General features: G+C 39.0%; 1 protein-coding gene across 1 annotated transcript; it reads left to right on the forward strand.

The window, feature by feature from the left end:
- The first annotated feature begins 988 nt into the window (after window positions 1-988).
- On the forward strand, window positions 989-105,398 carry BMPR2 (bone morphogenetic protein receptor type 2). The gene is made up of 13 exons (XM_084893178.1): window positions 989-2,272; window positions 50,185-50,355; window positions 57,248-57,418; window positions 73,291-73,401; window positions 74,159-74,250; window positions 76,660-76,890; window positions 77,612-77,726; window positions 82,101-82,261; window positions 83,491-83,638; window positions 87,623-87,759; window positions 92,672-92,844; window positions 95,478-96,754; window positions 98,065-105,398. Exons 1-13 carry the CDS (start codon window positions 2,185-2,187, stop codon window positions 98,313-98,315), a joined length of 3,126 nt encoding a protein of 1,041 aa, XP_084749304.1. The 5' UTR covers window positions 989-2,184; the 3' UTR covers window positions 98,316-105,398.
- Window positions 105,399-132,300: the final 26,902 nt, after the last annotated feature.

Consider the following 132,300-nt stretch of genomic DNA (forward strand, 5'->3'; position numbering starts at 1 on the left):
ATTTCCTGGGGTGCGAAGACTCGGTCCCGAGGCAGCAACTCCTCACTGCAACCCCCCCCCCCCCCCCGCCGCGTCTTAAACACCCAAAGCCCCGCCTTTGTGCACAGGCCCCCTCGCTGCCCAGATGGGCAGGCACAGCAGGGATTTAAGCGGAGGTTCTCTCGGTTCCGCGTCCTCCTAGGCCAGCCTTCCTCCGCTCGGAAGGCCGCTGGAGGCGGGGCGCGATAAGAGCGGAGCGATCGGAACACCCGCGCGAGGTGGTCTTTCCCTTCCGGCGTCTGTTTCCGCCGGTGGCGGGGCCGGGCGGCCGGCTCCGGGCTGGGAAAGGCGTGCCGTCTGGGTCCGCAGGCTCCGGCCCCAGAAACAATAGGGAGGCCTGGCCTCCGGGCTTCCTTCGGGCCGAGGACACCGCGACGCCAGCGGCCCGGATCGCCCAGCTGCACAACACACACACACACACACACACACACACACACACACAGACACCCACAGACACACCCACACCCACACACATACAGACACACACTCAGAGAGACACACATACACACACAGACGCATACACACAGAGACACACAGATACACCCACACCCACATATACAGAGACACATACACACACAGACACACAGAGACACACAGACACAGACACATACACACAGACGCACAGAGACACACGCACACATACACATACACACAGACACACACATACACATACACATACCCCCCACACACATACAGACATATGCACATACACCCACACACCCACACGTGTGCGCCTATGGAAGGAATGTGTGTGTGAAGCAGAAGAGCCATCTCTGCCCGCATCGCCGGCCGCCGCCGGTTCGGTTCGACGGAGACGCCGCGGAGGCCGCCCGGGCGCCCGGCAGCCCCGGAGCGGGGGGCGGGGCCGGGCGGGGCCGCGCGCAGGCGCAGTGCGGGCCCCTCGCGCCGCCGCCGCCGCCGCCGCCGCCGCCGCCTCCCGCGCCGCCCCGCAGGCCCGAGACGGACAAGGTCGGGAGGAGCCGGAGACTGAGGAGGAGGCGGCGGCGGCGGGGGCGGGGCGATCCCCGGCCGGGAGCGCCGCCGACTGGCAGCTGCGGCGACTCCCCCCTTTGTGTCTCCTCCGCTCCGAGCCACTGGCTGCGCTTCCCGGAGGGGCGCTGCGTGTCTCGCCGCCGCCTCGCCGGCCGCCTCCCCGCGCCAGCCATCTACATCCGCTCTTCCGCCGCCCCCCGCCCGCGGCCTCCACAGCCAGCCGCGCCCGGAGCCCAGCGCTGCCGGGAGCGAGGCGGCGGCGGCGGCGGCGGCGGGGCTGTGACTCGCCGGTCACCGGAGCCGCGGACGGGCGAAGACGAGGCTTTCACGGTGGAATCTACCTCAGGCGAGATGGAGCGGCGGCGCTAGGAGCCGAGCGCAGCGCACCGGGCGGCTGAGGGCAGCCTGCCGGCACCTCCGCGCCGCCCGGCCTGCCGCCCCCTCCCCCGCCGCCCGCCCCGCGGCGCCCCGCAGCCCCCGGCCGCCGGCCCCGCACACGATCGTTCCGCCGCGGCTGCGGGCTCGTCCATGGAGCCGGACCCCGTGGAGCCCCGTTTGAGAGGGAGGATCTGCTGCTCCTGAAGCCGGAGTGAAGGAAGCGCCGGAGCGGAACTCGGCCGGGAACCCTGCCCTCCCGGGGCCGCGGGCGATGCGCCTCGGGCCGCCGGGGCCGCCGCCGCCGCCGCCGCCCGGGACTCCCTAGTTCGGCTCCTCCGCTCCCCGGATCGAACCCCCGCTGCCCACCCCGCGGCGCCCTTGGATATGTCTTCGCCCAGACCTGGCTCATTTTTTGATATCGTGAAGCTCCGAGGGAAATAATCGCGGGGGCTTGCTTTCTCGTCTCCCTGCGTCTCCCCCGTCACGGACATGCCTTGCGTCTGGGGGGGCTGAGGCACCCCGTCCTAAGGCGAAGGAACGCCCCCCGCCGCGAGGGAGAGGAATTAAAAAAAAAAAAAAAGGGAATTCCTGCAGCGGAATGAGAGCTCTGCGGCGGCCAGGTCCTCTCCTCTGCCGAGTGTCCTTCCCCGCCGCCGCCCTGTGAGCGGGCCCGGCGCCCCGGGGGGACGGCGAGCCTGCCGGCCGGAGGGCCCGCGCCCGCGCCCGTTTGCTCCCCGGTTCTCCGCTCCGCGCCTGCTGCCCGGCGGCCCCGGGATGACTGCCCCGCCGCCGCGGCCCCGGCCGGCGCCCTGCCTGCTGCCCTGGCTGCCCTGGGCCGTCCTGCTGGTCAGCACCGCGGCCGGTGAGTACCGGCTGGCGCGTCGCGGGGCCGCTCATCCTTGGGGGGCGGGGGAGGCTGGGGTGGGGGCGCCCGCAGAGGCCGAGGCCTGCGCTCGCCCTTCGATGCGTGTCCCCCGGGTCGGGGGAGAGGGAGCCGCGACCCCCGTGTCCCTGCGCTCCTCCACCGATCCCTCCGGGCGAAGATCCTTTTCTGTTTTCCTGCCCTTTTTGAATCTCCACTCCCCCGTCTCCCACCCCCTCACACCTCCCACGGCGGGGGAAAGACATCTTGGGTGTGGTTTCTTGACATTTTTAGCCGTGAGGTAATGCAAGGATTAAAAATAATATTTTAATCGCCAGTGGATAGTGTCTCATTATGAGATCTTTGGAAACGAAGCTGTAGTGTGTGTGTGTGTGTGTGTGTGTGTGTGTGTGTTTAATATAAAGAAGTGGATTTGGCTTGCAGGAAAAAAGGGACATCAACTATGGACCACACACACACACACACACACACACACACACACGAGCCTTATTTTTAGGTTAGGTTACTCTTTGGGAATCCATGTTCCTTTCATTATTCAAGAAATGTTACTGAATGAATTGAATACAATGTTGAGGAAGCCATGACTGTGAGGTTCTTAATACATTGTATAATGCTGTTAAGTGTTGTTATCATTAGTGTTACTTTATTCCAAAGTATTTCAGTTATCATGTTTCCATCTTTCAGTCTGGACCCTGGTATTTTATATGCTTTTGGAATTGCTGTAGCGTTTAAAAGGGTTTTTTGATCCCTGTACATTTAGTCATCTGGCATTTATTGGCTGTCTTGTCTTGAGACAACTTTGACCTCGCGTCAGACTTCTAGGAGGTTTCAGTCTGGAAGTTCTTTGTTATTTTACCGAAGCTTAAAGAGAAATGGTAGTCATCCTTTCCTTAGGATATTTTCCTTTTAGTCCTCAGACACCTTAAAAAAAGCCTCATGTTCCTTTTGCAAGCAGTCTTTTGATGATAGGATTTTTAGAAAATTTCAGGAGTGAATCATACATATAATCCTTAAATTTGGTTTAGGGTGGCTAAATGGATTATGCCTTTAAAAATGAGTCAAGGACAACATGACAGTTTTCAATTACTTTCTTGTTTTTATAACTGTACGTCTCATATTCAATAAATTTCTCATCGCCATGTTAGACAGGGGTTGCTTGCTTATTTCCATTAAAAAATTTGCATTGGGAAAATACTGAAAGAAAATTCAAAGTTTCCTTTTGTGCTGTTAATATTTTTTTTATTAATGCTTATTATGTTTATGACACATCTGTATAGTTGTGTTAAATAATTGGAATTTCTGAATTGAATATATTTGGGAACTTATATTTTAATATTATTAGTCATTATAAGTTCTTTTGGGATAAAAAATGATTTTTTATTTGATTTCTTTATATTGTGTTAGCTATTTAAATTCTCTAGCCATAAATCACGTGGTTGCTGTAAAATATGGCCTTAAGCTTAAGCAGTCATTCTAAGAGCAGAAATCTCAGAGCATAGACTTTTTAGTGTTCTTTGTTATTTTTTACCTTTTATAGCATCTAGGTTCTCATTTATGGTTGGTAGGCTTATTATTTTGTGATCAGAACTGATAAAATTAGAGAAAGAACATTGATTTAAAAATAAACTTCTACTTGGTAAATAAAATATTAGGATAATGTCCCTTAAAAGGGGTGAATTAAAAGAATCACTGCATAAAAAGTGGTTTAGACTTTTTTCTTTATATTTTATTGATTTTGTACAGAGAGGAAGGGAGAGAGAGTGTTAGAAACATCAATGAGAGAGTCATCGATCAGCTGCCTCTTGCACACCCCCTACTGGGGATATGCCCCCAACCAAGGTATATGCCCTTGACCGGAATCGAACCCGGGACCTTTCAGTTCCTAAGCCGACACTCTTATCTATTGAGCCAAACCGGTTTCGGCTTCTTTTTTCTTTATTATTACATAGCAGCCCACATTTGTGAAGCTGGATTTCAGAGCAACAACAACAATAATAGCATCTTATGATATTTATTAAGTGCTGGCTGTGTGCCAGCAACTATTCTAATAGCTTGACAGGTATTTTCTCATTTCATCCTTAATTCTATTCTGCAGACTTAATTATTCTCTTTTTACAGAGAGGGTGAGTTAAGTACAGAGAATTTAAATAACTCACCACACTGAGTAAATTGTGGACCCAGGATTATAGCCTGAACTCTTTCTTTTCTATTCTTTTTTTTTTTTTAAATATGTTTTATTGGTTTTGTAGAGAGAGGAAGGGAGAAAGATAGAGAGTTAGAAACATCGATGAGAGAGAGTCATCGATCAGCTGCCTCTTGCACATCCCCTCCTGGGGATATGCCCTCAACCAAGGTACATGCCCTTGACCGGAATCGAACCCGGGACCTTTCAGTCCCCAAGCCGACGCTCTATCCATTGAGCCAAACCGGTTTCGGCCTGGACTCTTTCTTACAACATTAATGATAACAACAACTTCTCATTCTAATTGGGAACATGAGATAGAGTAGTGCCTTCACCAGATCAGCCTTTGCAAAGAAGTAAAGACACTTGACATGATCTTTGTACTGTAGTGATTATGTATGCAAACATCTTGGTTCTAAATGTGTAAAAGTTTGCTGTGCTTAATATTGGAGTGGCTAATGCAGTTTCTTAAAATGCAGGGTGACTAAAGAGAGTCTGTGTAGATTTGGGGATACATAGATGCAGTGATGTAACCAAACAGGTACAAATAGTGCAGCTGAAAGGAAAAAATACTGGAAGGCACACTGATATCACATTCATCTTTGGGAGTCATGGTTAAACCTTTATTTATTTACTAGAGGCCTAGTGCATGAAATTTGTGCACGTGTAAGGTCCCTAGGCCTGGCTGGCAATCAGAGCCCATCTGTGGGGTGATTGGGACCCCCCCTGCTGGCACCTGCCTTGGCTGGCCTGGCCCAACCCGCTCGCTGGCCCCACCCCAGCTGTAGCCACTGATTGCCTCCATCTGCCTCCTTTTGCGGGGCAACTGGCAGGGTGATCCTGGGGCCTCTGCTTTCACCTGCCTTGGTGGCTGGGGACTGCAGGATAGGGGCAGCTCCTGAGTTGAGTGTCTGCTCCCTGGTGGTCAGTGTGCATCATAGTGACTGGTTGTTCTGCCAGTCTTTCCGATTTGCATATTTGGCTTTTATTATATAGCATTTATTTATTTAAAGTATTTTTGTTTATTTCAGAGAGGAAGGAAGAGGGATATATATATATATTTCAATGGTGAGAGAGAATCATTGGCCTACTGCTTCCTGTATGCCCCCAACTGGGGATTGAGCCCACAACCCAGGCATATGTTGCAGGCTGATGCTCTATCCACTGAGCCAAACTAGCCAGGGCAACATTCTTTTTTTTAAAAAATTGATTTCAGAGAGGAGGGATAGGGGGAGAGGGATACAAACATTAGTGATAAGAGAGAATCACTGATTGGCTGCCTCCTCCACAGCCCCCTACTGGGGATCGAGCCCGAAACCTGGACATGTGCCCTTGACTGAAATCAAACCTGGGACCCTTCAGTGTGCAGGTCCACACTATGTCCACTGAGCCAAACCGACTAGGGCTATATGTCATTCTGAACTAAGGAGGGGAAAGTAGGCAATTCATAAATGCTAAGGTTCCTTTCCTGAAGCAGGTTTTCCTATCTGAATCTTTTAGGCAGGTAAAGGGGAGGTAACAAACTCTTACTGAGTTTTTGGGCTTTAATTGCCATGTCGAAATAATCAGTATGCTAGGGTGGCACATTTTGGGGAGACTCACTCCTAACTCCTACACTATCCTTGGTCACTTAGGAGGCCAGGAAGCCCATGGCATTTTTTCCTCCCATGACATTTTGAGAGAGAGCGCCGAATCCTAACCACGAGACCACCAGGGACTGTGTTCCCAATGACATTTTGAGTGGCCTTATTGTTGTATTCCAATTATGGAAGGATCTCCAGGGTCCTGCATCGCATCATAATTCTCTTCCTTCTTGACTGGCTCAGAAGTGTCCATGGCTGAATTGACATCAATGTCAGCTGATTCTTCCTGCATTTGAAAGTATTCACTTGGCTAGGTTTCAGTTTTAGATACATTTTTAAATGAACACATACATTCTCAAAAAAGATTAACCTATTTAGTTGGTGTTCTTGAGCAGTTAATATTGTTGAGGAACTAGAAATTTAGTAGTTTTTATTTTAGTGTTTTTCAAGATGTGGACACTATAACGATCACTTTTGGGTTTTTAAAAATATATGTTTTTATTGACTTCAGAGAGAAAGGGAGAGGGAGAGAGATTGAAACATGAATGTTGAGAGAGAATCATTGATCGTCTGCCTCTGCACGCCCCACACTAGGGACCACGCCCACAGCCCAGGCATGTATCCTGACCAAGAATCGAACCTGACCTCCTGGTTCATAGGTTGACGCTCAACCACTAAGCTATGCCAGCTAGGCACCTTTGCTTCTTAATAAAATGTGTATTCCTGGTGCCACAGTCTAGATGTACTGAATGGATCTCTTTGGGGCCTATGTATATTTTTAAAACTTAAACCCCAAAAGATTCTCAGGCAAGTTTGAGAACCACTGCTCTATATAATTAGTCTTATTTAGATTTTGAAATATTGTGATTCAGTCAGCTTTTGCTGAATAATTAGCAACCACAAAATCATAGTGGTATACAACAATAAGCATTTGTTCTGCTTCACTTGTCTCATTCTGGGGCTCAGCCTCGAGGGAAGGGTAACATCTCTTTGGGGAAACTTGTCTCATGGCAATGATAGTACAAGAGATAAGCCCAGTCTCACTAGTCATTTCCAGACTCTGGTTCTATAGGATATCATTGGCCAAGCCCAAAGACAAGGGGTCGCAAAGTATACTTTGTTTATAATGAGGCAGTGGTATTATATAGATGTATGATACTTTTGTGGGGGAATGAAGAAATGGAATCTTTGATCTACCACATATCAGGAATATGGTCCAGAAGGGGAGCTTCTCTTTACCATTTGAACAGATTCAAACTCTTAATTAGGCCTTTACATAAAAAATTTTATCAGCCAAAACCTGTTTGGCTCAGTGGTAGAGCGTCGGTCTGCGGACTGAAAGGTCCCAGGTTCGATTCCGGTCAAGGGCACATACCTGGGTTGCAGGCACATCCCCAGTAGGGGGTGTGCAGGAGGCAGCTGGTCGATATTTCTCTCTCATCGACGTTTCTAGCTCTCTATCTCTCCCCTTCCTCTCTGTAAAACATCAATAAAAATATATTAAAAAAATTATATCAACTTGGATTTCTACAAAGCTATACATGCTTTTGGGATGTTGTGCTGGAAGTGATATTAGTGTTAGTTGTATGAAACATGGGGAGAGACATACTACTTATTTTACACATTTACTAAACGTGAACCTTCTTATCAGTGAAAGGGAAGAATTTGTATTTTTCTCTAATGAATAAATTCTAGCTACAAATAAAAGATACAGAGTAAAGTCAGTGTAAATTGGTTAATTTTATAATTGGCCAACCCACTTATTTTGGCACTTATATATTTCCTTGCCATTGAATATCAGTTTTATGTATTTGCCTTGTTCTCCTAACTGATACTTGCTTCTAGAGGACAGGGTTCATATTTTAGACTAGAGGCCTGGTGCATGAATTTCTGCATGGTTGGGGTTCCTTGTATAGCCTGCAGGGATCTGGCCCCATTTCGTACCCGCAGGCTCACAGCCCCAGCTTGCGCCCCCAACCTTGCAGCTCTGCAGCCCTGCCAGGTACCCTGCTGTGACCTGGCGCTGCCCCTCACCGGCTCCACCATCCTGCTTGCAGGATGACCAATTGGGGTTAGCCTATGGTTCCCCCCCACCCCGCCTGGCTTCCTCAGTGCCTGGTCACCGTCTGCAGGGCGATCACCAGGGCAATCAGGCCTGAGCTTGCACCCACCTTGGCCTGGTGCCGCCTGCTTACCTACTCCATCATCTTGCTGTGGTCCTGCTCTTGTCAGGGCACATCAGGAGGGCCGGCAGCGCCTCCACTGGGACCCGCTGCCAGTGCTGCCCCACTGACAACTGTCATGTTCCATGCATTCCCTGGTGGTCAGCGCAAGTCATAGTAAGCAGTTGAACTGGTACTGGTCTCTTGGTCGAACTTTCGGATGAGGGACCTGAATGAGCGCCCAAGGGGACAATTTGCATATTAGGCTTTTATTATATAGGATTGGTTTGTAATCTGCCATCTTCCTATGCACATAGATGTTTAAAAAATACTAAATGAAACCTGGTTGGAGTGGTCAGTGGTTGAGTGTCAGCCTATGAACCAGGAGGTCAAAGTTTGATTTCTGGTCTGAACACTTATATGGGTTGCAGGCTTGGTCCCTTATGTGGGACATGTGTGAGGGAGCTGACCAATGATTCTCATCGATATTTTTCTCTCTCCTTTTCCTCTCTGAAATCAGTAAACATATATTAAAAATTACTAAATGAATAAGTAATAAAAGAGGAATTCTAAGATTGCCCATTTGCTCAAATAATGGATTTGTAATTCTTTTTTTGTTCCTTCAACTATAAGGTAGTTTAAGTAGAATAGTAGGAAGACCATTGTCTTGAGTTAATGAGACCTGGATTCTATGTTATTCTACGCAAATAGATTACTTAATATAGTTTTCTCAATTGTAACATTATGGGCTTGGAATAGATTGTTTGAAATGCAGATTCTTACACTAGCCCATATCCACTTAATCTGAATATATGGACAGTGAGTTTTAGATTCTACATTTTAAAACAAACATTTCCCAAGTAAATTTTATGTACTCTAAAATTTGAGAACTATTATATATAAGATTCCTTTTAACTGTCAGGATTTACTTTATTTTATTTTTTACTTTTTGTGCTAATTATAACCTATTCTGGATCTTTTGTTCAGTCAACATTTGTATCAAATATTTTTTATTTTATGCTTTAGGCAATTAGCATGTAATTCAGCGTTTTTGTTTTTTTAAATAAAATTTTTATTGATTTTTTAGAGAAAGGAAGGGAGAGGGAGAGGAAAAAGAGAAACATCAATGTGTGAGAGCAAAACATCCATTGACTGCCTCCTCTATGTTCCCCAGGGGGGGATCAAGGGCAAAACCCGGACATGTGCCCTGACAGGGAATTTGACCTATCATTTCAGTGCACTGGTCGTCACCCAACCAACTGAGCCACGGGGGCTGGGCTCTTGCAGGAAATATTTTAATGAACTTTTTTATGTATTAAAACTAAAGTTTTAAAACATATCTATATTTAAATCCTCATCCTTCACTCCTCTCCCCTTCCACCTTAACTCCCCTCCTCTTCTCTTTTCACATTACTACCATAGACTTTTAGGAAAAGCTTTTGGCTCCACCTTCAAAATATATTTAGAATCTAGCTGCTTCTTATCACCTTCACTGCTTACACATAGCCTAAAGTCTATCATCATCCTGTCACTTGTTATTTTTTCCAGTAGTCTCTGTTTTCTCTGAAATCTTTGCTTTATTACAATTGCTTTTTTTTCTTTCTTTTTATATTTTTAAGCCTCACTGGAGGATATGCTCTCATTGATTCTTAGAGAAGCATGAAGAGAGAGAAAGAACTAGGGAAACATCGATGTAAAAGAGAAACTTTGGTTGCCTCCCATACACACCAGGACTTGAGGTTGAACTTGCAGTCTAGGTATTTGTCCTGACCTGAATTGAACCAACAACCTTTTGTTGCACCAGAAGATGCTCCAACCTACTGAGCCAAGACTACAGTTGCTCTTTAATATGTATTCTGGGTCATCTTTTTCAACCATAACAGATCATGACATTTCTCTGCTTAAAACTTTCCAGTGTTTCCCCATCTCACTCAGAATAAAAGTCATAATCATTAAAAACATTGTACACAAGCAGGCCCCTACTACTTTTTTTTTTCCCCCTTAGGAAGAGAAATTAATATATTTTAAAAAATGTAACTATGAAAAAGTAGTAACAGTATTATAAATAAAGAGTTTTCTGAGTTTATAGAATCTGCTATTTTTCATGCCTCAGTTTCCACCCAGTTTTTTTGGGTACAATTTTCATATACAACATTTTTATTTTATTTATTTTATTTTTATTTTTTTATTTATTTTGTACAGAGAGGAAGGGAGAGAGATAGTTAGAAACATCAATGAGAGAGAATCATCGATCAGCTGCCTCTTGCACACCCCCTACTGGGGATATGCCCGCAACCACCGTACATGCCCTTGACCGGAATCGAACCTGGGACCCTTCAGTCCCCAAGCCGACGCTCTATCCATTGAGCCAAACCGGTCTCGGCGTTATACAACATTTAAAAAAAAATATATCTTTTATTGATTTTTTTTAGAGAGGAATAGAGAGGGATAGAGAGTTAGAAACATCAATGAGAGAGAATCATCGATCAGCTGCCTCCTGCACACCCCCCACTGGGGATGTGCCCGCAACCAAGGTACATGCCCTTGACCGGAATCGAACCTGGGACCCTTCAGTCCGCAGGCTGACGCTCTATCCACTGAACCAAACCGGTTCCAGCCATATACAACATTTGTAAAGGAATTTGAAACCTCTGAGGACAGCCTTGCCCTTTCGGTTTGTCATGTCCTGGGCAGTTCTATTAAGACATGGACCTGTCTGGGTTCAGGTTCTTCTCTAAGGCACAGTGAATGTCCTATTGCATCTTGGCAGTGGCTCCTACTACTGTTGACCACATATGCTGATTTCTGTCTTACTAAACTTTTAGTGTGCTTTTAACTTTACAAGAATTACAAATTCAGAAAATTAAATGTATTTGAATAGGTTAGATTTAAGATACTTTATATAATTTGATAGGGCTACAATTAGTAAATCTACATATTGGGAGATAAGAGAGGAGATAACATGAACATTTCTTAGGCCTTTGATATAGGGTGGGGCAAAAGTAGGCTTACAAGTTGTGAGTATGGGGAAGTTTATTGTATTATTGTTTATTAATTACTAGAGGTATGGTATACAAAATTTGTGCATGGGGGGGGGGGGTTCCCCCTCAGCCCTGCCTGTACCCTCTCCAATTCAGGACTGCTGGCTCCTAACTGCTCACCTGCCTGGTCACTCCTAACCACTCTGCCTGCCTGCCTGCTGGCCTGATTGTCCTTAACTGCTCCCCTGCCAGCCTGGTCACCCTCTAACTGCCCTCCCCTGCTGGCCTGATCACCCCTAACTGCCTCTGCCTCAGCCCCTGCCACTGTGGCTTTGTCCATAAGGATGTCCGGTCCAATTAGCATTATTACCCTTTTATTATTATAGATTGTATATTCCATATATAAACCTACTTTTGGCCCATCCTATATATCCATAAGCGCTTACTCTGTTATCTCATTAACCTCTAAACAGACTGATTAGAAATATTATTTTCCCTTATTTTAGAGAGGAGTAAATTGAGTAAAAGGGAGGTTTGGAATTCAGGCTCAGGCCTTTATAACTCGAAAGCACAGCATTAATATAATATATACAGTGTTAGCCTGAAAGTATAAAATACTTGGAATATTTTAGGGATCTGAAAATCTTATTGACATTTTAATCATTCAGCATTATTTGCCCAGACTGAACTCAGTAATGGTTTATTTGGCTGCAAATGACAACAGATGTTTTAGGTTTTGTGTGCACTATTCAAATGTTGATGGATAGTAAAAATTTCACTGAAGATTCAAAGCTTCAGTTTTGGGAAGAAGCATCAGTTAGATGAGAAGAGTGATGATGACATATTTAGTTGAGGATAAGTGTTTAATGTTTCCATCTGTTGTTAGTGATTAGAATCCCTAGGGGCCTTTTTAGTGTGAAGAGTAAATTTTTATATTTAGTTACTACACAAAGGGCCATATTGAAAGGCAGAATGAAGAACAGCCAAATGATATCAAGAGATGAAATTATTCATGTTACTTACTGAAACAAAGTTTTTTGTGGGAGATCATTTTTCTGTGATATTTAATTATTTTACCCCTTTTCCCAATGTTTTAAGCTAGATGAAATATCATAAAAATGTTGATCTATAAATTCATTTAGCCTTTAGCACCAACTTTTTTCATTTATTCAGCTCTTCTCTAGTAATCATTGTTTTATCCATTTATTTAGGTTTATCAGATATTCAGTTTTACTGATCCTTGCTGCTAAGAGCAAAATAGTAGTCTTAGATTTGTACTAAGTCAGTTTAGATTTGTACACTAAATAGCTAATAGCTATAATTCACATCATCCTGTTAATGAAAATTAATTAAATTCATTAACTGAAAATAGATTAAATTCTAGTTTTTGTAAGTAAAAGCCAGTGTGTTAAGACATGGTTTATGGAAATTTATTAATTTCTTTTTCTTATTCTTTTTAAAAAAATATATTTTTATTGATTTCAGAGAGAAAGGAAGAGGGAGAGAGATAGAAACATCAATGATGAGAGAGAGAATTATTTTTTATTTAAAAAAATATATTTTATTGATTTTTTTTACAGAGAGAAAAGGAGAGGGATAGAGAGCTAGAAACATTGATGAGAGAGAAACATTGACCAGCTGCCTCCTGCACACCCCCTATTGGGGATATGTCCGCAACCAAGGTACATGCCCTTGACCAGAATCGAATCTGGGACCTTTCAGTCCGCAGACTGATGCTCTATCCACTGAGCCAAACCGGTTTCGGCTATCTATTCTATTGATCATATTTCACAGGGTGTGGAAAGATGTAGGAAAGAATAATGGTAGCAAAAGGTGAAGGGACAGAGTTGGGGAAATATGAGGGAGGAGTAAGAAAAAGTAATTTACTTACACTGAGTGGCCAGATTATTATGATCTCTGAACACATCATAAACACATCATAATCTGGCCACTCAGTGTGTGTGTGTGTGTGTGTGTGTGTGTGTGTGTGTGTGTGTGTGTGTTAGAGGCCTGGTGCATGAATTCATGCATGGGTGGGGTCCGGTCAGCCTGGTCAGGGGGAGGGGACATGGGCAGGTGGCTGGCCTGCCTGCTGGTTGAACTCCTAGTCGAGGGAACAATTTGCATATTAGCCTTTTATTATATAGGATATGCACTGAGTGGCCAGATTATGTGTTCTGTGATCATAATAATCTGGTCACTCAGTGTAATTTTTTCTTATATTGTCTGTTGCTCTCCTGTCCCATCTTATTCTAGCCTTGTTGTCCTTGCCTTTGATCTCTGTGCTGGTGTAGACTCCCAAGAAGCGAACCATTCCTTGACTATGTAACCTCTTGTAGGTTCTTGAATTTGGACATTTTAAACAGTAGCTTTGATATTGGAAAGATGTAGGGCTGTTATTGAAAGCAAAGAATTACTAGGTGTACTGGTTAATAATGGCAGATTTTGTAATCAAAGAAAACATGATAATTTCAAGAGAAACATCAAAAGTGCTTTATTCAAAGTAATGTCCATTGCTAGCTACACATTTCCCCCATCTTTCAGGTAATTTGTGGATACCATCCCAATAGAACTTTTCTTGTTTTGAGGCAAACCATTCAGAAACCCAATTTTTCACTTCTTCGTATGTTTTGAAGTGCTGCTCAGAAAGTGTGTGTGCCATCAATCGGGACAAGTGGTAATCTGAAGGAGCAAGGTCTGTTGAATACAGTGGGTGGGCTCATACTTTCCAAGGCAAGATCTTTTAACGTGTCTTTAACTGGTTTAGAATTGTGTGATGGTGCGTCATCATGAAGCAAAATTGTTACTGTGTCTTCTGGAACATTCTGGTTGTTTCACTATCAAAACATGGATCAGATTGATTATTTGTTGTCTGTATCAATCAGTATTAACGGCTTCACCTGGTTTTAGAAGGTCATAATACACCACGCCTTCCTGATCCCACCAAACGCAGAACATTGTCTTCTTTCTGAAGCTATTTGGCCTTGCAGTTGATGTTGATGGTTGACCTGGATCAACCCATGATTTTGTGCATTTGAGATTCTCAAAATAAATCCACTTTTCATCTCCAGTCACAATTCAATGCAAAAAAGAGTTTTGTGACATTGAAGCAACATTTTACTGATGACTTTTCGGTTTTTCCATTGGTCTTCAAACTTTTTCAGTTGACCTGGGTATTCTTTGTCTTTCACATAGAAATAATCACCTTTAAAGCATTTAAACCAGTGTTTACAAGTATCTTGAGATGGACCATGTTCACCATAAGCTTCCTGAAGTATATGATAACTTTTTCTTCAAAATAATGAATTAAAACTTCCCACAAATGCTCTTTTTTTTTTGCATGAAATTTGACATTTTTAAGCTTAAAAACATCTATGATGTTAACACCTTCAGCAAATTTGACATGAAGTTTTGAAGCTTGCCATCAATACAACAAAATAGCATACATATCAAATCACATATATATAAACATATATGTAACTCCATGTATTGAAAAAAATCCGCATTATTGAAAAAAATCCGCATTATTAACTGGTACACTTAGTATATTGAAAAAAGAACTATGAACAGTTAGGTAAATGGCAATATCAGAAGGAAATTTATACAGTCAGCAGTACTACAATTACTTTGGGTTGCATTTTTCATCCTGTTACTTGGGTGAGCTGATTCTTGAAATCTTTTCAGCTCATTTTACTTAGTTAGGTCACTAATTAGAGAATTTGTTGTCTAGAAGGTGACATCTAATTAAGGTGTTTGGAAAGATTCCTGTGAGAATCAACTAAGTCATGTCCTCAATAATTATCTTGAGAAATATGTTGGAGTAGCATTAACTTTCTGTAGCTAATGAATATTTTATTACTGTTTAAAGGAACCTGTTAATAAAAAAAATTATCAAGAATATGACATTAATAAAGTAATACTTGAATACAGAGAACTATATTAAGAGGAATGCCTCCTGTATACAGAGTATTTTTACATAAACTTTTCTTATCGGAGTAGCTGAAAGATAGAAATTTTTTCTATTCTAGAATTAGGAAAACAGACTAAATACTTTGTGCTAAGTTTTTAAACTTTATTTCATGTGATCCTTACATCAGCTTTGCTGAAATAGATTTTTTTTTTCCCTTTGATGAGGAAACTGAGGTTCACAGAGGTCAAATAAATCACCCAAAGCCATATACTTAGAAAGTGGCAGGACTGAAATTCAAGCAAAGGTCGTCTTAATTTCTGAAAGTCTCTACTCTTTTTAAAAAAATATATTTTATTGATTTTTAAAAAATATATATTTTATTGATTTTGTACAGAGAGGAAGAGAGAAGGATAGAGAGTTAGAAACATCGATGAGAGAGAGTCATCGATCAGCTGCCTCTTGCACACCCCCTACTGGGAATATGCCCGCAACCAAGGTACATGCTCTTGACCGGAATCGAACCCGGGACCTTTCAGTCCCCAAGCCGACGCTCTATCCATTGAGCCAAACAGGTTTTAGCTATTTTATTGGTTTTTTAACAGAGAGGAAGAGAGGGGGGTAGAGAATTAGAAACATTGACTGGAATCGAACCTGGGACCCTTCAGTCCGCAGGCTGATGCCACTGAGCCAAACCGGTTTCAGCTGAAAGTCTCTACTCTTAAGTCTCTACTCTACATATTTTCTCAAGACTGTTTTGTGTCATCAGAGAGAATCGATCACATTGAGATGCCTTTCAAATTTGAAATTCTGTGAATTGTTCTCTGTAAAGTAATAAAGTTAGGATAAATTAATAACTTTACATCAGTTGTGTAGTAAGAATATTTGATTCATTAACAGAGATTTGATCACTTCTGTTTTCATGTGATATACATTGAATATGAATACCCCAACTGTGTTAGGATATGAAGAAGTATGAATCATGGTGCCAATATTTGACAAATTTATCCTTTTACAGGACAACACCATAAATACAATGGTATATGCTCAATTGCTGACAGGATCAAAAATGCAAATTTGAAATAAGATATACAGAATGCATATAGGCAGTAATAATAAAAAAAAGAAGTAATAATTTGGGCTGTAGAGCTCACATTTCCCTTGAGGGTGGGCTAAGGGAACTAGCCTGATTATGGAGATACTTTTTAGAAGAGCAGTCAGGTGGCTAAGGCATGGTGACCTAATGTGTGGTAAATGTAGGTGTGAGCTCACCCTAAGGAGCAGGGACAGAGGCCTAGTCCAATGGGCCTGACTGGATAAAAAATGAGGAGAAAATTCTACTGAGCCCTGGATGAGCTGAGGGTGGTGGTAAAGGATGAGGTTATATTGTGCCTTAAGATTGGCTCAGTTGTGCCGAAACCTGTTTGGCTCAGTGGCTAGAGTGTCGACCTGCGGACTGAAAGGTCCCAAGTTCTATTTCGGTCAAGGGCATGTACCTTGGTTGCGGGCACATCCCCAGTACCTTGGGTGCAAGAGGTAGCTGATCGATGTTTCTAACTATCTCTCTTCCTCTCTGTAAAAAATCAATAAAATATCTTAAAAAAAAAAGTTTGGCTCAGTTGCTGTGCTTGGCTCTGAAGACTCATACGGGGAGAAATTGGACCGTCTGGCAGTGGGCAATACTTGGCATGTGCCTGCAACCCAGGTACATGCCCTTGACCAGAATCGAACCCGGGACCTCTCAGTCTGCAGGCCGACGCTCTGTCCACTGAGCCAAACCGATTTTGGCGATTTTTAAATATCCTGTGGTTTTCTTATTTCTTCTGGAATACGAACACTGGTTAGTACTGTAGTTTTGTAAGGAGATTGAGCAAAAAACAGGTAGGAAACCTTACATTCTCTACTGTATGCAGCTTTTACATGTTGTATTTATGAAGATAAGTGTTGGGTTAAGAGATTATCATAGTATCTTGTAGCTATTAACAAAGTATTTGGGTCCCTGCCTCCAATGCACTTGTTGAAAAGACAGAGCATAAATAGCTAGTAAATACATAAATGTGCCAGGTAATAGAGATTATGAAAAATGCCATAGGGCTATGTTAGAGGGTAATTAGGGAAGGCCACTTTACTTAAGGTGTCGGTGAGCCTTTCGGACAAGGTGATACCTAAAGAATTAAAATGTGCCAGATATGTGAATAATTACAGGAAGAACATTTCAGATAGAGGAACAAAAAGTACAAAGGCTGGAAGGTAGGAAAGAGTTTGGTATTTTATGGGATAAGAAAAGTGACTGGTGTGGCTAGAGTAATGTTGAGTGGAGAGAGGGGCATGGCAAGGGGGTTAGGCAAGCAGGAGCCAAATCCTGTTGGGTCTCTTAGGCCACGGTAGAAAGATGAAGGGTTTGAATTGAACTTCATTCTCAGAAAATGGGAAATACTGTTGAAAGATTTTAAGCAGGGTAACTTCATGATCTAATTTTCATTTTTCTAAGTTAGATTTGGCTTGTAGGAGGAAAAGGATTAGAAAGGAGCTACTCGTATAGGACAAACAGGAAGACTGGTAGGCTTGTGTTATTTCAAGTTTTCAGTAAACTATAAATATGTATTAGTTTTATCTGTACTTTCTTATTTATTTAGAAATGTGTAAACATGGAAAATATTTTGCCTCAAGGAATAATTCAAAGTATAGGGTTAGAGTCCATCTCCCTGGACTCCCTTTATGATGCAGAAAATACAGACTACGAAAATAATTTCTAGTCATACTGTCCTTTGTAAATGAGGACTTTCCTGTTTGTCCTGTTCTCAAAAGGCTTATTATTGTATTGTTTGAAGACTTGGGTCATGTCTCATTTGTATTCTCATTTAAAGCACATGTAATTTTTTCCCCCACCAGGTAGGCATGTATGCATTATATCATTTTGAGATTTTTGTTGTTTTTTGTTGATAGTCTTCTTTCCCCCTCATTTCATAAGGAAGTGCTCATTTATATATCCCTAATGGTGCAACTTTTTCTCATCCTGAGTTACTTTCAGATAATAATGGATACTGCTGGTTTTCATACTTGACTCTAGAATAAAGTTGACATTACTGCAGTCTTTAATTATAAAAATTCTTTTTATTAGACTTTTAATTATGGGCAGTAACAGAGTTTGACTACTACTAGTAAAGGTCTCTTATAGTAAATGAAAGCCTTTATAAGGCAACAGAATAATGGGAGCAAAAATTAGGGTGAAATTTAAATGAAATGAAGGTCTTACGGTGAACGGCCTAAAGATCTCATTTAGCTGGCAGATCATTTGTATTACAGTTTTCTGATGCCTCAGTAGCAAAAGTTTATCATTTTAATTGTAGATTTCTAAATATTCACAAGAGAATACAGCTTTTTATTATTTTAATACCAGAAGATGTACAGAGACTATACATTTAAATAAAGGTTTTCCATCAGTTTTCCTTAATTGATTTCAGAGAGAAAGGGAGAGGGAGGGAAGGATAGAGGGAGGAAGTGAGAGAGAGAGAGAGAGAGAGAGAAACATCAATGATGAGAGAGAATTATTGATTAGCCCGCAAGCTGGGCATGTGCCCTGATCGGGAATTGAACTGTGACCTCCTGGTTCGTAGGTTGATGTTCTAGGCTTCCAGACTTTTAATTTAGAAAGGTAGAGGTTATTTTATATATGAAAGTCTCATAAAGAAAAACAGTTAAGCCCAAACAAATTGAAGATTAGCTTTTAAGAGTCAAATTCTATAAATATTTGACTTTTTACAGTATATAGCAAGTGCATAAATCCTAAATACATATATAGCATGATGAACATATTATTTAGCCCTCCTCCTGGGGATGAGGGCCATGATTTGTGATTGTGCTGAAGTTTTACTGAAAAAACTACCGTAAATGGGCAGAGTTGATTGGCTCTTTGATGTCTTTGAGGGTATGAAGTAAAACCTGAGGGTTAGTAAGTAATATCAGATATAACCAAGTTCTAATACCTTCAGTATTCCTAGAAATCCATCCTTGGGAAACTTAAGAGATACGTGAAAGAGTAAAAAGAGTGAAGAAAATACCTATGTAGGCAGTTATTTTAACAGTGGCAACATTTTCACATATTATAACAGGTGTAAAATCTGACAATTTTGCCAGTAAGTGAAGCTTATATTTTTCTGTTTTTACTTTAGTCAGACAACTTTTCCCTAATTCTCAGTTTTAAAAAAGACCAGGCTCTAAGGTGCAGTTCTTTCTAGTCTCAAAATGACATTTCATCATGCTTTACTATATGATTATTACCTCAATGGAGAGAGTTGCAGAATCCAAAACAAAATGCCATACTCTTTCTATATTCTAAACAAAAAAGTTTTCAGCTATAATCATTTGTATTTTGGCTCTTTTTTTGCTATTTTGGCTCTTTTTTGCAACTAGCCATTTGTCCATCTAAACTTCTGTGTTCTGTGAAAGCTATTGCACTTCCATTTGCCACCAAGCCAGTCCTTTATATTTTGTTTATAGTTTCCATAATCCATAGCTACTGCAGAGTTTGAACTGTTGCGTTAAAGTATTTATTTAACATCCTGTACCCTCAACAGTCATACTCCCCCATATGCTCTTATTCTGCTTTGTCCTCTCAGGAAATAATTCCTTGACTAGTCTGCTGATGTGAAGCCTTTCTGTACCAAGCCTCACTGCACTGGTGGAGGGGACTGTACTTCTGGGTCTAGCTATTAGTAGTATTGTTGGGAACAGCATTAAAAATACTTTTTATTTTGTGATTACTTTAGCTTACAATAAGTTGCAGGAATAATAGAATTTCTGCATATATGGGGAAGAATTCCTAGCTTCCCAAATGTTAATATTTTACTACCTTTGTCTTATCAATTTCTTTATATGTTCATATTATCTTTTTTTTTCTTTAAAGTACTTGCTCCTAGGGGATGGAGATATATATTTGCTTTCAGAGACAGGGAGGGAGAGGGAAAGGGAGAAGGGACCCTAACAGTGCTCAGATTTCATGCACTGGGCATCTAATGAAGGATATAAACAAGAAGCCACATTGAGACTGGTAGAATGTGTAGGTCTTACTCCGGTGGTGATTAAGCATCAGAAGGGATATCTTGGCTGTGAAGGTTTCCCCTGAGGAGTAAGGGGCCCCAGCCCCACACTAGATTCCCCAAATCGGGACATCAGTGCCATGAAAAGGAGTCCTCATGACATCTGGCTGTGCAAATCATATGTGAGAAAGACAAAGGGCTGTGGGAGACCAAGGTGTTGATCTTAAAGGGATTTTGCACAGACTCACTTGCTCACAAATTTCCTTGCTTTAAGCTCCAGTGCAGGGGCAGCTGCTCAAAAAGTGTTAGGGACATACTAAAGTGATATATGGGAGGAATTAAATTGAGGGCTAGAGGGGCCATTGTTCCTTTGCTGAGTACTCCCCGCAATCAGTTTGCCAGGTGCAGGTGGACAGCAGATCTTTGCTTCTTCATTAACTTGATTAATACTCTTTAACCTGCCCTGGTGATTCCCTGAGATCCCTACTCCCTCAACTCTATTAGAGCTCTCAGGGTTGCCTCTATTCAAGCAGGCATGCCTTGGCTCACTATTTGGACTTTCCCTAAGTCTCTCATAGGTCCACAAACACCAAACAAGTGGCAGCCTGCCTCAGTGTGCCTTGTTGATCTTGCTAACTGGCCCTAAGCCCAGCATAAATAGTGACTGGTCTCAACTTGCATTGTAACTCCCATTAGGCGGCCCCAAGCCTGGCATAGATGGCAGTCAGTCTTAGCCTGGAACGTGGTTTTAACTGAGGGGCTACAAACCCAGCACAAGTGGCTGCTGGCCTCATCTCACATCATGGTACTCTCCAAAAGGTCCCAAGCCCAGCATAAGTGGAAGCTGGCCTCAATTCACAGTATCTCTGAGTCCAGCACAGGTGGCAACCAATCATATATTACTTCTACCAAGTGATCCCAAGCCCCATACAAATGGCTGCTGATTTTGGCTTTCATAAGAGCCCCTCCCAGGGGCTATAGGCCCAACACTCCCAGAACCTGCTTCAGAACACACGAGAGCACCACCCAACCAGCTCCACAAGTAAAACATCCAAAAGTGGACTTGGCTGTCACCAGAACCCCACTAATTGACTCCTTCTTTGTGGGGTTATTCCTCATAAAACAGTTCATTCATTGTATTGGCCAGCCCTCACAGCAGCCACCTAGAGGGTCAACCTCACCCACTGACATGCAAACAGCAATGGAGGCCCAATTATAACGGAAGGGCACAAAACCCACACAAGGGACACCCTGGAGGATCCATCTCAGGGGACCTGGGAGACTGTGCCACTGGGCTGTACAGGAGACTTCTCCAATAAGGCCATTCTGTCAAGACCAGGAGAAATAAACACAGGGAGTGGACCATAATCGGGAGACAAAGAACATGCCCCAAAATGAAAGAACAAGACAAGCCCTAGTTGGTTTGGCTCAGTGGAGAGAGCATTGGCCTGCAGGCTAAAAGGTCAAGGGCACATGCCTGGATTGTGGGCTTGATCCCCAGTAGAGGGTATGTATGAGGCAGCCTATCGATGATTCTCATCATTGATGTTTCTCTCTCCCTTCCTCTCTCTCTAAAAATCAATAATAATTATAATAAAAGGATAAGACAGAAATCCAGAAAAAGAACAAAATGAAATGGAGACAAGCAGTCTACCAAATACAGAGTTCAAAGCACTGGTTAAAAGGATCTTGATGAACTTAGAGGAAGAATAGATGAATTTAGTGAGAAGTTCAACAAAGAGATAGAACATGTAAAAAAGAACCCGTTAGAAATGAAGAAGGAGGGAGTAGTTGATTAGATGAAGCAACAGATCAAATCAGCTATTTGGAAGACAAGGTAATAGAAAACACAGAAAGGTAATAGAATTTTTAGAAAATGACATTTTAAAGGGCCTCTGGGGCAATATTGTTTATCAACATTCACATTACCAGGGTACCAGGAGGAGAAGAGAGAGTGCAAGGATTGAAAACCTAGTTGAAGAAATAGTGACTGAAAATTTCCCTAATCTTGGAAAGGAAATAGACATACAAATCTGGGAAGCACAGAAAGTCCCAAAATAGATAAACCAAAAGAGTCCTGCAAGTAACAGAAGTAACAAAGGATATGATAGGGTTCCTTGGTGGTTCATGTTTTTTAGGACACATTGCCTTCTGTAGTCTCTTGGGATTGTGAGCACCCTCCTCCCAGGATGGGAATTAATATAATTTTCTTTATATTTGTGGCTGGGGAAGAGACTGTTGTTTTTCTAAGGATCTTTGCTAGTCTTTTTTTTTTTTTTTTTTTTGGTAGATCATCATCATAAGAACCCCATGTTGTAACCAGTGAGCTAAGGAAATTGATTATATGCTATTAACCATTTGCACAGAATAAGATTGTTTAATAGGAATATAAAACTAGTCCAGAACAGGCAACTTACTGTTCTGTTTTCTGGGACATGAACATAATTTCATGAGTGTGGAATATTTTTAGCAAGTTAAAATTGTACTCTAGCTACAGCTGACTAATCCATCATGGTTTGACCCTTATTTTAAGGGGAGATCATACAAAGCATCAATGAATAAATAAACCTCTGTGCGGAGATTGGCAAACTTTTTGGATTGTGGTGTCATTCCAGCTTAGAGTTTAGTACATGTTATGGGTTGTGACTTGGTAATTCAAATATTTCACTTTATTACTATTGTGGCCTGGCTGCTATGCAGGGATGGCAAGAATGGTCTAATAAACTTAGAGGTGTGGTGATATTGTAATTGATATTAGTAGTAGCTGGGGTGTGGGTTAGTATACCTGAGCAGTCCTGTTCAATCATCATTTTCCATGCTTATATTTGATTAGTCTAGTTCAGGTACTTCACCCCTGTCCCTCCCCCCAATATATTTTTATTGATTTTAGAGAGGAAGAGAGAGGGAAAGAGAAACATCACTGATGAGAGAAAATAATGGGTTTGCTGTCTTCTGCATGCCCCACACTGGGGATCACGTCCGCATCCCAGGCATTTACCCTGACTGCGAATCTAACTATGACCTCCTGGTTTATAGGTGGATGCTCAACCACTGAGCCATGTCTGCTGGGCTAGTTCAGGCACTAAAAAAAATTTTTTTTATTGTTGAAAGTATTACACATGTCCTCCTTTTCAAACCCCATTAACCCTCTTCAGTCCACCCATGCCCCCAGTTCAGGTACTTCCTTTTTTTAAAAAAAAATATATATATATATATATATATTTTATTGATTTTTTACAGAGAGAGGAAGGGAGAGAGATAGAGAGCCAGAAACATTGATGAGAGAGAAACATCGACAAGCTGCCTCTTGCACACCGCCCACTGGGGATGTGCCCGCAACCAAGGTACATGCCCTTGACCGGAATCGAACCTGGGACCTTTTAGTCCCCAGACCGACGCTCTACCACTGAGCCAAACCGGTTTCGGCTTTTTTTTTTTTTTTTTTTTTTTTAAATAAATTTTATTGTTCATATTATTACAAATGTTCCTCCCCTTCCCCAACAACATTGCTCTCCTCCACCAGGTTCCCACCCCACCCTCTGCCCTTTCCCCACTCCCCATTGTCCTCATCCATAGGTGCACAGTTTATGTTCAGTCTCTTCCCACATCCCCATCTCCCCTTTTCCCCAAGAATCATCAGTTCACTCCCCTTCCATACCTCTGATTCTATTATATTCAACAGTTAATATTGTTCATCAGATTTTTTTTTTAATTTCCTTGGTTTTTAGATTCACTTGTTGATAGTTACGTATTTGTTGTTCATAATTTTTATCTTTATTTACTTTCTCTTCTGAAAGAACCCCCTTCAGCAATTCATATAATTCTGGTTTGGTGTTGATGAACTCCTTTAACTTTTTTTTATTAGTGAAGCTCTTTATCTGACCTTCGATTCTGAGTGATAGTTTTGCTGGATAGATTATCTTTGGCTGTAGGTTCTTACTATTTATCACCTTGAATATTTCTTGCCATTCCCATCTGGCCTGCATGGTTTCTATTGAGAAATCAGCTGACAATCGTATAGGTGCTCCTTTATAGGTAACTACCTGCTTTGCTCTTGCTTCTTTTAATATTCTCTCTTTGTTTTTTGCTCTTGGAATTTTAATTATGATTTGTCTTGGTATGGTCCTCTTTGGATTCCTTTTATTTGGAGTTCTGTGTGCTTCCTGGACTTGTAAGTCTAATTCTTTCACCAGGTGGGGGAAGTTTTCTGTCACTATTTCTTTCAGTATGTTTTCGATATCTTGCTCTCTCTCATCTACTGGGAACCCATAATTCTGATGTTGGTTTGCTTGAAGTTGTCCCAGAGGTTTCTTACATTATCTTCAATTTTCTGGATTCTCTTGCCTTCTAGCTTCTGTGGAGGAGTGTCTTCTGGCTCTTTATGTTCCAAATCTTTGACTTGATTCTTGCGATCTTCCATTCTGTTTTTAGGACTCTGTATAATATTTTTTATTTCAGTCAATGTATTCTTTATTTCTTGTTGATCCCTTATCATTTCTTGTTGGTCCCTTATCATTTCTTGTTGATTCTTTATTAATTCTAGTTGATCTCTTTTCATATCCTCATAGGTCTTATCCATCTTCTCTAGGAAATTCTTGAAAAACTTTATAAACGTAGATTTGAACTCTATATCCAGTTGCTTTTTGTCCTCCATTTCTTTCGTTTGTGATCTATTTCGTTGTCGCATTTCGCAGCTACAGATGGGGCGGAGTTTCAGGGTGGAGCCTACAGCCTTGGCTTCCGTCAGCCCCGCCCTATGTGGCTCCTGGGTCTCAGGGTCCTTCAGTACTCGCTGCAAGCGCCTCTGAGAGATAGGTGCCCTCGATTTTCGCCTGCTACCAGTCTAGGCTTTCCCCCAATGAGCCCGGTATTGGGGTTCAGTTCATTTGGAAGTGGAGTTGGAGGTGGCATTCAGAGCAGTCTGGAGCCCCTGTCTCCTTCCCACCGGGGCAATCCTGTGGCACAGCCAACCGTCCCTTCTCTGCGCACAATGTGCGCGCCTCCAGGACCTCCTTTCGCCGCTCCCCCGGGGTTCCGCCTTACAGCCCAGCTCCCTATGGATGAGCCTGGGTCCCTGGGGTCTGGCCTAGAACTGGGCTTCAGAGCGGTTGGAACTGGGGCCCAGCACAGTCGGAGCTTTTATCTCCTTCCTGCTAGGGAACGCCAGCCAGGCACTCAGCCTCCCTCCTCTCCGGCTCCATCCTCTCTGCGCGCGAGGCGTCTCTCTGTACCTTAGGCTTTTACAGCTCCTCCGCTCTTCCTTCTGGTTTTCTCCTTGCTTCTCGTTGTAGAATTTCCAGTCAGTCGACTTTCCTGTAGTTCTGGGTAATGTCCATTTTATATTTTAGTTGTATTTTATTGAAATGGTTGTGTGCGGCTGCGGCTAGGTGTCTACCTGAGCAGCCATCTTGGATTCTCTCAAGTACTTCTTAATACTGTTTTTACATTATATTCTGCATAAATATTATACACTGGAGTTGTACAACTAGTGGGGGTTTTTGTTTTGTTTGTTAATCCTCACCTGATATTTTCTTATTTATTTTTAGAGAGAATAGAAGGGAGAGGGAGAGAGAAACATTGATGTGAGAGAGACATATCTATTGGTTGCCTTCCACATGTGCCCTAGGGATCATGCCCTTGACAGGAATCAAATCTTGGACCCTTCAAACATGGGCCAACATTCTACCCACTAATCCAAATCAGCTAGGGCAACTAGTGGATTCTTTTAACTCAGAATTTCATAAGGAAAACATAGAGGATTAATTGAGAAAAAGTTAGTCTATTGTATAAAAATAAAGTATAACTCTTGACTATAATAATATTTGGGAGAATGAGTAAAAGGCTAAAAGATCTAATGGCTGGGTCTTGATGTCCAAAAGTTTGTGGGTTATAAAATACCTTCTATTAAGTACTTTTTAAAAGCTTTGCAGTTTTAGGTGGCAAAATAATTTCATATGCTCATTTCCTCTCAGAAACACCATGTATTATGGTTTCTTCTTCTTCTTCTTTTTTAAAAAAAATATATTTTATTGATTTTACACAGAGAGGAATTGAGAGGGACAGAGAGTTAGAAACGTCAATGAGAGAGAAACACTGACAAGCTGCCTCTTGCACACCCCCAACTGGGGTTGTGCCTGCAACCAAGGTACATGCCCTTGACTAGAATCGAACCCGGAACCTTTCAGTCTGCAGGCCGACGCTCTATCCACTGAGCCAAACCGGTCCCGGCTATGGTTTCTTCTTAGCTCTAACCAATATTCCCTGTCTGCACCAGTAGGTTCAATTGCTTCTCAAAAAATATGGGTTTTGGTAAATCTTTGCTGTTAGTTTTTCATTATCACTAGATGTTGATTGTACTGGCATAATAGTGTATAAAATCTAGGGAGAAAACAAATCAATTTGAACCATAGCAGAATTAATGGGTCTTCCCAAATGCTCTCATTTAATTAGATAAATGTATATAAAATACTTATCACTGCCTGGGACAGCAGATGCATGCCTCAAGTGTGTTTAAAATAAACAAACATTTAGATTCTTTTTTTTTTTTTTTTTTTTTTATTAAAATATATTTTATTGATTTTGTACAGAGAGGAAGGGAGAGAGATAGAGAGTTAGAAACATCAATGAGAGAGAGTCATCGATCAGCTGCCTCTTGCACACCCCCTACTGGGGATGTGCCCGCAACCAAGGTACATGCCCTTGACTGGAATCGAACCCGGGACTCTTCAGTCCCCAAGCCGACGCTCTATCCATTGAGCCAAACCGGTCCCGGCCATTTAGATTCTTTTAGACATTAGTATTAATTATATTAGGATTTTTAGGCCCTAATCAGTCTATCTTTGAGATTTGAAAGAAGCAGGAAATAGGGCGTAGGACCTACAAGGAAATAGGAAGTCTACCCATGTTTTTATTTCACATTCCACTTCAACTATCTTGGAAACACAGGGTAAGATTTTAAACAATGGTTATATAAGGTTTTTTTTGTTTCTTTTTTATATATCTCTTTATCTACTTTGTATTACATTTTTATTTTAGGATACTGGGGATGGAGTGTCCTGTGTCTAGACATGTCTGGAATGTCTTGAATTGATTCATTAATATCAGGAACAGTATGAGTGTTTCTTTGTCAAGGAGATAATGAGTTGGTTTTTTCCCCCCCTATTCCCATTCATTAGTCAGAGAAACAAAGTACTCTTCTAAAATGTTCTTTAAAACGGATGTGAGATTCAAAAAATAAATAAGTCATTCAGATCAAACAGGATGTGAAGAGAACTAAAAAATATATATAGATAATAACAAATGAACCCAATTATCCTATAAATGAATAATATAATAACACTGAAGGGGATCAAGAAGTAAAGAACTAGCCTAAGTTTCTTTCGGAAAGAGGCATGGGTTAGCATTTCTGAATTGTTATTAGCAATTTTACTTTAATACATACTTTTATTGAACAAATAAATAAAAATATTGTGGATAATAAGACCTTGGTTTTTATTTTAACTTATTTATTTTTAAGACCTTGGTTTTTAAATCTCCCCATTGAGAGGTTATAATACTACAGCATCAGTGAATACACTGCTGCCCAGATCTTTGTTTCTAAATAACATTCCCCAGTCAAAGGAACCCTGGAGAAATGATTTGTCCCACTCCTGGGGCAGGGGAATAAAGAAGAACCTGGAATATCTAATGGTACCAGGAAGTAATGATGAGGATACGTTAGAAGGATATAGCCAGATTGAAAGCACTTGTACTGTCCAGAGCTGTGATGAAATATGTAATGCCAGCTTTGGATCAAAATCCATATAATAAAATATCTATGAGTCCATACTATCATAAAAATACAATGGAGGAACAGCTCTTTTTATTAAAAAAAATCATATTTTAGAGAAGTTTTAGGTTCATAGCAACATTGAGGAATAGCTCTTTTTAAATAGAATTTCAATCAATAAGTGGTGAATGAATGATGAAAATAAAAATATCATTTATTTTTATTCATATTGTGAATAGAGTATTTTCAACCTAGAGAGGAGAGATAGTATATTAGAGTACGGAAAGCAAATGGTTGAGAAGAAAGTACATATAGATGTTTGAGCCATGTAAATGAGAGAGATGAGATTAGTAACTAGGTTCTATAGGTGGAATGGTTTGAGGTTGTGGGGGGAAATTGGGAATCTTTAACTTGCTGGTGTAGAGATTACAGGATAAGATGGAGATTCAATCTGTAAGGAAAGTTTTAAAACAAGACAGAGGAGAGAGCAAGCTGTAGGGAACTTCTGTGCAATATGTTGATAAAAAATAGAAAGGTTTTGCTTAGAGAAGATGAATATACATTTCTTTTTCTTTTTAAAATATATTTTATTGAGTTTTTTACAGAGAGGAAGAGAGAGGGATAGAGAGCTAGAAACATCGATGAGAGAGAAACATCGACCAGCTGCCTCCTGCACACCCCCTACCGGGAATGTGCCCGCAAACAATGTACATGCCCTTGACTGGAATCGAACCTGGGACCTTCAGCCCGCAGATCTACGCTCTATCCACTGAGCCAAACCGGTTTCAGCTATACATTTCTTTTTAAAATATATGTACTTTAAAAAAAAAAAAAAAGGTTTCAAAGAGAAAGGGAGAAAGAGAGAGAAACATTAGTGATGAGAAAATCATTGATGAGCTGCCCCCTGCTTGCTCCCCACAGGAGATGAGCCCGCAACGTGGGCATGTGCCCTAACCAGGAATTGAACCACAACCTCCTGATTCATAGTCAATGTTCAACCACTGAGCAAATGGTTGAATATACATTTATGATATAAATGTATATTCAGCTGGGCCTGAATATACATTTCTGTACTCTGGGTGTAATAAAGGCCAGTCAAGAAATTTCTAAGACAAATGTATGTGTCAGAAATTTTTGAAATGTAAGTTTAACCTGAAAACAAAAAATTAAATCAGTATATCAGACATTTTAAGACTCTACCTGGCATGTCAAACTTTATAGATGGCTTCTCTTGTACTTGTACACATATATAGATGCTTTTGTGTTACATCTTTGTCTTTTTAGGATGGCTAAAATAAAAGCCTTTGAAAAACTGTGCTTTGGAATGGTATCTGTGCACAACATGAGAGTTGTCTTCCCATTTAGTTAAGACTAAAGGCCCAGTGCACGAAATCATGCGGGGGAGGGGGGGCCAAGGGGTGCGTGTCTTTAGACCTAGCCTGTGATCAGGGCCATCTTCCGCCCACTCTCCAGTCCACAGTCCCACCCTGCAGCCACCCACCCAGTTTCCATTTACCATGCTGTGATTGGAGCATGTGGACCAAGGGGGAGGGACCAAGAGGTGGTCAATGCACCTCATAGCAACTGGTCAAGCAGTCATTCTGGTCTTATGGTCACTGGCCTTTTATTATATAGGATTAAAAAAAAAGAGAGAGAGATAACTCACAGACATGGTTACTAGTATGGTAATTGCAGGGATGGGCAGTGGTGGAAGAGGGCATAGTGGGGATAAATGGTGATGGGAAGAAAATATTCATTTTTTTTTGTGTTAAATCTTATAAATCTTGGTGTTTTCCAACTGTTACTGGTTTACCAGTTTCTGTTTGATGCAAGAATCATTATAGATACTGAAATCTAAGTATACTTCCTTTTCTGTTGTCTTTGTTTACATAGGCTTTTTTTCAGTTCAACTTGAAATTTTAGATTGAGGATCTGTCACATGTTGCAAACATGGAATGATTTTGTAGGGAAGAAAAAATCTTTTCCTTCTATTTTTCTAGGTTCTCTGCTTGTGCTCTGTAATGAAAAACAGATAAGCGAGAAAAGCATATAAACTTATTTAACATGAAACATGAGCCTTTGTAAGGAAATGAAGGACCAAAAAAGGTTTAATAGAAGAGCAGAAAGTTGTAGAAAAAATGTGATAGGACAAAAGGAAAGAGCTAAATGTAATAACTTGAGGGAAACATAGCAAAGGCATATCTGTTTGGATTCTTCTTGGTGTTCCTCTGTCTGTAAAGATAAGGATGCTCTTTTACTAAAGGGAGGGTACCTCTTACATGAGGGTCTTATGATCTGCTTCCGGGATAAGGGGCAAGTCAGAGAGTCCTCTCTATACCTGCCACTTCTAAAATTTTTTCAACTTAAAATGTTCAATATGCCAAGGTATCATATTTTGGAGAAGTATGTCCCAACCCCATCAATATCACAGATGACAAATACTGTTTATGGTCAGCAACTTAGAACTCTTCACATTAGACTATGGGCCCAAAGACAGGTCATTAGAATATAACTATTATTCCGTAATTTATGTATTACTAATTTAGTGTTATAGGTACTAAAATTCCTCTGTGTTGACACCTTTCTATCTAAGACCTTTGGCTCTAGCTTTATTTACTTATTTATTTTTATTAAATTTGTTGGGGTGACATTAGTTAGTAACACCATATAGGCTTCAAGTGTGCATTTCTGTGATACGTGATTTGTTTATTGCATTGTGTGCCCAGCACCCAATCAAATCATTTTCCACCACTTATATTTGCCCCCCTTTTCCCTTTTCTGCCCCCCAACCCTCTTCACTCTGATAACCCTCTGATAACCACCATACTGTTGCCTGCATCTTTGAGTTTCAGGTTTATAGCCTTACATGAGTGAGCTATTTCAGACTGATTTCTTTTGCTTAGCATAATATTCTCAAGGTTCATCCATATTGTTACAAATGGCAATATTCCATCTTTTCTTATGGCTGAATAGTATTCCATAGTGTATATGTACCACATCTTTATCTCATCCTTTATTGAAGGACACATTTTTTTTTGCAGGAGGCAACTAATTGATGTGTTTCTCTCACATCATTATTTCTCTGTCTTTCCCTCTCTCTTCCACTCTCTAAAAATCAATGGAAAAATATCCTCGGTGAGATTAAATAAAAATAAAAATTTATTTGCCCATATACATGCAGTTTTATTTTTGGGCTCTCAATTTTATTCAATTGGCCTGTGTGTGTATTTTTTTTTTTAAATTAGTACCATGATGTTTTAATTGTTATATTATCATTTCTCTGGGGTAGTTTCATTTCTTCACTTCATTTGCAACTTTATCCATTTTCATAGCACCTCTCCAGTTAAGAATTTTATTATGGCTCCACTGCATTATTATATGACATACCTTTTATTATTGTTTCACCCATCATCTATTTATTCCCACCATAGTTCTTCCATATTTTAAGCAGTCTCACTTTTTTAAAAAAAATATATTTTATTGATTTTGTACAGATAGGAAGGGAGAGAGATAGAGAGTTAGAAACATCGATGAGAGAGAGTCATCGATGGGCTGCTTCTTGCATACCCCCTTCTGGGGATATGCCCGCAACCAAGGTACATGCCCTTGACTGGAATCGAACCCTCAGTCCCCAAGCCGATGTTCTATCCATTGAGCCAAACTGGTTTCGGCAGCAGTCTCACTTTTTAAAAAATATTTTTTTATTGTTTTTTTAAAGAGAGGAAGGGAAAATAGAGATGTACCTTGGTTGTGGGCACATCCCCAGTAGGGGGTGTACAAGAGGTAGCTGACTGATGTTTCTCATTTATGTTTCTAACTCTCTATCCTTTGCACCATCCTAGTTTTGGCTATCCTCATCTTTTGCCTGAACAACTTTGATAGTCTATTTACTTATTTCTCCACATCCTCTCATAAACAAGTCTCTACATGGCAACCATAGTAATTGTACTTTTTAAAATAGGTAATAAAAATACATAATAATTTAAAGGTATACCAGGACATATACTTAAGTCTCCCCTCATCCCAGTCTCGAAGTCATTTACTTCCTTTGCATGAGTCAAAATAAACTAGGTTATGTGCATTAACAATCCAAAAATGAAAAAATACAAATAAGAACATTTTGAATACTATAAAATGCTACTAAAACTGGTTTCGGCTGCAATGTCACTTTTTACATGCTCCAAGAACTCCACTGAGTGTCCAGATTATTATGATCTCTGAATGCATAATAATCTGGCCACTCAGAATGTGTGTGTGTGTGTGTGTGTGTGTGTGTGTGTGTGTTTATTTTAGAGGCCTGGTACATGAATTCGTGCATGGGTCAGGTCTGGCCAGCCTGGCCAGGGAAAGGGAACATGGGTGGTTGGCTGGCCTGCCTGCTGGTTGAACTCCTAGTCGAGGGGATAATTTGCATATTAGCCTTTTATTACATAGGATGTACACTGAGTGGCCTGATTATTATGCATTCAGCAGCCTCCTATCTTACGTCTAAAGTTTAGGATAGAGTATAACATTCCATTTTACTAACCTTACCTTTTCCTGTTAGTCCTTCCCACCCCTCACATTCTCTATAGTTCATCAGAATTTAATGATTCATTATTCTTATTCTGGTGGCTTTCTTTTCATAATGTTTTTGAATGCCTTTGTACCTCTTTTTAGTGATAGGTACTTATTTGTTGCCATTTTTTTTTTTTTAATAAGTTTTTATTTTTCACATTATTACAAATGTTCCTTCCCCCCTCCCCCCCCACCATTGCTCTCCTCCACTAGGTTCCCATCCCACCCTCTGCCCTTTCCCCTCTCCCCATTGTCCTCATCCATAGGTGCACAGTTTATGTTCAGTCTCTTCCCACGCCCCTCTCTCCCCTTTTCCCCAAGAATCGTCAGTTCACTCCCCTTCCATACCTCTGATTCTATTATATTCAACAGTTAATATTGTTCATCAGATTTTTTTAATTTCCTTGGTTTTTAGATTCACTTGTTGATAATTACGTATTTGTTGTTCATAATTTTTATCTTTGTTTACTTTCTCTTCTGAAAGAACCCCCTTCAGCAATTCATATAATTCTGGTTTGGTGGTGATGAACTCCTTTAGCTTTTTTTTATTAGTGAAGCTCTTTATCTGGCCTTCGATTCTGAGTGATAGCTTTGCTGGGTAGCTTATTTTTGGCTGTAGGTTCTTGCTATTCATCACCTTGAATATTTCTTGCCATTCCCTTCTGGCCTGCATGGTTTCTGTTGAAAAGTCAGCTGACAATCGTATAGGTGCTCCTTTATAGGTAACTACCTGCTTTGCTCTTGCTGCTTTTAATATTCTTTCTCTGTCTTTTGCTCTTGGAATTTTAATTATGATTTGTCTTGGTGTGGTCCTCTTTGGATTCCTTTTGTTTGGAGTTCTGTGCGCTTCCTGGACTTTTAAGTCTAATTCTTTCACCAGGTGGGGGAAGTTTTCTGTCACTATTTCTTTCAGTATGTTTTCGATATCTTGCTCTCTCTCATCTTCTGGGACCCCCATAATTCTGATGTTGGTTCGCTTGAAGTTGTCCCAGAGGTTTCTTACATTATCTTCAATTTTCTGGATTCTCTTGCCTTCTAGCTTCTGTGGAGGAGTGTCTTCTGGCTCTTTATGTTCCAAATCTTTGACTTGATTCTTGCGATCTTCCCTTCTGTTTTTAGGACTCTGTAAAATATTTTTTATTTCAGACAATGTATTCTTTATTTCTTGTTGATCCCTTATCATTTCTTGTTGACTCCTTATTAATTCTAGTTGATCTCTTTTCATATCTTCATAGGCCTTATCCATCTTTTCTAGGAAATTCTTGAAAAACCTTATAAGCGTAGATTTGAACTCTATATCCAGACGCTTTTTGTCCTCCATTTCTTTCGTTTGTGATCTATTTTGTTGTCGCATTTCGCAGTTACAGATGGGACGGGGTTTCAGGGTGGAGCCTGCAGCTTTGGCTTCCGTCAGCCCCGCCCTATGCGGGTCCTTCAGTGCTCGCTGCCGGCGCCTCTGAGAGAAAGGTGCCCTCGATTTTCGCCTGCTGCCAAACAGTCTATGCTCTCCCACAATGAGCCCGGTATTGGGGTTCAGTTCAGTTGGAAGTGGAGTTGGAGGTGGCGTTCACAGCAGTCTGGAGCCCCAGTCTCCTTCCCGTCAGGGCAATCCCGCGGCACAGCCGGCCAGCCCTTCTCTGGGGGCAGTGTGCGCGCCTCCGGGACCTCCTTTCTCCACTACCCCGGGGTTCTGCCTTACAGCCCAGCTCCCTATGGCTGAGCCTGAGTCCCCGGGGTCTGGCCCAGAACTGGGGTTCAGAGCAGTCGGGGGCCCAGCACAGTCGGAGTTTTATCTCCTTTCCGCTAGGGAACGCCCGCCAGGCACTCGGCCTCCCTCCTCTTCGGCTCCGTCCTCTCCGCGCGCCGCGTCTCCGTACCTTGGGCTTTTCCAGCTCCTCCGCGCCTCCTTCTGGTTTTCTCCTTACTTCTCGCTGTAGAACTTCCAGTCAGTCAACCTTCCTGTAGTTCTGGGCAATGTCCGTTTTATATTTTAGTTGTATTTTATTGAAATTGTTGTGTGCAGCTGCGGCTAGGTGGTCACCTGGGCGCAGCCATCTTGGATCCCGGAAGCAAGACCATTTGTTGCCATTTTTATTCTTTATGCCTATGTTACTCTCCATCTCTGTTAAATTTTTTTTTTATTTTTTATTATTGATTGATTTTTACAGAGGAAGGGAGGGGTAAGGGAGGAGAGAGAGAGAGAGAAAGAGAGAGAGAGAGAAAAGAGAGAAACATTGATTTGTTGTTCCACTTAATTATGCATTTATTGGTTGATTCTTGTATGTACCCTGACCAGGGAGGGATCAAACCTGCAACCTTGGCGTATCCAGACAATGCTCTAACCCTGTGGTTGGCAAACTGCAGCTTGCAAGCCACTTGTGGCTTTTTGGCCCCTTGTCTGTGGGTCCTCCACAAAATATCACAGCCTGGGTGAGTCTATTTTGAAGAAGTGGCGTTAGAAGAAGTTTAAGTTTAAAAAATTTGGCTCTCAAAAGAAATTTCAATTGTTGTACTATTGATATTTGGCTCCGTTGACTAATGAGTTTGCCAACCACTGTTCTAGCCAATTGAACAAACCGACCAGGATGCCTTTTTACCTCTTGGCTATTTTTTGGGTTCATCACAAACCCTCCATCTTTCCTCTTGCCTTAGCTATAAGTTTTTGTTTGTGCCTATAACATTTTATTTACTTTTGTCATGGCACTTTTCCTTCCAAAACTATTCTTTCTTTATTTCCTGACTAAATTATTAACACGACTACTTACCCTATAGCCTAGGTCACAAACACAGGGGTGATCTTTGGTTCTTGATTATTCTCTTAATTTTCATTCCTGTTTTCAGCAGAACATCCAACTACAAACCAGCGTAATTCTATCATTATTAAACACAATAGTATATGTGGCATACAGAAGTTATTTTCTTAACTCTTAAAATAATCTTGAGATTTTTTAAATTTCCATTATACAGATAAAGAAACTAAAATTCAAAGAGGGTAAGATTAAATGTTAATTTTTTTGTGTGACTTCAAGGCCTGTGCAAAATTCATTTGGCCCCATAAATATTTCTCTAATCATTCTCTTCTCTTTATTTCTCTTTTTTCCTCCCTTTATCATTTTTCTGTTTGGATTATTGCAGCAATAGCTTTCTAACTGGTACAATGCCTCTCTTCTTTCCCTCCCCCAATCTCGTTTTCATACTCTGCCAAATACAAAGCTGTTCATTTTATTCCCCTGCTTAAAATTCCTCAGTGGTTCCCTGTGGCCCACAAAATGAAGATCAACTCCTTATCATGGCACATTCATCATCTGGTGCCTGCTTAGATTTTCAGCATCATTTCCTACTGTCCCTTCCCTGGTCTACATTCTGGCAATGTTGGACTATTTATGGTTACTAGAACTTAACGAGTTCTCTCCAAGCTTTTGATTTTGGGATTTTCCTCTTGCTTGAAGTTCCTTCTCTCCTGGTCTGCCTTTGGGAATCCTTCCTTATCTATTACAATTCATTTTTTTAATAATAAATTTTATTGGGTTTTTACAGAGAGAAAGAGAGAGAAGGGATAGTTAGAAACATCTATGAGAGAGAAACATCTATCAGCTGCCCCCTGCAGACCCCCTACTGGGGATGTGCCCACAACCAAGGTACATGCCCTTGACCGGAATCGAACCCAGGACCCTCCAGCCTGCAGGCCAACGCTCTATTCACTGAGCCAGACCATTTTTCGGCATCTATTACAATTCATTTTAAACAGTATTTCTGTGATGTGGACATTTAAAAATAGTCCTTGATATTCCCTAGAAGGATGAAGAAATATTAGACTTAAATAAGTCCTCTATTTTTTATTTTTATTATTTTTATTATTTTGCTTCTAGGACAACATTTATCACATTGTACTCTTACCTATTAGAGAGTGGAATCCTTAAAAGCAGAATTTTTTTCTTGGCCTCAGGATGAGTATCTTTTAACTCTACACCCTAATGTGAGTTTCTGACATGTATTTCTATTGATCTGCTTAATACAGATTAAGCTGCCAAGGCAGGGACTGAAACAGAGATGATTAGGTGTGATCAGGCAGGCAGGCAAGTAGTTAGGGTCAGTCAGGTGGGCAGGCAAGAAGGTAGGGGCCATCAGGCAGGCAGGCAGGCAGAGGGGTTAGGAGTAATCAGGCAGGCAGGCGAGTGGTTAGAGGTGATCAGGTAGGCAGGAGAGTGGTTGGGGCAATCAGGCAGGCAGGCAAGTGAGTAGTTAGGAGCCAGCAGTGGTCCCGGATTGTGAGAGGGTATCCAACTGCTGATTTAGGCCCAATCCCGCAGTATACTGGCAGTCAGACATTCCCCGAGGGGTCCTGGATTGTGAGAAGGTGCAGGCCAGGCTGAGGGGCACCCCCACCTCATGCATGAATTTCTTGCACTGGGCTTCATAATAAAGAACTAATATGCAAATGGTTGTCATGCCCCCATGCCCTTGTGCCGGGACTGGGAGACCTGAGGCCAGGGGGCCTGAGGCTAGGCCAGGGGACATGAGACCACACCCCTGGCATTGGGAGACCTGTGGCCGTGCCCCCTGCCCAGCGGGGCTTGACGGGGTACCTGAGGCTGCACCCTCCACCTGGCACCGGGGGACCTGAGGCTGTGCCCCCTATCCCGTGAGGCTTGACAGGGATGGGGCCAGCTAGGTCTGGGTCTTGGGTGATTTCAAGGTGCACACGGTGGGCAGAGACTTGACTCTGGGTCCCTCAGTGCGCCCCAGACTCTGAAGGAGGGAGATTTTCATATACATTTTACTAATTTACTTTCATCTCTGACACTTCTATTATAGAGAAAGGGCAAATAGTAATATTAAAATATTTCCTCTAATTAATTTCTTTTTAATGTGCATGAATTTCATGCACCAGGCCACTACTAGCTTCATAAATATTTGACTGACTCTTTAGTGACTAATTGCCACTAAAGAGGCCCCAGGATATATAAGTCTCTCGGAGGCTTGGGCCTGACTTAACTACGATTTGCTGTTGCTCTGAATTAGGGGAGAGCAATCTATCTCATCACTGTTTGGAAGAGCTTGGATTACCTAACATATTTTACCTGAGAGCTGTTTGTTTGAATCAGCTTTTGGTTGCCTTTCTCTTTAGGTATGTATGCATGATAGAGTTAACATAGCAGGCTTGTTATCCTTAGAAAGATCTGCTTACAAGATTGGCCCTTGGCTGGCATCTGAGAAATTGGATTTTGGGAGTGTTCCCACCATTTCAAAACCGATAAGGGTTGTTTACTATGCCTGAACTGTTTATACAAACAATATGATTTATTTTGAGCACTCCTGAAATTTTTGTATGTGCTAGGCAGAGAAATGCCTGCATGACCAGCCCCCAATAAAAACTGGAATACTGATTCTCTAATGAACTTCCTTAGTTAGAAAACACTTTACATGTGTTGTCACAATTTAGTGCTGAATGAATTAAGTGCATTCTGTAGGGCTCCATGGAGAAAAGTCTCTTGGAAGCTTATACTTGGTTTCCTCGACATAACCTCATACGGCTTTTCCCTTTGCTGATTTTAGTTTATTATTATTTTGCTGTAATAAGTCATAGCTGTAAGCACAGTTATGTGCTGAGGGTCTTTCCAGTGAATCGCCAACTCTGGGCTGGTTTCAGGGACACCTGACATAGCAAAAAATTTTAGAAATATCCCAAAGAAGCATCTTTTGAAGACTGTAATCTTCTCACTCTGCTCTCTCCTTGATATTATCAGAACACTCCACAAAATGATGGTTTAATCTGTTGTAATCTGGATGTAGAAATATATACATTAAGGGATAATTATTTCATTTTTGAAAGATTGGAAAATAAGGAACATCCTTACTTGAATTATTATAATTGAATTTAAAAATTTGAGTTCACACCAAATTTTATATGGACATTTTTATTAGATTAAGACACTCTCCTTTGTAATTTTCATAATAGAATTGTAGTGATACTTTGAAATCTTAATTGTGCTTGTCCTGAGAAATTTGTGTTCTAGGAAAGGGATACTATTGCTTCAGTTATTCAGTTATGCGTTCCATTACTGCAAAATTCCTGTGTTGTGTATTTTAGATAGTTTATTTTGACACTTAGATAAACAGAAGCCAAACACATGCAGGCACAGAATTAGTCCCTGAACTTTGTTCCAGGGTAAAGATAAGGCATTTAGACTTCTCCAGTGCAGATAAATACATTATTGCTACTGAAAAATGAATGTTATGTGATTCTTGGGTTGTTTAGATAGACAGTGAAGGTCTTAAAAAATTCCTGCCACAAAACTTAAAGGAAAGTTTATATTCACTCATAAAACCTGCATTTAAGAGGAGTATAGATTAGGCACGAGATTCTGTAAGTCAGTAAAATATCTCTCTCTCTAATTTGTTTACAACATGCATGAAAAATTCACCTGAACGATGTTGTCCCGTTCTTGTTCAGCATTATATTATGTTCTTGCCTTTTAGTTTTTTTTTAATTTAAAAATTTTTTAAAAAATAAATCTTTATTGCTCATATTGTTACAAAAGTTCCTCATTTTTCCCCCCTCCACCAGGTTCCCTCCCCACCCTCTGCCCTTTCCCCACTCCCCATTGTCCTCATCCATAGGTGCACAGTTTATGTTCAGTCTCTTCCCACACCCCCCACTCCTCTTTTCCCCGAGAATCATCAATCCACTCCCCTTCCATACCTCTGATTCTATTATATTCAACAGTTAATATTGTTCATCAGGTTTTTAATTCCCTTGGTTTTTAGAAAATAAAGGCAAAAACTTGTTGATAGTTACACATTCGTTGTTCATAATTTTTATCTTTATTTTCTTCCTCTTCCTAAAGAACCCCCTTCAGCAATTCATATAATTCTGGTTTGGGGGTGATGAACTCCTTTAGCTTTTTTTTATTTGTGAAGCTCTTTATCTGGCCTTCAATTCTGTTCTTGCCTTTAAAAAAAAATATTTTATCGATTTTTTACAGAGAGGAAGGGAGAGGGATAAAGAGCTAGAAATATCGATGAGAGAGAAACATCAACCAGCTACCTCCTACAAACCCCCTTCTGGGGATGTGCCCACAATCAAGGTACATGCCCTTGACCAGAATCGAACCTGGGACCTTTCAGTCAAGATTGATGCTCTATCCACTGAATCAACCCGGTTTTAGCGTATGTTCTTGCCTTTTTAAACATGGACTTAGTTAAGGCATAAATTGCATATGTTTTAAGCTGTACAATTTGATAAATTTTTATAATTTGTAATGCTTGTGAAAGCCCCCACCACAGCTAGCATGCAAAACATTTTCTTTCTTTTTTTTTTAATTAAAAAAAACTAGTTTACTTTTTTCCAAGTATTATTCTAAATACGTGTTTTATAGACAAGGGTCCATATGGGTCATAAATGTACTATAGAAGAAAGTATTTTTATAGGCATTGAAAAGAATTTTTTAAAAAAGAAAACACTAATTTTTATCTAGATGTGGCTGTGTTACACAGGAAGATTTTAGCATTGAAAGTACAAAGACAGAATAACTGGCTTTTCTTGCCACACAAAATATTGACAATCTTCCCTGTAGCCTACTCTTAATTGTTGGTTGGGATGCCAAATATTCGATAGACAGCATACTGACCTCTAGGGCTCCAGTGAACAGACAGGGCTCAAACATCAGAATGAATTCAACTTATGAACAACCTGGCCTTGACCCCAACCAAATCCAAAGTCCAGCCAGAGTACCATTAAAGATAAATACAATTGTAGTGTCACCTTTTCAAGCAAAATATTCTTATCATCCCCCAAAGATTGCACTTTGTAGTTTGTTTCCCCCCCTGCCCTAGCACCAGGCAGCCACTAATGTGCTTTAGATTACTTTGTATTTTCTATAGGTTGTATCATATGATAGACATCCGTGTAGTGTCTTGCATTCAGCACAGTGATATTGAGATTTATCCATATTGTTGCATGTATCAGTAGTTGATTCCATTTACTGCCCAATAGTATTTTTTTTTTTCCTTTTAAAAAGAGGTTTTTATTGCCTTTGGTCCACAGTTGGTATTTCATATTATCTCTTGATCCCAGGGCTCCTGGGTGAGGCTGGTCCCAGGGAGGACCCCTAGTGGGGGTGAGGGGACAAGCGTGGAAGAGGTGGGAGTCTGGGTTGCCCAATAGTATTTTATAGATATATTTTGTTGAACCTGTCACCTGTTCATGGGTACTTGAATCACTGGTATTTCCATCTGGGACTGTTGTAAATAAATCTATTGTATTAGTTTTTGCATGGACATAGAGTTTCATTTCGTTGGTGTGCCATACCCTTTTTTATTAAAAAAATTAATGCTGGTAATCCTTTTTGTCTCTGGCAAATCATAGGAGAAGATAATACATCAATCATTCATTTATTCAACAAACATATATTGAATGCCAGGTGTAATGCAGTGTGCTGAAGACACAGTGGTGCACAAGAACTCAAGCTCTTCTCTCATAGAGCTTATAATTGTTTGAATAAGCCAGGTACATTATAAGTACTAAAAAGTGTGGAAAATGTGTGAAGTATAGAACCCTATGGAACATATGATGGATGTTCTACACTCACTGGTCTGGGTAGATTAGGAAAAGAGTATTTGAAGAATAAATATTAATATAAATAGGAGTTAAGTAAATAAAGCATTCTAGGTAAGGGGAAGAGAGTGTACAAAGGCTCCCAAGAGAAGTGAGGTATTCCACCCATTAGATTTACTTTGTGGATGTGACTTTCAAAGAGTAAGCCTATTTTATGTTAACAAGAATGTTTTATGGGTAATTTTTTCCATACAGCTTCAGGCTTTACTTTTGTGATATTTAGGACTTGTATAGTAGAATTAAATATTCGTATGACTGTATCTCTGAGGAAATTGGCATGTTGAATATACATGGTAATAAGAAAGAGGTTACCCTAGTCAGTTTGACTCAGTGGATAGAACATCGGCCTGCAGACAGAAGGGTCCTGGGTTCGATTCTGGTCAGGGGCATATACCTTGGTTGTAGGCTTCTCTCTGGCCTAGGCCCTGGTTGGGGCTCTGGAAGGAGGCAAACAATCAATGTGTTTCTCTCACATTTATATTTCTCTTTGTCTTTCCTTCTCTCTTCCACTCTCCCAAAAATCAATGGAAAAAATAACCTTGGGTGAGGATTACTATGTTAATTAAAAAAAGAGAGGTTGATGTGAGGAAGAGATAAAGGGAGATGAATGGGATGTGAAAAGGATAAAGTATATGGTTGTATATTTTGGTCTCTTATCTATCACTGATTATTACAACAGAAAGGATGCTCAATTTCACTAGTTATAAGGGAAATGCACATCCAAATCATAATGATATACCACTTCACATCTGTTAAAATGGTTATTATCAGTAAGACAAGAAATAATAAGTGTTGGAGAAAATATGGAGGAAGAAAGGGGAACCCCCTCATACATTGCAGGTGGGAATATAAATTGGTGCAGCCTCTATAGAAAGCAGTATGGAGGTTCCTCAAAAAATTAAATATGGAGTTACCATATGATCTAGTGTTTTTTTTTTCTGGGTATCTACCCCAAAAATTTGAAAACACTTTTTTGTAAATGTGTTTATACCCCTTGGTTCATTGCAGTTTTATTCACAATAGCCAAGATATAGAAATACTCTAAGTGTCCTTCAACTGATGATGATTGGATAAAGAATTGGTACATATATAATGGAATACTAATCCATAAAAAAGATTAAATACTCCCATTTGTGACAATATGGATGGATCTCATCTCAAATATTTAATGACATATTTAGATGGTATTTACTTTGCCACATTTTACTTTGTTTACATATGAGGAATACTACATGAATAATTCTTTAACACAAGATTCCATAGCAAAGCGTTTCTCCCAGTACTAGAAGTAGTGATCTGAGGAAGTTAAGGGGTTTGAATGGTTTGTAAACGGACAATTGTATATGATGGGACACAAATGTATTTTATTTGTAGAGCACATGGTCTTAATGTCAAATTGCTTTTTGTGGATGTCATATTTATTTTTCAAGGAAATTACTCTTATTTTAAATAAAATTTCTGTTAAAATAGAAATATACACAAATATTTATAGCAGTTTTATCTCTAATAGCCCCAAACTGGAAACTACCAAATGACCTTCAAAGCGTGAAAAGTTAAACAGATTGTGGTACAACCGTACCATGAATATTACTCTATGCAACAACTTGGATGAACCTTCAGGAAATTTTGCTTGGTGAAAAAAGTCAATCTCAAATAAATATGTATTGAATTATTTCATTTTTGTAACATCATGAAATAATGGAATTATCCAGTTGTAGAACAAATTGGTGGTTGCTCTTGGTTAGGAATGGGATGATGAAGAGATGATGACTATAAAGTTTTGTTTTAAAAAAAATATATTTTATTGATTTTTTTACAGAGAGGAAGGGGGAGAGATAGAGAGCTAGAAACATCGATGAGAGAGAAACATTGACTAGCTGCCTCCTGCACATCTCTTACTGGGGATGTGCCCACAATCAATGTACATGCCCTTGACTGGAATCAAACCTTGGACCTTTCAGTCCGCAGACCAACGCCCTATCCACTGAGCCAAACCGGTTTTGGCAGACTATAAAGTTTTAACATAAGGGAGTTGTGATAATACAGTTGAGTATTTTGATTGTAATAATATGTGACAGAATTGCATATATTTACATTCACATATACCGATGAGTGCTTGTATAATTGGTAAAATCTGGATAAACTCATTGGATTGTGCTAATGTCAATTTTATGGTTTTGATACTGAACAGTTACTGTGTCAGATGTTCACACTGAAGAGAGATCAGTGTGAACATCTGACTTTTGTCAGTCTCTATTTCATTTAAACTACCTATGAATTTGTAGTTATTTAAAATTGAAAAAAAATTGAATGTAAAAGTAGGTAATTCAAGGACACCTTTGATTTTGAAATATATATAAATACATGACTATATTTTCATGAAAAATCAAATAATATAAGCTTATCCCATCTAATAAAGAGGTAATATGCAAACTGACTGTCATACTATAACTAGATGACTGTGCCCACAGCGGAGGCTGGTTCCCATAATGAGTGATCAGCAGGGACTTGAGGCTGCATGGAGCTGGGTGGGGCAGGAGACCTGAGACTGCACCCTCATCCCTGCCCACTGGGGCTTGATGGGGGACATCAGGCCATGCCCCCCGTCTGTCAGCGCTTTATGGGGGACCTCAAGGTGCACCCCCCACCCCGGCCTGGGCCAGCGGAACTCAAGCTGCACCCAGTGCCCTGGCACCAGGCCAGGGGACCTGAGGCTGTGTTTCCTACTTGGTGGAGCTTGACAGGGGACCTCAGGTCGCGTCCCTCGCTTCGGTACTGGGCCGGGGGACCTCAAGCCATGTCTCCTGCCCCGGCTCCCATTCAGGGGACCTCAGGACATGCTCCCTTCCCAGTGGAGCTTGATGGGGAACATCAAGGCTTGCCCCCCACCTCGGTGCTGGGCCAGGGGACCTCAGGACATGCCCCCTGCCCTGGTGTTGGGCCCGAGGGACATAAGGCTTCACCCTTCATCCAGTGGGGCTTGATAGGGGACCTGAGGCTGTGCTCCCACCAGCAGGGCTTGACGGGGGACCTGAGGCTGTGCTCGTGCGCTCCCCCCCCCCCCCCCCCCCCCCCCCGTGGGACTTGATGGGGGTGGGGCCAGCTGGGTCTGAATCTTGCGTGATTTCGAGGCGTGCTCGGGTGGGCGGGGACTTGATTCTGCATCCCGCAGCATGCCCCAGACTCTGACAGGAGGAAGATTTTCATATGCATTTTACTAATTTTCTTTCATCACTGACACTTCTATTATAGAGAAAGGGCAAATAGCAATATTAAAATATTTTCTCTAATTCTCTTTTTAAGAAAATATATTTTATTGATTTTTTAAAATATATTTTATTGAGTTTTTACAGAGAGGAAGAGAGAGTGATAGATAGTTAGAAACATCGATGAGAGAGAAACATCGATTAGCTGCCTCTTGCACACCTCCCACTGGGTATGTGCCCGCAACCAAGGTACATGTCCTCAACCGGAATCGAACCTCGGACCTTTCAGTCCACAGGCCAACGCTCTATCCACTGAGCAAAACCGGTTTCGGCAGTTTTATTGATTTTTTTTTCAGAGAGGAAGGGAGAGGGACAGAGAGCTAGAAAGATCAATGAGAGACATCGATCAGTTGCCTCCACACCCCCTACTGGGGATGTGCCTGCAACCAAGCTATTATACATGCCCTTGACCGGAATCGAGCCTGGGATCCTTGAGTCCGCAAGCCGATGCTTTATCCACTGAGCCAAACCGGTTTCGGCTAAGTCTCTTTTAATGTGCACAAATTTTGTGCACTGGGCCACTAGTTTGGCAAAAAGGGGAAAGAGCAAATAGTTAATGTTTTCAGAATAAGCATTTTTTTCTTTTCTCATAAAAGGAAATAAGTAGTATTTTTTATTATATGCATAACACTTATTACAGATTTATGTGTATACTGACAGTTAACTGATACAGATATGATCAAATTATGCTATACCTTTACACTGTACTTTCTCGGTAGTGTAGCAAGAAGTGGGAAATTCAAAACAGCTGAGTATTCTAGACATGTTGCATCTGTTTCTGGGAATTAAATGCTGCATATGGTTAGTGAATACTGATTCAGTAAGCATATGTAAACAAAAATGATTACTTCTCAGTAATTTGTCTAGATATGAGAGGGAAAATAACATTGCCTCTACATTCATACTATATTTACTGTATTATTTATTGTAATATGGTAGAAGGATGAGATGATTATTGCTTAGATTTTGGTAACATTTGAATGGGAATGTGCTATTGAATACAATATATGTAGATATGAAAACTGTCTGCTCCTAACACTGTTGGGGATTAGTACTATATAAAATGAGTTAAATAAACCTGATCTTGCTCTTAGAACAAATGAAGTCAGCCTCTGGCTTGGTTGGGGAGGCACACATGTTAACAGATAAAATATAATGCTGAAACATATATGAGTTAAGTTTTAGGGACGAAGAGCACATCACTTAATAGTCTATAGACTTTACCGAAGAGCAGGAAAAATGACATTTTGGATAGTGGGAACATTATAGTATAGGTAGGAAAGGCCTTGGCGTATTATGTGGTGGGAACAGAGCATAGAGAAGTGAGATGAATAGCAAAGGTACGTTACCCATTAAGACTGTAGGCATAGGGACGATGATACACAGTATTAGTGGAGATCCATGAAAGTTTTAATTTCTTTTAAAATCAGAAAGGAAAAATGGACTTTTGAAAAAGGTTGAAGAAGATGTTTTAGTATATAATACTAATATATTCTCTTTATACCACTGCATTTATAAATTAAAAAAAACAAACCCATAATTTTCAATAGTTTTTATGGAGGAAGGGACTTACAAAAATAGAAGTTGCCAGGCCTCAAAAAAGTGATCAAACATCTCTATTGGCAGAAGCCGGTTTGGAAAGGTCCCAGGTTCGATTCCGGTCAAGGGCATGTACATTGGTTTTGGGCACATCCCTGGTAGGGGGTAGGCAGGAGGCAGCTGGTCGATGTTTCTCTCTCATTGACGTTTCTAGCTCTCTATCTCTCTCCCTTCCTCTCTGTAAAAAAAAAAAAAAAAAAAAATCAATAAAGTATATTTAAAAACACACACACACACACACACACACACACACAAATCTCTATTGGATATCTTCCTATATAATAAGGAGCAAATATGTAATTAAAATGACTATCATAACCGTCTGGATGATCTTCCGGAGAAGTTGGGGCTGTGAGGCTGAGGCAGCCGGGGCTGTGAGGGCTGAGCCCCTTGCATGAAATTGTGCATTGGGCCTCTACTATATCATAAAGGACTTTATATGCACATTGTAGAGTTTGGATTTAATTCTAAGAGCATCAGGGAGCTAACATATTTTAAGCATAATCAGCTCTGTCTTTTATGATGATGCCTCTATTAGCAATTTGGATGAGATTCTTTTTAGTTTAACGTAGTTATGTTAATCAAAGTTGATTTAGTGCTTATTATAACCAAATACCACCTGTTTAAAATGAGAGCAATTAAAAAAACAAAAACCCATCTCTAATCAGTATACCTGGTTAAGGATATCCCTTAAAAGAGCTCATCGACCAGACTTGATTAAATAAAATTTGTCTGGCTAATGGCAAATTTAGAACACTGACTTGTAAATGATCAGGTTTCTGCATGTGATCTGTGACAATATAACGCTAGGCTATCCTGTTTCTTGTACTCTTTGTTTTATCCCTGCTTTTCCTACATTATTTATGAAGAATTCAAAACTTTGTATAGAGATATTGCTAAGACACATTCTACAAATAGCATTTTAAAAAGCTACAAACACTGTTTTACAAAATAAACTTTCTTTGTTTTGACCAGGGAAGTTTAGTTAGAATAAGAATTTGCTGAATCATAATTTGGAAAGTTACTCTTAAAATATCACATTATAATTGACCTGTACTAATGTCACTATCATAAAATAATTCCTGAAAAATAGGCTGAAGTTATTTTAAGAAAAAAATATATTTTTAGTGAAAACTGAGGATATCCTATATAATAAAAGCCTAATATGCTAAGTGTCTGGTCATCCAGTTGGCCGTTCAACCAATCAAAGCATAATATGTTAATGTAATCCAACTGCTTGCTATGACATGCACTGATCACCAGGGGGCAGACACTTAACACAGGAGCTGCCCCCTGGTGGTCAGTGCACTCCCACAGGAGGATTGCCATTCAGCCAGAAGCCTGGTTCACAGCTGGCAAGCACAGCGGCAAGCACAGCCTCTCCTGCCTCTGTGGCAGCACTAAAGATGTCTGTCTGCCAGCTTGGGCCCACTCCCCGTGGGAGCCATCAGTTGGACATCCCCCAAGGGGTCCCAGACAGCAAGAAGCTAAGCCCCCTCTTCTCCCTGAGTGCATGAATTTCGTGCACCGAGCCTCTAGTTAAAGATATAATTTAGTCTCCTCCAATTGTATTTCTATTGCTTTGATAATCAGTTCAGCTTATTTGGGAGCGGAGCAAGGGAGAGGGAAACACAGGAGAGCCCAGTATCCCAAAGGGCAGCAGATGCAAGCTCAGTCGATTTGCCTTCATTGCTCATCCCAAACATGGGAAATGTGCTTGTGTCCGCATTGCCAAGAGGCTCAGGCTCTGCTGCCAAAGCCCAGCAAGGCCAAGGCTGAAACCAAGCCCCAGGCTATAGGTGCAGCTGCAGCTCAGGCTCCCAAAGGGGCTCAGGCTCCCGTCCCCAAAAGTGCCCAGGCTCTCACTCTTAGTGCCCAGCCCCCCCACTAAGGCTCCACAGTAGAGGCCTCTGACTGCCAATGTGAGGACAGAAAGACTGGCGGGACCCCTGGGCTGCTGTCTGCATGGCGCTGGTGTCCTCCTGTGCTATTTGTACAGATAAACCTGAGGCAGGATCTATCAAAAGAAAAGAAATGGAGTAGGCAGGGAAAGAAATTATGCCTCATAGGTATGTTTTTTCACATTACAGAGTTTATGTTTATAGTTTGAATCTTTTAAGTATGAATTTGTGTTGCATGTACTTTGTATGTAGAAATATATTTAATTTTTATAATTTGATAAAATTTGCAAATTAGTGGATAATCTAAGGAAATACTGGTATTTAATGTATAAGATAATCTAAAATATAATTTAGATTGTCATTAAAGGAAATTGAATAAGTGAGTGCATGTGATAAAAATATGGTAGAATCATAATTAGGTTAATACCTTAGAATTATTTTTAGTATATTTTCTGGACATTTAGTTGATATTAATATCTTCTAGAAGACTTCCTGAAGTGGTTTTAAATTGTTGAAATCAAGTCACATTTATTTTTCAGTAATTATCATTTGATTAATAAATTTAGTAATTATTGTTTGTGTCCAAAAAAACCATTAGAAGGTACTTAAGAACTCTGTATTATCTACTTGTGAATACCCTATTGGTCTAGCTCCGTGGTCGGTAAACTGTGGCTTGCGAATCACATGCAGCTCTTTGCCCCTTGAGTGTGGCTCTTCCTCAAAATACCACGGCCTGTGCACATCTATTTTGAAGAAGTGGCGTTAGAAGAAGTTTAAGTTTAAAAAATTTGGCTCTCAAAAGAAATTTCAATTGTTGTACTGTTGATATTTGGCTCCGTTGACTAATGAGTTTGCCAACCACTGGTCTAGCTCAACACTTTGAAGGTGCTTTCTGTTGTAATATGACAAGGCTAGGAGTCTAAATTGGCTTGGGCACACAGTTGTGTCTCTTTCATTCTTTCTCCAGAGTTTGGTCCTTAGTTTTTTGGGTTCAGAAACATTTTAATGAATCATCTCCAGTCCTAAATAAGGTACTAGTGAATTAAACCACACTAAATAAGATACATCCAAAATGAAGAAATAAATCAGAATGTGCATTGGCCAAGTGTAATAATTCTGGCTAAACACATTAGGAAAGTCTACTTTAAGAAACCAGCTGTTGCTTTTGAAAACCATTTACTTCTTTGGTATTCTCAGTAACGTTGGTAAATATTTGTTAGCTGATGAATTATGTGGCAAATGTTCTCTTGAAATTAGTTAAATTAATTATGTTTATGAAAAAAAGAATTGATTGGCATTGAAACTAAATTTGGGTTATCGCTTCAATATAAGGGATATATATTGAGCATTTCTTCTTCTGGCTATCAAATTGATATTTTTAAAAACAAAAAGTCATTTACTTTTAATCACTTGAAGCCGTAGCTTCTTTAAAAAATCAAAAATTTTTATTGATCGAGACCGAAATCCGGGCATGTGCCTTTGACAGGAATCAAACCTGGGACCCTCCCTTCATGAAGCCTGCAGACCAAACTCTATCTACTGAGCCAAACTGGCTAGGGCAGTAGCTATAGTTTTTAAAAACAAACATGGATGTGAAACACATCAATCGGTTGCCTGCAGCATGCACTCCAACCAGGGTGGGATGTGCCTTTGACCCGGAATCGAACCAGAGACCCTCTGGTGCACAATCCAACACTGTAACCATAGAGCACACTGGCCAGGGCTAGAGCATGGATATTTAAATATATATATATATATATATATATATATATATATATATATATATATATATATATATATATATATATATATATATATATATATATATTGATTTCAGAGAGGAAGGGAGAGGGAGATAGAAGCATCGATGATGAGAAAGAATCACTGATTGGCCACCTCCTGCATGCCCCACACTGGGGATTGAACCTGCAACTCAGGCATGTGCCCTTGACTAGAATCAAACCTGGGACCCTTCAGTCCGCAGGCCGATGCTCTATCCACTGAGCCAAATCAGCTAGGGCTATTTTTTACATTTCTTTATTCAGACATTAAAACTATTTAATAGGAGAAAGTGGTAATAACTTTTGTAAGAGGGGAGTTGCTTTTGGAAAATGAATTTTCAAGTTTACTTCTTATTTGGAGGTTACACATTAATGGAAAGAGAGAAGTTATTAAATAAATATGAAACTACAAATTTATTTCACCCTTGTTAGGAATTGAGTAGGGAACTTTACAATGCTTTTTAAAAAGACTCTTAAGATTTTACATAATAATGTTTTGCAAATTTTACCTTAAAATTAATGTCATTCTTTTATTTTCTTTAATTTAGCTTCTCAGAATCAAGAACGTCTATGTGCATTTAAAGATCCTTATCAACAAGACCTTGGGATAGGCGAGAGTCGAATCTCTCATGAAAATGGAACCATATTATGCTCAAAAGGCAGCACCTGCTATGGACTCTGGGAGAAGTCAAAAGGGGACATCAATCTTGTAAAACAAGGCAAGTACTACTTTTCTTACATGATATAACTTTGTGTTTTATAAAATTGAAGTTTATCTGAAAAGCATTAAAACTCTCGCCTGGAAAACAGTAATTTTTTTTTTTAAGAAAAAGTTTTTATTAATTTAAGCTTAGATCCCAATCCCCCAAAGAGAATTCAAATAACAGGGTTAACTTAGGTGTAGAATCCTCCCTCCCCCCCAAAAAAACCCCCATCTAAGAACCATTTTATTTTTTTATTTTTTTTTTGTTCCCATCCCACCCTCTGCCCTTTCCCCATCCCTCATTGTCCTCATCCATAGGTGCACAGTTTATGTTCAGTCTCTTCCCATGCCCCTCTCTCCCCTTTTCCCCAAGAATCGTCAGTTCACTCCCCTTCCAACCTCTGATTCTATTATATTCACCAGTTAATATTGTTCATCAGATTTTTTTTTTTTAATTTCCTTGGTTTTTAGATTCACTTGTTGATAGTTACGTATTTGTTGTTCATAATTTTTATCTTTATTTACTTTCTCTTCTGAAAGAACCCCCTTCAGCAATTCATATAATTCTGGTTTGGTGGTGATGAACTCCTTTAGCTATTTATTTATTAGTGAAGCTCTTTATCTGACCTTCGATTCTGAGTGATAGCTTTGCTGGATAGATTATCTTTGACTGTAGGTTCTTAGTATTCATCACCTTGAATATTTCTTGCCATTCCCTTCTGGCCTGCATGGTTTCTGTTGAGAAATCAGCTGACAATCGTATAGGTGCTCCTTTATAGGTAACTACCTGCTTTGCTCTTGCTGCTTTTAATATTCTTTCTCTGTCTTTTGCTCTTGGAATTTTAATTATGATTTGTCTTGGTGTGGTCCTCTTTGGATTCCTTTTGTTTGGAGTTCTGTGCGCTTCCTGGACTTTTAAGTCTAATTCTTTCACCAGGTGGGGGAAGTTTTCTGTCACTATTTCTTTCAGTATGTTTTCGATATCTTGCTCTCTCTCATCTTCTGGGACCCCATAATTCTGATGTTGGTTCGCTTGAAGTTGTCCCAGAGGTTTCTTACATTATCTTCAACTTTCTGGATTCTCTTGTCTTCTTGCTTTTGCGGAGGAGTGTCTTTTGGCTCTTTATGTTCCAAATCTTTGACTTGATTCTTGCTATCTTCCATTCTGTTTTTAGGACTCTGTATAATATTTTTTATTTCAGACAATGTATTCTTTATTTCTTGTTGATCCCTTACCATTTCTCGTTGATTCCTTATTAATTCTAATTGATCCCTTTTCATATCCTCATAGGTCTTATCTACCTTTTCTATGAAATTCTTGAAAAACCTTATAAGCGTAGATTTGAACTCTATTTCCAGTCGCTTTTTGTCCTTCATTTCTTTCGTTTGTGATCTATTTCATTGTCGCATTTTTGCAGCTTCCCTGATGGGGCGGAGTTTCAGGGTGGAGCCTACAGCCGTGGCTTCTGTCAGCCCCGCCCTGTGCGGCTCCTGAGTCTCAGGGTCCTTCAGTACTCGCTGCAAGCACCTCTGAGAGAAAGGTGCCCTCGATTTTCGCCTGCTATCAAACACTCTAGGCTCTCCCCCAATGAGCTGGGGTTCAGTTCAGTTGGAAGTGGGATTGGAGGTGGCATTCAGAGCAGTCTGGAGCCCCAGTCTCCTTCCCGCCAGGGCAATCCCGTGGCACAGCCAACCGTCCCTTCTCTGAGCACAATGTGCGTGCCTCCGGGACCTCCTTTCGCCGCTCCCCCGGGGTTCCGCCTTACAGCCCAGCTCCCTATGGATGAGCCTGGGTCCCTGGGGTCTGGCCTAGAACTGGGGTTCAGAGCAGTTGGAACTGGGGCCCAGCACAGTCGGAGCTTTTATCTCATTCCGGCTAGGGAACACCAGCCAGGCACTCAGCCTCCCTCCTCTCCGGCTCCATCCGCTCCGCTCACGTGCTGCCTGTCTCTGTACCTTAGGCTTTTACAGCTCCTCCGCTCTTCCTTCTGGTTTTCTCCTTGCTTCTCGTTGTAGAATTTCCAGTCAGTCGACTTTCCTGTAGTTCTGGGTAATGTCTATTTTATATTTTAGTTGTATTTTATTGAAATTCTTGTGTGCGGCTGCGGCTAGGTGTTCACCTGTGCAGCCATCTTGGATTCTCCCTGTCATCCGGAAAACAGTAATTTAGAACTATATATCCATGTATATAGTCACTCGCAAACCCAAATTTGTAAATGGACTTGATTTTTAGATGATTTTAATAATATATTTTTTATTATAATGATATTATAATAATATAGCCTTATTGTATGAAATTTAGAAAATACAGGAACCTAAGAGAAATAAACACATACAATTCCATACTCCTAAGAAAATTTTTAAACTCTATTAATTTATTCTATTAGGTGTGTTTTCTGTGTTCCTCTGTGTTTATACATGTGTGTACTTTTTGTTACCCAAAGTTAGGATAAACTGTATAAATGATTTCACACCCAATTCTTTTCTTTTCATTTATTTATTTATTTATTTATTTATTTATTATTTATTTATTTTAAATCAATCTTTATTGTTCATATTATTACAAAGGATCCTCATTTCTTCCCCCCTCCACCAGGTTCCCACCCTACCCTCCGCCCCCTCCCCATCCCCCATTGTCCTCATCCATAGGTGCAGTTTATGTTCAGTCTCTTCCTCCCTCCCTTTCCCCGATAGTAAATCCCTTTTCAGATAGTAAATCAGTTACTTAGCATTTTCTCATATCAATAATACCTCCACATGCCCAATGATACATTTCACACAAAAGACATTTCCAAATAGGTCAACCAGCCTCATCCAGGCCCCACCCAAGGCACTCACAGATCAACACCCCAGCGCTATACTAACTCAACACATCCAGATCTAAGCCTTCATCACTTGATTCAGCAGACCCTCAAGTTCCCACAAAAGTTTCCAGCATGTCTGAGATGCAGCCTTGGGCCGGGGGCAGGCGAAGAGTGAGCTGTTCCGGGCCTGGCTGCTCCGGGCCTGGCCTCTGTTGCTCTGGTTTGTTCCACAACCAGCTGCTCCGGGTCTGGTCACTGCCGCTCCCGACCTAGTTGCTCTGGACTTGGCTGCTGCTGCTCCGGGCCTGGCCGCACTCGACCCGGCTGCTCTGGGCCCGGCTGCTCCAGGGCCGGCCGCTCCGGGCCTGGTCGCTCCCAGCCTGGCAGCTGCTGCTCCGGGCCTGGCCGCACCAGACCTGGCTGCTCCGGGCCTGGCCGCTCCCAGCCTGGGAGCCGCTGCTCCGGGCCTGGCTACTCCCAGCCTGGGAGCTGCTGCTCCGGGCCTGGCTACTTCCAGCCTGGGAGCTGCTGCTCCGGGCCTGGCCGCACCCGACCCAGCTGTTCTGGGCCTGGCCGCTCCCAGCCTGGCAGCTGCTCCTCCGGGCCTGACCACACCAGACCCGGCTGCTCCGGGCCTGGCTGCTCCCAGCCTGGCAACCGCTGCTCCGGGCCTGGCCGCACCGGACCCGGCTGCTCCAAGCCTGGCCGCTCCCAGCCTGGCAGCCGCTGCTCCGGGCCTGGCCGCACCAGACCCGGCTGCTCCGGGCCTGGCCGCTCCCAGCCTGGCAGCCGCTGCTCCGGGCCTGGCCGCACCAGACCCGGCTGCTCCGGGCCTGGCCGCTCCCAGCCTGGCAGCCGCTGCTCCGGGCCTGGCCGCTCCCAGCCTGGCAGCCGCTGCTCCGGGCCTGGCCGCACCAGACCCGGCTGCTCTGGGCCCGGCTGCCCCAGGCCGGGCCGCTCCGAGTCTGGCCGCTCCCAGCCTGGATGCTCTGGGCTTGGCTACTGCTGTTCTGGGCCTGGCTGCTCCCAACCTGGCTGCTATGGGCCCGGCTTCTCCGGGCCCGGCCACTCCGGGTCTGGGTGTTCCTGGACTGGCCACCCTGGGCTTGGCTGCCTCCGCCTCAGGCCTGGCTGCCACTGCCCCAGGTCTGGCTGCTCCAGTGCTGGCTGTTGTTGCTCTGGTTCTGGCTGCTGCTGCTCTGGGGCCTGGCCGTTGCTGCTCCGGGCCCGGTTGCCACTGCCTTGTGCCTGGGCACTCTAGGCCTGGCCTCCGCTGTTCCAACATTCTGTCCTTTTTTTTTTTTTTTTTTTTTTAAACGCATATATGTTGCAATGTTGGCTGGTGAGTTGAGTTCTGACTTAGTCTTTGATTTTTCAAGATCTTCTTTGTATACTTTCTTAAGTAATTTTACTATCTTTTGCTCTCACTTGATTTCTTCACATTGAGAACTTCTTTGGTTTCTTCCTCCTTGTCCTGGGAACTCAGCAGGTTGGCCTGTGGCACTCCTTTGTTCTCCGTGGGCTCCCGCGCTGCTCCAGCCTGTTGCCGGGGTTGGCGCCGCCCAGGAAGCAGCCCAAGGCCTTGGCTCCATTGCCCGCGCTCAGAGGGTTGAAGGCTCAGGGGCACCCCCCCTCCTGGGGGCCCCGTCGCCCGGCTCCCTGCTGGCGCCCGGCTGGCCGGTGTCCGGCAGGGGCTCCTGCTCCCTGTCGCATTCCTCCAGTCTGGAGCTTTTTTTTCTCTTTCCCGCTAGGGGAGTCTAGGATCAGAGTCAACAGACTGTCCTCTGTGCTCAGTGTGCGCGACTCTGGGGGCTCCGCTTTTCGCCACTCCCCTGGGATTCCGCCTCACAGCCCCGTCTCCCCCTGCTTGAGCCTGGGTCCCCAGGGTCTGGTCCAGGACTGGGGTTCAGAGCAGTTGAAACTGGGGCCCAACAGAGCCGGGGCTCCCGTTTCCTTCCCTCCAGGGCAATCCCGCATCAGAGTCAACATTCCTTCCCTTGCAAGCAATGTGCGAGACTCCGGGGGCTCGGCCTTTCGCCGCTCTCCCAGGACTCCACCTCACAGCCCCGTCTCCCTCTACTTGAGCCTGGGTCCCTAGGGATTGGCCCAGAACTGGGGTTCAGAGCAGTCCGGACTGAGGCTCAGCGCCGCCGGAGGCCCTGTTCCTTCCGGCTAGGGTAGTCCAGCATCAGAGTCAACATTCAGTCCTCTGCGCGCACTGTGCGCGCGACTCCGGGGGCCCTGCTTTTCGCTGCTCGCCTGGGATTCCGCCTCACAGCCCCATCTCCCCCTGCCGGAGCCTGGGTCCCCAGGGTCTGGCCCATAACTTGGGGCTCAACGCTGCCGGTTCGGGGGTTCAGCCCAGGCTGGGGGTTTTATTTCCTTCCTGCTAGGGAACGCCGGGCAGCACCCAGCCCTCTTCCCCTCTCAGGCTGCGACCTCTCCGTGCGCGCGTGCGTGCGAACGCGCAGCCTGTCTCCGTACCTTAGGCTTTTTTTCAGCTCCTCTGATTTTCCTTCTGGTTTTCTCTTTCCTTCTTGTTGTAGAATTTTCTGTCAGTCGACTACCTGTAGCTCTGGGTGATGTCCACTCTACATTTTAGTTGTATTCCATTGAAATTGTTGTGTGCTGCTGCGGTTAGGTGTCTACCTGAGAAGCCATCTTGGATTTTCCTCTATTTGTTTTCTTTAAAAAAATATATATATATTTTATTGATATTTTAGAGAGAGGAAGGGAGAGGGATAGAGAGTTAGAAACATCAATGAGAGAGAAACATCAATCAGCTGCCTCCTGCACCCCCCCTACTGGGGTTGTGCCCACAACCAAGGTACATGCCCTTGACTGGAATTGAACCTGGGACCCTTCAGTCTGCAGGCCGATGCTCTAGCCCACATGTGTCAAACACAAGGCCCGCGGGCCAAATCCGGCCGGCCAGGCCTTGCAATGTGGCCCCCACCGCGCTGTCATCACTGTACTCCGCTGTCAGTTTATGACATTGTCAGTTTATGACTGTTCAGTAAACCATTCGGCCTGCAATTTAGGCTGGATTTTAGATTTTGGCCCCTTCTCTGATTGAGTTCGACACCCCTAGCCACTGAGCCAAGCCAGTTAGGGCCAATTATTTAAAAAAAAAATTTTTTTTTTTTACCGATTGATTTGGGAAAGAGAGAAATGTATTTGTTTTTCCAGTCGTTTATACATTCATTGGTTGAGTCTGGAATGTGTCCTGACCCAGAATCAAACAGATTTCCTTGGCCTATCTGGACAATGATCTAACTCAGTGGTCGGCAAACTGCAGCTTGCCAGCCTCATGTGGCTCGCGAGCCGTGGTTTGCTGCTCTGTTGACTAATGTGTTTGCCAACCACTGTTCTAACCAACTGAGTACCCGGCCAATTTTTTTTTTTATCTTAAGTTATATCATGAATGTTTCCCCAAGACTGTGTGTGTGTGTATGTATATATATAAAATATTTTTAACCTCTGCACAGTATTTCATTGTATACAACATATGGCAGTTTACTTACACATTACTCTGTTGGTCATTATGTTGTTTTCTGGTTTTCACTGTAATACATACTACTTCAGTGAAAATCTTTGAAGATAAATCTTTGACCTTATCTAATTATTTCTTTGGAGTAGATACCTCGAAGTAGAATTATTAGATTTTAAAACATGAATATTTTAAAGGCTGTTCAGAAAAATTGCCATGTGGTTTTCTAGAAATGCTATATACATTTACATTCCCTCCAATATTGTGTGAGAGTGTCATTGAATCCTTGTTACAGTAGTATATTATTACTTTTTAAACTTAGATAAGTTTAATGTAGACAGAAATGACATTTTACTGTTGCTTTAATAATTCTTATATTAATGATTTAGTTAAACATTTTGTTGTTGGCTCCCCCACCCCATGAAATGCCTCTTTAAATTTTGCCATTTTCCTGTTATTTAAAAAAATCGTCTTCTATTGATGTGTAAAAGTATTTTATAATTGATACATACTCACTCTCACATTAATTGCAATTATTTCTTAGTTTGTTGTTTTCATTTTCTTTCGTTTATCATATTGGTCCTTAACATGCTGAAATTTATATCAATTTGTAGGCTGTTGGTCTCACATTGGAGATCCTGAAGAGTGTCTCCATGAAGAATGCATTGTAACTACCACACCTCCTTCAATTCAGAATGGGACATATCGTTTCTGCTGCTGTAGCACAGACTTGTGTAATGTCAACTTCACCGAGAATTTTCCACCTCCAGATACAACACCACTAAGTAAGTAGCTAAAGTAACTTACTTTTCCTTGTAATTCCTTTCTCCAAAGATTTGCAAAATTAAAAAATATATACAAACAGCCATAGCCGATTTTGTTCAGTGGATAGAGCAATTGGCCTGTGGACTGAAGGGTCCCAGGTTCGATTCCAATCAAGGGCACGGACCTCAGTTGCAGGCTCCTCCCTGGCCCGGGGCCCTGGTCACTGCATGGACAGGAGACAACCAGTCTGTGTGTTTCTCTCACATCATATTTTTCTCTTATCTTTCCTTCTCTTTTCCATTCTCTCTAAAAATCAATGGGAAAATATCCTTAGGTGAGGATTAAAAAAAAATACACACACAGACACACAAACATTTCCCCCTCCCCAAGCATTCACATTTGGCAGAAGTGAGAGGGAGAGTTCCAGCATCATGAGACTATATTTAGGTAACACCTGAAATGCAAAAGCAGTGCACTGGGATTACCAAGGCTTTGGTATATTACCAAGTGAATTAACATATCGTACGATCCTGCCCCTGTGGAGGAGAATTTGGCAATATTAAGAAAACTGCATGTGTTTACTCTTTCATCCAGTACTCCCATTTGTTAAGAATTTGAAGATACACCTCCACTAGTATGAAAATACATATGCATAATGTTATCCATTGCAGTATTATTTATAACTGCATAATATTGGAAATTTTCCAAATGTCCAAGAATAGCTGATTACTTGAAATACATTATGGTATGTACCTATAATGGAGTACTAGCTATGCAGCTGTAAGAAAAAAAAAATTAGTAAGATCTTTATGAACTGATATGGAGTGATTTCTAGAGATAATGTTAGGTGAATAAAAAGCATGTATAGTATGCTGTTTTTCATGAAGGTCCGAAAGCTTATCTTTACAAAAACCATCAAAGAAAGGATAAGCCAGAAAATAATAAAGTTTATTACTTAACAGGGATGGAGGGACGGGAGCCGTGGAGTGGAAAGGATATAGGAAGTAGTGACAGTTCTCTGAGTATAGCCTTTTATATGTGGTTTTGACTTTTGGAATCTTGTTACTAATATATATATATATATATATATATATATATATACACGCAAAAAATGAAATTAAATCACTAAGAAAGGGAAGGGGGAACCCCCAAACTAAAATAAAAATGAAACAGATGAGCATAATTGTATCATAATCACATTTAAGGGAAAAAGAAAAAACTAATATAAGGATTTTTACAAAGATAATTTTTTGCTATATATATTCTTTTGGGTGAGATGGGATATAAAAAATGGGGGAAGAACTGCAACAAATACTGAACTCCTTTTAAGATTGTTTTTAATAATGTGGACAAAGCAATTCTAAAACAATTGTAGATGTATTATATTATAGGATTAAGAAAAGGGCTAGCCCTAGCTGATTTGGCTCAGTGGATAGTGCCAGCCTGGGGACTAAAGGGTCCCTGGTTTGATTCCAGTCAAGGGCATATTACTCAGGTTGTGGGCTCTTTTCACATTAGGGGGCCGTGCAGGAGGCAGCCAGTCAATGATTCTCATTATTGATGTTGTTTTTTTTTTTTTCCTCTCTCTCCCCTCCCACCCTTCCTCTCTGGAAAAAAAAATACATACATACACACACACACACACACACACACACACACACACACACATACACATCTCCAGAGCTAGACACAGTGTTGCTCATATAGTACTATTTTTCAGCCAAAAATATATACCCTGAATCTAATAATGAGGGGATATTAGACATATATTTGTATACAGGCAGTCCTCGGGTTACATCAGAGTTGATGTATGTCGTTTTGTAGTTATGTCGCCATCTCCTATTTATTTATATAAAAAAAGTTCTATCATTTCAACGTCTGTTCATATGTGCTTTATATTTTTATTATTTACCACAAGTAAAGGTCAGGAATTGTTATCTTTTAAACTTTTTTACTGTTTCACTTCATTACTGCTGTGTATGTGCTCCATGTGAGTGACATATGTGCTTATGTAGGTGGGTTCTAACTTAGGGCGAAAATCTCTTTACGTTGCGCCATAGGAATGGATCTCCGACATAACCCGGTGACCTACTGTATATAGAATTAAATTAAATTACAATTTCCAGAATAATAAAGTTCCTCATACATTGTCAAATAGGTTTTGGTAGAAACAGTTCACATTTCCATCAGCGGTATACAAAGTGCAATTTTTATCAGCACTAGTATTATTAAAATAAAACTTTGCTGTGATCATTTTGAAAAGTGATTTGCTTTGTTTTTATTAGTGAGGTTCACATGTTTTTTGTTTGTTTTCTATTTTAAATTTCTTATATTTATTGCCCATTTGTATTGTTATTTTTCAAGAATGAAGCTAACTAGCTTTGAAATAAAAAATTAAAATAGTCTGAAATCTAGTCATTTCATCCCTTCTTTGCCCGTTTCTGTTGATATTGATAGTTTCTGTTGATAGGGATGGCAGGAGCTACATTTTAAATAATAATTTAATATGTTCTCCCATTCAGTGGATTGTCTTTCAGAAATTTTGTTGATAGTTTCCTTTGTTGTGCAAAAACTTTTTATAGAGAACATATTCACCAGTGATACATCTGATAAGGGGTTAGTATCCAAAATTTATAAAGAACTTATGAAACTCAACACCAAAAACCCCCAAACAATCCAATTTAAAAATGGGCAAAAGACCGGAATACACACTTCTTCAAAGAAGATATACAGATGGCCAATAGACATAAGAAAAGATGCTCGCTCACCGTCACTAATCATCAGAGAATTGCAAATTAAAACTACAATGAGATATTACCTCATATCTATCACAATAGCTATAATCACTATATTAACAAACAAGTGTTGGTGAGCATATAGAGAAAAGAGAACCCTTGTGCACAATAATTTTTATTATTTTTATTTTTTAATATATTTTATTGATTTTGTACAGAGAGGAAGGGAGAGAGATAGAGAGTTCGGAACATTGATGAGTGAGAGTCATCAATCAGCTGCCTCTTGCACACCCCCTACTGGGGATATGCCTGCAACCAAGCTACATGCCCTTGACCAGAATCGAACCCAGGACCTTTCAGTCCCCAAGCTGACGTTCTATCCATTGAGCCAAACCTGTTTCAGCTGCACAATAATTTTTAAAACATGCAACACCTGACTGTTTAGTCAGGAACAATGATCTTTTCCCTTAGATTGTAAAAAACAAACAAACAAAAAAACAACCACAAAAATGACAACAGCCAACACAACAATAGCTGTACAGTGTGAATGAATCAAAATTATGCCTATATTTTTTGTCAGGTCGGCAAAAAATGTCTTTTCTGGGGAGCTGCAGAATTTTAGTTATTAGTTTATGTGTGCCATGAGATGAAAAAGGTTAAAAACTATTGCTTTAGGGAACAACAGAGGATACTTAATGTACTCTTTTAATCTACTTGTGTCTCTACATTGTTTTCAGATGAACAATTTACTTCCTGACATCAGGCCATTCATTGAATTACTGGAATTATATTTTTCTCGTCAAGTATGCATTTACACAATATCCACCATCACATTTAATTGCCTTCTCACTTGCACATTCAGCAGGGTCAAACCCAGTAGCTATGAAGAAATGTATGGATGGCTGAGAATAACAAGATATAGCTCTCTTCCCTCAGAAAAATGTTATTTTGTGTGTTTTTTCCCAACCACAGTTGCAAGTGAAGATCATGAGATACATAAGTGGTATAAACCAAAGCATATGGTAGCAGTGCATCTTTTTTCTTTTTTTAGCAGTGGATCTTAAGATTAATGTAGGGAAGTAGGGAAAACCTGACAGACTAATCTAACCACATGACCATAAGAGAATGTATTTTGCTGAGCCACAAAATTTCACATTAAAATCATTCAAGGAGCTGAAACCGGTTTGACTCAGTGGATAGAGCATCGCCTGCGGATGCCCAGGTTCGATTTCGATGAAGGGCATGTACCTTGGTTCCAGCACATCCCCAATGGGAGGTGTGCAAGAGGCAGCTGATCGATGATTCTCTCTCATCAATGTTTTTAACTCTCTATCCCTCTCTCTTCCTCTCTGTAAAAAATCAATAAAATATATTTTTAAAAAATCATTCGAGGATTACTTTGATGTAGAGTTATGGGATTAGAGCAAGGTTACTCCATTTCCCTCTAGTTCTAAATATATATTTTTTAAATTACAGATTTTGTGTAATCTTAAAAACTGCCTTACATAGTTGTTTTATTTTATTTTATTTTATTGTTGTTTTTTTTAAGCTAATTAGGGCACAAGTAAATGAAATATCCGTAGACTATTTATTCTGGCTTTCCTAAACATTTTAACAGAATGGGAAGTCTACTGATGCTTTTTGTTGAGATATGAATGAAATGTCTGTTTAAAAATAGTTAAATAATTATTTATTAAAGTTGGAAAAGGTATGTGAACATTGTTATGTACCATGAAAGTAAGGTTCGCTTTGGACTGTAAATCACCAATGACTTCTGCCACTAGCTATCTGTTCCTAAAAAAAGCTTTTTCCTCCAATCTCAGCATCTGAAGTAGATTATACATGTTGTTTTCTTCCATTTAGAAGAATTATTAGCCTTTAAAATAAAAAGGGAAATAATGGAAAAAGAACTTCGGATATTTAAAAATAGATGCCAGTTATTTTGTTGATCTGAAGTTCAGGTCTGAGGTTTCCATCAGAGTCCTTATAGCATATGTTCAGCCAGAAACCACATTATCAGATAATTCTCCAAGACAAAACTGACTATAAGTGAGGAGATTTATGGATTGATAACTCATATTCTAGGTCTTAATACTTCAATTATTATTTTTTCAAAGATTTCCTTTTATACTGGCAACTTTAAAAAATACTTGCCAGTAGTTCTGTGCCTATTTAGAATATAGTTAGAAGTAGACCTGAATCTGGACATAATTTTGGAATTAAGGAGATGAGGTAATTTTCTTCTTTTGAGATCTTGTTTTCTGAAACCCTGTCTTTTTTCTTAGAAAACCATTCCTCTTTGTATCCAGTATGACTTAGTAACCTTTTCAGGCACTGTTCTTCCTTTCCCCATCAACAAGTTCTGTTTCCCCCTGGCCTTAAGATACTAGTGTTAGATATTTATTTAATGGGTTTTGCTTCATAAAATACTTGAAGTAAACGTAAGATTCTTAGAAAATATTATTCCAGATGGGATGAATCTAGTAATGAAATTTTAATTCAATTCACTTTATCAGGATTATAGTTATTAGAATGAGCAGTCTTTTTTAAGTAAACATAAAGGGAATTCAGGCATTTAATATATAGTGGAGTCAATACTAAGTAGCATTTTTGAGTACTCAGTGTGTGCTTGCAGTGTTCTTCTATATGCCTTAACCTTTCTACTTACCCTTATAGAAGCATATGAGATGATTACTCTTACGTTCTTATTTTATGTTGAGAACACCAAGGCACAGATATATAATTTACCAAGTCATACAGCTAATAAGTGGTAGAGCCAAAATTAAAACCTAGATGTTTTGCCTCCAGAGTATGTGTAATATAAATAGGGGACCTGTTTATATTTGTTTGTTAATTCATTTGTGAGGGGGAGAAAAAAGATATTTTGAAAATACTTGATTACATTTCCTAAAATTCAAGGACCACCTCATGATTTTTTTCACATTACAAATGTTTTCTATATTTATGTTACACATTATTTAATATTTTTGTTCAAACATCTCATTAAAAAGTATATATTTTAAAGGGAAACTTTTCATCATACTTTAAATGTAAAGCAAATACCATAGAGGGTAACTTTAAAAAGTATTTAATTAAAAATATGTAAAATTAAAACAAAACCCTCTAATTAACTAGCTAGATATTGTTGCTTGCCAAATTATCTGATACTTAAAGTTCCTTTTCTCTGTTAAAAGGGAGAATAACAAATGTTTGAGAGTTGTAGAGATCCACAGTTACTAAGTTGAGATTTTTCCACCTCAGTAAGTGGACAAAAGAAAGAAAACTAACTCTTACTGATACATGTCCACATACTGCCTAAAACCAGAAATCTGACATGTTAGAAAGTGAACTGTTCCCTGCCAGTGTGGATCAGTGGTTGAGTGTGGACCCATGACCAGGAGATCACCGTTCGATTCCCAGTCAGGGCACATGCCTGCGTTTCAGGCATGATCCCAAGTAAGGGGTGTGCAAGAGGCAGCCCATTGATGATTCTCTCTCATTGTTGATGTTTTTCTCTTTTCATCTTCCTTCCTTTCTCTGAAATAAATAAAAACATTATTTTTAAAAAGGAAAATGAACTATATTATTCTGAGTCTCTTCCAACCATGAGAGACTTTGCAGTACCTTTACTGTTTAAAAAGAAAGTCAGCCTTTAACAGTATTCTTTTACCTGCTTAATTCATCCTAATGTGTTTGTAACCTTCCGGAGTATGAAAGAAGTGTATAATATTGCAAGACTTGGACACTATTTTGTAACATTTCTTGATAAGACTTCTGGAGTTGGTATAATTAACCTCCTTAACTATAAAATAAACAAAATAACCAAGTTAGAAAAGCTGGCAAAAAATTTTGTCTTTTAAAAAAGACAAATTAAATAAACCCAGTTCATTGCATTTAGTGTTAAAGGCTTTTGCATGAACATAGTATAAAAATATACTTTTATTTTAAAAGAAAATTATTCATTAAGTTGATGAGGAGAGATTGAATTGCATCTAGAACTGGGTTTAAGAAATCATATTCTAATTTATGCTGTTAAGATTAGAAATTCTAATTCCAGTGCCTGGCAGCAAATGTCTTCATCTCACACCAAGCTGGAAAAGAAAGCCTATAAAGAAGCTGATATTGGCATAGGGCCACAGATAGGTTTGTAGCTATTGTGAATACAGAGTGATTTTTCAGTTTTCCCTGCTTCTGATTGCTTTAAAGTAATTGAATAGATAGAAAATGGCTAAGTATAGCTAGAAAAAGACTTTGCTTAGTACTTTATGAAGCATTTTAGCAAGAGGCAAAATAAAGTGTTTCTTTTTATACTTGTTAAAAAATATTAGAGGGGGCCCTAACTGGTTTGGCTCAGTGGATAGAGCATTGGCCTGTGGACTCAGGGGTCCTGGGTTCAATTCCGGTCAAGGGCATGTACCTTGGTTGCGGGCACATCCCCAGTAGAAGGTGTGCAGGAAATAGCTGATTGATGTTTCTCTCTCATTGATGTTTCTAACTCTCTCTCCCTCTCTCTTCCTCTCTGTAAAAAATCAATAAAATATATTTTAAAAAATATTAGAGGAGAATGTACAAGAGAAATAGAGAAGAGTATGTATCCGTTAAAGATATTCTTTAGTATCTTGCAGTAGTAGCAAGATTCTATTTACACATTACGTAGTGTTGATCAGACAGTTTTCATTCTGAAGTTTTGTTAGCTCTGTGCTATTGAATATCAATTCCGCCCCATACCTACCTGCTTTGCTTCTATTTTCTCAAAAAAGAGAGTGGAGGGGAGGGAGGAAAAGTGAGAGAAAGAAACATCATTGTGAGAAAGATACATCGATTGGATGCTTCCCAGACTTGCCCCAGGGCCTGGAATAGAACCTGCAGCCTAGGAACGTGCCCTTGACTGAGAATCAAACACTCAACTCATGGGTGTGTTGGCTGCACTCTCTCCATTGAGTCACACCGACTAGGGCAGTAATTTTTCTTTTTTTGTAGGTTAGTATTTTTAGTTGTTGATTTTTGAAAGTGTTGGATCTGTCAAAATATTGGAGCTATTGAACAATCACTCATTTAAAAAGATCAGTGTGATTTGTTTTGCAATTTGATATAAAATATTTTTTTTAGCTTGAATTGCTTTGATCTCACCTTTACCTCACAAAGATTGTAACTAAGTTTTTTTGTTTGTTTGTTTGTTTGTTTTTTTTTGTTTTGTTTTTTAAACCATGAAAGAGTTGGACTGAAAATAAAACTTCCTGCAATTGCTTCATCGCTTTTAAGCAGGACATGTGGGTGCCTCTAGGACAGGTTTTCAGACAGAGATGTAATAAACAGGGACAAAGAAGGGAACGTAAAATAGAAGATTAAGTTGAAAAGAGAGGGCTTAGTTAAAGAAGATCTAATGAGATGGGAATGAGCAGTGCCTGTGTTGGGGAATGATACAGTTCCAGCAACAATAGTAGTAGTTCTAAACTCCGTTTGCCTCACCACAGCCCAAGGTTTTCTGTTACTTTAACTCTCTACTCTTACCACATAAGGAGTGGGATTTGTAGGAACTGAGCATTTATTTATGGACAGTTTGGGTTCGAATCATCAGTGATGATCTGATGAAAACACTATTCCTTTTACTGTCCTTTCATGGATGTGTATGTTTAGAAGGTCCCTTTTAAAGAATTGTCAAATAAGTATGTGCTTTGAGGGCAGGAGATAATAGAACAACCCGGAAACTATGGGAGATATGAATTTTAAGGATTCTGATGGTTTCAGATAAGGTTTCATCCGCTATCTGAAAGTATAGTGTTGCTATGAAATATTTTGTAAGCCAAAATGGTGTAAAGCAAAGAAGCAATTACCTTAGGACACATCTTGCTGCTGACAGATGCACAAAATGAATCGAGGTAAAGCACAGATGTCCACAGACATGGTTCAGAGCTGTGGCAGTTGATGCTGAGCTGCTGACTGTGGTTCCCACAGAAGGAGGTCGGCAGTGCCACTCTCCGCTCAGGTTTGCGCTGCCTCTATAACGGCTCACTGCACAGCAAACGCTGGCCTCTGTATTCGCTCTATAGTCCATAGAAGTGAAAATCCTCTTCAGATTTCTTTTGGTTAATGAAAACAGGTATTAATGCAAATATTTTGTAAAAGTGGACTGGCATAAAGCAAACTTTCAAAAAGCTTTTATTTCTGCTCAGTCCTTATCCAAGAGTGCATCTTTTATTAACTCCAGCTTTCTTGGCTCCTAGCTGCTGCCACTGCTCCCCCAAAATTAGAAACAGCAAGAGGATGTACAGTCTTTTCATTTGTCTACTTTGTTTAATATTTGTCTCTTACCAACAAAATTGGATACTTTAAAAGTCCTAAAAAGAACAAACTAAATACATTCATTTATGGAATGTTTCTATGATGCTTAATAGGGATTAGCTTTAGTGATTATTTAATTAGCATTATAAATTCCAAGTTCATTACAAGGAAAAATAACTGCATTTGTTACATATAAAAGAAACCCTGAATGGATTTTATCTGCACACAACAGCATGGTTAAATCTTCAAAGCATTATTAAACAAAAGCAAGGCACATAAATTCCATTTACATAGAACTCAGACATAGGCAAACCTAAGCATACAGAAAATGTAATACTATTAAGAAAAGTGAGAAAATGATTAGCACAAGTACGAATAGTGGCTATTTCTGGGGAGGAGAAAAGCTGTTATAACCAAGAAGGAGCAGGTAGGTGGGAAGGTGGTTTTGGGGATTATTGATGTTCTATTTCTTGGCCCAGGTGGTAGCTGTGTGAGTGCTTATTTACTTCATAATAATTTACTAAACTGTACATTTGTATTATAAACACTTTTATGTGTAGGGCTTATGTTTTATAATTTAAAATGCTTTGAAAGAAGGAACAATATGGGGAAAACTAGAAAAAAGGTAATTATTTTTTTTCTACATGTAGACATGCTTTCCTTATCAAGTGAGTGCAAGTTATCATAATTTAGAGAACATCAAATGGGGGATGTAGTTATCTGTACAGTGACAAGCATAATTTTTGGTCTAGTCAGCAAATAACTGGAAAATATAACTTCAATTTTTAAAAAAATATATATTTTATGGATTTTTCACAGAGAAGATGGGAGAGAGATAGAGAGCTAGAAATGTCGATGAGAGAGAAACATCAACCAGCTGCCTCTTGCACACCCCCTACTGGGGATTTGCCCGCAACCCAGGTACATGCCCTTGACCGGAATCGAACCTGGGACCCTTCAGTCCGCAGACTGACGCTCTACCACTGAGCCAAACCGGTTTCGGCTATAACTTCAATTTTTTATAGTCAAATTATTTCATGGTTATTTTGTGAGAATAATGGTTTTTAGGATGATACTTTTCAGGTATCATTTTTATGTAGACCAGTTAGGAAATTTGACTAGGGATCTCTGAATGATTTAATTCTTTGTGTTGATTCTGTATTCTGAGTATTTTTATGTGATTTTAATAATGAATATTGTAGTGATTAGATTTCTATTTTTCTAATGTTAATGGATTTTTTTTTTTAAAAAAGTAGCATCGGCTGCAGATTAATCTTTATCTTCTATTTTTTGTTTTTACTAAAAATTCTTAATCTATTTTACTTAAGTGCTATTTTTACACTTATTTAATGACTTTATTCTGATGAAATATAATTAACTTTGTTAGTTTTAATCCATTCTTTAATAAAAGAAGCATAATGCTGAAATTCAGTCTCTTTTCATCACAAAACACCTATTTTAAAAAATTAAAATTATAAATCTTACTAAGCTAGAAGTTAATAAGAAAGCTTGGCAATGAATGTTTTTCCTGTTTTCTTTAAAAATTTTTTTTTATTGTTTAATTCAGATTGTTTCTCTTCCTCTGTCCTCCTTTAGTTTTCCATTTTATAATTCCGCCATAAAATGTCTGGATTTAGGAGATTATGGACTGTTTTGTTTTTTGTTGTTGTTTGTTTCTTACAAACAAAGTCTATTCATAATGATTGAGGCAAGTTAAATTTAAAAGTCTTAAATAGTATTAAATACCAACTTGAAAAAAAAGAGATATGCCTCCTCTTAATATGTTTTTAGGACATTAAACATAAACATTACTGTGATCATAATTGCTGTACATTTGCCATTCTAAACATAGTAATGAAAATAAAATTGTTTATTTCTCATAGAAATATTTGTTCAAAACATTGAACTGTATAATATATCATTATCAGAGAAACAATATTTAGCAATCTGAATTATTTTGCTAAGGAATTCAACTCGTCACATTGTTTTGATTTTAATGTTTTTCCTCTAGTTTTATGAAAAGTACATTGCTAAAAAAATTAAAAACAAAAACAAATTCCTAATTTGCTTTTTCATACAGAGTTGTAAAAGATTTAGGAGCCAAATACGCATCATTTATTTAAGATTTCTTTTGTTGCTTGCTGCACATGCCACAATGTTGTTCTTTCTTTGACACAGACCCAGACAAAGGCTGAGTATAGCAAGAAAGCAAACACTAAGCCTCCAGTAGTGGCCCCTGCCTGGCTCCAGGATTTGTAAACAGAAACATCCCAGGCTCCAATGAGGCAGACAGCAGTTCCCTGTCTGTTCTGCCTTCAGGAAGCGCTTGCTTGTACAATCTGAGCCATTGCACGCAGGCATACATAGCAGTGTTTACATTTGGCTGAGTATTTAACTGAGAAAGCTAATAGGGAGGAAGGAGAGGGTTTATTAGAGCTAGGGGAACAAAACAATTTCAGATATAGCGTATATATAGCATATATGCAAAAAGGAAAGAATTTTAAAAAAGAAACAAAAAAATAAAAGTTAGGAGTTTTCTGGTAAAGGCCTCTTTTATTGCACACATGTATGAATACATTGAAATGTTTTTTCTGGCAGTTTTTCAGAGGTCTCATATTTTTAGATCATGTGACACATCCTGTAAAGTTTTCCATTTGAAATATTTAACCACTACCATGTGTTTTTTTTTTTTTTTTTTTTTTAATATGTTTAAAGATCTACTTAACACTTTTTCATCCTCCCTATATATGAATTAATATTTTCTTCTTCAGATTGTGGGTTAATTAATATTTTTACGTAAAAGTTATGTTGCATTTTCTTTCTTTTTAAAAAAATATGAGAGTTAAAAACAGTCAGCTGCCTCCTGCACACCTCCTACTGGGGATGCGCCCACAACCAAGGTACATGCCCTTGACCGGAATTGAACCTGGGACCTTTTAGTCCGTAGGCCGACACTCTATCCACTGAGCCAAACTGGTTAGGGCTGTTGCATTTTCTTTGTAAATTTTGGGAATAAAAGTAAAGATATACTGAGGTTTCAAGAAACATTAAAAGAGTTATACAGAATTTTGGGATTAGAAGGACCTTAAAGTCACCTAGCATAACCAATTTAAAAAAAATATTTTATTGATTTTTTACAGAGAGGAAGAGAGGGATAGAGAGTTAGAAACATCGAGGAGAGAGAATCATCGATCAGCTGCCTCTTGCACACCCCCTAATGGGGATGTGCCTGCAACCAAGGTACATGCCCTTGACCGGAATTGAACCTGGGACCTTTCAGTCCGTAGGCTGACACTCTATCCACTGAGCCAAACTGGTTAGGGCTGTTGCATTTTCTTTGTAAATTTTGGGAATAAAAGTAAAGATATACTGAGGTTTCAAGAAACATTAAAAGAGTTATACAGAATTTTGGGATTAGAAGGACCTTAAAGTCACCTAGCATAACCAATTTAAAAAAAATATTTTATTGATTTTTTACAGAGAGGAAGAGAGGGATAGAGAGTTAGAAACATCGAGGAGAGAGTCATCGATCAGCTGCCTCTTGCACACCCCCTAATGGGGATGTGCCTGCAACCAAGGTACATGCCCTTGACTGGAATCGAACCTGGGACCCTTGAGTCCGCAGGCCGACGCTCTATCCACTGAGCCAAACCGGTTTCAGCAGCATAACCAATTTTTTAAAAATAGTTTAATAGGGGGCGCAGGCAGTGGTGGGGAAGAAAAAATAGTTTAATGTATTTTAATAGCAAAGTTACAGGAACAGCATAGAAGAAAAACATTAAAAACATCTACTTGCTTGTAGGAAAACTCAGGAAAGTATAGTGAATGGACAGAATCTATGTTATGATAAAAATGCTTAGTTACTGTCATTAAGAAATTTACTTGTTTTTAAAAATCCAGTTGTTGGCATTCTCTAGAAGCATTTATGGGAGTCGGGGTGTGTGTGTTCCAGGTGCAACTTGGGGTCAAAATTTTCTCTTGTGCCTCTGCTGTATGCTTTGCAGTTTTGGTCTGCTGCCTGTGCAAAGCAACTCAGAATCTTGTTAGAAACAGAATAGGTCCACTTTGAGATAGTTCTGTGGTTACACAGTTGACTTTCCATATTCCTAGGTTTTACAACTGTAGATTTAACCAACCATGGATCAAAAACAGTATTTTCTGTCTACTGTCCTTGGAACACTCACTAATTGGATCATGTTATTCTTTCTAGCTACAAATCTATTTTTCTACATGAAGACAACTATTGTATGCTCTTAAATTTTCTCTTTTTGTATACCAGACACTTCCATTTTTCTCTACCTATCACATTTCAGTGTTCTCATACCTTCATGTCTTCTGGACAAACTCCAGTTTGTGGACATTCATCCTAAGGGGTGTTTCTCTGGGCATGATCTGATTCATGGAAGGAACTAACACATAAAATGGTATACCGGCTCATAATAGCCCTGTGATTTAGATATGTGTGTTCCCTTTGGCTCAGACAGGTGAAGAAATTTTCTGAGGGTCATACAGTAAGTGGAAGAACTGAGTTTTATTTTGTTTTATTGTTTCTTAAAGATACTTTATTGATTTCAGAGAGGGAGGGGAAGGGAGAGAGAGGTAGAAACATCAATGATGAAAGAGAATCATTGATAGGCTGCCTCCTGCACACACCCCAACCTCCCATTGGGGATTGAGCCTGTAACCTGGGCATGTGCCCTTGATCGGAATCAAACCCAGGACCCCTCAGTCCACAGGCCAATGCTCTATCCACTAAGCCAAACCAGTGAGGGTGAAGAACTGAGTTTTAAGTCTAGTTCAGGTTTAATTGCCAGCAAAGCCACAGTCTTTTAATCTTTATATTAATATTGGTAAACATAACTACTATTATTGCATAGATAATATATTCTCAACACTATACTAAGTACTCAGATTTCCATCTAAGCTTCATAGAAGATTTGTGAGGTAGAGATTATTATTTTTACAAATGTGAGAATTGAACATCAGAAATGTCAAATACCAGTAACTTGCTAAAGGCCACTGAGAGAGTGGTGCAGAGTCAAGATTTAAAACTAAATGTGAGCCCAGCAGAGTGGCTCAGTTGGTTGAGCATCGCCCCATGAGCCGAAGGTCACTGGTTTGACTCCTGATCAGGGCATATGCTCAGGTTGTGGGCTCAATCCCCAGTAGGGGGTGCACAGGAGGCAACCAATTAATGTTTCTCTCACATTGATGTTTCTGTTTCTCTGTACCTCTTCCTTCCTCTCTCTAAAATCAATAAAAACTTATTTTAAAAAGACACCAAATGTGATTCCAAGACTATTCTGTTAAATATACTGTCCTGTCTGTGCTGTTCCATGATGTAGTAAATAAATAAAAGCACAATATGCTAATTAGACTGAATGTCCTTCTGGATGACTTCTGAACGAAGCTGGGTCTTTGAGGGAAGCCCAGGTCTCAGGTGCCTGCTGGTGGCCAGAGGGAAGCCGGTGCTGGCGGGGGGTGGGGTGTGTGTGTGTGTGTGGGGGGGGGTGTGGTGGTGGTGGTGGTGGTGGTGGGGGAAGGCCTGCTCTTGCACAAATGTTGTGTATCAGGCCTCTAGTGTTTTAATAATTAGAAATGTAACTAACAGGTATTTCAGTGTTCTAAATGTATATAATTTCCTATATAATAAAAGGCTAATATGTAAATCAATACAAATGGCAAAATGTCTGGCCCCTATGATGCACACTGACCACCAGAGGGCAGACGCTCAATGCAGGAGCTTCCCCCTTGTGGTCAGTGCACTCCCACACGGGGAGCGCTGCTCAGCCGGAAGTCAGGCTTATGGTGATCGCAGTGGCGGTGGCGGGAGCCTCTCCCACCTCGAGGCTGCGCTAAGGAAGTCCGACGGCCAATTTAGGCCCTCTCCCAAACATCTCCCGAGGGTTCCCGGACTACGAGAGGGTGCTGGCCCGGCTGAAGGACCCCCCCTGAATGCATGAATTTTGTGCACCGGGCCTATAAAAACAATCTACATGAAGTATACTTTTCAGTAATTACAAATTTATTAATTTTTTAGTCCTTTGATGCAAAAACATTGCAGATTTGACTAATAGTGATACAGTCTTCCTGTCACTATTTAACAACATACTAAAAAAAAAGCATAGCTATATTTTTACATTAAAAATGTTTAATTACAATACTGAATATTATATTAGTTTCAGGTGTACAGCACAGTGGTTAGACATTTATATAACTTATGAAGTGATTCCCCAATAAGTCATCTACCTATCTGACACTGTACTTAGCTATTATAATATTATTAACTGTATTTCTTATGCTATATTTTACATCACTGTGACTGTTTTGTAACTGCCAATTTGTACTTAATTCCTTTACCTTTTTATTTTGTTAATCCTCACCTGAGGATGTTTTTCCAATGATTTTTAGAGAGAAGGGAGAGGTAGAGACAGAGAGAGGGAAAATCAATTGGTTGCTTTCCACATTCCCTGACCAGGGCCCGGGATCCAGCATGTAAACAAGGTACGTGCTCCTGACTGGAATTGAACTGGGTCCCTTTAGTCTGTGGACCCAATGCTCTCTCTTCTGGCTAGGGCTCCTTCACCATTTTAATCATTCCTCTCAAACCCCTCTTCCATCTGGCAACTATCATTTTTTCTCTGTATTTAAGTTCATTTCCGTTTTGTTTATTTTGTTTTTTAGATTTCACTTATAAATGAAATAACATGGTATTTGCCTTTGTTTGACTTATTTCCCTTAGCATAAATACCCTCTAATTCCACCCACCTTATTGCAAATGGCAAGATTTCATTTTTATGACCATGTAATATTCCATTATAAATATGTACATCTTCTTTAATGATAACTATATTTTAAAATTTGTTTTCTTTTAGGTCCACCTCATTCATTTAACCGAGATGAAACAATAATCATTGCTTTAGCATCAGTCTCTGTATTAGCTGTTTTGATAGTTGCCTTATGCTTTGGATACAGGATGCTGACAGGTAAAAATAGAACTTCTTATTCTGTTGTTTATTAAACATGCCTTTTCGTTGATACTTATTTTCTCCTTTTTAAAATCTTTATGCTAAAAAACATTCTGTAGTACAGTAGTTCCCATCTTTCTCTCTTAACAATCCTTTTTCCTTTAGTGCTTATGAAAAGTTTCAAGCATATACAAAATACCACCCAACTTCAACAATTATCACATCTGTACGTCACCCATCTGTTAGTCCCACTCACTACACCTTCTGTGCCACTGGGTTATTTTTAAAAAATCACATGTCATTTATGTATAAATACTTTAGTATTATTGCTGAAATAGAAGGATTTAAAATATATATCTCTACAATACCATTTTAAAATTTTAAAAAGTAACAGTAATTTCTCAGTATCATCAAATGTTCAGTTGTTTCTAATAAACTTTAGGTTCTATGAACTTTTAGGAAATCTGCACTCATTCATTGATTTAAATAACAAATAAAACTACCTTTAATGTCTTGGCAGTATTTTTTAAGGTTTTAAACTAGGTCTGTTACTGGAATCATCTCCTAGAATTCAGATTTCATGTTACTTATCATTCATCTTAATTTATAGATAATTCTTAGTTTAGTAAATAGTTTTACACCCATTGACATTAGGCACAAGCCTTACTGCCTACCCTTCTGTAGCTCTTCCTTTTAATGGTAATATAATAAAAAGTACAATAAAGTCTTCATTTTAAGAGAAGCACCCAGTAACTACTTCTGCCTATTCCTATAGGGGACCGTAAACAAGGTCTGCACAGTATGAACATGATGGAGGCAGCAGCATCAGAGCCCTCTCTTGACCTAGATAATCTGAAACTGTTGGAGGTAAGATTGTAAGATTATGGGTCATTCTTCTGCTTCCATATCTGAGACTGTGACTTTATTCACTTACTGAATTATTTGTTTATTTATTCAGTAAGTATTTATTGAGTATCAGGTTAGTGCCAAGACTATTCTAGGCACTGAGAATGTACCTGAACAATACAGATAACCCTCTTGAGACTTAAATTGTAGTGAGAGAGAGTCTATAAACAGGTAAACCAATGTATATTATTTCAAGTAATAGTAAGTGCTATGGAGAAAAATAAAATGGACAAGAATGTAAGAAAGTTATGGGAAAGGGGTTATTAAAGAAAGTATATTTAGAAAGGAATTGACCTTTGAGTACAGACTTCAACAGAGTTTGGTAATAAGGATACGAAATTCTGAGAAGTATGTGCTGGCGTCAGGCTGGGGTACCTCAGACCGCTCCCCTCGCCCCAGAGCCAGGCCAGGGGATCTAAGGCCATGCCCCCTACCTGGCGGGGCTTGACAGGGGACCTCAAGGTACGCTTTCCATCCTGGTGCTGGGCTAGGGGACCTCAGGCTGCTTCCCCCGCCCCAGTGCCAGGTCTGGGGACCTCAGGCCGCACCCTCCACCTGGTAGAGCTTGAGGGGGGACTTCAGGCCATGCTCCCCACCCCAGCCTAGGCTGGGGGACCTCAGATTACGACCACCCGCCCAGCGGAGTTTGACAGGGAACCTCAGGCCAAGTCCCCCACCTGGTGGGGCTTGATGGAGGACCTCAAGGCATGCCCCTGCCTCTGTCTGGGCTGGGGGACCTCAGGCCATGCCCCCCATCCTGACCCTGGGCCAGGGGACCTGAGGCTATGCCCCCTGCCCAGCAGGGCTTGACAAGGGTGGGGCTGGCCGGGTCTGGATCTAGCCCAATGTGGGGAGCCGGCCTGTTCTGGGTCTCAAATGATTTTGAGGTGCATGTGGATAGGCGGGGATTTGACTCTGGGTCCCGTGGTGTGCCCCAGACTCTGACAGGAGGAAGGTTTTCCTGTACATTTTACTGATTTTCTTTCATCTCTGACGTTTCTATTATAAAGGGCAAATAGCAATATTAAATTATTTCCTCTAATCCCCTTTTAATGTGCATGAATTTTATGCAGCGAGTCACTAGTAGATATATAAATCTGATCCTCAAACTGCAGAGACTGTTAAATAATAGACATGGTAGATTTGATAATATAAAACATTTTAAGAACCTTTCATTTTGGAGAAAAATATAACAAAGTTAAAAGCCAGATACAAAAAAAGTATTTCAACACAGAAACAAAGAATTGATACAGAGCTAGTATCAATCAATATGAGGAAATAATTTTTAAAAATGGACAAAAGAAATGAACTAACAATTCACAAAAGAAGTAAGTGTGGCTAATAAATGTATTATAATTAGATGTCTAATTTACTACATTGAAAAAAAAAACTTATTAAAACCATAGGATTTTATCCTGGACTGAGTAAAAGAAACACTCCCAAACATTGCTGATTTAACCAGATATTGATAAACCTTTCTAAGAACAGTCTATCTTTTTGTTAAATTTTATCTTAGAAACAGTGAGTGAAATATAACAAATAGCCTTAAATTGATGATAGTAAATCCCTAACCTATTTCAATAAAAAAGTGAGAGAAATCCCCAGAAGTCAAAAAATGAAAAGAACAGATTGCGTTTTGCTGGTTGTTTGTGTATTAAGTAACTTTTAATTTTATATCGTAGATATTGTGAATATGAATATGGTGCAGACTCTGTGTTCTTTAGATTCTTCTGAAGGGTGTTTACTTTCAATGTTTGTTTTAGTAGGCATTTATCTTGGTTGGACACACTGCAAACTCTTCTCAGATGGAAGCTCAAATCTTAGTTCAGTTACTTTGTCTTTAGCAGGAATTTGTTCCATGCATTCACTCCATTCCCCCCTCTCTGATTCTCCTTTCTGAAGTTCTCCCCTCACTTTCCAGCAGCTGTGATTATCCCAAATTCTGTCCTCTGGTTCCTGGGGCCAGAAAGATTATGGATTTCCTATTCTGTTTTTAGCTCCAATGCACAGCGCTGACTGCAGCCTACTCTCAGGCTAAGAGATATAAAAGGGGTAACGTGCCATTCCTTTCTTCTAAGTGTTGACTCCTTTCACTATATAGCTCCTTTTCTTCATTCTCCAGCACTTTTAGGTTTTTTTTACATTTTTTCCCAGAGTTTATTGTTGCTGTCTTTGGGAAGGCTGGGTCTAGTAGTTGCTTCCTGAGCCATATAAAATGTGGACTTGATTAGTTCCTTGACAATGACATAATTTAACCTTTAAGCCATAGAGAACTGTGGCACACTTATGGATTTACACTTTATTTAGTAAATTTTATTGTTCTGTTGTGATTTGAATTAATACCTTGCTTGCTTCAAAACAAATTTGCAGCTGATTGGCCGGGGTCGATATGGAGCAGTATATAAAGGTTCCTTAGATGAGCGTCCAGTTGCTGTAAAAATGTTTTCCTTCACAAACCGTCAGAATTTTATCAACGAGAAGAACATTTACAGAGTGCCTTTGATGGAACATGACAACATTGCTCGCTTTATAGTTGGAGATGAGAGAGTCACTGCAGATGGACGCATGGAATATTTGCTTGTGATGGAGTACTATCCCAATGTAAGTCCTTCATTCAATAAACAGATTTATATGAGCAGTCAATCAGATATTCAGTAGAACATTGCTGGTTTGCAAACTGGTTACTAAGGGTCTGCATTGAGATAAGGATCTCACACAGAATGTGAATTAACTGTCACTAGTTAACTGTTCAGTACCCCTCACCTCTCCAACCCTTCCCTCCCCCGACCCTCTCACCCCACCATGAGACTTTCTTGATGAAGGAACAGCAGTGCTTTGATTGACATTCATTCCGGTGCAAGCTCCTTATCCCATCCCAGGCTGGTTGGTAATAAAGAGCTTGTGGATGAGCACTTTGAGTAGCACTGGCACATACATATTTACAAAAATCTATTTTCTATTTGTAAAACATAACGATATAATTTGTATTTGTACTGATAAGAGGTATAGTGTAAAGAAAGAGTCTAAATAACTCATTTTCTATCTTAATTTGAAATCAAGAAGTATTTAAAATGAAATAATTACATAATTTTAAATATTGGAAAAATCAATAATGATAATGTTTAAATTTCTTTTTTCTTTCTCTCTACCCAAGGAAATGTCTTACTCCTTCAAGATTCTGAAATATTATAATTTATTAGATATCCATGGAATCCTAAACTATGCAAGTCCTTTATAAGACTTCTAACTTATCTTCTAATCAAGTAAATTAATTGCAGTATTTTCTCTCTCTTTCTCCCTCTCTCTTTTGCCTTCTAAATAGGGATCACTATGCAAGTATCTTAGTCTCCATACAAGTGATTGGGTAAGCTCTTGCCGTCTGGCTCATTCTGTGACTAGAGGACTGGCTTATCTTCATACAGAATTACCACGAGGAGGTAAGACAATGAATAGAAGATGAATGATACTCATGTGGAGTCAAAATTAAAGGGAAATTTATTCATATGTCCAAAGTAAAAGTATATATTATATATAGCAGATTTATTAGCCAGCTATTTGAAAGATCTGATGTGAGAACTGTATTTTAAATCTAATAGGAAGAATGAGAAAAATAATTTCAAGACTCTAGAGGAGTCATGATACCATTGAGAATTTGATTAAAGCTCTGAACACTGTCCTTGCAAAGATACCTGTATAGGCATACTTTAAAAAATGTTCTTTTAATATATTTGCAGCCCGGCCAGCATGACTCAGTGGTTGACCATAGACCTGTGAACCAGGAGGTCATAGTTTGATTCCCAGTCAGGGCACGTGCTCGGGTTGTGTGCTCAGTCCTCAGTGTGGAGCATGGAGGAGGCAGCTGATCAATGATTCTCTCTCATCATTGATATTTCTGTCTTTCCCTCTCCTTTCCTCTCTGAAATCAATAAAAAAAATTTTAAAATAAAAAAAATACATTTGCTTTCTGACTTTGTTTCAAAATACACCTCATATCATAGGCACCTCTAAATTAGCTTTGCTGCGAAAATCTGTCTTTGTGCTTACTCCCCTTACAGCATTTTCCTGTCACACTACAGACTAGAATATTGTTTTTTCAGTTTCTCTGACCTCGGTAGTGAAGAAAATTCTTAATGTATCAATTTCTTAGATCTTTGTTCCATTATATAATAGCATGGATCATCTTTTCTAGCTGCTGCTTCATATATAAATAATTTCTCCTGAATAATTTAGCAGTTCATTTATCTTGACATCTTGCTTTTCCTGAATTCAGAATTGACCAGTGTTATTATCTGTGTCAGCAACTTGATGCACTCACTCACTTTAGTGCTTTGGCACATTAGCCATTTGGACTGTGCTTCCTTACTCTTAAATATTGTTATAACTCCTTTAATAAGCTGGCTTAGAACAGAACTTGAAATATCTTTCTAACCCCCTTGTCAAGGCTTGCCTAATTCAGCAAGGTTTCATGTCAAACATTGGCTGAAAAGGATTGCCAGTTTTATTTAAGTGCATATCTTAGTCTTAAATATCACTTAATATTTTCACTAGTTAACCTTTTTAAAAAAATGTATATACATATGCTATTGCAAGAAAGTATGATAGCTGTATGAACTTACGATTTTACCTATTATTTTAAAAATAGTCCAACTATACTATACTATTTCAAAACATTTTATTTATATATATATATATATATATATATATATATATATATATATATATATATATATATATTTTATTGATTTCAGAGAGGAAGGGAGAGAGAGAGAGATAGAAACATCAATGATGAGAATCATTGATTGGCTTCCTCCTGCACACCCCACACTGGGAGGGATTGAGCTTGCAACCCAGGCATTTGCCCTTGGCTGGAATCGAACCTGGGACCCATTAGCCTGCAGGCCGACACTCTATCCACTGAGCCAAACCCGCTAGGGTGACTATTTCAAAACATTTAAAAGGTATTTTCACACACACCCACTCCCCAAGAACTCTGCTCTTCCCAGTATTTTCAAATATAACTTTGCTGTTTAGAAATTTTGTAATGAGGAATAATACAGTTTGTTATTCATTCAGCTGTTTTTTGCTTCAGAATAAGTTGTTGAATCTATTTATTTATACTTGGTTCTCCCTATGAATTTTTTTCTAGTAATAATATTAAACATAACTTATAAAAAAATCTAAGAATGAACATAGATAGTTGACTCAAACCTAACCAGAAAATTACTATTAAAATTACTATTATTTGTTTATGTATATCCTTCCATGTCCTTTGTGTGCTTGTTCTCTGTCTATATGTTTGTCTGACTTTGTATAAATATCCACAGAGACACTATTTTTCATTCAGGTTTTTTAAAAAAATCATAATTAATATTATGTCCCTGCTTTCTTTTGCGATATTTGTCTGGTGCAGTGCTACTGTCCAGGGTCCTGCTCCTTTCTGTGTAACATCCCACCCACCCCATATAAAAAAGATTAAAATGAATACTGAGGGTATCTTTAAAGGCAAAAAAAGTATCAAAAGGACAGTCTATAGTTTACCCTTTGCATTGGTGATGAATGCTGTCTTGTTTCATATCTTCTCTTCTTTCCCCTTTGTTCATCTCTCTTATTTTCTTTATTTTTTTAAAAATAAATATACTTTATTGATTTTTTACAGAGCGGAAGGGAGAGGGATAGAGAGTTAGAAACATCGATGAGAGAGAAACATCGACCAGCTGCTTCCTGCACACCCCCTCCTGGGGATGTGCCCGCAACCAAAGTACATGCCCTTGATGGGAATCAAACCCGGGACCTTCCAGTCCACAGACCGATACTCTTATCAACTGAGCCAAACCGGTTTCAGCTCTCTTGTTTTCTTTAAAAAAAAAAATTTTTTTTAATAGTAACAGAAAGTATTACCCAATTTTTCCCTCTGGCTGACTCACTGAGTCATTGCACATTCTCCCCAATCTTAACCTGTAAGATCTTTTAGTTTAATGTGTAAGATCTTTTAGTTTTAAGTATTGATTTGGTATTATTAGTATATAAACATTTTCCAATGTCTATAAATTTTCTTACATAAATATCAGCCTGAGATTATACACATAGACTTATCTTGTTTTTATTCAGAATAAGAAATGAAGCTCTTTTTGGGGTTGAGTTGAACCGTATTAGTAGAAGCTTTGGAAGGTGGGTCCAGTGAGTGAGAATGGGAGAAAATGAGAAAGAAAACAACTCTTTTATAAACTTTGTAACTACCGTATTTTCCGGCGTATAAGACGACACTGTGTTGTAGTAAAAAGCCTGCTCAGATTGGCCAGAGTCAGAGAGGCGGTCTATTAAAAAAAAGAACTGGTGTTGCCTCGAAAGTGGGGGGTAGTCTTATACAGGGAATATAGGCCTAAACCTATGTTTTAACTGTAAAACATAGGTTTAGGCCCATAGGGGTCGTCTTATATGCCGGAAAATACAGTACCATTTTTTCTTCCAATTGTGCTGTTGCTTAATATATATATATATCAGTATCCTCTTTAGTTTTATTGTTGATGAAAGTTCAATCTAGTACTTGTTAATGAAAGTAATAAATATAAATACTATGTCTATTTGGTCCTCAATATGAACATTCAATAAACATCATTGACTTTGAATCACTGTATTCTTTGGATACCTAGTGAGTTATTTTAAATTTTAAAAATTGTGCTATGAAATGTTTTTCATTTCAAGAGCTGTGGTCTTAATGTGGTCTTAATATAGTTTTCTTACAGAGAGGGAAAAAATGTGGTGTTTCTGATGAGGGGCTTAGTTCAGATATATTCTTTCAGTCTGCAAACATTTTCTCTGTGTCAGGCCGTTGAATTAAGGAAAAACATGTTCTTTCTGTCATGGGACATGTAGTATAGTGATAAATAATAGAATAAGCATAACAGTGCTTTGTTTCTCTGTAAAATGAGAAAACATCTTTTCTTAACTTACTGAGAAATAGCAGCTCCCCCTCTTGTTCTCTTAGTCTGTTGTAAAACTGTTTCTAGTTTGATTTGAAGAACTGAGGTGGGATTAGAGACATGGCTAAATCTCAGGGCAGAACTGGGATATTCTATCACAGGTTTGGTATATTAAGCCATATGAGAAAAGTGTAAGGTACATATACAAATTTTGAAGGCATGTCAATTTTTTATTGATACTTGTTTTAGATGTGTTGACCTTTTTTTTGTTGTTGTTTTACCAGATATCCCCTTTTCTATTGCCTCTTTTTGCTACCCTACAATAGCAATTTTCAATCAGTGTACCGTAAGAATTTTTAAAACATGCTATACATTTCTATTTAGTCAAGAACACTGACCTCTTTTTCCTTAGACTGTAAAAAAAAAAAAATAGTCAACACAATAGCTATCAGTGTACATGAATAAAAATTATACCTTTTTTTGGAGTCAGATTGGCAAAAATATATATATTTTGATGTGCCACCGAATTTCAGTAATCAGTATATGTGTGCATAAGATGAAAAGGGTTGAAAATCACTGCCCTAAAACGAAGAGGAAAAAACAAGTATGTGTTAAAATTAGAAGCAAAAGCATGTTGGCTATTATTTACAGTTGAAGTTTAAAACTTAATTACACATAAAACGGGAGTTATGTTATAAAATATAACTGAAAATAGTAATGATTCTGAGTTAAAATTTTGATTTCTTATGTTCTTTTTTTGTTATTAGAAAATAATAGGTAGAAAAAAAACTACCTTTTATAGTTATGTTGTAGTTCCTGTAACTTGCATACTCATTTCATGTCCAATAGTGCTATTTAAGCATTAATGAATATTTAAATTTATCCAAACAGATCATTATAAACCTGCAATTTCCCATCGAGATTTAAACAGCAGAAATGTCCTGGTGAAAAATGATGGAACTTGTGTTATTAGTGACTTTGGGTTGTCCATGAGGCTGACTGGAAATAGACTGGTACGCCCAGGAGAAGAAGATAATGCAGCCATAAGTGAGGTGCGTGCATACAAGAGGAATCATACGGGCATACTTTGAAAACATTATGAATTGCATTTAAGAATCCACTACCTTGATAACTACTCATGATAATTATCCTTACACTAGGGGGCCAAATTTGTGCAGCTTGAAAGGAACTGTGGGCCATGAAGCTGTGGTAGGCACAGGGGTGGGTCTCGGCCCATCCTCTGTGCCCACGACCAGCCCCTCCCACTGTGGCCCCCATTCCCCTCTCTGCCTGCAGCCCCATTCCCACTGCTGCTGCCCTCACATGCTGATGGGGTGCTGGCCCTGGTCGCACCCACTGAAGGCACGGAGTGATCGGGGCCAGCGCCACCAGTGAGTGTGAGTGGGGCTGGCACCAGCAGCAGGTGCAAGTGCCAGGCAGGACCATGGCACATAGGAGCAAAGAATTTTCAGTAACTGCTAGAGGCTCGCCCCGATGGCAGTGACCCATGCCCCACCGTGGTCTGGTGCCCCTGCTCACCTGCTCTACCATGGCCGACGCCCACCATGTTCTGCTGGTGGTCAGCACACGTCATAGCAACTGGTTGTTCGGTTGTCCTAGTTATTTGCCATTTGGTCTATTTGCATATTAGCCTTTTATTATATAGGATTATATAGGATTCCACTAATTATAGCATTTTAGAAATTACAAAATTAAGAAATACCAAAAAGACACTGCATAGAGTTCATCAACTTATTCTGGAAGTCACTGCCATTCAAATTCATTTTTTATAAGCAGTAGGAAGAAGTTTGTAGGAATTGATTTTTGAAGTAGGAGTAAAATTATCAAGGTGAGACATTACCTAGTCACCTTCTGATAAAAAACTATTACAATGTGGAGCACATCCTTCTGTGGCCTTTTTCTCTGCATTTACATATACAGGTCTGTACATACATTTATATTTTTTTATGATCTTAAAAACTAAGTGGTATGCATATTGTTTTGCATTTTTCTTATTGTGTCTTAAAGGTGGTTTTTTTATGTTGATATGCAATGGGAGATCTAGCTCATTTTTTATTGATTCTGTTCAGTAGGATGTATTGACCACAGTTTAATTATTCAAAGGCATTTTTTAGATTAAAAATTAGGTATGAACAGTTTCAGTAGCATGGTTAGGATACAATAACTTATTAACATCTTGTTGATATGAAATTGATGTATAATTTCTGTCTAATGTATGCCCTTCATTCTCATTCCAAAAATTGATGCTCTAATTTTTCAGGTTGGTACAATCAGATATATGGCACCAGAAGTTCTAGAAGGAGCTGTGAACCTGAGGGACTGTGAATCAGCTTTGAAACAAGTAGACATGTATGCTCTTGGACTAATCTATTGGGAGATATTTATGAGATGTACAGACCTCTTCCCAGGTAAGAGATCTATCAAAAATTGATATATGAATTTTATGCAAAGCAGTTATATCTGCTTTTTCTACTCATATTAAAGAAAGTCAACTTTATGCTTTTACTTTCTCTTTAATATTTTTTATTGTTGATATTACAGATTTTGACTTTCATTTAAACCTTTAGTTTAGTGCCATCTAGTGTTGAGAAACATATTTAGCCAGAAGGAAAAACTTACTAAAAGGACTCCATGTTTGCATTGAGGGCAATTTAATTAATTGCTCACAATAGCTTATCTAACCATATTTAGTTTGGTCTCTCATTGCCTTAGCAGTCATAATTTTCCTTATGCACCCTCAGAGCATTTGATAAGCTACACTTACATTGTGTCCTAAATTGATTCAATAAGGAATTAGAAGCAATGAATTAACCACTGTAACACTTTATCTTTTCTATCTTTTTTTAAAATTCTCTCTTCTTGCCTTCCTACTTTCCTTCATCCTTTCAATGAAAGAATATTCATCTAATGTGAATGCTATGCTTTGTTTGAGGCTTACTTGAAATAAACAGATGAGTTTGTTTTCTCGTTTTGTTAGTATTTTTTCCATCACTGTTATATAGAATCTTAACTACATGGGGTACAAAATGATTTGATATAAATGGTCTCTATTTTATAGGAATAACACTATTAAAAATATAGAAAAAGGAAAAACAGACCATTGAATCACCATTGGACAAATTTATGAAATGGAACTATTTCATAAAAATAGAGATTAATAGTAGGGTTAAAATTTTTGGCTTTAAAAACAGTAAGCATTTAATAATAGTTTATAATTCTAAAATATGATGAAATTAATTATTTAGATTAACCAGAGGTCTGTCATTTCTTATTTGGAAGTATATTTTTTAGTTATTTGGAAGTGCAGAGTACCTTGAGGTGTTTTTCTGCAAATTGCAGGAACTGTAGTATAATTATAGTATTATTGGAACTTTGGAACTTTTTATTTCTAGTATTGAAACTTAGGCCACAGATTTTTAAAAATACACTAACCCAGAATTGTTTTATAGAAATATGTCTGACTAACTGACTCTTATAGTATTAGCATTAGTAGACTGCCATCAGCAACATTTTTAAGCAATTACTGCATTCAAAGAATAATTATTGCTTTTCATCTGATAAATAATAAAGAACAATATTAGATGTTTATAAAGGGGAAAGGCAAAATCTTGGAAGAATTATAATAGAACTAGAAGGAGTTTTAAAAAGGAAAAAGAGATAGGGTATTACTGTTTAATAATACAGAGTCTCAGTTTGGAAAGATAAAAATTCTGGAGATTGGTGGTAGTGATGGTTGCACAACATTATTAATATTCTAAGTGCAATAGAACTGTACACTTCAAAATGGTTAAAATGGTCAGTTTTATGTTATATATATTTAATTACAATAAATCAATGAGAGAATCATTGATCAGCTTTCTCTTGCAGGCCCCTCAGTGGGGATTGAGCCTGCAACCCCAAGCTCTTGACCAGAATTGAACCCAGGACCCTTAAGTCCGCAGGCCCATGCTCTATCTACTGAGCCAAATCAGCTAGGGCAGTACATGTTTTATTAATAAATGGGCACACTATGTAAGCTGACTCCAAAATACAGGTGAAGGAGGTGGGGAGGATGATAAATGGTGAAGGATGGACTTGGAGGGGTGAACACACAATATAGTGTACAGATGATCTATTGTGGAATTGTGCACCTGAAACCTGTATAATTTTGTTAAACAGTGTCCCTCCAGTAAATTCAATAAAAGGGAAAAAATATTAACAAAATGAATGAATAAGGTATTTCTGTTACAAAGGAAGAATGAAATGCTGTCAAGTTTATATACATGAGGGAGAAAGAAGAAAAAAAGAAGGCAAGAAAAAGAAAGAGAAAAGTGTAATTTAAGTAAGGGACTAAGAATTCCTAACTTCTTGAAGGCATAATTAACAAGTAACAAGTGTTGTGAGAAGCAAGGAATGTCATCTGTTAGTCTTGGATATTTTATCTATTTTGGACAGTTTGAGAGGAAATAGGATTATAGAACTTCCCTTAAACAATTAAGTGATTATAAAGTTTAAGACAGTTGTTCCACTGCCTAATATGAAATTAGCTCTACACAAGTATCTATGAAATAATTAGATTTAGAACCATGAAAACTTAGTATCTGCTGAAATGTTTAGAGCATGTGAAAATATCACATATTTATAGATAGTGTAATATTCCAAAAAATTTTGGGCTATGCTGCATAGATTATAGATTTAATCTTTGTAAATAGCCTATATAATAAAAGCATAGTATGCAAATTATCCTCTCGACCAGGTGTTCGTCTAGGGAGGGGGCCAGCCAGGGGAATGGAGGGAGGCCCCAGCCGGCAGCCACTAGGGACTCTTACCAAAGCATGACACACTCTCTCTCTCTCTCTCTCTCTCTCTCTCTCTCTCTCTCTCTCTATATATATATATATATATATATATATATATATATATATATATATATATATATATATAGACTAAAGGCCCATTGCATAATATTCATGGAAGAATAGGCCTTCCTTCCCCTGGCTTCACTCCCAGCCTCTGGTAGCTGGCAAGTCCCCGCTTCTGTCTGGAGCACCGCTCCTGTAGTTCCCTCCGCCACCCCACCTCTAGTATTTTTAATATTGATGGAGGACAGTGTTTATAGATTCTTTTGAGTATTCAAATTGAAACATAAAACTTAAATTGCATGTTTTTTCTATCTCAATCTCTCTGAAATGAATAAAAAAATATTTTTAAAAAATGACTTTTGCAAGGTAGAAAGGATGCCAATATTAGGAACTAAGTGCCTTATAATGGTGTCTTCCTTCTGAATTATTCTGTCATTTTATTTTATTTTATTTTTATTTATTTATTTATTTTTATTTATTTATTTTTTAAAATATATTTTATTGATTTTGTACAGAGAGGAAGGGAGAGAGAGAGAGAGAGAGTTAGAAACATTGATGAGAGAGAGTCATCAATCAGCTGCCTCTTGCACACCCCCTACTGGGGATATGCCCGCAACCAAGGTATATGCCCTTGACCGGAATCGAACCCGGGACCTTTCAGTCTCCAAGCCGACGGTCTATCCATTGAGCCAAACCGGTCCCGGCTTGTTCTGTCATTTTAATTGGTGTGAAGGGTGGGGAGAGGGGGCTTACAGCAGTGAGGAGACAAAAGGTCTCTATTTTTTCAGAGATCTTTGCCAAGATTTTGACTAGATGATGGTTTTCTGAAAGTTGGTCCCAGAGGTCTTCTTGTGTAGCTCAATATGTTTATTAAGTTTACTTTGATAACATTTTGTAAAAGTTATAAGCCTCTCATTACAAGCCCAGATTATGCTTTTTGAGCAGTGGTAGAATACTTAATGATACTTAAAAACCTTGATTTAGAAACTGTTTGATAAGAGGAATGTTTTAAAAGATCAATATATTGGTTTCCAGTCAAATGGTTGATATACACATTTTTTGTGATACTTGATACAGATTGTATCAATCTAGCTGTATTATAATAGAGCAAATTTCATAATTAGATATGATGGCTGTACAACCCTACCAGTTTTGTTCTGTTCTATAGTCGTGTTTGTTGTGCTAGATCCTGGACATCTTCTCATATTCAGTATATTTGATTCCTATATGGCATAAGAATTTAGGCATATTAATATGTATATATGAAAAAATCTTTTCCCTCCAAATTTTGTAATGCTTAGAAACCATTTAAAAATAGCTTTTCATCATTGAAAGTACTGTTTAACTTATAAAAAAGCATTTAATTTATCAGAGACTATTATAAGTGAAACATTTATTAATAATGCATTAAACCCACAAAAGCGTTTATTTAGAGTTTCCAAATATGGGAAAGGATTAAGGAGAAAAAAAAAGATTGTGACAATTTCCTGTAACTATATCATTTTATAGTAATTGGACATTTTACTCTGTCCTTTAAAAAAAAATTCACAGGTGAATCTGTACCAGAATACCAGATGGCTTTTCAGACAGAAGTTGGAAACCATCCCACTTTTGAAGATATGCAGGTTCTGGTGTCTAGGGAAAAACAGAGACCCAAGTTCCCAGAAGCTTGGAAAGAAAATAGCCTGGTAAGAAAAAACTAAATTATTAAAAACATGACTTAATGACTATGTTTTAACGTTGTTTGAAGCAAAAATAGACTGTTAATAATGTTAATAGTTTTTTAGCCTTTTCTAATGCCAAAAATCCAACTTACTTGATTTTTTTAAAGTCAACTTACTTGACTTTTGTTGCTATGTATTTTTTAAAATTTCAGTATAAAAAAGTTCCCTTTTTAGTTAAGTTTCAGTTTTTTCCAAGTATAAAATATTATTTAAATAGACGATTATGTGTTAAGTTTGTCAGATTGATAACAACTGGAATAATTAACAAGTTAATATTTTCAACGTTATTGAAATTCCATCTTACTCACTTAAGAATAGTACCAAAAGTGTAAATTAGTGCAAACTTACCAATTCAGTGGCTAATGGAAAATTAGGCTGCACTAAAAAGAAAGCAAGGTACATCCTGTAAATCCTGCATATTAAAACATGCAACTCACGTCATTGAAATATCTTCAAAGGCTCCTATCATTTCAGTAAATTGTTGCCATGATACTAAAAACATCTTACAAACATTTATATACACACAGATACCCACTCTGCATTTTTCAATTTTTTGTTGTTTTACATTGTTTAAATTTACTCAGCTTTACCTTTGAAATCATTTTAATTTTTTTCCATAAGTGGGATTGTCTCATTATCCACTATCATTTCTGAAGCTTGATTCTTTTAATATGGACAGTTTTCATGTCAGTACATATAGATGTTTCTTTTTCTCCCCATTTGACAGTATTCCGTTGTGTGCTGTATCATAATTACCCCTTATTGATGACAGTACCCCGTATTTCATATTTTAAACAATTTTTGAAAGAATTAAAGTTATGCCTATGCATAGTAAACAAAACCCAATTAAATAGAAGGGCATAAAAAAGAAAATGGAAAAGACTACCCACCCCTTCCACCATTCTTCAGAAATAACTCCCATTAACATTGTTCTTCAGTTTTTGTTTTTGTATTTCATTTTATCTTCTAGAAGTTACCATTATAGCGCTACTATATTTATTCTTCTTATCTTTTATTTACCCTCTCCTAGTTTTTAAATAATTGTATCTATTTTTAAATAAAAAAACTTTGTTTTGTCTACAGACCTAAAAATTTAAGTTAAATAAAACATCAGAATTTTGCAGAATTATGATTATGTAAACACATACTGCACAAAACAGTATTATTTTTGGGCTCATGGAGAAGGAAATAAAACTAATAAGTTAGTGTAAACTCCTGCCACTTAAGGAATAATGTTTCAAAAGTCACTAACCACTGGATTCTCTTTGATTTTTTTTTTTTTTTTTGTCATCTGTTTTGTTCTTTTTTCTTTATAGATTCTACTAAGATGCAACATTTTCTTAAAAATCTCATGTCATTCTTTTTCTTGTAAATCACTTTTTTTTTGATGAAGTTCCTTTTTAAATAATGTGTGTTAGTTGTGTGCATGGGTAGTAAACATTATGAATCCTTGCACATTAAAAAAATGTTTCTATCTTGCCTTCACGTTTGAGTAATAAGTTGGCTAGGTAATAGTTTCAAGATCAAAATAATTTTCCTCACAACTTTGAAACCTCTACTCAATTGTCCTCTAGCATCAGATTTGTTAATGAGAATTCCAGCACCAACTATTTTCTTTCAATTGCTTTTTGTTTTATGCTCTTATTTTCTTTTCTCTGTAAGCTTTTAAGCCTTTTACTTCATTATTGGAATTATGTAAGCATGATCTTTTCACACCTTTCGCTTTATACTAGTCAGGTTTTTAGTTTGAAAATTCAGAAGTTTCTTCAATTCAGAGAAATTTTTTATATTATTAAAAATTATTTCCTCTTTTATTTCTTCTTTCTGGAATTCTCACTAGACAAATATTAGACCACCTGACATTTAGGTCTCAGTTCTTTTCCTTGTATTTTTCAATTTTTTGTTGTTGTACATTGTTTAAATTTACTCAGCTTTACCTTTGAAATCATTCATTTATTTTCACCTTTTTCATTCTACTTGTTATCTGTTCATTAAAATTTTACTTTTCATAATCATACATATAATTTCTAGATATTTTCATTGTTTGCTTTCTCCAGAACAATCTGTTCTTGTTTTAAGAATATAATAGGAATTTTATTATCTCTGAGGAGGCACAGTTGAATTTTTGACATTTTGTGCAGTTTTCTTGATTTATAATTAAAGAACAAAAATGAAAACATTGTAATTATGCAGGTTTTTTTTTACTATGCATTTTCACATTTTAGTTTTAGGTTGTCTTGGTCAGATTAGGATATTTGCATTCTGGCCCTCGCTGGTTTGGCTCAGTGACTAGAGCTTTGGCCTGCAGACTTAAGGGTCCTGGGTTCAATTCCGGTACAGGGCACATTCCCTGGTTGTGGGCTTGGTCCCTAGTGGAGGGCATGTAGGAGGCAACTGAACATGATTCTCTCTAATCATTTGTGTTTCTGTCTCTCCCTTTTCCTTCCTCTCTGAAATCAATAAAAAAAAAAATTTTTTTAAAGAATAATTTCATTCTGGATCATGACTTATATGGTGTGATACATTAGAGAGAGGCTAAAGAGATGTTATATGTTTCCATATAGATTTAGATTAAACATTTTCTCCATTGGTCATATTTGTCAGTAGATTATCTTCAAGGAAGGCTTCTAGTTCAAATGAGATTGCAATTTTCTTATTTTCTTATTGAATGAGGGAATTAAAAGCCTATTGCCAAGCACATGTGCCCAAGATTGCCTCCAAACTGGAGTCCCTGCTATGGGAAGTGGGACAGATCTTTAAGAGGTCCCTGGCAGCCGGTGAGGGGCTGAATCCTTTATAAGGATTCAATAGATATGCCAGCCTCACAGTAGAGCACCTCTCAAAGAAAAAAAATCTCGTGAAATTTTACCTATTCAAATACTTCATCTTCCTTAAATTGTTTATTTCACCAGAGAGATTGGACTCTGATTTTGAAATATTTCTTGGCAACCCTACCATTATGGTATATGCATCATATGCATATTTACTTGTAAACTTTTTACTCCAAATTTAGAGTAGGCTCCTAAGTAAGGGATGAAGTAGTGCTTGGTTCACTTCCAGTGAATCCATTTAATGTACTACAGTCCATAGACCTGCTTGTCTGCAGTGACAATCCAGTACTAGAGTTATATAGCAAGTGCATGGTTTATAAAAAGAGAGGAATTCCCCTGTGTCTAAAAGAAAACACTTTTGCTTCATAGTTGCATTGAAATAAAAAAAAACACGCATTTTTTATAGTAACAAAACTCAGACTCTTTCAAATATTAATGAATGTAAAAACTAGTTTTAAAAACTACCAGGGACCCAAGCATAGTTCAGTCAGTAAATGGGGGAAGAATAATTTTCTGATGAAAATGAAAGTAAAGAAAATACTTTCTGAGAAAACTATATGAAAATGTTAGCTATAGTTACCACTGAATATCAGATTTATGGATAACTTTTCCCCCTATATTTTTAGAATTTATTGTAAAAGTGAACTATTGTAATAATCACACATAGTTTAAGGCTGTTTTTATATTAAAATACTTTAGGAAAACAAAAGATTATAGGTCCTAGTTTTTAAATAGCTTTTTCTTTCATATGTAAAACAATGAAAACATTTGTTTAAAAAAAGAATATTAGTTTCAGTTTTATAGTAAGAGTACCAGCCCAGTTAAAGGCCTGGTTTTAAATCTTGGCTCTACTTACTAGTGATAAATTAAAAGAAGATCTATTTTTACCTATCACATTGACAAAGTGTTGATGATGGGAAAGCAGATATTTTTTGTTGTTGTTGGGAGTGCTATCAATTTGGAGGGTAATCTGGCAATAACAAATTTTAAATGTATTTTACCCTTTGATCCAGCAATAATATCTGCAGGAATTTGTTCCTCAATAACACTTACACACGTGTAGAAAAATGCACGTGTAAGATGTTCAATGCAATGTCATTTATATCAGCAAGAACTGGAAACTATCCTATATAATAAAGAGATAATATGCAAATTGACCATCACTCCAACACACAAGATGGCCGCCCCCATGTGGACACAAGATAGCAACCACAAGATGGCCAGCAGGGGAGGGAAGTTGTGGGCAATCAGGGCTGTAGGGAAGGGCAGTTGGGGGGACCAAGCTAGCAAGGGAAGGCAGTTAGGGGTGACCGGGCCAGCAGGGGAGAGCAGTTAGGGGCAATTGGGCCGGCATTGAGAGCAGTTAGGAGTGATCGGGTGAGTAGGGGAGGGCAGTTGGGCGGTACCCAAGACTGCAGGGGAGGGCAGTTGTGGGGGGCAATCAGGCAGGCAGGCAGGTGAGCAGTTGGGAGCCAGCAGTCCTGGATTGTGAGAGGGATGTCTCGGGCCCCGTGGGATTGGGCCTAAATAGGCAGTCAGACATCCCTCAAGGGGTCCCAGGTTGGAGAGGGTGCAGGGTGGGCTGAAGGACACCCCTCCACACACACAAATTTTGTGCACCGAGCCTCTAGTCCTCTTATAAGGATCAGGCTAAAAACTTATATAATGGATTCTATGCAGCATTAAAAGAATTAGGAAGATGTATATTTTCCTGATTCCTAAATAAAAATAGTATGGCTAAGTGAGTATAGTAATTCCCATTTGAATGTTAGAAAAATTATAAAAAAACATATAGCCTTGTAATGCATAGAGCTTGCTATTATGTATAATTCTTCAAGGAGTTAAGTTAAAGCTTCCATGCTTACTTGCTAGTTACCATTTGAGAAATGTGACCCTTTAAAAATCTCTGAAGTCTAAAAGGTTTTATTATAGTTATGTAAAATATTTGTTAAAGAAAAATATTTTTCTCCTACTTCATATCATTAATAACTCAATGCTTTTTTTCATTAAAGATATAGTACTGTTTCACATGTGCTTTTTTATAGGCAGTGAGGTCACTTAAGGAGACAATCGAAGACTGTTGGGACCAGGATGCAGAGGCTCGGCTTACTGCACAGTGTGCTGAGGAGAGGATGGCTGAACTTATGATGATATGGGAAAGAAACAAATCTGTGAGCCCAACAGTCAATCCAATGTCTACTGCAATGCAGAATGAGCGGTAAGACCCACAGGGATTGGCACCCATTAGTCAGTATTGAAAACGGAGACCAAACAGAACAGGAAATAAACATTTTTATCAGTATACTAGTGCAGTGATTAACTCATCGCATCTAAAGTCGAAATTTTTCTTTCAATATTTCTGTTCTTTTACTTAAGATTTTTGATAAAAATGCAAGGTGGAATCTTTGGGGTTTTTCATATCTATAGATACAGAAAAAGAGGTTAGTTTTTCTCTATTAATGCTCCAACTTCCCTACAATAATAAAAGTAAAACATTTTCATAGTTCCAAAAGTTTATAAGCACTTCTACAGATATTATCATATTTGTTATTATTAATCCTCCTTTCCCTGCTGTTTGTTTGTTTGTTTGTTTAATGAAAATGGAATATGATCTTGCCTGTGTATCTAACCTGTTTCACTGAAGACTGTTGTTTCCAGAGTTCTTATCCAATGTTCTTTTTATTTTAAACATACTTTATTGATTTTTTTACAGAGAGAAAGGGAGAGAGAGAGTTAAAAACATAATTGAGAGAGAAACATCTATATGATGGCAGCCAAGGTACATGCCCTTGACCGGAATCAAACCTGGGACATTTCAGTCCCCAGGCTGATGCTCTATCCACTGAGCCAAACCGGTTTTGGCCCAATGTTCTTTCTTATAGAATATACTACTACTGCTACTACTTTTACAGGAGAGCAGTTCATGAGGACTACTTTCCATCCCATCATGAACATTTTCATAGTTCCAAAAGTTTATAAGCTTGTGTTTTTGTTAGAGCTATGGTTTTTAGTTCTAAGTAAAAGGCTACTTATTTAGTTTTGTAGCAAAGAGGAAATTTATTGATGAATAGGTTCAGACTCCCACGTGGGGAGGGGGAAAGTCCCCTAAAAGATTCCTAAAACTTGGAACTTTCAGACTGTATCACCTGTGTTTCTTTGTTTCACGTTTGGGGAAAAGTGTTCTCACAAATTTGTCATTTTATCTAATATATGTTAAAAATCTTTAGAGAGGCATCAAGGAAAAAGTTACCAGAGAAAATAGAGAGAAAAGTATACTTAAGACAAGTTAGTTCAGTTGGTTAGAGCGTCGTCCCGATAAGCCAGTGTTACATTTTTGATCTCCTGGCAAGGCCCAAACAACAAGGAACCAATGAATGCATAAATGGTTGGAACAACCAGTCTCTCTTTCTCTCTCTCCCTGCCTTCCTTCCTCCCTCTCACCCTCCTCTCTTCTCTCCCTGACTCCTCCCCTTCTAAAAAAAAAAGCAGTCAATAAATTAAAAAATACACTTGATTCTTGAATAATTTTCTGTGCTCTTTTCTATTCCAATTTTAAGAGCAATTTGTATAGTCCCCAAATTGGGTTCACACTACTTATAATTAGGTAAATTAACTTCAGTATATAAACTTTTATGCTTTATATATCAACCAAACAAGGAAGGTAGAGACTAGCAATTCTAAATAAACCTTTTCTCACTTTACACATACTTAAAGATAGATAATCTCCTGCTTTTTGTTTCTCTCTCTCAAGAGTCAGCTACTTTAAGTGTTTTTGAACTTTTCTTAAATTGTAAGAAGAAACCCTTGATGCTTCCCTTTGCTTTGCCCTTTCTTCTTCTTCTCTGTGTCATTTAGTTCTATCCTTAACGTGTGTCTTCTCATGTCCTGTCACTTCTAAGTAGTTTCCCCTAAATTGTAGTTCATGCTATTGCATTCCACTCCAGATTTCACTGTATTGACTCTTACCCTCCATACCTACTAGATTTCCTTTTCTTGTTCAGTACAACACCTTTTTACTCTCCCCTCCTTTCATTCCTCTCACAACCTTATCAGTCTTTCTTTGTAGTACTTCCTCCTTTAGCTGATGCTTTTCTCCTACAGCACTTGTATCTATTAATGTTCCCAATGTTTATACTTTGATTGCTAAAGCTACCCCTGGTTTTTATTTTAAATAACATACATGTATTACAGTGATGCTCAAGAACCATCATTCTCAAGGTGTGATGATGACTGAAGAACCCTTGATAACTGGAGAACATTTCTGAATCTTTGATCATTTATATGAATGTCACATTAATACTAGGGCTCTAGGGCTTTCATTGATATGGCTCAGTCTACCCTAAGAGGATACATTCCATTACGAGGCTTAGCCTCCTCATAGATGTATTTTGGAACAAAATGCCGTTTGTTCATTAGAACTTAACTGGTAACATATTTGTTGAGTAGCCACTATCTAGCTAGAATTGTGATAGCACAAAGGGAACATATGCCATGGTTCCTCCTCTCATGAAACTTTGTTGTGCAAGTATACAATTCATAAAGATAATTTGGTAATGTTCTAAAACTATAGGAGAGATTTTAATTAAATCCTATAAGCCAAAGTAATGAACATACATAAAAATCCTATCTAGATCCACATAGGTTTTTCAGTAGGCTCAAAGTATATAAAGCATTTTGTAAGTTATTAGTTGACATGATTATTTGATTAGAATTTTTAAATAACTTTGAGAATGATGTGGGTTAGGAATAAAATAAGAAGCAGTTTGTACTTTAAAAACAGAGGTGTTAGACCTGCAGAGCCAGTTGTCATAAATGTACATTCTCAATGTGGCACTTTTTTCTTTCTTTAAGCAACCTGTCACACAGTAGGCGTATGCCAAAGATTGGCCCTTATCCAGATTATTCTTCTTCCTCATACATTGAAGACTCTATCCATCACACTGACAGCATTGTGAAGAATATTTCCTCTGAGCATTCAATGTCTAGCACACCTTTGACCACAGGGGAAAAGAACCGAAACTCAATTAACTACGAGCGACAGCAAGCACAAGCTCGAATCCCCAGCCCTGAAACAAGTGTCACCAGCCTGTCCACCAACACAACCACCACCAACACCACTGGCCTCACGCCAAGCACTGGCATGACCACTATATCAGAGATGCCATACCCAGATGAAACAAATCATGCCACCAATGTGTCACAGCCAATTGGGCCAACCCCTGTCTGCTTACAGTTGACAGAAGAAGACTTGGAGACCAACAAGCTGGACCCTAAAGAAGTTGATAAGAATCTCAAGGAAAGTTCTGATGAGAATCTCATGGAGCATTCTCTTAAGCAGTTCAGTGGGCCAGACCCACTGAGCAGTACTAGTTCTAGCTTGCTTTACCCACTAATAAAGCTTGCAGTAGAAGTTACTGGGCAGCAGGACTTCACCCAGGCTGCCAATGGCCAAGCATGTTTAATTCCTGATGTCCCACCTGCTCAGCTCTATCCTCTCCCCAAGCAACAGAACCTTCCCAAGAGACCTACTAGTTTGCCTTTAAACACCAAAAATTCAACAAAGGAGCCCCGGCTGAAATTTGGCAGCAAGCACAAATCAAACTTGAAACAAGTAGAAACTGGAGTTGCCAAGATGAACACAATCAATGCTGTAGAACCTCATGTGGCTACGGTTACCATGAATGGGGTGGCAGGTAGAAACCACAATGTTAACTCCCATGCTGCCACTGCTCAGTATGCTAATGGGGCGATACCGTCTGGCCAGACAGCCAACACAGTGGCACATAGGGCCCAAGAAATGCTGCAGAATCAGTTCATTGGTGAGGACACCAGGCTGAATATTAATTCCAGTCCTGATGAGCATGAACCTCTATTGAGGCGAGAGCAGCAGGCTGGCCACGATGAGGGTGTTCTGGATCGCCTTGTGGACAGGAGGGAGCGGCCGCTGGAAGGTGGCCGAACTAATTCCAATAACAACAACAGTAATCCATGTTTAGAGCAAGATGTTCTTACACAGGGTGTCCCAAGCACAGTAGCAGATCCTGTACCAACAAAACCCAGAAGAGCACAGAGACCTAATTCTTTAGATCTTTCAGCCACAAATATCCTTGATGGCAGCGATTTGCAATGTAAGTGAGGGGTTTGTGTAATCTGCTTGACTTTTGGGACCATTTAAGTAACTACTTAGAATCAGATTGTGTTTCAACTAACAATTATTTAATTTTAATATTTTTAGAAATAAAATAAGTCATTTGGCTGGACCTAAAAAGTAATTAGAGTCTTATAAAGAAAAAGTATTTTTTTTTGTTATTGATAATTAAAAAGTCAGTGTCACAATAGAATAGTTACCAATTTAATATGTGCCTTAAGTAGCTACTAGTTTATAAGGCAACTCATATTTGTTGTGAATGATTAAGATGAAATAAATAGCCGTTTAAAACCTCCAAGTAAAATAATACCAGTACAATTTTTGAAAGTTTGTTGAGGATATTAATATCAATTATATACACATTTAGATTTTATCAGACTTAATAAATCTTAAAAGTCCAGAGAGAATTCAGAAAAGTCACTATAAAGTTGCTATTGGTTTTTTAGTGTCATTTTTTTCCCAAAAGTTATGTGTTGAGTCTCCCACATGCTTACAGCATTGTGCATGGGCCCCCTAACAATTTAAACAAGTAACTTAAACGATTTGACACTTAGTCTCTGGCCCAAAAAGGATTATAACACAAAACAAGAGAGCTCACTAAAATCCTTAACAGTCATCATTATACAAAATAATTTCTCTTTTAGACAGACAGCACTTAAGAAGAAAAACAAAGTCATGTTTTATGGTTGTCAAAGACTATAAAATGGGCTGAAAGGAATTTATCTCTCAAAAATCAATCAGTAGAATCTAGCCCCTGCTTGAGTGGTTTCTATTGTAGACCACTTGACCTGTGGCAGGGCTGCATGTAATAAAATGTTTTGTTATGTATGGGAAGGGGGAATTACTAGAAAATTTGTATTCTAGGATTTATGTCATTCTTCTGTAAACTATCATGTGCCAGTGCCTTTATAATTTGATTCACTTTGAACATTAAATGGAATGATTAAATGCATTTTGCCAAGTTAGGATTGCTACCCATAACCAAAGGGTTTGAGAATGCAGCTAAGAACTTTGAATTTTCTCCTCTGTTTTTGCTTTTTGTGGTTTTTAAATATTTTCTTCCTTGTCCTATAGAATAATTCATTTATAAAAACCTTAGGCTTAAAGAGCCTCTAAAATAATTTAAGTTTTGCCTCGAAAAATACCGCCTGGAGTCAACAACTTTAAGAAATGTCTATTAGCACCTCCTATAGACATTAGTTTGATCTCTTCTTGAATTGCAACCCTAACTTTTTACTTTTTAAATAGTTCCTTTATATATAGTTCATTTTTCTATACTTTTATTTTTAGTAGGTGAGTCAACACAAGATGGCAAATCAGGATCTGGTGAAAAGATCAAGAAACGTGTGAAAACTCCGTATTCTCTTAAGCGGTGGCGCCCCTCCACCTGGGTTATCTCCACCGAACAACTGGACTGTGAGGTCAACAACAATGGCAGTGACAGGGCAGGCCATTCCAAATCTAGCACCACCGTGTACCTTGCAGAAGGAGGCACTGCCACAACCATGGTGTCTAAAGATATAGGAATGAATTGTCTGTGAAATGTTTTCAAGCCTATGGAGTGAAATTACTTTTTGCATCATTTAAACCTGCAGAAGACATTTTTTTAAAACTGCTTTAAACTCCTGTCAGTACCCCATCCCTGCAACAAGGACTTGCTTTAAATAGATTTCAGCTATGCAGAAAAGTTAGCTTATGCTTCCATATTTTTTAATTTTGTTTTTTTAAGTTTTGCACTTTTGTTTAGTCTCACTAAAGTTTATTTGTCTGTTATGACCACAGAATTATATGTGTGTGTATCAAAAGTGGTCTCAAAATATTTTTTTAAGAAAAAAAAAAGCAAAACAATGTATTGCTGATAATCAGTTTGAAACAGTTTCTAAAGGTCATTAAAACAGAAGCAAATTAAGACAGATTTGACTTCAGTCGTGTCCGGTATCCATGTTTTATTTCTGGGCACAAGCTAGTTTATTTTATATGTTGATACGTTCCTAACATATTATCAGTTGGACATTCTTTTCTCTTGTGTTTTGTTTGAATGTGCAATAGTCTGTAGCCACAAATAAGCTTTCTTGTAAGCTCTCTTCCTAACAGAGCACACATTCTTCCATAATATGAACATTTTTCTCCCCCCAGTTTTTGTCAGGTTTGTTTTATGGCAATGAATTTTGCAGAAGAGAAAGCAACTACCTGATTTTTTGCGTTCTCTCTCCTTGTGGAAAATGCAGAAACATTGTCTCAAAGGGCTCTAAAGAAGGAACAACCAAAACCTAATTTGAAATGCTGTTTCTTTTAACCTTCCAAATCCTAAACGTTTCCTTCCAGGCATTTTAACAAACTTACTTGGTTCTGGTTTTAGAAGTTCATAAGAGAGCATAGAACAAAGTAGAGGAAGTCCAAATATTAGCCTTTTTTCCATTTTATTTTATTTTTATATGTATGTTATGTTCCATTTTCATTTATTTAAGAAGTACATTTTTATCAGAAAACTTATAGAGCTATACTTATATGGAATTTTTAAGTAGGTAGATGGTTAAGACAATATAGTGTTATATCCTTTATTCTCTGAATAGGCCACCTTTGACTCAAATAAAATTACATTTCCTGATAAAATAACTTCAAAAGTAATTCCTAGTTTTGAACCTACAGTGTCTTTTTATCCTCATCCCAAGCAAAGCCTGATGACTGTCTGAAAAGATTCCTCTCCTCTTCCCATGACTATAACACTGTGTGGAAAGAAATTGTGGGACTGGCATGCCAGATCCCTGTGGAAGGCAGGGCTGCTGCCAAGCCTATCATCTCCGAGCAGACTGAGACTTCCCTCTCTTTTCAAAACTGGGTGTGTGTTTTTTTCACTAATCCTATTTTCATAAATTCTCCTTTTGCCAATTTTTCACATGATTTTTGATATGTGAACAGCATTTTATTTACATTATATTCAGAGTATACCATTTAGTGATAGCATGTTATGTATCCATCAAGTCATACTGTTTTTTAAAGCTTCTTTTGCCTCTTTATTATCATAATCATTTCTAAAACAACAACCTCTGCATTTTTAAAAATAAAGCACTTTATGTCAAATAAGGGACTGTTTTTTATAAGCACAAATTCTTTTCTATCCATTTGCAAGCCGCGATGTTCTCACTTATTTTTTATAGGTTCTCAGAGTACTTAGTACTCATTATCTAAGTTATGTGATTTATCTGGAAGATAAAAAGCTAAGAGACAAACAAAAATTCTGAACAATATTTTCTCATTCAGATTCCTCTGTCTTCATCATTTAGTTAAAAAAAACCTAAATTTCCCAGTTTGACTTGTATCAGATTTCCAAACACTTGACTTGTATATAAGCCTTCTCTTGTTTGCCATCTGTGATGGTCTTGAGTTGGATGTTGCAGCACTTACCATTTATTCAGCCAGATGGCTGAGCACAGTTTTGAATTCTTAGAATTAAGATCCTTTTAGTAGTGCCCAGGATTTCTACCTTTTGTGTTTTAATGGCCCTTATTTTGATTCACACCCTTAACGTATTTTTCAGTCTTATGGCATAAAATGTTTTTCATCCAGTTAGTCTTTTATAATGTAACAAATTGTATCTTTCCCAGGAAATTTTACTTCGTTCCCTTGCCTTTAAATGTCTTTCAATTGTGTTTCAGGGCATTATTTTCAAACATTTGTAGGACTTCTTTGAATAAACATAAATTATAGTCACTCTTCAATTGGAGGTTAAGTGACCATGTGAGGTCTGTTTTTTTCTGAAAAAGAAGAGTTATCCTACTTTAGACTATACTTTGTGTTCGAGCCAGTTGATTGAAAGTTTTCCAACATTTTTTGGTACTTAATAATAAAATACTTTTAAAAGTTAACATACTAAATTAAAAGAACTCCTATAGTTTCCCATTTCCCATGATGTTTAAAACAAATCATTTCCTTTCCCCAGTTTGTTTAATAGACACCTGAAAAAAGTAGAAAGTGTAGAATATTTTAATAAATTTTAAATTGTACATCAGACTCGTTTACGTTTAGGATCTATGTATAATATACAAGCAAGCGAAATTACTTAAAATGCTTGTTTGCCAATTTTATTCATCTAATATTAAACGTGTCCTAAAGCTAATATTTAACTGCTATCACATTTTGCATCTCTAAAAACATTTTATTCCTTTTGAATAAAAAGCTATTGAAAAAAACATTAAATTTATTTGCAAGATAGTATTACAATCTTAAAAACATTATAATAGGTAATTAAAGAATAATATTAATTTCCTCAACTATTGTCATTGTATGTCCGAACTAAGCCATTGAAAGAACGTGATTTGAATTGTGTTTAGTAAAAAAAATGACAATTATAATTCTTAAATGTGTTCCCCATTTAAAAATGTATAATTAGGGAAAACCCTGATATCAGTGTAAAAAGTTTTGGGAAGGTACAGGAGTGAAATAATACTAATTGACCATTTGTTTTAGACTGAATGTTGGGATATACTGTAAATACACCATCTCTTTTAATCCTCGTAGCAATTATGTAAGAATTACAGTTATATATCTCCTTTACAGATGAGTAAGCTAAAGCTAGGAGAAACTATGTAATTTGCCCAAGGTCTACATCTAGTAATAGAAGAAGATGGATTTTAACTTAGGTTTGCCTGTCTCCACATCTCTCATTCATACCATATTGCCTACACACTGTATGACAGGATGTATAATGTCCTGGCATTTTGTAAAAAATTAGTCATTATGGCTTATACATATAAGCCTAACCCAGATACCTTAATGACTTTAAAAGTCAGGCAACCATAAGACATGTGGACGTAGATATGTTAATTGTGCTTGAGAAATAATTACTAATTCAAGACAAAATTCAGGGCCACCTCTGCCATTATGAGTCTTCAAATCACTTCACTCCTAACATTTTATATTGAAGAACTAAGGTAATGTAAAATTTAAGGATAAAGTGAGATGACTTATGGGAACAGACACTTTTTTCATAGATTGATTCCATACTTGATTTGGAGAAGTTAATTTAACATGGACTTTTAGTCTTATCAGTCCTTTGACTCCAACTGGAAAATTGTTATGTTTAGTGACTTTGGAAAATGTTCCTAATCCAGAAAACGAATAAAGGGGGATGTAGGAAGGATATAAGGATAATGTCCTTCAAATAAAGCAATTTGTATAGTTTTCTTACATGTATTCACGTGTTCCAGAAAATGTACGTTGGTTCTGAATGTGAAAACAATTAAAAAAAGTTAGGAACACATAAAATATGTGTTTCAGTGGGAATTGTCACAAAATTTGGGAAGTATTTTTCTTTAAAAGATTTTAAAATTTAGATTCTAAAGCCAGCTCTTAACTGAACTTTCCATTCCCTGTAAACCTTTTTTTTTAAAGTCATTTAAAATGGAAACATATTCTAATAAACTTTTTGGTGTTTTCTCATATTTATGAGAAATTTAAGATGAACATTTCATTGGAGGTAGTTAGATCCTAGAACTTGAGATTACTTAACATTTCTATACATTTTATAAAATTTATGTTGAACTTATTACCAGTTAAATGCAGACTATTACATAACTATTCACTAATTTTTTTTTAATGTTACTTTCTCTTCCAAGTTGACTTCTTAAAGTTACAATCAACTAAAGTCTAGATCAGTGACTCTAAAAATTACATAACATCCCTACATACGCCCCAAGAGTCTTTTTCAGACTAGGATGTTTCTAAATGTTCACACCTTTTACTGTCAGCTCAGCAGGTAAAATTGCATTTTAACTTTTAGATTCTGAACTATGCAAACTTCAGCCAAAACTACTTGCGGGACCCGCTCCTACATATACTTTGGTAAATCTGGCAAATCACAGATTGAGCTAGTTACACAAATGTTACTCTCAAAAGCAGGTTTTTCTACAGGTTTCCAGGTTAAACTTACATACAAGGAAGGCAGTCCCAGGGCACTTTGGTGCACCTACACATTATTTTCCGTCAATCACCTCTTAGATTGTATCTGACTTACTCTATCCCTTGGTTATCTGACTTGTGCTCTTCTGTGTCAGGAAAGGCTTTTCTTAAAAAAATATCTATTCTGCTTATCTCCTGTTTTTATTTTTTATCCATTTCTCTTATCCAGTAGTTAAAAAAAAGTTGGTTATCTTTTTCAGCATTGTTATTCTTCAATATGCTTCAGGCTCCTCATTTAGTCTCAGTTTTTCACACACAATTGCTTTAGTTCCTTTGGCATTTTATCTTCAGTCCTATTTAAATAACTATTTATATTTAAGAACACCTAAAATTATTTTTTATGTTATATTCAAGTTCATTACTTTAGTTAATAGTTTAATAGGATAGAACTGAGAATTAAGATGTTACCATTTGACAATGGATCCAACCATCGGTTTATCAGAAAATCAAGTTTTGTATCTAACATTTTCTAAGTGGCTAAGTTTTATGATTTTATATTCTAATTAGTTACAACTAATGCATACAGAATTGTATATAATTTGCCATTAAAAACTTCTAATCTTTATTACAGCAAGCTTAGCCTTATGATTGAGCCACACAAAACATGTTTTACGTACGTATTTCTTTGTATCAAATATTACGACACAAAGTGTAACCTTAACTTTCAAAAGCAAGCCCTACAATAATCAGGTATTATCTATGAATATTTTTACAGACCATTTTTGAAATATTTACCATTTTTTTGCAACATAGACTAGACATAACTTCCATTTAACTTTTAAGTGACTGGTTAAGCTAAGTGTGTGTGCACATAAAATTTAGGATTTTATCTCATGGCTGATACATTTGAAAGTAAATACTAAAGAAGAATGTATGTTGTGTACTAAAATTATGCCCAAAATAAATGTATCATGTCTTGAAAATTCCAATTCCGTTATTACTGTGATGTTCATAGTATTACTATTAAGCATGTGACAGTCATTTTTAAACTTGAAACTCATTTTAAAATCTGGGTAAGAGAGGAGGAATCTTTAGAAATAAATCACATCATGAGGGTATCCAGTTTATGATTGAGTTTAAAGCAAATCACTTAAACTACAACTTGGGGAGGGGGTGTTTTAAAAGACAATGTGGGTTATTTTCATTTTATTTGTACTTTTAGGTTTCAGGAACATCTTCACGTTTAGACTCACTCTATAGACATAATATTAAAAACTCAGGGCCCCATTTCATCCCTTCGCACATTGCAAAACTTCAGTTGGTAGTAAACAAGCAATTAGATCCAGTTGAATATTTAAAGTGTTTGTTACACACACTTCATTTAATGTTTCATCTTATTATTTGATTTAATTTACATATAGACAGTATCAGATTTCATTAATCATAAAATGTGCCCAGTTCTATAATTACTGAAGAGAAATGGAAACAATCACTCATTGACTCCATATTGCAGCATACTTAGGTCTAAGAGTTGAAGCATCATCTTCAAACCACTTATGTCCTTGGGTCAAATGGTTATCATGATGTGACAAAGCATTATTTTACATTTTTTAATGGGATAACTTAGTAACATAGTTCCTCTGAGATAAAACATTTTTTTCAGGAGGCAATTAAACATTATAAAACTGTTCTAAAAATGAACTAATGAGTTTATAGCTTTAGTAATAACTAAGGTGATTATGAGAAGGTAACCTATTGTTAGGTCCAAATGGAATTTTTCTTTAAATCAGTTAAGTTCAAGCTCCAACTTGGTATGGTGTATACTTAATATCCTAGCAGTGAAGTTATTTGTAACCAGTCTTTTGTCTCAGGCACACCACCTTATTACCAATTCTTGTAAGTATGGTAGGAAAACATGGTTAAAGAAGCTTAATAAGAAAACTAAATTACTAAAAGATGCAATTCAAAGATAAGTTCTGGTTTAACATTGAATTGCTTGGCTTCTGTGGCTTTTCTTTTCCTGGTCACATTTATTTATTTAAGCAGTTTTGTATGCCTGTTGTCACAGATATTATATTGTGTAAGTGTTTGTATAAGCTGGAATCATCCTTACTTTTCTGTTGATGATTTTCCAAATGAAGATGAGTGGATAACTGTATAATACACTAACATAGGGTGTTGTAGCTGAAACTTGGAGATGTGTAGCTGCCATGCTTTTTCTGAGTAGACAGGAGGAACCAGCTACAGAGTGTTCATTTCTGAGGATGCTTTTTTGGGATCAGAAAGGCTGAAAAATACTGTCGATGCCTCGGAACCCTCTTTCTTGTGAACGGGTATCTTTTGTTGGTGTGTTTTGCTCTTACATGACAGATAGAATATCACATATGAATTTATGAATAAGTTCAGTTACTTTGCTTTTGTATAAGCTGTCTGAGACCTTGCTATGCTGTAAAAGTTGTGTTTGATGGATCAGTGTATGAAATAAAGCAAATCACTTTCTTTTGTATTATCTATGGATGCCACTATGAAAGCTGACATTAAGCCACTAAAGAGTTTTCTATGAATAATTGTAAGTAAACGCTTTGCTATATATAAACCTAAATAAAAAAGGTGGTATTGACACAGATACATTGGAGAAGGAGATTTTAAGGCAGTTCTTTAGGTTTAAAAAAGGCTTGCTGTAAATGGTGCATTATTCCATTTATTAAAGATCATATTAATGACAACAGTAATCGCATCTTTTTTTTTTTTTTTACTCTTCACCTGAGGATATGTTTTACTGATTTTAGCGAGAGGTGAAAGGAGAGGGAGGGAGAGAGAGATCCATGTCTGAAGGAAACATCAACTAGTGCCCTGCTCCCCCTACTCACCCCCACCAAGAATTGAACCAGCAAACTTTTCGTGCATGGGAGGACACTCCAACCAACTGAGCCACACCAACCAGGGCAGTAATTGTATCTTTTGATTTTATGATATCACCAGAAGTTATGATTGTCAGTGTGATATTTTACAACTAATATTAAATGTTCTAATATGACTTTTCATTCAGTATGATACATGAAAAAAACACACCTAACATTACAGTAATAGTTGTATACCCACTATATACCAGACACTGTTAGTTATTTTATATGTTGTTAATACAGTAATCCTATAAAATACATATTACTGTCTCCATTTTATAAATTAAAAAACTGAGGCTCAGAGAAGTTAAATACATTACCTTAAGGCACAGAACTAGTAAAGATGAGATTATAATGTATTTTTCATTTTGCTTTAAACTACAGTTTTCAAGCTCTGGTTATGGCATGAGAAACTCAAAAATGAAAATGGCTCAGTGGTAGTATCCAAGAACATGAAGCAATTTGAGGTTACTGAAGTGCAACCAGGTACAATACAAAAACAACTGTCTCTATTGGCCTAACGTTCTGTTTGTGCTTCAGACCATTAAACGATCCTTTTAGTTATGTCTTTGCACTTTTAGGAGGCCTTGTTAAAACAGAATATGAGTTTGTGAAGGCAGCACATTGTTTTTGACTCTAGATTAATTCAGTATGTTAACAAAAGTGTCCTGGAGTAGAAGCCTATGCCAATTCACAGGACTTAAAAGAGTTCTGGATTACTCTTACCTAGATGCCAAGGGAATTTTTGTTTAAGGAAAAGCATGGTCTACTACCATAGTCTCTGTTGTGACCTTAAATAATATTTCAGAGAGAATAGATTTGGAGTACCTTTTTGGTTTTGATCCACATGCCAAATCTTCCAATGTAAGATCATGTTACAGGGTGTCATTAAAATTCTCTACAGAGCCCACTATGTAACATTCCAGATGGTAACTAAATGTCCTCAGAGAAAATAGGATAACCTGGGAGATACGCCTCACAATGACCTGCTGGTTGTTTTAATAATGACTTACCACTCGTGAAGTTACTCTCCTTGGCACCCATGCCTGTCTGATCCGTCTTCCAAGTTTACAAAAGAAGGAACTTAAGCTAGTGATTTCTCTTCCTCTTGACTTGCTAGTGTTTTTCGAATTAAAGGCCAAGTTCTATATGTAGACAACTTTCATTTTGTTGGTATAATGTATTATTATTCACTTCCTTAAAATTGAATCATTACTACTATATCGATACCAAAAAGTATGATATTACTCGCCCCAGGAACTTAAATCATCTTGTGGAAGGGAGAACATGTGTGTTATACATGTGCTCAAATAAGTGGTAAGCTGTATGTTCAATATGTATTTGAAGAGCCAGGGAAGACTTCAGGGAGAAAATGATTACTGAGCAGGGTCTTGAAAGGACAGGTGGGATTTCAATAGGAAAAGTGAAGGCAGGATATTTGAAGTGACCAGAGATAAGGGAGAATAGAGACTGGAAAAAAAAAAAAAAGTAAAACAAGTAGATCCAAACAGATAAAACTTTTGAAAGCCAGCCCAGGTGTTTGGATTTGCTGTCACAGACAATAAGGAGGCAAAGGTTTCTTAGGAAGGAAGGACCTTGACAGAGGCAATTGGAAGAAGTTTAGCCTGACCAGTGTGCGTGATAGATTAGAAAGGAGAGTGATTGGGTGGGGTCACAGGAAAAAATTGCAAATAAAATGCAATTTCCATTATGACCAATGAGTTCCTTTTTCAGAGGGGCATCAAAAACCTTTTTGAACACCTAATGTGTAGCAAGCACTGTAGTAGGAGATAAGAGACACAGTGTCTCCCTCAAATTGCTCTCAGGAGATTTGGAGAAAATTATAGTATAGATTATAAATATTATGACAGAGTGGAAGCCCAGCGTAGTATGGAAGTGCATTACATAGAAACCTAGTCTAAAAGAAGAAAGAAAGAAAAGAAACCTAGTCCAATCTTACGGGTCAGAGGCAATTTCTCCTTTCTGAGATAACTTTCCTACCCTAATTACTATTTTAAAACATGAATAGGAATTAGTTAAGAGATGAGCAGTGCCCCTCTAAACAGAAGCTTCAACACTCACAAAGCCCTAAAGGCCTGAGAGGGTGAGGCTTCTTCAAGGGGATGGGAGACTGTTAGTAAGAGTAGGGTTTGGGAGGCTAAATGAAAATATGAGAAGAAGACGTAGAGGAGCCTAGATCCATGGTTGGCATACTGCTACTCGGGAGCCACATGCCGCTCTTTGGCCCCTTGAGTGTGGCTCTTCCACAAAATACCATGGCCTGGGTGAGTCTATTTTGAAGAAGTGGCGTTAGAAGAAGTTTAAGTTTAAAAAATTCGGCTCTCAAAAGAAATTTCAATCGTCGTACTGTTGATGTTGACTAATGAGTTTGCCGGCTACTGTCCTAGATGACTCAGGTGGGACTATATCACAGAAGGACTTGCATGCTATACCAAGAGCTTGGATTTATCCTGAAGTCAATGGGAGAATTAAACAGTGGGTTTCAAATTAGGTAACTCAGCAGGTAGTCTACAAAGAATAAATTGAGCCCACCTAGCATGGTTCTGTGGTTGAGAGTCAACCTATGAGCCAGGAAGTGATGGTTTGATTCCCGGTCAGGGCACAGTGTGGAGTGTGCAGGAGGCAGTCATTCGATGATTCTATCTAATATTGATGTTTCTATCTCCCTCTCCCTTCCTCTCTGAAATCAATAAAAATATCTTAAAAAGAAAAGAATGGGTGAGACAGATTTAAATATAGAGAGGGAGTTGTATAGTATTGACAAACGATAATGAGAGCCTGAATCAAGGTTGAGTCAGTGGTGGTAAAGATGAGGACGTAGATTGGGTTTGGGTTAAAGAGAATCAGTGGGACCACTAAGATGAACACTGGAGAGGTAAATACCTTAACTTCAATATCTAATTTGGCAAAGCACTGATCATCCCTCAGAGAAATTAAAAATCCAAGGAATGTGCAGCTACCAGAGGAAACTGCCTTTATAGGTTTTGAAAATAGAACAGTTTTGACATCATGTTTCAAATAAATGGGTTCCAAAAATATATGCAGACAGCTTTTACCTATTATCTAAAGAAGTTCAATTTGTTTTTGTTAAGGCCTTATTAGACCAATTTGTTTCAGAATTTTACTAGGACATTTTGAGGCTGGCCCTGTCCCTGCCCTATGAAAAGGAGTATCAGGAGCTGCCTTACAAGGAACAACAGAAACAAAAAGGTACCCTAAAAGGGCGGGTGGTGGAAAGATGATGAGAAGGTTGTGTTGACGGTAGATATGTGATTTTCCAAGAAGAGCCACCCTTCTCTGGCCCAGTGCTTACCTCTCCCATCAAGTTCTTAACCAGCTTAACTTCTCAACCCTGGCGTTCTTCCTTCCCTCTCTACTTACTTAATTAGAAGGGAGGTAGAAAAGCCCAGAAACTATTTCCTATCCAACGAAACAAACATCCAAATGTGTGTTTGCTTTCTTGGTAATTGTGATGAATGGAACAGATAAAAAGTGTTGATTGTAAACAAAAAAACCAACTTTCATTCAGGAACAACAGTATTGGGATCTGCAACACACAGTGATGGGGGGCATGCAAGTCTGGAGAAGCAAGGGAGAGGGAGCTCTCTTACGGATGGAAAAAGGAAATTGCGATGGCAGTTACATACAGAGAGATTCCTCTGTTGTGCTTTGTCAGCACCCAGCGTGTGAGAGCTCCCCCTTCTGGCCTCCCTACTTCACTTTAAATGAGATTTGTTTATTAAGTTTTACAAAGGGAAATTTTCCTTTGCTTAGCAACCTTTCTCTAGATTAGAGCAATTAATAATTTATGTAAGAGGCCATGGAAAATATGATTAAATTACTAAGGAAAATATATTTAAAGAAACAAATTATTCTCTAAGAACATCAGAACTACTTGGGTTTTTTAAATAAAAAAATTTATTTCGTTTTTAAAGTAAATAAGTTTATTACACTACCTTTCATAACATTGGTGATGCCCTCTAGGAGTCACATCTTACATTTAGAAAAGAAAAAAATTTTAAAAGTAGAGACTTCTATCTCCTCCTCACTGCACCAAAACAACCCACTTATCACATGCCAATGAGCTGTTACAATTGGCATTCAATCCTCTTGTTTTCATTTCTCCCTACTCCAAGCCAGCTTATACTCTGCTGCTACTCATCTTGTCAGGTTACCAATGAATGGTTCAAGCTCCTCAAGCTGAAATGCCAAATTGTCTGCCACCCTTTGCCACTCCAGAGGGTCTAGCTGCTGTTTGCTTTATTTCCTTACTAGGCTGTCAGCCTTTCCCATTAGGGAAGGAGTCTTATCAGTTTCTTTTTTTTCTGAAGTAAAAATTCTACTTGATTTGTATACTGATATCAAAATAGTTCTTATATATATATTTTTTAAATTTGTTATTATTTTTAAAAAACATATTTTTATTGATTTCAGAGGGGAAAGGGGAGGGAGAGAGAGATTCTCTCTCAACATCAATGATGAGAGAGAATCACTGATCGGCTGCCTCCTGCATGCCCCACACTGGGGACCAAGCCTGCAACCCAAGCATGTGCCCTTGACCAGAATCGGACTTGGGACCCTTCAGTTTACAGGCCAATGCTCTATCTGCTGAGCCAAACCAGCTAGGGCTCTTATAATTTTTTAAAAAGTAGATTCTCTTTTAATTTCTATCAACCAGGCATTTTAGACCCTCTGAGTTCTCTACGTGTTTGAAAGTAATTTAACTACAGGTCATTCAATAAGTTATTCTGTGATATATGTGGCACATTTTTAGGGTTAAAATTGACCAAATGATAGCAGGAGAGAGAGAGAGAGAGAGAGAGAGAGAGAGAGAGAGAGAGAGAGAGAGAGAGAGAGAGAGAGAGATATTTTTTAAATAAATGAGTACCATTAGTATTACCATAAACTACATTCAGCAGGGATGGTTTTAATAATAAAGTAAGTGGGTTTAGGAAGTAGGTCCTTCACTTAAATGCTTTTACCTTTAGTTTATTTATTTATTTATTTATTGTTGCTGTAGTGTTTTTACACCTTCCTTTTCTGCCCTGTTAATCACACAGTAAACTCACTCTTCCTCTGGGCCCAGCAGCAGGTCTTGCACCACTTTGACCACCAGGCGGCTCTCCTTTTATGTTCTAAGAACTGGCGGCCTCCGTTCTTTCCAATGTCTAGATGTCTCTTGTCAAATTTGGTTCATAATGTTTTCTTATTGATTATGAATAATAAGCAGGAAGGCTCTGTGAACACTCTTTACATTAGAAGAATCCAGTGCTTTTTACTGGATGAGAAGGTTTGGCTAGCAGACAGAATGTCTACAGGTTACCCTTTCTCTCCAGAACAGGACAAACACCATAGCTGGGACTTAACAAATACGATTTTCTTATGACTTCACTTTAGTCTTATGATGAAACATAATTTACAGTTCCTAAGACATTGAAAGAGGTGTCTAATCCAGAATTGTTAGAATATTTTCATAGAATACTAGCATTTGCCAGGATTCTATCAAAGTTTAGCAGAGTTCTATGAAGAAATTTCATAAGCAAACTTAGGTTTTAGATTTTTTTAATCATTATTGACTTTGGCTTTCTTGATTTTTAATTTTTTGAGAAAAACCATTTCTGGTTTTACCTCCTTATTTTCTCTTCTCTGATTATTTTCTACCTTAAAAAATTGCGTTCTTATCAATATTCAGAATTGTTTAACAGCCCTCAGTATTACTCGTTATATGATAAGAAGGGGGAAAGAAACAATTTTTCTATTACTATAAAGCTTTTGTGTTCTTTAGGTTTCGTTAAGAAGCCTTCAGATACTGACCGTTCTCCAATTACCAGAACTTATTTTGAAATTTTAGGTGGTAGATGCATCTACTGATATTTCTTTTATGAAAGATGAAAATAAGATAGGGAGGCAAGAATGAGATATTTTGATAAGCCAAAACACCCCAAAATGATCAGGAGAGTTTTGAACTATCATAGATCATCTCTGACTCAAATGTGACTTCAGCTTACCTATTTTAGAAGAGTTAAATAATTTTATTTTTTAAAATAAATTTTTATTGATTTCAGAGAAGGGAGAGGGAGACAGATAAAAATATCAATGATGAAAGAGAATCACTAATTGGCTGCTTCCTGCATGCCCCACACTGGGGACTGAGTGTGGGGCATGTGCCCTGACTGGGAATTGAATTGTCACCTCCTGGTTCATAGGTCAGTGCTCAACCACTGAGCCACACCTGTTCATTTTGAAATGCTCTCCTTATTTATTGCTATCCTACTCTGATATGTTTCCACTTAAATTATGGGAGTCCAAATCAGACCTTTAGTACCATCAACTTCAATATACAATAAATAACAAAGTTTCATTTTGGAGGGAAGATTATTGATGCTACTAACCCTGCTAAACTGGCCTTTTTAGACAAACACTTGAGTGAAATTCAGTCTAGAATTCAAAATATGTATGTTTTATTATATGACATACAGCTATGCCTCTCTTTAATAAAATCTACCTGGAAACCTGCTTTATCAAATAGAAAGGGATTCTTCAATTAAAAGAATTCACTAATACTTTTAAAAAAATTGGTTCTAGTCTTTTTAGTAACACATTTATCACTCAAATTAACATGTACTTGTATAAAATGAGAGAGTGAAAAGAAAACTGTGCAAATTGAAGGGATATGAAAACTGCTAATTTTACAGAAAGTTATGGTATGCTTCTGTGTCATATTACTCTACACTTCTCCTTCCTACACCTTAGTCTCCACCCAAAAGAAAAATTCAAAGGGCTTCACGTCTGCTGTCCTCTAACCTACGTAAATAAATTCCTCCCCAAACAGATAGTAGGTAAATAGAAAGGAAATGAACTGCTTAATTTAGAAAAGAGGAAAAAGTATGCCAGGACCGGTTTGGCTCAGTGGATAGAGCGTCGGCCTGTGGACTGAAAGGTCCCGGGTTCAATTCCAGTCAAGGGCATGTACCTTGGTTGCAGGCACATCCCCAGTGTGGGGTGTGCAAGAGGCAGCTGGTCGATGTCTCTCTCTCATCGACCTTTCTAACTCTCTGTCCCTCTCAATTCCTCTCTGTGTAAAATCAATAAAATATATTAAAAAAAGAAAAGAAAATGTTTGTTTAAATAAATAAATAAGAGGAAAAAGTAGCCCTGACTGGTTTGGCTCAGTGGATAGAGCATCAGCCTTTGGACTGAAGGCTCCCAGGTTTGATTCCGGTCAAGGGCACATACCTTGGTTGTGGGCACATCCCCAGTAGGGGGTGTGCAGAAGGCAGCTGATCGATGTTTCTCTCTCATCGATGTTTCTAACTCTCTCTCCCTCTCCCTTCCTCTCTGTAAAAAATCAGTAAAAAATATATATTTTTTAAAAAGGAAAAAGTAAACACAGTACTTATTAATCTCTCTTCCTTTTTAGGTTTCAAGATAACTAAGTTGATTTGGACTCTGACTTTACTTTTTAAGATTACATTTTAACTAAAACAGACAAAGCAAGAACTTTCCTTATAATTCAAACAGTTCCTTGAATTTTTCAGATAAGCCCCACCCTTGGCAGCACTAGCATCTCAAAGGTGTGAGCCAACACCTTGGTAACTGCGATGGGAGAAAAATATTTCTTTGCTGTGTGTGTGTGGGGGGGGGGGGGGGAGGAGAGGGGGGAGGGAGAGAGAGAGATAAAGAGAGACAGAAACAGACATTAAAACTGAGATAACAGGAACAGTGAGTGGAATTCATAAAGCTCAAAGCCCAGAACCCCTTTGATCTCTAGAGCAGTGGAAAATCCATTTCACTTACATTGTTATACAGAAGTTAGAAGTGACAAAACACAGGGAACTTACTTCCTAGAAACATAGCAGGTACAGTCACAAGGATAAAGGAAGTGATGGTTTGAGTAGGCTGCTTATTCTGTTTTTTGTTTTTTTTTTTGCTGAAAACAAACAAACAACCAAAAACATTCTCTCCCCATCTTTTCCCAGGAGATTCAGTGCTTCTCTCTCTACTCATCAATTCTATACTTTTGTCTGGTAAATTCAGAGTCTTTATTTCCAAAATGTGTGGCTTAATTCACAGAATTTATCGGTCATTTTAAAATTGTTGCTTTGTGATTATAGTCTAGGCAATGGTCAGCAAACTCATTAGTCAACAGAGCCAAATATCAACAGTACAACAATTGAAACTTCTTTTGAGAGCAGAAAACCGACTTCTACGCATGGACCATGAAGTTTCAATTGCACTATATGTGCGTGCCTGTATGTGGTATTTTGTGGAAGAGCCACACTCAAGGGACCACAGAGCCGCATGTGGCTCACAAGCCCCAGTTTGCAGACCACTGGTCTAGGCCAAACCTTGACTTCATTGTCATAATGTGGATAGATATGTTTTGCCTCTTGAAAAATTTGATTTGTCTGTCAGCTAGAAATAAAAGTGTCAGTGGTTAATTGGCAAGAGATTAAATCCTTACTTTTTAATGGCTTTTAAAATTGGTTAATTAATGCATTCAACAAATATTTATTGATTACCCTACAATCATTGTCATATCTAACATGTTTGAAACCTGGAACAGAACATTTTTTTTAGTTCCTCTCCTCTATACAATTAATTTCTTACCTAATAATAGACAAACATGTAAATTGACCATACCTCTGCTACACCCACAGCCAATTTGTATGCAAATTAATCCAACAAAGATGAAAGATTAATTTGCATATGCAGGTGCGTAGTGGCCAGGTGGGGCGAGTTGCCTGCTATAAAGGGAAGGGGAGGGTGAAGGGAGCAACAGGAGCAGTGCTGTGGCTGAGAGCTAGGACTTGGTGGCTCCCGGGTGGCCTGGGAGCAGGGACTTGCAGGCTCTGGGGTGGCCAGGAGTGTAGCCAGAAGAAGGAAGGCCTATTCTTGCATGAATATCATGCAACGGGCCTCTAGTATCCTATCTAATAAAAGAGTGACCATCACTCCAACACACAAGATGGCTGCCCCCATGTGGTCAAAGATTCTGTCCCCATGTGGACACAAGATGACCTCCACAATATGGCCAACAGGAGAGGGCAATTGGGAGGGACCAGGCCTGCAAGAGAGGGCAGTTAGGGGTGACCAGGCCAGCAGAGGAGGGAAGTTGGGGGCAAAGGCTGGCAGGAGAGCAGTTAGACATCAATCAGACTGGCAGGAGAGTGGTTAGGAGGTGATCAGGCTGGCAGGCAGAAGCAGTTAGGGATAATCAGGAAGGCAGGCAGGTAAGCAGTTGGGAGCCAGCAGTCCTGGATTGGGAGAGGGATGTCTGACTGCCCATTTAGGCTTGATCCCACTGGGATTGGGTAAAAACGGGCAGTTGGACATCCCTTAAGGGGTCCCAGATTGGGGAGGGTGCAGGCTGAGCTGAGGGACAACCCCCCGCTGTGCACAAATTTCATGCACCGGGCCTCTAGTTTTTAATAAGAATCATGAAATGAGATGAATAATAATGTCCGGTGGAGGGGAGGAAGGGTGAACATTTTGTTTTATTGGACCATTTTACTTCATTTTAATCCAAACATGGAAATACTTTATGTTGTATAAAGCTCTCTTTTCCATAAATAAACATATTTAAAAAGCAATATGTATTTTTAATGGAAAATTTGAAAAACACATAATTAGAAAAAAGAGGAAAAACCTATGAAGAACTCTGGCACCCGGAAGACTAGTGGCCTTGGGAGTATCTGAAAACACACCCTTGGCTGGGCAATTTGACAATACCTGTCAGAAACGTAAAAAGATACTCACCCTTTAACCCAACAATCTTTTTTAGAACTGTATTCCAAGAAAATAATTGGACATGTGCCCAGAGAGTTAAATACAAGGATTTTTTCCTGAGTAGAAAAAATTGGAAACAACCAAATTCATTTGCTAGGGTGGCCATAACAAAGCACCACAGACTGGGTGGCTTACACATCAGAAATTTATTTCTCACAATCCAACATGAAAGCATCTGTAGGGCTGGTTCCTTCTGAATCTTCTCTCTTTGGCTGTAGATGGCCATCTTCTCCCTGTATTTTCATATCGTCTTCCCTCTGTGTATGTCTGCGTCCAAATGTCCTCTTCTCATAAGGACACTAGTCAGAGTGGATTAGGGACCACCCAAATGACCTAATTATAACTTAATTATCTTTTTAACTCAAGCTCTAAATGAAGTCACACTCTGAGATCCAGGGGTTAGGACCTCAACGCACAAATTTTAGGAGGACATGATTCAGCCCATAACACAACCTCATCCAAAATTAAATAAATTATGATATATTCACACAATGGTACAACCAATGCTTTCTCCTTCATGTACAAATTTCCACTATTGTTATTAAAATAGCCTAGAATCCTGGCTGGTGTGACTCAGTTGGTTGAGCGTTGTTCCATGCCTGTTTGAGTCCCAGTCAGGTTCCATACCAGTTGGGGTGTATATGGAAGGCAACCAAGGCAACAGATGGATGATTCTCCCTCATGTCGATGTTTCTCTCTCTCTCTCTCTCTCTTTCTCTCTCTCTCTCTCTCTCTCTCTCTCTCTCTCTCTCTCTCTCTCTCTCTCTCTTTCCTTCTCCCTTGCTCTCGAAAAAAAAAAATCAATAAAAACATATTTTTGAAAAATAGCCTTAGAAATACATATGTATTGCCGAAACCAGTTTGGCTCAGTGAATAGAGCATCAGCCTGTGGACTGAAGGGTCCCTGGGTTCGATTCCGGTCAAGGGCATGTACCTTGGTTGCAGGCACATCCCCAGTGGGGGGTGTGCAGGAGGCAGCTGATCTATGTTTCTCTCTCATTGATGTTTCTGACTCTCTGTCCCTCTCTCTTCCTCTCTGTGAAAAATCAATAAAATATATTTTAAAAAAAGAAATATATATGTATGAAAAAAATGTCATGATGTATGTTGAACAGGATACAAAATAATATGTGTAGTATGATTTTTTGTTTTTTTCTATGAGTGAAATACATGTACAAATGCTCAGAAAAAAAATGGCTAGAAAAGTTGATAGCAGTTAGATTTTGGGTACGGTATGGGTGATTTTCCTCAGTTTTCTTCCTATTTACATATTCATTTATTGCATAATTGTACATTTTTACTTTTTACACAATAAGTTTGTGCAATATTTTAAAAGAACCCTCTGATGACACAAACACTCCAAAAAAGAGAAAGAAGAGGGAAAATCTACCCAATGCCTAAAGCATGTTTTAGAGAACAGTTCCCTAGTTATATAGTTTTCCTGAAGCCATTTCTGCTTTCCTGCCACTAAGATGAGTTTCAGTGGGATGTGAAAGCTTACTCAATGTTCTGTCCTGTTGGCAATGGCCTGCTCATTTAATGTGCAATGAAGTGCACCATGTACTTTTATTCTTTTTTTTCTTTTGAAGCTGTTTGGAGAGGTTTTTGCTCAATCAGAAGACATTGCTAAAGCCAGTGGCTTTATGACTGAATGACTCATATTGGTTTAGGGCTTATGGTGAAACAAGCTCTGAACTCTATTTTCAAATTTGTAGAGAAAAAAATTTTAGTGGGGTGGGTTCCCGAAAAGAGGGAAGGATGAATATGTTTAGAGTCCGGATCTCCGTGGTTTCTGGCTTAGGAGGCAGAGGGTGCCTCTTTATGGCACCCAGTCATTCACTGGAGACTTGACTACAAGGGTTTTTTATCTCAAGTATGTTATTTCTTCCGAGGCTGCACCTACCACTCCAGTTATTTTCTTCTAGGCCTGCCCATCTTCCCCTTCCCCTCCCTTCTGTAGCTTGGGTAATTTATGCACAAACTATGTACTGTTTGAACAAAAGGACAATCCCTAAGTTAAAACATAATAAAGTAATTTGAGGTTATCTGTGTACACTTTGTACAATATACCTACGTAGCCATTACAATTGTTGTTTGGTGAACTGAAAAATAACTCCTCCCCCAGAAGCTGCTACATGGAGTCATGATAGATTCGGTGTCACTCTCCCTGTAGAAGTAGGCAGTAGACAACAATAACGGAACTTGTAAATTTAGTCTCATAATAGAGTGGGTACCCGGTATGAAGCACCTTGCTTACACTCTGACAAGCTTTGAGAACACCTCCAGAACTGAGAATCCTCTGCAGCCACATATTTCACATATTTTACAGGACACTTTCTGTCCTCTGTTTCTCAAATGAGATGCTTATACTGGTTTGTCCACTTTCAGAGCAGGGTAATGGACACCCATTCTAGATCCTTAGCATTTTGCTATGATGCAGGATAAACTTTGAGTTAACGACTATTTATATCTATTATCTACACCAGTGTTTCCCAAAGTGTGGTACGCGTACCCCCAGGGGTACGGGAAGAGTTTGGTGGGGGTATACGTTGCACCGGAGTTTGGTGGGGATATGCACTGCACCGTGCTTAGCTGCGCCTAATTCTACGTTCTCATGAGTACGAGGGGTGCTCCGCGTTATGAAAATTATAGAAGGGGTGCACATATGTCAAAAGTTTGGGAAACACTGATCTATACTAATAAAAGAGGAAAATGATAATTGACCATACCTTCGCCACGCCTACAGCCAATCAGAGTGAGTATGCAAATTAACCCAACAAAGATGGCGGTTAATTTGCATATGCGGAGGGAGGGAGGAGTGAAGCCTGAAGACAGCATAGAAGGGAGAGGGAGGAAAAGCGGAAAGCAAGGCGGCTGCCAGAGGGAAAGCACAGGCGGGGCGGGCGGGCTGCAGTGGCGGCCACTTGTGGGAATCTTCCTGCAACTGCCCCTAGCTTACAATATTCTCGGGGGACAGCTTTGATATGACAGTGTCTGACCTACCATGCTTCTGGCCAGGACTCGTGAGTCAGGGATGCTGTTCCGCGGGTTCTTGCAGTGACCAGTTAGTTCTTATTCCTTGTAATAGTTGGCAGTTTGGTGGAGATGTAAGAAGGGAAAACTAACCAGGAAGTTGCCTCCCAAGGTGCCTCTGGCAAAACACTTCTTTTCTGACCTTTGGTCAGACCAGATAGAACTTAGTTAAGAGACAGCGTGTGAATAGTGAGTCTAATAGGTCTTTCCTCTGGGCTGAGAGCTAGCTTCTCAAGAGCAAGGGCCATATCTTCTTTGTCTTGAGAGTCCTAGCCAGGGGCACAAAATAAATATCTGTTTACTTGAATGTACAAACAGCCACCTACTTGTGAACCACTATCATTTTATATATATATATTTTTTTCTGTTACTAACCTTGAGTGTGATAAAAATCTATTCGTGTAATTATTCTTGAATACTATTCTAATATTTGAGGTGAAAGAGACCTTAAAAATAATTTACAGTAGAATGCCTTCTTTTTGCAGATGGGAAACTGAGGCCCAGAGAGGTTAAATGACTTGTCAAGAGGTGGAAGCAGGTCCTCCTGGCTCATAGTTTTCATCTAAACACCCCTAAGCCACTAAGAAGATTGCCTCAGCTTTAGGTTATACTGTTGTTGGTTTTCCTTTTTTTTTTTTTTTTTTTTCCTTCTTTCTTATAAAATTTTTACTTTTATTTTTAATTTTAATTTTGTTTTTCCTTTTTCTTTCTCTCTTTTCACACGTGCTCTCCCCCATCCCCCACCCCCACCCCCACACACTTGAACATGAGCTGATCGTGCAAATCAGAGAACTTGGAAATTTTTAGCAGCACCGTGTTGTGTTGTGGTCCGGCATGGTGGAGGTGGCACTTTATCTTTCTGGGAAGACTTTGTATTTATTCGTGTTCTCTTGGCTTTAGTTGAATGTGGGAGTCTTGCCCCAGCGCAGGCGTCTTTACTGCTCAGTGAAGGTGCCTCGCCCTGTAGCGTGAGGAGACCCGGGCACTCCTGTGGCCTTGGGAAAGTTACCTTTCCTCTCTGGGTCTCTGCTCCTCTTTCTAAAACATGGAACTTGGATTCCATGAGCTCTAAAATCCTATGCTTCTACACATTTCTACTTCTGAGCTATGAAGAACTATTTTTTTTTTTATAAAGTAATAGCCATGCCTAAGCGTTATATTATATTGCTCAGCCTTATATTTTTTGTGTATGTTGACAGGCCTTCGGTGCTGTGTTTGGTGTAACTGGAGCAATTTCATTTTCAGTTCAGTTATTATCTTCCTTTGGTCATTCTGCCAAAGGAGTATTTGTCACAATGGTTAAAGGTGACCTATCAATAGGACTCAGTTCCCTTTGGGTCTCATGTCAAGCGTTCCTTTGGAAACCTCTGGAGCTCCTCCTCTGGGTCTGTCCCTCACCTGGAGTTAGATGGTATCCATGGATCCTGTCTTCTTCTGTTCCTGCAGCTCTCGGAGAGAGGCCGTCAGGGCTCTCCGGATCCAGGATCCAGGGAGGTGCCTGGAAGCGGGAACGTGTTCTCTAGGTAGGGAAGGGAAAGCTGCCAGGGTGCTAACTGTGCTGTAATATAGGTAAGGAGTTAGTTGCAACCGGACTCCTCTCCCCTGTTATCACAGCAAAGTCCTTCTGACATGTCATGGCAGCCTGCTCCTTGCCTCCTTCTGCCTGCATGCCTACACGCCCACGAATGAGACTCAAGAGATCAGCTTTCTGGCTGCTGTTAAAAGGATGCCCTAATTATCAGGGGCAAATGGCTTGCCTTATTCCGAAAATTACCTTGACGTGCAATGCTGCAGAACGCACAGTTTTTTGTTACCTGCACTTAAAGGAACACCAGCCCCAGTGTCGCCTTACTTTGTTTGCCTCTAACAGACCTTTCTCTTTCGCATCCACTGTTTCACACCGTCAGTCACTCACCAGCATTTATGAAGCACTTAAGCAGGAAGGAAAGGTTGAAAAGGAAGGAAAAGCACGAGAGAAGACAAGAATGCATAAAAACACTAAGTACCACACCAACCAGTATGAATCAGCATGATGCAGAGGGTTTCCAGACATGTTTAGGAGTGCATTGGCATGATCAAGCTTGGATGGAGTTAATCAGAGATGCCTTTTCAGACGACGAGTAATCCCTGTAAATTTAATTGAATGGGTCAACCTAGTTACCTAGAGAACCAGGACCACTTTACAAAGGGTTTACATGATAGACTCACTGAATCATATCCCAGAGAACACAAAAGACGCTAACTAAGAAAACATATAGCAAGCTATGTGAAAGGGCTTGAGTAGAGAAAGAACGAGGAAGCTAAACAAGGGGATTTGTAGAGACATACCTGGAGGCCAAGTTGAGAAATTTGGATCTGATAAAATGTGCTATAGGGAGCCGCTGGAGGTTCTTGAGCTTGGAAATTGTCTGAGGATGATTAATCTTCCTCCAGTATGTAAAATAGTATGGAAACGTTAGTGGCAGGGCCCATCGGAAGCTGCAGCTGTGGAAATGAAGTGAAGATGAATTGCAGGGATGAGATGGAATCAGTTAGCAGGACTTGGTCAAAGCTTGGACAGTAACAACGGCCAACGTTCACTGAGTGCCTGCCATGCGCCGGTCACAGAGCTGAGAGCTTGTCCCATGAACTAATGAGTTTAAGCCTCAGCAGAACTGTCTGAGATGAAAGTAAATAACTTTCTCCAGATCATGCATCTATAAGTGCGGAACTGGAATTTGAACCCAGGCACTCTGGCCCCAAAGCCACTCTACTGCTATGCTAGACTGTATCTCTGAAATAATAAAAATAATAAAAATAATAAAAAATTTAAAAAGGGAAAAAATTGCTCTAGTGCAGTGGTTGGGAGTATGACCTTTAGATTCAGACTCCCTGCAATTTCATCCTGCCTGTGGCACTGACTCCTGGATGATCTAGTTAAAGTTCTACCCCTCCTTTTCTTGATCCATAAAAATGGGAATAATGGTACTCATGGGTAGAGTTGTTGTAAAGTGTGAATCTGTTATAGTATGTACAGCACTTGGCCCAGGGCCACACACAGAGCGAGTGACAGTAAGACTGTCATTATCATCCTGAGTCTTACAATCTGCTAGAATAAGAACAAGGGGAAATTTAGTTTAAGGTTATTTACCACTAACAACTCTCTTGCTCTTGGGTGACAGAAGCTTTATGGTTCAGTAGAATCACACGGGGGGAAGTTCCTCGGAGAAGAACTAACTGAAAATGCCAGTCTTACAGAGGACTGAAGAAAAATGATGCCCGAAGTGGAGGAAAGGGAGGGAAGCTAAGACTTTGGTGAGTGTGGAGGGAGGAGTGGAATCTCTCTTTTGTTAACGTATCTTGAGCATGAATTTAACTTCCCCTTTGGTTTCCTCTTTTTCATCCTCACAATTAATAGGCTATGCACATATTGAGAAGTGATTTATGCTGCGACTCTCTCTCAGAACTCCTTATACTTAAGATGCAGTTAAGAGAGAAGATTTTAAAAAGGACATTGCTTTAAAAAATATTACGAAAGGATAAAATAGTAGGCGATTGTCATCCTTCATCGGTCAAATTGCTAGTCCTCCGAAGTCCTTTGCTCCCCAGAGAGATCTCGAAGAAGAGGTCTTTGTGCTCCAATGTGTAATGAGTACTTAGGAGCCGAGTCAAACAAGGATTCTTGGTTTTCTGGATACCAAGTCTGGGCAGGCCTATGCTTTCAACACACGGGAGAGACAAGCGGTTAGGTTTCTTCACCTGTTAGCTGCCTAAGTCACCTCACAGGGTGTCATGGCTCAGTTAATTCTGCCAGCTCCCTGGAGACACAGCTGGGGGACTAAACCACTTCCCATTGTGTGACACAGGAAGTAGTGTCTTGGTACTCTGCCCTTTGAATTCACTCTGCATTATGGCATAGCTAAGTGATATTGAGAGAAAAGATACCAGAAATCATTGGTAATATAAGTGCTCTTTGAGTCATTTATTCACAAATACAGGGGTGGGCAAAAGTAAGTTAATAATAATTAATACAATAATAAATAATAATACAAGAAGAAACTGCATACTCATACACAGTACACCTACTTTTTTTCTTTTTAAATTCTCATCTGAGAATATTTTTCCATTAATTTTAGAAAAAGGGGAAGGGAAGGAGGGAGAAGAGCGAGAAAGACAGAAACATTGATGTGAGAGAGATATATCGATTATCAACTGGGATAGGGGACCAAACCTGCAACCCAGGTACATGTCCTTGACCAGGAATTGAACCTGAGGTCTGCAGGCCAACACTCTAACCACTGAGCACGCCAGCTGTAAACCTCCTTTTGACTACCCTTGTATTTATTGCAATGGCGAGTATATGCATAGGACTGGTACGTGATACTTAGTAGATGCACAAATTTTGTTGCCTATGAACCCAGTGCTTGGACTGTACATTTGCAAATATACAGAATTTAATTGCATTTCTTTAAGCAAAATTCAACTACAGCTACAGAGTAAAAGAATAAAGTAAGAAGGAATGATTAGGTACAATGTATTGTAGATTGGATGTTTTTATTTTTTTTTTCTCTTCTGTTTCCTTCTGTTGTGAAATCCAAGCTCCAATGGTAAAGTGATAGCAACAATTGGTGTCTGTGAGCGCACGCTGAGTGGTTGTTACAGAATTTGAAAGGGCAAGGCATATTTCATGTCCCAGTCCTTAACTCTCTCCACCAACCTGTTACTATAGAGACAGGAAACTTAAAGACTTCCTTACCATCATTTCGGAAGGGAAATGTCTATTTCTGGGTGAGACTTAGATTCCCTGGAGTAGAGCTTATAAAGGGTTGTCACTGCTATGTAGTGAGGAACCTAGGACAAAATATGGAGCAACCTATGGGGTAAGATGATCAGCACTTTTTTAAAAAAGGAAAAACTTATTTTGATTAGCATGGAGTTAGTTCCCACAGGTCAGTTATGACCTGGATGTAATTTAGGTACCCTAGAAATAATATCCTCGTGTTTTGTGGACTGCCTCTCTCTGGAGTGTGGTTCAATAGTTTCTGTCCCTAATTATCCTCATAACCTACAGAGCAATCACCACCCTGACATAAATCTCCCGCAATCCGTTGTCATAAACTCAAATATCAGTTACCAAAGATCAACTGGTTAAGCAACTATTTTTAGATGCTACTTCCTTAGATCCTTATGATAAATAAGACCAAATGACTCTTTATAGATTTCAATTTCTGCCTCTATTGCAATACCAATCAAATGGCTTTGGGGGGAATCTAATTTTGTTTTCTAGAAAGACTGGAAATTTTCAAAAAAGCACTAATTCTGAAGGTAAGTAGAATCATGGAAAGAAGAATTAATTTCAGCCTATTTTACTTCTTGAAACATTAAGGAAAGTGCTTTATTAAGTTTTGCTGACATTTATAGCTTATAAAATCTGTTTGCTTATTTGTTTGTTTTTTAAACCACATTAAATTTTTTTCTTTGGATGCTTCCAAAATTACATTGGTATCTATCAAATTTTAAAATGCATACCCTTGGATTCTACAATTTTACTTCAAGGAATTTCTTCCAGAAAAAAATATTCCCATTAAATGAAAGTCTGTTCTGAATTTGAAGCTATAATTCCTGTACTTGGCTCCAAAAATACCAGACAAGAGATTGGTGGGTTCTCTTCTGGGAAAATTTAACATCACAAGAGAAATGACATTTGGGCACCCTATAATGAAGCAGGTGGGTTCCTGCTTGATCACCCAAAAGTAAAGCCCACCAAGGGTCAAGCCCCATTTGAGCACACAGAGTTAACAACTAGCTATTATGTGAAAGTCACTTGACATTTGACTAATGTCTCCATCATGAAAGGCGGACACCAAAACAAAAGAATTTTGGGAAAACAGAGACAATACAGGAAGACAAATAAATTATATCCATGAAACAATGGCATTCCATTCCATTGTTTCATGGATATAATTTATTTGTCTTCCTGTATTGTCTCTGTTTTCCCAAAATTCTTTTGTTTTGGGAAAAGAGAGAGAGAGAGAGAGAGAGAGAGAGAGAGGAGAGAGACTATTTCACTCTTTGTATCATTCAGAATCCCTAAAGCAAACAGTTCTCCCTGCATGGTTCAGATAAAGAGATTTTACAAAGTGACTTTTGGAAGTGTGAGCAGGAAGGGTTACAGGAACACATCAGGGTGGTATAGTGTCCAGATAGCACAGTGAGAAGCTATTCCACTCCCAGGGCTGAAGGCGCAGGGCTGGAAGAGGTTGTGTATGCAGCCCAGGAGAAAGGGCCTCCCAGGGGAAGATATAGCTACTGCCTGAGAGATATGCAGGAGATACAGCTCTGCCTCAGCAGAGAGACTCTGACTTCTCTCTCTTCCTGCATTTTGTTCTCACATTGGCCAAACCTAACCAGAAACCTGTGTGTGTGTGTGTGTGTGTGTATGTATTAGATGCCCATTGCAGGAAGATTCCTGCAATAGGGCTTCTTTCCCTTCTCCCCCGCCTGCTTCCCTTCCTTCTCTGCTGCCCCACTTGCTTGCTTCTCTGCAGCTTCGCTCAGCGCTTAGCTTCTTTCTATGGTGCCTTCAGCCTTCTCTCTGGCCTGGATATGCAAATTAACCACCATCTTGGTTGGGTTAATTTGCATACTCACTCTGATTGGCTGGTGGGCATGGCTTGTGGGTATAGCAAAGGTATGGTCAATTTATATGTTCCTCTTTTATTAGAGAGGATACATATTTCCAAAGACATCATTTAGGAAGGGAAGGGCTAGTATATGAAGGGAAATAAAATCATTGAAGAATAATACAATAACATTTTCCCATCTGAAAAAAGCTGATGTCCATCCTAGGATATTTAATAAAACCACAGCATAGTGACTTTTCAGAACACCATTGACACAGAGAAGATTCTAAAGAAAGAACAGATCATACATCAAGGATGAGAAATCACAATGGCATTGGTTGCTCAGCAGCAACAATGAATGCTATGTGTCAGTGGAGTAATGTCTTCAACTGCCGAAGGAGACATTCTTTCTAAGCCATCTAAGGATGAGATAAAGACATCTGCAAACTTGCAATGTCTTAAAAAATTTTACCTTCTGTACACCCTTAGGAAGCCAAAAAAAAAAAAAAAGACAAAAAGACAAAAACAAGGAAATAAACAAAAAACGGAAGACCTTGGGTAGCGGGGACATAATGTACACACACCCAGAAAATGAAGGGAAATTCCATGTTGGCAGCTACACAGAATCCTGGAGCATATCTAGTTTAAACAGAACGGAAGAAAGAAAGGCTCCATTAAGATTTCTTTCTCTTTTATTTTTAAGGAAAAAACAAACCACTCATCATTTCCAGAGAGACTTACAATCTTTTGGAGGATTTGGGAGGGGCAATGAAAAATCAGCCTTCTAAAGCTGTTTGGTTTCTTATTCTGTGCATACTTATAGCTTTTAATGCTACATTAAATTTTAAATACTCTCAAAAGAATGCAAAATGTCAATGCAAAGATATCATTAGACCATTGTATGTTATATCGAAAAGATGAAGATAACCTAAGTGTCCATCAACAGGAGATTGGTTATATTATGGCACAGTCATGCACTGCAGGGCAACGTTTCGGTCCACAATGGAAGCTGAAAAACAACGGGAGCTGAAAAGTTCCTATTGCCTCGTGGCATCATAGCCATTGCAAGGTCGTAGAGCCAAGGATTATTCTCGTGTTTGTGGCATTGCTGGTGTAAACAAGCCTGTGCTGCCCATCCCATCAAATACCCCATGTCATTGCAGTATTTGCTTTATTGTGGTGGTTTGGAATTGAACAGACAATATCTCAGAGTTATGCCTTTATAGCACATACAATAATTAATAATAACAAATGGGGACTGGTTTTTGTATTTATTATACTACACTTTTTAACTTTATTTTTTTGACATATTGTTATTGGTTTCAGAGAAGAGGGGAGAGGGAGAGAGAGAGGTAGAAAAATCAATGATGAGAGAGAATCATTGATTGGCTGCCCCTGCATGCTTCCTACTGGGGATCAACCCGACAACCCAGGCATGTGCCCTTGACCGGAATCTAACCTGGGACCTTTCAGTCTGCAGGCCAACACTCTATCCGCTGAGCCAAACCAGCTAGGGCATTATCTTTACTTTAGAATGTACTGTTTCTACTTCTACAAAAAAAAATGTTTGCTGTAAAACAGTGCCTCATGCATTTCATATTTATGTGCTTCTTGATTGCATCACTTTCTTTTGTGCTTGATTTAATCTTTGTTGTTCTGTGCAGTAACGTGCTGTACAGGTTTGTAGCCTAGGAGCAATAGGCTGTACCATGTGGCCAGGTGTGCAGTGGGCTATACCATCTAGGTTTGTGTAAATGCTCTCTACAGTGTTTGCACAACAATGAAACGGTCAACTGGTGCATTTTTCAGAACATCTCTCTTTCGTTAAGCAGCGCTGGACTCCACTGCCAAATGATAGAATACTATATATTCACACTATATATTCTTTAAAAGGAATAAGAGAAAATCCAGATACATACTGAGTTAAAGATGACCTAGATATAAATATTTACAGGAAAAAGATGGGTTTTAAAACTTGTATGTGATCCTGTTTTTTAAAGTAAAAATTCTCATGAATGTATGTTACTTTATACATAGAAAAATGAAAGATTGGGGAAATGTGGACTTAGTTTCTATGTAAACTTTTTTCTATTGAATTGTTTATAATGAGAATGGAATGTGTGTATTCAGAAAAAATCAACACATGAAATTTTAATAAGATTACTTTGGGGCTTAGAAATCAATTTTCTATACTTCCAGTTAACAATATTCATTCACCAAACTATTGTGTTTGGTATTGGAGAGACAGAGGTGAATAAAATATATTTCCTGCCTTCAATTTTATCACAGTCTAGTGGAATGGTTTTTAAACTGCCCTGTGTTTTAAGGGTGGAATAAATAAATAATTTTAATATAATTTTCAAATATATTTTAAACACTGAAACACCTGTAATAAAATCAATTAATTTAATATAATAAGTTTTAACACTTTGGGACCATCACTAGTTAATGTCCACCATAAGGTGAACTATTTTTTGTGTGTAGTTATTAGTGTTAATTTTTTCCTGTAATCACTGAACATATATTTAAACTTATTGTAAACATGTAATTACTTAGAAAGGTTGTAGCTTTACATTTGTCTTTAAAAAACCAGCCTGCTTTTCTCACCTGGCTTTGGAGACTGCTGAACTAAGAGAGCACCGTCCTATGGTGAAAGCAAACAGACCGTGGCGTCTGAGAGACATGGGATTGAAATCACTGTTTTGCTGCTGTGAATGGTACAGTGGCCAAACCATTATTCCATTCACAGGAAATTATTGAGTACCTACCATGTGCCAGACCCTGTCCTAGGCATGAGGACACAAGGGAGAACAAGACAGACAGATGGGAGCTTCAATTATAATGTATTTGAGCGCTTAGTGTGTACCTGGCGCTGTGCTAAGACCAAAAAGTAGCAGTAAGTCCTTAGGTGATCTCATTTGCTCACACAGCCACAAATAACATCTATCTGCCCAAAACTCCCGAAGTTATACCTCCCAGACTGATCTCTCAGAACTTGTCTTATCCCTACAGCTGCCTTTCCGATGACTTCTTTTAAATAATTCATAATGGCCAAAACTGGTTTGGCTCAGTGGATACAGTGTCGGCCTGCGGACTGAAAGGTCCCGGATTCGATTCCAGTCAAGGGCATGTACCTTGGTTGTGGGCACATCCTCAGTGTGGGGGGTGCAGGAGGCAGCTGGTCAATGTTTCTCTCTCATCGATGTTTCTAGCTCTCTATTCCTCTTCCTTCCTCTCTGTAAAAAAAATCAATAAAAATATATTTTAAAATTAAATAATTCATAATAGACTCAAACATAATACATCCAAATCTAGACTGATTTTGATCCAAAAATTGTCCCTCCCTCCTCTCTTTCCATCTCGGTAAACAGGTCATCACCCACCAAGGTGTTCAAGCCAGAGTCCCGGGGGCCTCTCTCTCACCCTATCACCTGCAAGGCAAATTAGTTCCACCTAGAAGAAAGATTTCTAATCCATCCACTGTTTTTCTCTCTGCAATCCCCCTTGCTCAAACTTCTTTGCAATAGGCGCCACATTATTTGCTTTGCTGTTTCTTGCTCCCCTATAAGCCATTCTCTGCACAGTGGCCAGAGTGGATTCCCAGTATAAAAGCAACATCAAACAGTAGTGATAACAGACACAAACAAAACAAATTTAAAAACCAGAAAATGGAAGTATTCTTTCATTCTTACACCTTTCTGCTACTGGGTTCTGGAGTGGAGATGCAGAAATGGTGAGGTCAGAAAGGATAGAGCAAGGATGGACTTTAAAAAAGGCAAGAATGGACTTTAAAAAAAGAATATTAATATATATATATATATATATATATATATATATATATATATATATAGTTGATTTTTTTTTACAGAGAGGAAGGGAGAGAGATAGAGAGTTAGAAACATTGATGAGAGAGAAACATTGATCAGCTGCCTCCTGCACATCCCTTACTGGGGATATGCCTGCAACCAAGGTACATGTCCTTGACCAGAATCGAACTTGGGACCCTTCAGTATGCAGGCCGACACTCTATCCACTGAGTCAAACCGGTTAGGGCAAGAATGGACTTTTGAAGGTGAGAGAATGAGGCCAAAGAAAGAAGACCCAGGTCCAGGTCTGGCCTAGTTTGGGGGAAGAAAGAGATGATATTTAGAGAGAAGAGAGATTGGAGACTGTTGCTGTGCTGAGTAGAACTTAGATGGATCAAGATTTTTAAAATCATGTTTACTGAGACTCATGCCCAGACATTTCCCTTTTGTACCTTGCATAGACTTCAGTAAATATTGGATTGCTTTTCATTTTTAGTTATCTGTTGTTTCTTTCTTTTTTAAAATATGTTTTTATTGATTTCAGAGAGGAAGGAAGGGGGGAGAGAGAGATAGAAACATCAATGATGAGAGAGATAGAAACATCAAAGAGAATCATTGATTGGCTGCCTTCTGCACGTCCTACTGGGGATTGAGCTGGCAACTCCAGGCATGTGCCCTTGGCCAGAATTGAACCTGGGACCCTCAGTCCACAGGCTGACATTCTACCCACTGAGCCAAACCAGCAAGGGCCTGTTGTTTCTTTTGAATGAGATGCTATGTTGATATAGGCAATGAGTGAACTCAGCTTTATTCAAGATACACCATTGTATTAAGATAAATAAATAAAATCTGAATCCCTTACCAGGCCCTAAAAGTCTCTGTATCATCTAGCCCCTTCAGTCTTATCTCTGAACTTCTCTCCCCTTCGCTGACACTGGTCTTACTTGGGTTCCTTAAACACCCAGAGTTTTTCCCTTTCTCAGTCTCTACACAACTATTCCCTGCTCGGAATGCTCTTTCCACGGATAGCACATTTCAGCTCTCATCTTAAACGGCACCTTTTCAGAAAGTCCTTCCCACCTAGCTTAGCTCTACCTCCATTGTTCTCCCTCATGGCACTCTATGGCTTCCGTTACAGGACTTTGCAATTGGTAATTTACTCACGTGTGTGATAATGTGTATGTGTGTGTGTGTGCGCGCACGCGCGCACCCATGCCTGTTTTGTTCATTGTTTTCAGTAGATGTTTGTTCAAGAGGACAAGGAGTTTGTGGGTTGTTCATTGCTGTAGAGCCAATGTCTCTCACAGTGCTCTGCACACAGAAGGCAGCCAAGAGCTTAACATTAAGAAGAAAATATATAATTGCATCGTAATCACAATAGGGAAGCATGGCATTATTGTAAATGTGAGGAAGCTAGCTTAAGTGGCCTCCCTGATCTAAAAACTGATCCAGTGCTGGCCAAGGGACAAAGGGGGCTGAGATGGTTAACACCGGCTCCAGCTGACATGCTCTCATTGAGGTAAGTCCGAAACTGATGGAGTGGGGTAAGCTGTCAAGATGAAAAAGAGCATTTTCTGGAGCTATGGAGTTTTCCGTTTCCATAGGAAACATGACTAGAAGCAAAAGGTGAACTCATGATTGAGCCAAGGACATTTTAACTCTGTGATCTAACAAACTTCTGTGCTGAAATGAGTCCGTTAGCTCAGAAAAGCTAAGTCTCTTGCTTTCAACAAATAGGTCTCTAGTTTGGTAACATCAAAAGAGATTGGTCAGGCATGGGGGCAGGGGCGGGATGGAAGTGTCAATGGAGGAAAAAAGGGGACATATGTAATACTTTTAAATATATATATTTTATTGGTTTTTTACAGAGAGGAAGGGAGAGGGATAGAGAGCTAGAAATATCGATAAGAGAGAAACATCGATTAGCTGCCTCTTGCACCAACCAAACTGAGGATGTGCCTGAAACCAAGGTGCATGCCCCCCCGTCAGAATCAAACCTGGGACCCTTGAGTCCGCAGGCTGACGCTCCATCCACTGAGCCAAACCGGTCAGGGCTATATGTAATACTTTTAAAATATATATATTTTTATTGATTTCATATAGGAAGGGAGATATAGAAACATCAATGATGAGAATCATTGATTGGCTTCCTCCTGCATGCCCCACACTGGGGATAGAGCCTGCAACCCGGGCATGTGCCTTGATGGATAAAGTGACCGACCTCCTAGTTCACAGGGCAACACTCAACCACTGAGCCATGACAGCAGGCTGTAATACTTTCAACAATAAAGATTTAATTTAAAAAAGTGATTGATCAGGAAGCCTAAGACACTAGGGCTGCTGAACGCTTGCAGTTTAATTCAGTAAATATATAGAGCTCCTACTTTGTGCAGGACAAAGATACAGCTTCCATGAAATCCTTATTTAAAGGCTTGTCTTCTCTCCTGTGTTAAGACTAGCCTTATCTCTCTGCATGGATCTTGCTGGCAGGTTCCTGTATGTCCTGTCTAGTGAGAAGCTATTTTTGTTTTCACTCCAGGTTCTGGGAATGGGTAGAGATGTTAGATCTACCCAGCCAACAAGGTATTCTCTGGGACTTGGGGCCTCTCTGTGTGGGAGAGAGAGAAGGAATAGGCTAAAAGGAGAGATGTGGACCTCTGAGTCACATGGAGATTCGGGAACTGCTGAGAACCTTGTGCATACCACATTCTCATTTACCCTTCGGTTAATAACCACAACCATCGGATGAAAGAGAAGGCACTGTTTAGCAGCATTTTACAGATAAGGGAACGGGACCTGTGAAAGGCCGGAGTAGGTGGTGGACCTGGGATTGGACTGTCTTCTCTAAGTCCTCAAAGGCTTTCCATGGCAGTGCCCAGGAACCCAGTAGAATTTCGGGAACAGAGCAAATCACACCGCGTCTTCCACTCCCATATTTTTAAAACATGAAATCTGTCTTAATATGTACATTTAATGAAGTAGTAAAGGGAAAAGAGGCCATGGCCAAGCAATTACTGCCCGAGAGGTGAATATGTATGTGCGGTAAGATTCCACCCTTTTTTATTTTTATTTTTTGGTTATATGAGAACTAACGTGGCTGCCTGTCTTCCCGAGTTCTTGCCGGTCACACGGAGACCTGTTTCCTGCACTAGATAACGACGCGAACGGCTAGTCCAGTTCTGTCTCAAATAATGATAGTTGTGAAGATCAGATAAGGCTCTTGGTAAAGGAAGGCCCTCCACAACCTTGTAGGGTAGCAGACATCTTCCCCAGGAACCAGGGGCCTGGGAAGCAGCTGATGAAAATAAATCCTTGATGAGACACAAGGGGGTGATAACCGGACTTTGTGGATACAACCCACAGGCGCACTCCCACAAGCAAGTCCAATCTCCCGGAGACGTGGCTCTCGGTAAAGCTGAATGAAAAAGGGCACGAGGTGGGTGTCCAATGCCATTCAGATGAACTACATTTCTT

The sequence above is a fragment of the Pipistrellus hanaki genome (genome assembly GCF_964339955.1).
Source record: "Pipistrellus hanaki genome assembly, chromosome: 8".
NCBI classification, from domain to species: Eukaryota; Metazoa; Chordata; class Mammalia; order Chiroptera; family Vespertilionidae; genus Pipistrellus; species Pipistrellus hanaki.

Coding starts and splice junctions, on each gene's coding strand:
- BMPR2 (XM_084893178.1), top strand. CDS start 2,185: ATGACTGCCCCGCCGCCGCGGCCCCGGCCGGCGCCCTGCCTGCTGCCC. Junction 2,273..50,184: donor GCTGGTCAGCACCGCGGCCG/GTGAGTACCGGC, acceptor TCTTTAATTTAG/CTTCTCAGAATCAAGAACGT. Junction 74,251..76,659: donor ATAATCTGAAACTGTTGGAG/GTAAGATTGTAA, acceptor ACAAATTTGCAG/CTGATTGGCCGGGGTCGATA.